General features: G+C 43.7%; 2 protein-coding genes and 2 long non-coding RNA genes across 6 annotated transcripts in view; 1 reads left to right on the top strand and 3 right to left on the bottom strand.

The window, feature by feature from the left end:
* Positions 1 to 984, top strand: part of LOC120715397 — a 5170-nt gene extending 4186 nt beyond the window's left edge. Inside the window, exons 2-3 of the long non-coding RNA XR_005691624.1 lie at positions 308 to 432; positions 659 to 984. This is a non-coding gene — a long non-coding RNA (uncharacterized LOC120715397). The remainder of the gene's footprint in view (positions 1 to 307; positions 433 to 658) is intronic.
* Positions 985 to 14120: 13136 nt separating this feature from the next.
* mmp24 (matrix metallopeptidase 24) lies at positions 14121 to 79748 on the bottom strand. 2 transcript variants are annotated; one of them, XM_040002410.1, is made up of 10 exons: positions 79186 to 79748; positions 51657 to 51805; positions 49512 to 49628; positions 41366 to 41465; positions 39845 to 40049; positions 30565 to 30726; positions 27398 to 27612; positions 22665 to 22803; positions 18787 to 19053; positions 14121 to 14943 (listed from the first exon to the last, which is right to left on the bottom strand). In XM_040002410.1, exons 1-10 carry the CDS (start codon positions 79333 to 79335, stop codon positions 14579 to 14581), a joined length of 1869 nt encoding a protein of 622 aa, XP_039858344.1. In that variant the 5' UTR covers positions 79336 to 79748; the 3' UTR covers positions 14121 to 14578. The 2 variants fall into 2 exon arrangements, with proteins under 2 accessions (XP_039858344.1, XP_039858346.1); XM_040002412.1 differs by lacking the exons at positions 49512 to 49628; positions 51657 to 51805; positions 79186 to 79748 and adding an exon at positions 45599 to 46952.
* A 16489-nt stretch (positions 79749 to 96237) lies between these two features.
* fam83c (family with sequence similarity 83 member C) lies at positions 96238 to 111852 on the bottom strand. The gene is made up of 5 exons (XM_040002413.1): positions 110809 to 111852; positions 105620 to 105787; positions 104762 to 104886; positions 99179 to 99415; positions 96238 to 98948 (listed from the first exon to the last, which is right to left on the bottom strand). The coding sequence occupies exons 1-5, from the start codon at positions 111322 to 111324 to the stop codon at positions 98192 to 98194; spliced, it is 1803 nt and encodes a 600-aa protein (XP_039858347.1). The 5' UTR covers positions 111325 to 111852; the 3' UTR covers positions 96238 to 98191.
* Positions 111853 to 116298: 4446 nt separating this feature from the next.
* Positions 116299 to 118129, bottom strand: LOC120715417. 2 transcript variants are annotated; one of them, XR_005691629.1, is made up of 6 exons: positions 117993 to 118129; positions 117713 to 117903; positions 117575 to 117625; positions 117315 to 117474; positions 116999 to 117091; positions 116299 to 116870 (listed from the first exon to the last, which is right to left on the bottom strand). It is a non-coding gene; the product is annotated as an uncharacterized LOC120715417 (long non-coding RNA). The 2 variants fall into 2 exon arrangements; XR_005691628.1 differs by having other exon boundaries at positions 117293 to 117474.
* Positions 118130 to 124645: the final 6516 nt, after the last annotated feature.

The following is a 124645-nucleotide window of genomic DNA, read 5'->3' on the forward strand; positions in this document are numbered from 1 at the left end:
AAGGCCTTTCTATCTCTGTCCTCTCCCCGTCTCATTTCACCCTCCACTGCATACATTGCACCGCCTCTTCAGTTTAGGTAGAAGAAGAGTTTGTGGGTAACAAGCCTTTGACTTTTCACCCTCTTCACTCTGCGGTTTCTTTCAACCTGCCATATTTGCTAGTTATTAACCCCAATTAAATGATAAAACTTCTCAGGCAGTCACTGCTCCGTCTTCTCATTCGGCTCTGACTGAAACCAAAAGATCTTTTTAGTGTTTTCCTTCTGTGAGTCCTTTAACCTCAGCTTCCACCTGTGTTTTTCCTCAGGCGGGACTCTTTTTCATGACCAAAGATGGGAAGTGATCAGAGCCACGAGAGGAAGGCTGAGGAGGCCGAGAAGGAAACTGAAAAACACGAGCAGTGTGACACAACTGAGGACGCGACTCCTGAAGGTAAACGCTCGACTCCACGATGGAAGCACAGCGATGTGTTTGTTCTCCTGCGTTCACGCCAAGAATCTGGTGTATTTTTAGTAACTGCTGACCTGTAATTATAAAAAAGATTGTTTCCCTTCAGAAGAGGTCGTACTCAGATTTTCATTTTACAGAAGTAAAATGTCACCGCGCACTGAAATTCATGCAAATTTCAACATTTTAGAAACGTGTTTCTCTTCCACAGAGGTGCCAGGAGAGCTGCCCCAGTGCAGGATGGGAAACAGGAGGGTGGACAGCATGTGTTTCATGATCTCGTGCACTAACTGGTACTGAACTGGTCCCCGTGTGTTGGGCTCGTGATGAAACAGGCGCACACTGGAGGATCTGTCTGCGTCTGTGCTGCTACAACAACAAATGCACCGGACTTCACTTTCCTTCAACTCGAAAACAAGACTAACGATAAGAGGAAGGGATGGAAAAGGATTTCAAACGATGGGTCACAAGAGTCGTGGACTGTGTGGGACATGCTTGGATTTCTGGTCATGCCAATAAAGACTGAACAAAAGTAAAGAAGTGTTGCTCGTCATGCTCTGTGGGTCAGACGGCTGTGTGACAACGATCAGAGAGACGCGAGAGCTGAACTAAGGTTGCTCACTTCAGCTGTTGATGTTCAAAAAGAATTAGACAGGAAAGGAAAGGAAAGGAGGATGGAAGAGGCAGGAAGGAAGGGAAAATGGATGACAGAAAGAGAGGAAAGGAAGGATGAAAGGAAAGGAAATGAGAGTACCTAAGGAAGGAATGAAACAGGAAGAAGAAGACTAAGAAGGAAAGGGAACAAAGAAGCAGGTAGGAACAAAGGAAGGAAAGGAGGATGAAATAAGGATAGCAAAGGAGTAATGAATGAGACCAGAAAGGGCAAATGAATTAAGGAGTGAAGGAGGAAAGGGAAAATCAAAGAAGGGAGCAAATATGAAAGGAAGTAAAGAAGGAAGAAAAGAAGGGAACAAAGAAAAGGAGACCTTTGGGTCTAATTTGTTTCACTCAGAGCTGTAAAAATGCAAACACACTGCAGCGTGTTCAGAGTTCAGCAGGAACGACATTAATCAGCAGACCTAAAGACGTTTCAGTTGAAGACGTGATGGATTCATCAGGAACATCATTATTCAAGTCTGTGATAAGATTAATGCTGCATATCTGACACTTACTGTCTCATAATTATGAGAACGTCTTCAGGTGGTTATAAATCATCTGTGCTTGAGAGGACGGGGCGCCGAATGATTTAAGTTTAATGAATATGAGCTCGGGTTCTAACACCAGTGGCTCCTTTTTCTTTTTTTCAACAAAGTCGTTCGGAGAACGTCACAAAAGCCCCGACTGGTGTGAACAGACGGGGAATTTTACAGGAAACAAGACGGATGACGTCCCAGCCGGAGACAACGTGAGCCTCAGTTTGGTTATTATATCAGATATTACAGCTCGACTGAAATAGTAAAGGAAATAAAGAAGGAAACAATAAGGAAGAAAAGAGGGGAAAAGGAAGCAGAAGGAAGAATGACAGAAGTAGAAAGGAAGGAAATATGAAAAGGAAAGGGTACGAGGATGAAGAAGGTGAAAAGGGAACAACAAATGGAAAGGAACAAATGAAAAAGGAAAGGAAGCTAGGAATTAAGAATCAGTGATGGAAATAAAGAAGTATGGAAGGAAAGGAGGAAAGAAAGGATGAAGGAAAGACATTAGAGAGGATGATGGAAAGGGAGGAAGAAAAGGAAACGAATGAACAAACTTAAACTGTAGTTCCTCCTGTGACCACTTGAGGCTCCAGCAGTGACTCAGTGCCTGTAAACTCTGTGCTATGGATCGATTCCTCCTTCCTAACCCTGTACGGGGTTTACAGGCTTTATAACTCACCCAGCTGATGGGTCCAGTCTGTGTCAGAAAGCAGGAATCAGGACTAGAAGATAAGCCTGGTATTAAAATGTCCTTTCATGTGCTTTAACTCGTCCTCAGCAGCCGCCTACAGTGTCTCACATGGTGGTAGAACTTTTAAAGTTTACCCAGAATGCACTTTTTTGGTTTCCTCTGCTGAACTATCAGAACTCAGATCAATAACGTAGCAACGCGTGCTTCTGTGTGTCTACATCACAGACATTACGACAGGAAGACGCCCTTTTCACGTGTCACGGTTCTGGTACAAATAACAGAAATGTGAATTTTGCACAAATATAAGCTAACAATAACTTTGATAACGCTCATGTCTCATGTTGGGCAGACTTACTCACTACTGCCTCTTGTGGTCCAAAGTTACACCAGAGAATCCTGGTGCTGTTTTAACTTTGGGGATCTGTTTTAGACAGAACATCATGGATGTTGCTTCTTCACGTTCTCCTGGTGGGTTCAGTTAATTTTACAATTAAAGAAACATCTTTTCATTTGACCTTCAAGATGAGAAAAATAGCAGCTGTTCAGTGAGGCAGGAGGACAGAGCGTAAGTCTTTCCATAGCAGAGTGTGGACGCGTGTCCTTGTGAGACATTAGCAGGTCGACTCCTCAAAAACCTCCGAGGGGAACCCTTAACTTGCTAAATGGTGATGCACTGACCCATTTCGAGCAATTACAGTTTCAGCCATAAAGCGTATGAAGTCAAAAGCATATGAACTGACCCAATGATCCATTTGGACGTAATAAAAGAAGTCAAATTTTCTCCAAATGACACATTAAATCTCCATGAAATTAAAACGGAGTTGGAAGGCATCAGTGTGTCTGAGCTCGTCTGCTCCGTCACATTACTGGGCAGGTGGCTGAACATATTGCATTTCATCAGAAGAGCAGCATACGTGTCCCTAAAGGGGCATTTCTGCAAAATACCACAAGCCAGATTTATGATGCACATCTGTTAGATTTTTCCTGCTCGTGTTGCAGATGCTCCGGAGCAGTTAACGAACCTGCGAAAAATTCATCCCCGATCAGGACTATTAAAAAAAATGAAATGTGCAGATTAATGCATGTACAGAAAACACAGCAAAAATGCTTGTTTTCCTTTTTAGATCAATAAAAATATGTCTGTTATGCAGCAGCTGTCTGACACAGTCGTGATGAAGCAGGGAAACGGCATTAAAGCGAACGCAGAAAGATCAAAAGTTAGATTAACGACGTTCCTGATATACAGAAGGAAAAGGAGCACAGCAGGAAAAAATTAAATGATGCCCTCAAACAGCCTGCGGGGCAGCGACACAGAAGTGTTACCATGTTCACGGGAAACTCGGGCGTCCACCAATCAGCTCATTTCAGTTCAACTCAAACATTATCTTCATAATGTGCTTTATAGAGCAAAAAGCTCACAACAGAGAGACAAGCCCAACAATCACACAATCTCCCAATGGTGACAGCTGGGAGGAAGAACTCCCTTTTAACAGGAAGTGACCTCAAGCAGAAGCAGGGTTCATGGGTTTCAAACGTAACGTAAGAGATGTAATCCATGACTCATGATGAGTTATTGATCTGCAAAAAAGTAAAAGACTCGTCTTAGACGATGAAGTTTTCACCTTTATTGACAGTTCATTGTTAACAGAACAGGTGTTATTGGTATATGACCAGCGTGGACAATAAAACCAAAGCAAACATAGAAAAAACAACAACAAACATCTCTGTTCCAGTCAAGTGTTTAAATAAGAAAACCGCAATTATAATTTTCTCGAGTCATTAACGTAAACATGCCTATCAGACATAAGCATCGTCATAAAAATGGTACAACGTCGTGTGCAAAGGATGATGAGGTTCATCTTAAATAAGAGAGAAATAAAGATAGAAAAGGTTCTATTTACAGGATGTCCGACTGGAACACGAGAGAAACCAAACTGTGCTTTAGTTCGCTTGTAAAGAAGTGAAGCCAAGGTCCGATTTTTTTCATTTTAATTTTATAATCAACCCATTTAGTCATAAAAACCCAAAAATCCAAAGAAAAACCAAACTGTATTTACAGAAAACGTCTTTTTCTCTATAAGAAAAACAAACTGAAGCGAATCTCTCTTAAAGCTATTTCTGATAAAATCTCCCTAGAAGTAATAGTAGTAGTGAAACTATCCAGAGAACATCAGTATATCTTCAAAAAGTCTGCCAGACTACCTTTGATATGTTTTTATTCTCCTACATTTTTTAGACAACGTTAGAAACTAAAGGCAACAACAGGCAAGTTAAAGGAAGACTCAGCCACGTGACGCCACTCCCAGACCTCAGCGACGCGTTTGTGTCGGTGGAATTTAAGAAAGCAGGTTTTTGCATTCGTCGTGATAAAAACGGTTCTGGATGCAGTAAAACGTGTTGTTTTGGATTTTACAGGCTCCACAGCTTCACACGACTCAGATTTGTGTCTCAATCACAACATAAAGTGTGTTCAGCTCATTCTGAGTCAGTCAAACACTGAAACATTCAAAGGAGTAGAAATATAAAAGAATCTGCAATGGAAACGATTTAAATAGATATTTCACATAAAATAAAGATTTCATAGTTTCTGTAACATTTTCTTTTGAACAGATCAGGTGAGCATAACTAACAAACATCATTTCATCGTCGTGTTATTGTGACTTCATCCTATTTTTATTTATCTGGTTGTTTTGAACTATTTCAGCGGTTTGACTTAATCAGCTGCGGCGTATCCGACGCTGTAGGCGCCGCACTGAATGAAAAACATTTGACTTGAATAAACGTATGTATATGAAATCCAGCAAAATAAATATTTCCTACTTCCTGTAAGTTAGCAGCACTAAAAAATAAGATTTATATTTATCTATAATTAATTTCCGCATTTGACACCATCAAGTAAATAAGAGTAATTTTCAGCTAATTATTTTCCTTTTATATGAATTTAATTATACAAACTTTTTTGTTATACTGTCTGAAACTGCTCTTGTAAATGTGCACTGAGCCGCGATGGGATTATCTGAGTAAATAAAAGAAATAAAAAATATTTGAGGTCCTTTCTGAGGTATTTTCACTGCAGCTGCTGTTTTTACAGAACTGCTGATCTTTGACATTATAAACAATGTAAAATAAGCTACAATGTAAACCTGTTTGCTCAAAGTAATTAAAGATTGTGAGATAAATATATATATTTGGATAAAGACGATCCTTTTTCAGATATCTAAACTCATTATTATTTATTAACTTGACAAATGATTTTATAATCAAAAAGTTTCAGGTTGAGGTTATAAACCATGACGTTTTTAAACCTCTGCCCGTGTCATGAAACAGGACTTTGTAGATGTAAACGTGTAATCAGGAACTGGAGGCTGTCTGTGGTTACTGCGTCCATCCATCATCTTCACTCAGAGCTTCATCGGAGCCTCGGCTTCTCCTGCTGGTCAGGACGGAGCACAGAGAGGATTACAGTGGAGCTCATTAGCTGTTAAGCTTGTGATTGATTTCCAGGAGAAAGAGCAGCTAACGTGTTATTGATGGGAAACACAAAGATCGATTTAAACCCGAGTACATTTCTATATTATTACAGCTCCTCATATTTGTTTTGCTGCTGTGGACTCTGTAGGATTCGGCATGTGGACCAAACCAAAGCTATTCTGGGAGCCAGTCATGCTGAAACACATCTGACATCACTTTAATGGTCGTTGGGACAAAGTCAACTAAAATAATCAAAAAGTTTCATGATTTTTGCCCCAAAAATCTTTTAAAAAAATCTTTTATCTATCGCCATCTTTGCCAGTTCTCTCACCTTAGCTGCTGCACACTGTACGGATAATAAATGGATATTCTTTGGAACCATATTTTTATAATGTATTGAAAATATTGTGCATAGCATTGTTTGCGTAATTTCATCTTTTCGTCTGCAACAAAACAAAAGCTAAATCTAATGATGTCGACATCGTGTGTTTTATTTCCAACCGCCTTCCCTGTTATTCAATTTCTCAAATGTAGAATTTAAGTTAAAGCACTGCTGCATGGATAACATGTAGAGGTCATTATAATAACTGGGCCTATAATGGGATTTGTGTGAGGTGCTGCAGCACTTGGGTTTGAAATCTGCTGAGCGTTTGGTGAATTCAGGAGCCTTTTGCTCCCCGTGTGTCTGGAGTCCCTGAACTGTCGCATATTTGCACAGCTTTGTGCGCTCGGTGCAAAAACACACCGATTTACTGTGTTTCTTATGTTTTTGCCTCCTCTGTGGATTTGTTACTTAAACAGGTCAATGAGCAGGTGAAAGCCTCGTGCAATCAGTATATGCAAGGCCCCTGCTGACTTTAGCATCTTCTAGCTCAAGTTATATATTAATATTATTTTTGTAATATATTGTGACGTTGATTTGAAGAAGCCGTGAGCCTTGGTGAGTTCTCCGTCACCCGTGGTGTCCCTCAAGGATCTATTCTTGGCCTGGGTCGATTTTCTTTACACCCACTCCCACTGGGATCCACTTTTGGAGAGCTCATAATAATTTTCAGTTTCATCTATATAGCACCAAATCACAACTACAGCTGGATCGAGGCAGTGTTTAACGTAAGATCATCTGTTCCACAAAATGAGCCCAAACTCTTTGCAGTTGCTTTTAGATTTTTTAGGATCTAAACTCAACAAACATGCAATAAAAACCTGCGCATGACTTCAGCCAGTGTGCTGACACTCGACACAGACGCCACCATCGAACACTGGCTGTGGTGTACCGGCCTACGGGGAGGTCTCAATATGTTGTTACATCAGCATCAGTTTATTACTTCCCTGTTTATTTTAAAATTAATTTTAAGGTTTCATTATTTACTTTTAAGCCATTAAGTGGGCAGATTTTCTAACCAGTTGCTTTTCCTGGTCTAAATCTTTGACCACTTTTACACTGATGCTCAACACATACTGCATACGGACCTGGATTTTATTTGAGGTATAAGTAGGCAATGATATACTTATTATGTATTATATATGAAGATTATTATAGATTTGTTGTTAGACAGTGTATCAGTGTTTTGATATGTACAGCACTGAAATCTTCAGATTATATTTAATTTCAGGGAATTGTTAGGAAACCGTTGGACCTGTAAAATAAAGTGTTACTACATCCACGATAGCTGCATTTCTCAGAAACGTTTTAAAAAATCAAAGATGTTGCTTTGCAGCGTCTCGTTGCTGCCGTTTCTTCTGAACGACCATCTCTGAGTGTCACCCAGATCAGGAGTGGCGGTGTCAGATAACTAAGTCTACCTTTAAAGGCAACTCACTGTTGTCCGAAGCCACCAGAACATCGTCCGCAGACCTGGGACAACATGACACAGACTTCTGTTCACTTCTTTGATCTTTTTTCATTCCTGGCGACCAAGTTTCTCCTTTTGTTAAACTGAAGCTGACACACAGACAGTCATGAGAGTAGGAATGTGGAAAGAAGAGAAACCAGGTGCCAAAGTTGACAAATCCAACAACGGCAGCAGAAATGAAACACAATTCAAAGACAGCTTATCCCAGGTCTGCATATCCATAAAAGAGGACCTTTCGCCCTCTGTGACAAACACAGAACTGAGCTGAATAAATACGTTTCAAACTGAAAGAGCTGTGGACAGACAGTGTCCTTCACATACTTTAAAAATCTCATGTACATATATCTTGTCTCTATGCATGTCCCATAACTAATATGAATAATCTGATCACAACAGCATGTTTTCTTCCTGTATCCTTCTTCACGTTGCACAAACAGACATCTGCTGAGAACACTGTAAACAGCTATTCTTCTGTAAATCTCAGTAAATATATACAAAGACTTTTCTCCCAGAGGATTAAAGTAGAGGTGGCGGTGAAACTTTAGTAAAGAGTGCATGATTTAAAAATATCTTTATTTTTAAATCATGTAAAATACGATGGAAAATTTACCAGCTCACCACCCCTCCTGTGTGAAAACTGAATCCTCTCTTGAAGTACTGCAGGCCACTCGAAAAGCTGAACTTGCTGCTTAACTGAGAAAAAACCTCCATAAAAATTTGTTTTGTACAACTATTCCAACCTGGTGAGGATGAATGAACACAGGGTCTGGTTTTACAAAGAGATCTAAGTTAGATTTTCTTTATTTATGGTTAAAGCGTAAAATCTGTATTTTTAAATAAAAATAAAAATAATCTATTAGATCTACAAACGTTTAAATTTCACTGATTTCAGCTAGTTAAGGTTAGCTGTTGATCCAGTTTTAATTAAATCCAAATTAACCTCCTTATACCTGTCAGAAAATTTAAAAAGTACAATATCTGAGTTACTGAGACTATCACACTGTAGTAATCTGAAAGCTAAATCTGAGATTATACTGTAGAAGTATATATAAGCCTGATGCAAATTTCATCTTATTGTGGTTGAAAAAGTAAAATCATAGTCATAGATAACTTTTAGATAAAAAGTATCGTTGCATTAATGCATAGTTTACCTTTTGAGACAAAGCTGTAAATACAGTACAGCCATAAACATGAGTGTAAAATTAAACTGGAATGACACCAGATAATTACAATAAGCAGATTTAACTAAACCAAATGTTTCACTTAGACTTTAAAATCTAAAACATTGTTCTTAGGATCAGAACATTAACTCTAATAGTTAAATACAAATCTAATTTTAGGAATTTTTAAATTACAAATTGTAGCAAATTAAACTAACTAGTGTCAGTATGACTTTATTTCAAACGGACACTTTCACTGACCTCATAATATTACATTAGAATATTTATTATTTATTTAAAAGTTTTCAGCCTTTCACATCTGATTAGTCCGACTGAGAGGCAGCATCCAGATGTCTAATTGAGCCTGACGTTAAAGGTAAGCAGGCTACAAGTCTGTCTTTGTGAAACCAGCCCTCAGTCACTCATGTCAACCTTAACAGGAGCCTGAAAAAGAAATACGAGTCAAGCGACCCACCGTAAAGCTGGCAGCTTTAACCCGAAAAGTGCTGAAAAACCAGCACCAAGAACTGCATGAAAAGTGTTTCTCTCAACATGAACAAATACTGCTGAAGTGCCCTGGAGCAAGGCACTTAATCCCAACTGCATCGGTGCAGCGACTCGGCGGCCTGCGACATGTAAGAAGATGTAAAGAGATTTTTAATCTGCCTGCTACCGTCATACATACAGTAAGTACATGACAACAACACTGACATTAGTAATAATGCTGTGTGCGAGCTAAATAACAGCTGAGATTGCGGATCAGCACCGAGAGCGAGAAGAATGACGTAGTTATTATTACACGCGTGTGCGCTGAAGCGGGGTGGGAACCCCTCGTTAGTGTTAGCGGCATGAAATGTTTACTCCCTCAAGGTGAAGACACGGCAAGAAAACTACAACTCTCTATCTCCTCCTCGTCTCTCAGAGCAGCTATGACAGCGCCGAGCCTGGAGCTACGCTATGTACAAACCACAACAAACTACCAGCTTAACAAGCTCGAGGATCACACGACATCTGCCCCACGTTTCCTCCAGAAAAGTCAGGAAGGCAACCAGCTAATATACCCGTCGAAGCAGCTTACAGTTCATCAGCTCTGTTCATGTGCAGCATGTCTTTAAGCTCCGTTTTTAAAATTAAGATTTCAGTGTGACAACAGTATTAAACACTGACCTCTGAAAAAGCCTCAAGCTGAGCATTTTCCTCGTTGCTATCAAGACGTTTTGACCAACATGAGGAGGATCTGATTGCATGTTATTGACTAACAACGTGACCCATATAATGACCATAACGTGTTTTAATCACTCAGACGTGAGACGAGTGACCACAGAGTCAACAACAAAGTGTTTACTGAGGTCACAGCGAGGAGCATAAACGTCTGCACGAGTCAAACCCGGGCAGCCATCAGAAACTTTTCTCTCTTTTTACACAGAACAAGCGCACCATGAAAAACAGTAAGTCACCTTTTTGGTCATCAAGAACTGACAAATAAAGTCATCTGACCAAATATCAATAAGTATCCAAGTTAACCTTCAGTTCATTGTACAGCCAGCTGTTTGTCCTCTGCACGACTGCGGTACTTCGTGATATCCCAACAGAAAAGCAGTCAAACTGTCGGTGCACAGCCGCTGAAGTTGGTTCACGTTCTGAACCTTAAAGTTTCTTGTACGCCTGTGAGAACGGTGATCGTTTCTAACTCTTAGTGGAGCCGCCGTGTTTGCTTTTGCAGCGTTTGTACATGGAAATGTCCGATAACACCCAACCTAACAAACGGACGATGACAGCACACGTGACCCCGTCGTTCTCATTACTTTTCAGAGCGCAGCTTTTCAATTTTCCTCTTTTTAAATTTCACCCGCCGAGGAGCTCTGTTCAAACCATCGAGCTGAGAAAGCACAAAGAGAAAAGACGCGTTTGGTCCTGGAGGCAATTTTCTTTGGATAGACGTTCGTGTTTCCGTTAGCTACACGACCCTCCCAGCAGACTTTTTCTGCATGCTGTAAACAGGCTTAAAGGTAAAAAAGCAGCAGAATGTCTTGTTCTGCATTTATTGGACACCTTCAAGGAACAGATATGCACTTTCCCAACCTAGTCGAAATAGTGCTGCGGGGTATTGAACGCCATCGATTTGTGCTGAATGCTGCGTGTGCTGAATTGCTCTCGACAGCAGCGAGTAATTGCAAGGATATACGCCGCGAACACATTCAATTACTGCAGGACAGAGAGCTTTGTGGATGAGCCGACGAAGGCAGGGTAGAGAGAGGGAAAGCTTTTTAAATGTTTGGGGTCTCGAGTAGGTTTGTTGCACCTACTTGTGCAGGAATCACATCATTAAGTGTTTTAGGAACAAGATAAAACAGGGACATTGTGTTTGCCTGGGCTTAAAGCAGGGCTGTATAAATGTTCAGCTGCGTCTGGATAAACAGTGACTCAGTCGGGATGTCCCAGCGGTGTTTTTTAGCTGGAGGTGCGAGGTCACGGACGGGGGACTCCAAAGCCCCTTTGGGGAGCAGAATGGCCTCCGCACGACCCATTATGAGTCATGTTAGGAGGGTTAATGGCATTTAAATGAGCAGCTTGTGTGTTTAAATAAAGCAGCCTTTATAGTTAGCACCGCAGCGCTGCTGGAGTGTTACATAACAGCACTCAAATCTGCTTCTTTGAGGGTACATCGCTGCCTTTGCGAGGCCAGATGGATAAAACTTTTCATCAAACAGCACAGACATCTTTATGTTGGCGTCCCGCTCGGCAGCTGTTAGAAACGTCCAAACTTACGCCCTAAAATTTTTCATTTCAAAGGATTAAAGTGGAAACAGATTGGATGTAGATTTCAGTCTGTCCTAACAAACCTTAATGTACCCAAACACATATCGTATAACTTCCCACTTTAAATGCATCCATATAACTTCATATTGTGACAGATGACTGAGCATATTTGCACAAAGTTAACACGTAAAGATGTTAAAACCATAAAACCTGCCAAGTCAGAGCTAAAGACGAAGAGGAATATTGGCACTTTTTCACACCACACTGTAGCCTCCACGGTGAAATCGCTTGTCAAATCAAATTTATCGAGTTAGTGGTGCTCACTGGACGTGACAGAGGGCTTCGTACAGATGGATTTAAATCCTAAAAAAAAGACAGGAGAGGAGCCCTGATGGATTCAGGAGGAGGTCGAGGGGGAAACGATTAGAAGGACAAAGAGACGAGAGGCCGGACGGATGAGGAGAATTACAGCAGGACAGCGAGAAAAGACAGTCGGATTAAAGCGAGGGATGCGAAGGGCATGTAGCCCCTATTAGAGCTTTGTGAACAGAAGTACTTCATTAAGCTTGGTCAATGTCGCGGCGCCGCAGCCGGCATACTAATGCAGACCCACGCTCTGTCTCCAGCTCCCTGCAGTCAAACCTCTCCTTTAACTTTGTGTTTCCTCCCTTTCTTCACTGTAATTAGTCTTTCATTAATGACATTTATAGAAAACTGAAAATGTGCTTTGGAAGAAACATCTCTGCGAATTTAGTAAAGTTTCCACCAAATCATTTTTCCATCGTGTTAATAGACTGAAGGTTGCATCTGGTTTAACCGCATCCTGCAGAAATGCTCATGCTCAGTCTCTCCTTATGTTGAACTGACGAGGATACTAAGGCTACGTTCACACTGCAGGCAAAAGCGCATCAAATCCGACTTTTCTGACCCTCTGCGACCCATCTATCCGATCCTGGTGTGACAGTGTGAACGGCACAAATCTGATATTTTCAAATCCGATCTGGGTCACTTTGGTATGTGGTCCTGAATCCGATACATATCTGATGTTTTAGAAAGCGACTGCTGTTTGATGGTCATGTCGCATTAAATCCGTCTTTTACGTCACCGACACAAGACAGACGCCAATTATCAGCGCCGGAGAAGACATCGCGAACGCTTCCTGGACATCCAGTGTAGATGTCAGTGACAAGACAACGTTGGAGAAACGTGAACATTTTATTTGTACTGTATAATCTGCAGATTCTGACAGAAATCTGCAGCTATCCTTTGAAGCACCGCTCCTCTAAAACAGCAATAAGGATCATTATTAGGTTATTCACATTATTATGTAAATAACAAAATAACTTGAAGCAAAATTGGGAAACGTAAAGTCCGAAGTCTTTATATTAAGGGCCATCAGTCAAACAACACTGTTGCTCTGGGTCTGAACAGAGCGCGTTGTGTGTGACATCATTTTATTTGTAGTGTGAACGAGCAGACAAAAAAATCTGAATTGAGCATTAAGACCTGCAGTGTGAACGTAGCCTAAGTATCCCTCACCAGGTGACCCGTGCAGTCGTAAGTAATCGGTCACCACACCGGTAAACATTCACAAATTTTTTCTAGTTACAAAGAGGCTGCCGTCTTATTTTCACTCTGATTGGGTCACAACTAAAATAAGTTTGATGTGCGTGCTGTAGTAAAACACAAAGTCAAAGGTGAGAATAAATACTGACTATTATGTAACATTTAAGAGAAGCTCTGAAATCATTATTAATCACATGTATGTTCAGAGGAGGAAGAGCCAATCAGACACGAGGTTACTTTAAAGTTCATTCCTCAAAAATAAACCCTTACAATTTACCCAGTGATATGTTTGTAGCTGCATAAACACGAGTAGCTTTTCTCTGCGTGTCCAGTAACAACAGTCCGATATATTTTATAACATATAAAAAGGGACAGAAAGAAAATCTCCTGCTGGTAAAAAAGTTAAGTCAAAGAAATGGTTTTAAAGGAACTCTGAACTTTCTGTTGTGGTTAGCACCACTGCTACATGCCATGAAAGGAAACAAGATTCAAGTAAAAAGCACAGCGAGAGCATGAATCCTTTTTCCTGGTTCATGGTGCTTCATGAATGATATTTTCTACAATCATTAAAAAATGTCTCATGAGGCGTTTCATGGATTTATAGAGCTCCTTAAATCTGAGAGGATGTTTAAGAAGTTTAGTGTTAGCATTTTGCTAAGCTGTAGAGCTTTTCCACGTCTATACGCCGATGACTTGCTATTCTACACCTGCAGAAACCAACCAGTGTAAACAGGCAGTGTAAACCAGTGCATTTGCTTTTTGATTTTAGATGGACCAAGACAATAGTGATGTTTTTTGTGAATGATGAAAAAAGAGAGAAAAAGGTCCTCTTTGACAGTTTAACATCTCAGAACAGCTGAACGCAAATCAAACAAACATCAGTGATCCACGGAGAGATCCTTGGTTTTTTTGTTATGGCCTTTCTACCTATATTCTATTTTCAAGTTTGATATTTGAAACTGTTTCTCTTTTTTTCTTTAAATTTCATCTGACTTGTAGCAGTTCACATATACAAGTTGTTAAAACAAGCTTGGAGGTGATATCTGGCTTAGAGGAGCATCTTTCTTTCTCCACTCTTTTTAAATTTTCACTGAGCAGGTGTGTTGTACGTCCCAGAAGAAGGTTTCAAAGTTTGTGTTTCCCCCTCATACGATCCCATTTTAAGTGAAAGCACAACCAGAAAGATGCATTTTGAAGTCTTTTAGATCGTTCTGGATGTGCTATAAGAAACAAATCTCTCCCACTCTGAGCCAGAAATCTGAATCCACTCCTAAAAACACATTTTGAGTGAGCCTACATCTTTAAGCAATCGTTAGCTTTTTGTCCTTTGCTAGCATTTTTGGCCATTAGCCTACATTAGCTAGCTAACGCATGACTACAGCTCGACCGTCCTTCAATCCACGACCTTTGACCTATTCTGAATCAAGTTGGCTGTCATACCCACTCCTGAACAGGGTATTTATAGTAGTGCTGTGTCATGGTGTTTTGCTGCACTCCTTTGTTTTTAAACTGAAAGATCGTGTACACGAGCACCAGGATGCACAGCGACAGAATGCAAGGGATCACCACGGCGATGGCATTGACTGTCGGGGGGACGTCGTTGATGGTCACAATGATGCCGACATCATCCGGGGGCAGCTGGCGTTCCCCAGGGTTACCGTTGTTGCCGGAGCGCTCCATGTCGGACTGGTCGCAGCCCATCCAGTCACGCAGGATGGACTTTGGATATCCAGGCTCCACAGTCAGCTTCTGGTTATCGAATTTCCAGTACTCCTTCCCCTTGTAGAAGTAGGTGTAGTCTGAGGATGGGAAGATGCAGGGGCAGGAGGATGGGAGAGTGATATCAATGAAAGACCAGAGCAGAGGAATCAGTCAGGTGAACTTTTTTTTACTGAAGCAAAAATAAACAGAAGACACTGAAAGTACAGCAAATTAAGCAACTACCCAACGGCCTCCGACACTACAGGGACCCAAAAGACTTGAGGATATGTTGCTGTGCCTGATAAACGTGGCTTGGTAGAGACACACAAGGTATCTTTGGGCATGGGCGCATTGAACGGTTTTTTCAGATTAGTCCAATTTAGTTTGTGGAAGGACTGGCGGTGCATTTGTAGGTTTGTGTAGAGTTTTGGGAGATGTTCCTCGCTTTCTTTACTTTAAACCAAGCTAATCTGATTGCATTCAAAACCAGCGGCAAAATAACAGCGTTTGAGGCAAAGCTGTAGACTGACTGCAAACTATTCATTGGCTGGACTTTGGTCAAGTCTACTTAAAACTTGTTCCAAAAGGAAAACTGTGACATTCAAGACACTCTGCTGCTTTCGAGAAAACACGTGTTCAACATTTGTTGCCCTCCAACAAGTCTTGCATCTCTTTATCTGTTATCTTTTTATATATTAGAATAAAGAACATAAATAAAGGCTTCTTGAAAGAATGAATGACAAGAGAAAAAAAGTTGCGACTCAAATTCAGGATCTCCAGCCAATGGTCGCATCCCCGGGTTGATGATGCTGACATCAGAGACGAAGAGGCGATGATTATGAAACTAAAGTTTATCACACAATACATGAGCCATAGTTTAGATGTACACACATATAAATGGTTCTAATGTGTTATCACAAACAAACACGCTCCAGTAATACTAGTTATTGTTGTGTTTGTCATTGAGGCAGGACACAGAGGCTCCACCACGTCGACTTCTGTGCAGTTAACTTCATACCTGTTCATATGGAATTTCCACATATTTGACGCACTTTAAATATAGCATCTTGTAATTGTTTGTTTAGCATGTAGCTAAATAGAAATCAGCACTAACCCCTAAAGCTATTTGATTTTGACCTGCTGGACGTTACGATGTCAGAGTCATGTGCCCAACCTTTTAGCTTTTTTAATTAAGAAGAATCGTGAGCTTCAACATAGCCGCTGGATCATCGCCCTGCAAGCTTCAGAGCTCCAGCTGTGAACCATCTTAAACATCTACTCTGGTACCACAGGACACTTCTCAACCAGATTACACACATATTGCATGAGCAGCTACTGGTTCAGTGTCAGAAACACTCAAGGTTTCTCGGGTGAAGTGGCGCTGCACTTACTAACACCAAACAGCGATTAACAGGAAACTCCTCGAAAACTGTCTCCGAGGGAACGAACACGTCCATGCACGGCACAGAAAAACGCCGTCCTCCACTCTGAAACTGTAACTCTGGTGTGTCCCTGTGGTGGTGGATCTTATTAGAGGCAGTATCGTTTCTGCTGTGATGTGGCGGCTGTAGGCAGCGACCATATTCTGGTCCCAGCAGTGGATGTTCTCACTGAAGGACGATGTTATGCAATGCCTGCGAGACGGATGCTGTAACAGGAAACACTCAGCGACACGTAAAGAGAAGAGTGCATTTGTTAGCTAATATTACTGTTTTATAAATATCAGCTGTTTCCTCTTCAGGCGTGTGGAGGCAGCCCTTCAGTTCAGCAAAGAGACCATCTTATAAAGTCATGCATTCAGATTTTACTGTAAAAACAGAAGCAGGTGGTTGGACGTTCTTTAAAAAATGAAACAACTTCGGGGCTCAATGGATCCTCCCGGTGGATCAGTTCGTCTCCACGGTCACTTAAATCCTGTTTGTTGTTACTGGATGTGCCAGCTATGATGTCACTAGAGCCCGTCGTCATTTAACTGGTGGTAAACAAACCAGATCCAGTTTGCAATAAAAGCTAACGTTTGCTCTAACATGTTGACACGCTGCTCGTCTGCACACACGCGACGGTAAAGACCTTTGAAGGTTTTTCTGAGGACACGAGGTGTCAAACATCACTCTGGTTGTTGCTCTGGAACAAATTCTCAATAACAAGTTGTGCAAGATGATGTGCAGCGTCTGGCAAAGCAAGAATTTCTGACGCAGCGACTAAAACACGGTTTGAACCCAGCTCTGTATGTTTACTCCTCCACAGACTCCACTGTGAGGGATCACATGCCGAAGTAGCAACAACAGAAAACACCCACAGGGCTTCTTGTGCCGTCTGCCTTTTCGTCTGCTCCATCACCTCCGAACAGCCCCGAGGAAACCAACGCACAGTCGCACACATTTGTCTGTTGCCTCTAAAGTCCCTGCAGGACGGTTTCTCATCTTTGACACCACACCCGGCTGGCCGTGTCGTCCTGTCACCACGTCGCGCATAGATCGGCCTCAACTCCACAGAGGAAGCCGCAAGGTCACAAGGTCACCGCTCAAGGAAAGGAAGTGACGATGGACAGTTTTCTGTGTGTCACACCTCTGTCAATGCATTTTATGACCCTGCAGCATAAACAGCCGACTAACAGGGTTTTTACTCAGGTGTCCGAACGTACACGAGTATTTTTGAAAACCCAGATTTTTATATGTGTTTGGACCTTTCGTCCACACGTAAACGTTGTTTTTGATCACTGAAAACTGAGATTTTCAAAAACTCAGTTTTTGCGTTTACGTGTGGACGAGGAAAACGGAGATTTAGCAGATAGAGACAAAACACTGCTGCTGTCAATCTATCTGCAGTTTGTCCACGCTTACATACACACACAGTTACTGTCCCTCCATTTACACAGACAGGCGTCAGAGTGAACATTCAACACAGACGCTCTCACAGTCCTGACGTCGTCGCTTTTGAATAAATGAAATTGTTTTAAATTAAAATTTGTGCATGCTGTATGCATTTGGTTCATTCCTAAGTTGTGAGTCTACACCAGCCAAAATACTGTTTTTGGTTATTGACATTTGAAATGATGACTTGAAAAGTAGCACAGAAGTAAAGCCTGTTTACTATTTCCCGCCCTGGCTTCTAGACTTCTGATTGGCCAACATTTCTACACGGCTAGGATTTGGCCTGTTCTTGACAACGTTTGACGTTTTTGCCGTTTACATGTGGACAGAGATATTTTTCAAAGCTGCACGTGTGGACGTGGCCTCAGTGTAAATATAAGCTGCTGATTGTGACTCTGCATTGCAATTCTTCTTCAGTTTACAGTCAGCTGAGTTCTATGCATTTTTAAAATGGACGTATTTTTTCTGTCAGCGCTATGTTAAAAGTAACGTTTTTGCATTAAACTTGCTTTTACCTGATGTCTGTATATTATGTAACTGACTGGAGTCAAACTCTCATAAAAAATAGAATTTAATTCAAGGAAGTTTATAAGAAAACAAATGTAGGAGACAAACGGTAAATATGTTGGAAGAAATTATTGCTGTCTGCGTTAATCTCGCTAAAATGACATTAACGCCATAAACGCATTAATGCGGCAAATCTCTGTTAGCGAGGTACCGCGGATCGCCCCGTGTGTGGGGCTGCACGGCGTCAATGGGTTAGCACGGTTAGCTCGTTTAGCTCGTTAACACGCTGACGCGTTATTATCAAATGTCCAAAACCTTTTGTTTGATCTGTAGTAGAAATTCTTCTTCAGCTTGCGTGAAAATCAGTGTCAGAAAAGTTTAAACATTAACACAGAATCAAAACTAAATTATACTGAAACCATTTTTCTCGTGTTTTGAAATCTCTCAGCTCCAGTGTTGCCGTCGTGCACGAGGCGACGCTGAGATCGATGAAGGCTACCTCAGATTTGACCGGATCTCGTCTCACGCCTGAAACCAAAAGAATAATTAGCTGCCACTCACATCCCTCCCTGCTGATGAAGGCCCCCTGCGGAGCGTCCGGTATTCCCTTCCACACAGTGATGGGTTTGGGGTATCCTGCGTCGGTGGTGTGCTTCTCCTCGTTGTAACGCCAGTACTGGTCCCCTTTGAAGAAGTACGTTTTCCCGACGGGCTCCCACCGCAGCGCCGTGTCGATGCCACTCTTGGGGAGGGAGCTGCCCAGCTCCACCAGGCTGTGAGGGTACCCTGGCTCAGCCGTCACCTCCCTGAACACCCAGTATTTATCACCTGGAACCAGCGTGAAGAAGTAAGTGAGCATTTTAATATTTTCAGTTTGTGTTGTGACACAAGCAGCAACAGAACTGCCATAAATGCAGTTCCTTTAATGTCCACTGGGGGCTCCAGTGAGTCAGGCCCCACAGACCCAGCAGGTTTAGTCTTTACGCTTAGATTCAACCATAACGACCTGGCTGCCTCCATCTTCTTTATACAGTCTGTGGTTCTGAGCACAAATAGCTGCTCTCAAACTTTATTGACTTGAACTAAATTATTTATCCTCCAAACAGTCTGAGAAAATGTGTTTCTCCCTCAGTTTCTCAAATGATTATTTAATATTTGAAATTCCAGATATAGATCATCAACAATCGATTGTTCTCTGGCAGACAGCCGATCCGTCTGCCAGCTTTTCTCTTTGTAGGTTTCAAAATAAGCCGCTAGCTGCCAGGAACACTAACGGAGGCGAAAACACGACCTCCCCGGCGTCGTATCATAAATAAGAATCTTTATAGATACTCTTGTTTTTGGCGGTGGGGTTGCACAGGACAGAAGACTGTGAAATTTAACAGCCGTGGTTAAAGAGCGTCGATTTCCACTACAGCGAGAAAACAAAGATTAAAACAGCTGCTCTGTAGCTTTGTTAAATATCTCACTGTTCGGAAGAAGGATATGGGCGAAAACGCAAAGAGACATTAAATAAATAAAAGTACTCCACGAAGCCCCTTTTAAAGGCTGATTAAATATCCTGCTGTGACAGACGCTCCTTTAGGAAGCCTGTACTGATCATCTGGAAAAACTCACACAGTAAAAACAAAGATTAATACAAAGCCACTGAATCCCAATTATGTCCTTTACAGACACTAATAGCTACTCAGCAGGCATTTAAAGCAGTTTGTAATGTACATTATGAATTAATGGGTAGATTTAAGCAGGAAATTACAGTTTCTGATGTTTTTTTAATGTCTTTCACATCCTTTAACTTGAAGGCTTCTAAACTGGAAAGTTTGATTCAGACTTATTTAAACATTTTGGTACAAATATGTGTTTGTCTTTGCAGTGCGTGTGAGTGTGTGTTCATATCTTTGTGGGGACCAAGACTTGTAGGTTTGCTACGAGTTTGAAGCCATTTTTTTGAGACTTAAAATGTGATTTAAGTGTCAGGGTTACAATTAGGTTATTGTTAGGTTGGGTTAGGGGAGGGGCTTGTGTCAATTAGATGCCCCCACAAGATATGAATACCCAACGTGTGTGTGTGTGTGTGAGAGTCAGCAGCTGAGAGCTCAGACAAAGCAAAGCTATTAATTTCTGCTCCTGGCTGGCAGAAGATGTCGATGAACGAGGGGTCCAAAAGTCTGAGAGCACGGCTGAAAATCCTTCACTTTATTTCATTTACTTGAGAATTTATCACCAAATGTTTTATTGCAAATGAAAATATGATGTGACGGCGTTCCTCAGAGCTTCCCGTCACTCGGCCCTTGTAAATGTTCAGTGGGGTGAGGTCGGGTTACCGCAGGTTCTTCTCTCCTCTCGTCCTGCCTGTGACACGTAAATCAATCTGGACAGTTGATTTTGAAGCACGTCCTAAAAAGCACCTGGAGCAGAGAGGAGGTCGCACAGGTGTGTCCTTTTCACCTGTGGCATGAGGCGCCCACACATCCAGATCCTGTCAGGAGGAGGACTGCTTCTTGGATCTGTGTTGCTATCCTACCCAGCTCAGCCCCTCCCATCAGCGACGTGAACAGAGGATGAGCTGGTTAAACAGTCCATCGATTCTGCTTTTACATACTGAAGGTAAAAAACACTTAAACGGACACGCCCACGCGTCCTCCAACATGGCGTGCTGAGATTGATTTCCGGTTCACAAGCAGGAGGAGACGAGGAGGGGCAAATTGGAGAAATGAGAAAAACCCTCAGCCAGTGTGGGTCTGATCCTGGTGCCTCTATCAGTGCACTTCCTGTTTTATTTTGAAGGTTAGACATGACTTTTTTCTCACTGTTCTTTCCTGAGAGTCCGTTTGACTGTCAGCTCCTCGCACTCCTCGTTTTTCTGGGATGAACCTCATTGTCCGTTCGAGACGTTCCTGCTGCCATCGGCATGCAGCGCGTTTTGTTGTTAATCATTAATCACGTGTTTCTTTGGCTCTTTTCTCATCAGTGTGACGCAAATCTAAGATTAAGATTTGAACACAAGTGAACGTGATGTCCTCAGGAGTGATGCAAAGACAGAGTGTGTCAGTGCTGACGGGAACGTAAGAAAGAGTGAAAGAAAACGAGCGACACAGTCAGCAGGAAGGGGACGAGGGGCCTTTGGGCCGGGTGCTCCCCGCCGCCACACCATTCTCTATTTCACACTTTATTAAATATCAGGAGAAGGCCGGCATGCAGAGAGCAGGACAGAGCCTCATAGCGCTGAAGCAGAAGGCAGATTCTGGAGAATTTTTTCAGCTTATCAGGTAAAATCAAGAGATTTTTTTTAGAGCAGGTAAATTCAGCCTCAGTGAAAATGAGACACAGAAATCTTTAAGCTCAGACTGAAGGTGGAGGAAGGAGTCAGACCTGAATTTATATTCCTCTGTTTAATTCTTCATACCTTCTCATGTAAACATCACACAACTGTTAAAAAAATCTGATTTAGATTTGGCTGATGTTCTTATCAACATCATCTTTTGTGCACCTCAGGATGTCTGTCACTGTCACGCTAACAGAAACTGACCTGAATTTCAGGTGGAAATGATTCAGCAGTGTTGGGGAGTAACATGTACCACTGTTACGTATTTAAAATACAAAATATGAGTAACTGTATTCTGTTACAGTTACCGTTTAAAAAGGTGGTATTCAGAATACGTTACTAAATACATTTTGGGGCATGTAATCTGTAATCTGTAGTGGGATACATTTTAAAAGTAACCTTCCCAACACTGTTATTCTGGGTGTAAATGCATTGATCCAAAATTGAAAGGACAAGAGGACCAGCAGCAGCACACACTTTGCTCACCGCTTGGTCGACATCACAGAGTTACCTCCCTGCAACTTTGTCGACTTCTCAAAAATGCAAACGACACTTAAGGATCGCTGCTTTGACACAATGGAGGACAGCGAGTTTCCATCACAGAGGCACAAGAACGATTTAGCATAACGTGACTTTGCTGAGAGATCTCAAAATATTTGAAGTGGTGCACGAAAAGCCGACCGTCAACACGACATCAGGCTGAATTTAAATGTAAGGCTTTTGATTTTTATACACCTGCTCTCAGAAAACAGGCCGAGCGTGTGATGCCTGTTAGTACGGCTGCTAAATTATGCAAAATAAATAAGTTTGGTCAGTAATGAGATCACGTAACATCAATTCAACATAAACCAAATGTCCCTCAGTGAGTTTAGAGTTTCATTGAGGGTCAAATAAAATTCAAAGGCAAAAGGAGTGAATCGCTGCCCGTGCCTACTCTTAGAATGCTCCTCCATCTGTTGATGCCATTAACAAATACGACAGTTATCTATACATGTGTTTGGACCCTCAGAAATAAAATCCTAGTTCCAGCAGGACTGTGACGCACCGATATTAACTGTTAGTCAGTGTAGGAAAAAGGAAACTATTTGTATACCTCAAATTTTATTCCACATACCTTTGAAGAAGACAAATTTGCCGTCAGTCCTCTCGTAGGCGGCGTCGATGCGAGGTGGCAGGCCTTTCCAGAACTGATCGATCTGCATGGGGTAGCCCTCCTGCACCTTGTTGTTCCTGAGACGCCAAAACCACCGGTCCTAAAAAAGCCCCAAAATTCATCACTGCAGAGCGCTGTGCTAAAACGGCGGCAACGTCCCGAACTCCATAATTAGACAAGCGTGAGAAAGAGTTACAGGTGACCTGAGGAGAATCTGAGTCATGCAGCTGGTCATAAAGGACGGTGAGAGGAGAGCGAAAACTGGCAGAGATAAAGAAGATGTGTCCTTAGTGACGGTACAACAGTGAAGTCCTCCAGCAGAACCAGAAGTGCTTAATGTGTAACAGCTGAAGCACAACAGTTATTATCAAATATTCTCATCGTTAACAAAGTTGGCTTCATTTTTTTATCTGGAGCTTTTGTGGAGAATGTGTTTAAATGTTTTCAACAAAAGAGAGAAGCTCAGAACGACAACAGAAACCACTGTGAAGGTAAGAGGAGAAGAAATAACTGGAACAAAAGACGAGCAAAGACGAGACAGAGACTGAGATGTGAAAGAAATGATTATGCAAGTTAAGAGGAGGACTACAGGGAGGGGAGGCAGCAGGAAAGAGATGTAAAAAGGAGGAGAGGAGGCGAGCATAGAGGAGAGAGGGGAGCTGAAGAGGAGGAGAAGAAGGCGAGCATCAATCTGAGCTCATTATCATTTGGCTTTCGTGAATCTAGGACACAGCCAAGCTAAGTCCCCCCGCTGAATGATGTGCGCGCGCAACCACACACACACACACACACACACACACACACACACACACACACACACACACACACACTCGCTTGTGCTTCTATTTTTGTGGGGACTCTCAGTGCTTTTCCACAGAGGAACAGCCTAAAAATGTCCTCGCTTTCTATAACTGTCAGTATAAGTCGGGTGCACACGCACGCGCGCTGCTTCTCGCCTGGCCTAACATCATCGAGTGGACGCTAATGCTTTTCTGTCTGAACCCAAACAGAGAAGAAAAATCAATGCTTTGCATTCAGCAAAGAAGCCATGAGTGCTTCTCACAGAGGAAACATCCCATAATGAGCGTCTCCTTTTAGACGCCCACCAGCTCTCGCTGCTCTTTATGTCCTCGCGTGCCCCCGTCCTCCAGTTTAAAGGAGACAAAAGATGCTTGTTTTCCTGACTGATGATGGTGCATTCAAGGACCCAGTTCTTCCGTGGAAATGGCGGCTTCATTTTTAACTATTATTGATATTTATTAGATGCTTGTCTGTGTCATTCAGGGGCACACGAGAAAAGCTTTGTTTTGTTTATTACATGTTAGTGCCACCATCTGTTTTGTAGGTGGCATCAACTTTATTTGTCAAAGGAAAACCAAAATAAGCTTTGTGGGTTTGTGAGTTTTTAAAGTGGCCCAATTTTGTGTTTCTTTGTTTCCTGTCATATTTCTCCTGTTTAGTGGTGGGCGTTCATATTAAAGAGGTTTCTAATAATAGATGCTGTAATAAAGTGCTAATAATAGCTGTTTTAAACACTCAGTTTAACCTGCTTTTAAAACTCTTGAGCCTGTATGATATTACAGAGAGGACATATCCAGCATAGTCATCTCAGGTGCAGAAGCTCCGCCTACCCGCCTTGTGTTTTTAAAAGGAAGCCGATCAGAATACGACAGCATACATTAGTAATACTTTACATTTCTGACTTAGTTTGACTCAAGAATCCATGCTGGCCGCTGATCCAGCAGCCACAGGATCCTGTTTTAAGTGATGATTGAAGATTTTCTCCTGTTTTTGTCACAATGGGAATGAATCCAGCAGAGCAGACAGACAGGTCCAGCTGAGACTGACAGAAAACAGAGAGACTCACTGACAGGCAGGAAGGACAGAGAGCCCGACGAGTCTGTGACCTTTTCGAACATTCAGTTTAAATATCAAAGACATCCAAAATGAATTTTTCTTCTTCTGCTCAGGATGAGATTCTGTCTCAAAACAGAGGTAGGGCTAGCTAGCTAACTGCAGGCTGTAAGAACAGTAGGTGAGATCCAGAGAAGGATTTTTGTTTAAGCTAAAGAAGCATTACAAGTTTTACAAGTTTTACAAGACAAAAGTTAACGATTGGCTGGTGTGACATTACTCTGCACCATGTTGGACTTTTAAAAACTCGGCACTGTCCAGTATGAGGCAAAAGAGTTCGAGGCTGCAGGGGCAACGGTTAAGCCAAGCTAGGCTAGCTAGCCTTTAGCAGTGCTAGTGGTGATGAGTTTTCTGAGAAATAAAATAAACTGGATTTGTTGCTTGTGTCATATCAAATTGTTATTTTTTAAGTTACTGGAGCATCACATCAATCACGTCTTGCTGTAAAATTAGCTTTAGCACCCAAACCTGCACTTCCACTAATGTCCACTCGAGGCTGTCTCCAAAAACGAGTCAGTCCTCATTGACGCCCATATTAAAATGATACGAGTCTCTATGGGCTAGCATCCTGTTTATACAAACGCTACAGGTGGTAAACTGTTTATAACTCACGTTTAAAAACTATATTAAGAATTAAAATTAGTCTCATGATTTAAACTCATTTCAAATGCAGTTAAGTGACTAAAAATTCATCTTACTTTGTACTTAACTGCACAAACAGACCTTCCACATCCTAATATTTTATTTATATGCTGCGTCACACTGATGTGCAGGTATCTGTGTGTGTTACTTGGCAAGCTTGCTGGTATTAGCTCATCTCTCTACAGTCTTTGGCCTGTTGGGTGCTTTGAATATCTAAACATTTAAAATATATAATTAAATAAAGCCATACAGTTTATACTACTACATGCAACACGCTGTAAATGCTGTGTGCTGGCATGCGAGCGCCTACAGAGCTGCATCGGTGGGTTACTAACTGTACTGGAAGCATATGGCTGATGCTAATGATCATAGGCTGGATAGCGCCATATGCCACTGGGCTGCTTCTTTCATCTGACGGCACCACGAGAGTGGTCGTTTTTAGCACCAGCGGCCCCGCGGTGGCGTCCAAACCCATAATGTTGGCAGTGTTAAAGCCGTCGTTACCTTCCTAAACACTAATCTGGACCACGCCGTCCAAACCTGCGTTTATGGATAATGATTATGAGACATAAACTTCAACCATACTTCCAACATCATTGCTACTCTGCATCCTCCTCCCGTAATGTTCAATTAAGCTTTATCTAAATCCCCCAGTGACATCCTGTTTTTTATAGCAACCCACAGCAGTGTGACTCACCGTCTGTAGGAGATAACAGCCATTAATTACAGACACAACAGCATCCTGTTCAATAAGCTCGTGTTGGAACAAGCACTCAGGTTCTTTAACAGGATGAGATATCAAAGACTTTTATTGGTTTGATGCATTTAAATATTTCTTATTTAGACGTTTTAATGTTTCTGTTATTTGATGGAAAGCAGTTGGCACTAAATGTTTGTTCCGGCCTTTTTTCATATTTTCATTTACAAATCTGGAAAATAAATAATAAATTAAAATATTTTGCTGTGCTTTTACCCAGTGGTCTAATTGTTTTTAATACTTAAAAAATAGTTATTTTATGTTATCGTAGAGATATCTTAATGTGATATGAGATTTGTTGTTGCTTTATTTTAATGGAGTCCCTCATAATTTACTTTGTTTTGGTGTTTTCAATGCTGTTGTTGAATATTTTCAAAAATATTTTTAATTTGTGTCCTACATTTTTTTTTAATATAAAATTAGTATTATTTTAATTATTATGATGACGATGATGATTATTATTTATCAACGTGTTTGATACGTGTTGTGCTACTTGCTTCATCATTGTAATCACCTGTAAAATAAAATTTGGCTGATCATATTTCATACATTTAATAGGACTAATGCGATTATATATTTTCCTAAATTGGGAAATGTAGTTAAAAAATTATGTGAAATTATTTAAAAACAATTAAAAGTGTTGTAATGTAACTTTTGTGTTGCATTTGTGGTGGAAAATACAACCTTTGATGAATCAGAATTAAGATTAAGTTTGATATTTTATACCAGGTCTTTAATGTATCCCAATAAATCACCACAGAAAAGAAAAATCCAGGAGTTAGAGTTCCTGGAAAGCTACAGTGACAGGTTTTCTTGGGCGTAAAGAACAGAAATGGGATGAATCATCGATCTTCTGCCTGTTTGTCTGCGAGCTGCTGCCTGATCGGGAGCTGAGCAACCAAACTTGGCAGACAGGTACATCGAGCATCCTGAAGGCTCTTATCTCTATCAGATATTATGATGTCATCGCATTGCTTAGCAACCACATACCAACTTGCAAAAACGACATTTTTAATAATTATTATGCATGCACAGTATCGTACAATACCATCCTGTCATTTTGATTTCACAACAATAACACCTGATTGAAAACTTGAACTTCATCTGTGGAGACGACGTCAGCCTGCCAGCTGAAATGATCTATCATTTTATTTTACTGGAGATTCACCAATTAATCAAAGGGAAGAAAACTAATGTGAAAACTGATTCACTCCAAAATAACATTAACTGTCTTGATTTGTCACCTTGGTCAGCTGTCACAAGTTTCTGGCTTTGTCAACAACGTGAAAAAGTAATCAAAGAATTCAAAAATGAGCGACTGTTAGTGAACACTGTCAAAGAGACCAGCAGCAGGCGTCTGCGCCGCTACGTCTCCGCTCACCTTGAACACGAACATCTCCCGTCTGAAGAAGGCCACAGTGTTGAAGTTGCCATCGCAGATGTTGGGTTTGCCGTTTCCAGGCAGTGCGGGCCGGTTACCGGGCGGGTGCGGCGGACGGGAATGCCGGTCGTGCTTGCGCTCGGAGGTCGAATGCGTCCGTCGAGAGGGTAAGGTGGGTAAGGGCCGGGTGGGTTCCAGCATGGCTGTGGGGATGCCTGGAGAATCACGTCAATCACAGCATGAATCAGTCGGGCACCGTGATTGGTTCCAGAGTATCATTAAGAGCACTGAGACTCAAAGACCCACAGCAGCATGAGTCACTGGTCATCAGCTGTGCGAACACGACTTCTTATGTAAGAGCCTGTTAGACAGCATTATGCAGACCGCAGAAACACAACTAGTACATTTGGTTCAATGACTCATTTGTTTTCATGGGCAGAAGGAAAACCTCGGATTATAAATCTGTTTGCTTAAATCGCTGCCTCGCATCGACACGGGAGCGAGACGCCTGAAACAGCAGTGCGGCTCATTCCACCCCATCTCGTTTGTCCATCGTGCGTGTTTTTGTGTCTATTTGTGGTTGTTATGTGTGGTTTTATGTTTCCTTTGCGTCTCTCTGTGTTTGGGTTTTTCTAGTTGCGAGTCTCTTTGTGCTGCTTTGTGACACTTCTGGTGATTTTTTTGCATCTTCTTATTGTTGTTTTGTGCCAAGCAGCCAAAAATAGATCATTTTAGGCCCCTGCTGTGGTTGCTTTGCTCTCCTTTTCATTTCTTTAGTCTGCATTGTTTGGTGTCCGTCTTATTTTCATTCTTTTCCACTTCCTCTGCCTTTTATTAAAAAACAAACAGAAACTCTTTCTGTTGCAGATCCGTCCATGACAAAGACGCTCAATGTTCCAACAGGAAAAGAAAATCTATTCTCTTTTTTCTAAGCGTACCAACACGAGTCGGTAAATTGCACAGAAACAGTCTCGTTGTAAAATGAACAGTGCGGTGCTGTTGTGGCGGCTGGTGTTGAGAGCAGCACATCCAGCAGGATGAACTTTGAGCAGATAAAATAACAGGCTTTGTTATCCACACTGAACAATGAAGTGCAGCGGAGAAAAACCGCCGACTGCACAGTCCTGGCCGGTATTTCCCTTCAACGCTGACTTCAAATGTCACCTGTGTATCATGACCTTTAATGTGAGGCTCAGTTGTTCTGAGGGCCGAGATAACCTTCTTGCTTTGATTATTAAAGGAAACCAAAGCAAAGAAAAAGAGAAGCGTGATGAAAAAAGCTGCAGATACAGTAGATTTCAGCTACCTGGGTGTTTTGTGAGAGATGGTGCAGATAGAAATGTTCTTATCTTTAACAGAGCAGACGTGTTTCTTTTCCCTGCCTTTTCTTTGTGTCTCTGCATCACAAATAAATGTTACACTACATTACAACAGAAGCTGTCGTGATTACTTCAGCGCAGACAGAAAGCCTGTCAGGAAATGCGCCTGCCGCTGACAGGCCTTCGCTTTTCTTTGTTTACTTAGAAACGTTCAGTGAAACGCGAGGCTTCGCGCCTTTTCTGAAATGCAACACAGCGTCTCTGGTGTAAACACAAAGGGAAAGACTCGCGTTTTCTTTCCAGGCAAAGACGGCTCAGGTCTGCTTATCAGCCGGGCTCTTCTTCACGTTCGAGCTCCGCTGCCGGCCGACGGACGCCGAACACTCCTGCAGCTGCACTCGGGGCTTTTTCAATTAATATTTCATATTCAAGGTTTACTGGTTTTTGTTTTAGCGTGAAGTCACCTGTTCAACCAGTCAGAGGCAGAAAAGAGTCAAAACATCACGTTTTTTGCATTTAACACAGGCAAATTTCTTCAAATGAAAATGTGCAGTGACTTAAAAGAGCCCTCGTTTCAAAGTGAAAAGCTCTAATATGAGCTTCATATATTTTCCTCTTTGCTATAAAATACACACTCTGTCCCGGTTACGGCGTTTGCACAGCACAGACTCAGGATTGACCATGCATCTATAACGTCAGCATCTTCCTTCTGCTTAAGGCATATGCAGGCTTTTCATAAAATGAAATCATAAAAAGTTTAATTATAAAAAGTTTATGAAGCTCATCCTCCTGAAACGTGTCGTAAACCTTTTATTCACCGCAGAGGTTATTTCCTGCGACGATCCAAAACCCTGCGAGAAGCCGCTGGCTGTTTAGAGGAGACGCTGACGTTCAGGTTGCTCATGCTGTGCTCTGTGCTGTGCGTTCTTGCTCAAGGACACGTCGGCAGGGTCAGAGATCAAACACACAATTAGCCACAGCTTCATGCTCAACAAAGATTGTAACCATGATTATTTTGTTCAACGGTGATATTTTTAACTTTACTTTTCAAACACTGTCCATCAAATATTCCATGAAACTCGTATTTATTGCTCCTCACCGACTCTTTGACATTAAACTGATTCCAAACTGCTGCAGGCTGAAGTGTGTAGGAGGATAAACTGGAGCGCCGCAAAGAAAAGAACGAAACGAGAGCGCTCGAGTTTACATTTCGATTCACTGCGCGGTCCTTCTGCTTTTATCTTCACACAATATTTGTGTATTTTGCGTCATCCTGACCCAAAATTGTCCGCGTCAGTACACCGTAAACAGAATGATGTCCTCAGCTGGATACAAAACAGACATCTATGAGAGGAAAGTCTCTTCATTTTTTGAATAATTTGGAATAAGTGTCTTTAATTCAAATTCGATTTTCTTGGCTTTTATTTTGACATTTGTTGAGTTCTACTTCCTGTCTATGTGCTATTAAAAAAGGGAATTGGCTAAAATCAAACCTGGATGGATATTTGGGGGATTTTACTTGTTTCTCACACTTGGAGACAAAACTGACGTCAATGTTTGTTGAATCGTCTGAAAAGCTGAAATAAAGAAGTGACTGAAAATCTTTTGTTCTTCAACTAAAAGGACAAAAACCCAAACTAACGATGTTTCTTTAAACAAATGACTGACTTAAACCCATTCACTCAAGCACCGTTTCTTAAGGACCTTCTCGCTGACATTGACACAAACTTGGCGGTCAGTATCTCGCTCAAGGAGAGCCAGGAATCGAACCACCAACCTTCCGATTAGTAGACGATCTGCTCCACCTCCCGAGCTACAGCCTACACAGAACTAAACCCGAGAGCTCACCGTAGATCTTCTGAATGCCCTGCAGGTCGTCCAGCGGCAGCTTGAAGTTGTGCGTGTCCATGTACTGGTAGAAAGGAGCCATGATGGCACTGGGATCGTTGGAGTGCTCCAAACCCAACGCGTGCCCCAACTCGTGCACCGCCACCAGGAACAAATCGTTACCTGGAAAGAGAGGAAGAGGATTAGAGGGGAGAGGAGCGAGAGGCGACAAAGAGGAGGAGGAAAAAATGATGAGATTAGAGAACGCAAAGCAGAGAAGCAGCATCGCTTTCAACATCACTCACAGCGCCTTAAAAGCTTATTTCAGAAATCAGGTGATAAAACAGAAAACAGGAGCATCTCTGTGCTGCCTGCAGGCCGTCGCTGCCGGTTCATTAAAAGAAAATCAGTTTACTGAGAAAGCCTCAACATCTCCCTCCTGTCTGAATCAGAACAAAGCCTCCCCAGTGTAAACAGCAAAGACCAAAGACGGCGTCAAAGGCGCCGGCAAAGTGAGCTAAAGTTAGCCTGTGATGTGTTGACTCATCAGCTGTGTAATATGAATCTCACATCAAAAGCAGAATTGGCGGCGAATGGAAGCGACTGTCAGGCTGGTGAATCCAAAGCTCCTGTTTCTAAAGTCCACTTCTTCAAAGGCTGCTGCTTGACGGGGATTACTTCCGAGCGCGCCGTACTGTTTGCCTGCAAAATTCACAGAGTTCACAGTCTCACAGAAAGCGACTTTAAATTCATAATCTGCACATGTATAAATAATGTACGGCTGCTTTCGAGACTAAAATACGCTGGAGAACAAGCAAACATGTTGAATTTGGAGCTGGAAGCTATCAGAGTGGAGATGCTCCGCAGTCAGGCTGTTTCATTAATGCTCCTGTGATGACGGGAACGCTGCATGTTTGCTGTGGCACAATGGGCAGTAATATACAGCACTGGATCATCTGCATATAAACTAGTTACAGTGAGATGAAAATGTGAAAACAACCCATGTTCATGCGCACAATTAATGCTCCGCGACATGTTAGAAACCTTATGTGAGTAGATCAAAACTCTGCTTTTTTAATTTGTCCCATTGTGTAGATTTATTTAGTATCTTTTAGTCATAATTAGTTGTCCGTTTGTGTCACTGTTGGTCATTTCAGGCTGTTTTTGGCCTTTTTTATTCCCTTTTTTTATTCACTTTGCATCTTTTACAGCCGTGTTGTCCTCCTGTCATTTCTAAAACTGCTTTTCATGAGTCAGGTGCTAATTAGTCATTACGTGGCCGTTTCACACCTGGGTAGTTGTTTTGGACTTCTTAGTTATCATTAGTTGTGTTACTTTTGGCCATTTTGTGCAGTTTTATGGTCGTTTCACGTAGAACAGTTTATGCACCACAGCAGAACCAGGTGTGGTGCATCCTCACAAAGTCTGCTCAACAATTCATCAGAGCTCACATATGCAGACGTAAATAAACAGGATTTATTCAGATTAAGTACCTGAGGTCCAGGAAGTCTTTGGAAAAAACTGAAGGATGTGATCGAAGCACAAGCTGAGGTTCTGGAAAAAACAGACTTTTCAATAGTTTTCAATTAAATTCAAAGATTTCTATTTTCCAATTAAAGCACCTGATAGCAGCCAGAATAACTGCTCCAGTTCTACAGTTCACGCTGTTACGTGTGCTCTTATCACAACTTATCAAAAGTAAAATTACGAAGGAGAACAGAAGGTCTTGTTTTCCCGGACGTCGTGTATTCATGTGGGGTCTTTATTACAGCCAGACTCTGAGCAGAGATCCAGAGCTGCTGTCATGTGTTTAATGACTTCTGTCTGAATGCGGAGCTCAAATTAATACTTTCCCTCAGCTTTGTAATTGGTTTGACTCCGTTTGAACCAAATTACACAACGTAATTATCTTTTTTCCTTTACCGAGGCCACTCTGTTTGAAGATTATAGCCTCGGTGGCCTGCGCCTGACTTACAGACTAATGGAGATGGAAATGAGCAGACGCCGGCGACCGTTTGTGTCAATCCTTTTATTCATTTTCAGTTCCTCTTTCCGAGGTCTCTTCCAATTCGACTCATTGTTTCCTGTCTCGTTTGTTCTATTCAGGAGAAATGATTTTTACTGACCTATACACTCATCAGCATGTCACCTAAAGTTTAAAACCAGTCATTTTAGAGTCAGTAACGGGTAAAGGGCTTCCTCTACAACTTGTTTTATTTTTTAGAAAAGACTGAAGTGATGTCAGTGCGAAATTTCTGTGTTTCCTGTTGAAGTCTAACAGGGTCCAGTTATATATTTTTATTTCCTGGCAAGTTGCTGTGTTTAACTGAATCCAGTGGTTCTATACAAACTTGCAGCAGCACAGCATTATGGAGAAACAGCCAATCACCCCGTCCACCTCTGGCAGCCATTACAGCGTTTCCTGTTTGACTGAAGAGGAAAACAAACCCTGAATCTCAATTAGAAAACGTGCAGCATTTTCTAAATAAAACCCAGACGTGGCTGAGGACACACTCAGCGACGTATTCACAGATTTTAGCTGGAAGGACCAATATTAGTACGTGCTATTTCTGACAGACCGACAGAAAAGTCACGATCAAGGATGATCAATGAATGATCAAGAATTCTCTGACAGAAACACGTTCACGACTCGAAAGCAGGGAAACTTTCCTGAACTGGCATGCAAGACTTTAGACAGCGAGATATGAAATGAACATAATCGAGTGAAGTTGAAAACGCCAAAGCAACAGAAAGCAAAGCAACAGAGTGGCTCGCTAATGATGACGACGTGCCTGCACATCATCCCTGGTTTGAAATTCGTATTTAGTGCAAGAAGTCAGAGAGCTAACTTATTCAATGCCCAGGAAACACGCCGCATGTAGGTCAAGAAAAACAATGCGATGGTTGCATCAACTCAGACGTCCTTAAAGCTGTACGGTGCATCAGATTAGTGCAGGAAAGTCGCGCAACATGGAAGTGAAATGAAAACATTTTTATCATGAAAATCAGAGAATAATCATGACGAATGAAAGTGATCTTAATACTGAAAAATCATTGTAGCCATAGTCAGAGTCACTCGTGGGGCTGAGAGGATAATTCCAGAAGGACAGTTCCCGGCTTTCTCCAAAACTGAGTCCATCTTTATACAAGTGTTAGACCTGCGATTAAAGCAGTGGTTCTCAAAGTGTGTGGAGTTCTGACAGGTGGAGGTGCGCCCCAAAACAGATTTCCAAAAGCACAGGGGAAGTGTTTCTGGGGAGACAATAACCCGACGGACCAGTTGCAGGAACCAAAACATGCTAGGTAAGTGTGATAGGCTAATAGTTAGGCTAACACACCTCTCATGTTTTCTTTCCTCAAAAAACCGATAGATCCTCCACTTCTTTTAAGTGTCTCTCGGCGCAATTCTTAGCATATTTTGGTTCCTACAACTGGTCCGTCGGGTTATTGTCTCCCCAGAAACATTTCCCTTGTGTTTTGGTAAATCTGTTTTTTCCTATTTCCGTTGTGATTTTGTGCTTTTGCAGCGTTTTTCTTATTGCTGGTGTTTTCTTAAGTTGCAGTCCGTTTGGCCTCTAAGGGCCACCGTAGTTTATTATTGATATAAAGTTGCAGTTCGGCTTTTCTGTCATTGTTTCGTTTAGAAAATGAAAATATTTCTTCCTGCCATGTGGGGAATGATGTAAAAAGTTTGAGAACCACTGGATTAAAGGAACATTGCATGTTTGCTGTGGCCGCTGAGCAGAATGGGCAGTGAAATACAGAACTACATCATCTGCATAGAAACATACAAAACAGTGAGATACAGATTTGACTATTTTATGTTCCAGTGAGAAATGTGAACACTGCATGAATGCTTTAATTTTTGCACCCAGGTTTAAGAAGTACGTGTGGCTACAGAGTAAGGTTGTTACAATATTGGCTTAATCGTCATGCCTCCTGCTGCCGTTACTCTGTACTGTGTTCTTTTATTCACTTTCTCACACCTTCACAGACTCTGGCTCTTCTGTCCTTGTGTGCTGCAGTTTCTTTCATCCCTCTCCTCCTCTCCCTCTTTTTTATCTCCCCCTCTCTCACCACTGCTTTCCTTTTCATCCTCCTCCTCCTCCCGCATCCCTCCAGCAGCTTTTATCTCCCCTCTCTTTCTTCCACTTTGCAGGAAAGATTAAGACGATTTCAGAGCACAAGACGTACACTTCATGTACAACGGCTTGAGGGAATCCCCCTGCGGTCGCTCTCCATTTCTCTGCCCGTCCCCTCGTGGTCGGTCTGCCTTCCCGCGGTGAGGATAACGACTTCTTCTATCACGCTTGCCCCTGCAGTCGTCTGTTCGCCTGTGATAAGACGATGTTTGATATGTCTGTGATGGAACCTGTTTCTCAAGTAGTCCCAGTCTGACGTGTCCACAGAGCCTGCTTTGTTAAACTGGAACCCGTCGAAATGAGTTCATCTTATACCAGCGATCAAAATTACCCGCCAAGAATATTTTTTCCTGTCTGGCAAAAATCATTAACACACTGCACATTTTTCATAAAAACACAATTTATCAACGTTCCCAACTTCTGTCTAGAAATAATGTCCTTTTTGAAATAGTCTTACAATTAGGAGAGGACAGATTTATTTAACCCTCGAGTCATCGCCCATACAATCAAGACCGTAAATCGTAAAAATGGAAGAACATGTCCTCCCCTCGACTTGAGACAGAAACATTAACTGTTGCGTTGGTTAAGCTTTGAAAGCAGAGAGAGCCGCCGTACCCTCTCAGAATCAGCAGACTTTTTATTTACCTTTATATATTTAATGAAACAATGTAACGTTTTAGCTTCATGCAGGAGAAACTGTTACAGTTACAGAACCTCAAAGTTCTTTTCACCTCATTTTTTACGTCTGTTCTGAGCCATCATAAAAAAGCAGAGATGTCCACATGAGATTTTCAGGGCTGAATAACGTTAAGCTAATTTTTAATGCACCAAGAGTCTGAAGAAAAAGTCTGCTTTTCTTCGACCAGCTTTGAGCACCAGTATCATAGGATATATCCCAGTTTCAATAACATGTACCAGTTTAACGTCTATGATGTAGAGCAGGGGTTTCCAACTCCAGGCCTCGAGGGCCGGTGTCCTGCAGGTTTTAGATCTCACCCTGGGTCAACACACCTGAATCACATGATTAGTTCATCACCAGGCCTCTGGAGAACTGAAGACATGTTGAGGAGGTCATTTAGCCATTTGAATCAGCTGTGATGGATCATCTAAAAACTGCAGGACACCGGCCCTCGAATGCCTGGAGTTGGACACCCCTGATGTAGAGGAACAGAAGCAGGCATTGGTACGCTGAACGTTTGATCTGTTTCTGATCATCCACAGCTGAAAACTCTGGGGGGGAAAGTGCATTCTGGGTAAATGCTGAATGCTCATATCACCACGTGGGATAGGTGGCTGTTTAATCAACTGACAGCGTATGAAAGTGTCAGGGACCTGGATCTGAGCGAACCAGGGTCCATGAGCAGTTGTGGACTCATATGATATCGTGTCTTTTCAGCACTGTGCTGCTGTCCTGTTTCCATGCTTGTGTATGTAGAGGCAGGTGTGTGTGTGTGTGTGTGTGCGCGCGTGTGTGGGTGTGGCCGTGACGGGCACCTTCAGGCCTGGTGGGTCCTCAGGACCTCACACACCTGCAGCTGATCAGGAATGTTGGGGGAGCTACATAGGAGTAGCTGAGAGCTCCTCGACGCTGGATCGTTGAGTTAAAGTCCAAGTGAGTGCGTGTCTAAGTGTAGCGTCGTGCTGGTTGTGTATGCCCGCAGGAGTAAGTGTTTGACGGCTGCCTCTGTTGTTTCCTGCAGGAGGAGCGTGGAGCCAAAAAGGGCAGCTACGCACGGGGAGTGCAGAGAGACACGGGAGTAAGAGGGAGCTCACCGGGATTAATTGTGTGCTTGTTATTTACTCCACTGTAAATAAAACGCACAAGAGTCCTGCGTTTGGGTCGTCCACCCCCACGGTCTGCCAGCGCAGCCGTGACAGAAGGTCTTATGTCTGAAGGACCTTATGTTTGCCTCCCTTTGACGACAGCATCATCTTCTAGTTGAGATTCCTTCTGTGTCACAATCATTTTCTAATATGGGATACAGAACGGGAGAAACCAGCCAAAGAGCCAAGAACACCAGCCGTGCACACAATCAGCCGTGCACACAATCAGCCGTGCACACAATCAAGAAGAACCGGACTTTTCAATATTTCCAATGCTCATCTCAACTGTCTGCAAATATCTCTCGAAAATGTAATTTTCTGATGAAAGAACTGTAAATAAGTGGTTTTGCCCCAAATCCTCATCCAGCAACGCTCCTGGCTGTGATGGGAAAAGCCCGCTCAGGGCAGCCGCACATGCTCAGGGTGTGGTGTGCCCAGAAATGATTATTTATCTGTCGGCATCATCAGTGAAAATTCAAAGAAGGGACACAATTTGATATCTTCAAATTAAAATATGAATCTAGAAGTTTTTGTACTGTAGAAAAGATAAAAAAGTAAAAGTTAAAAATGTGACAGGAACAATTAAATCTGTGCAATTTTGCTAATATAAGTAAGTTAAGAATAAAAAAAAAAAATCCGATATGACTGTAAAACTGATCTGGTTGCAGTTTTTTAACAGAGCATAAAACATTTTTTCAGCTGTAAAAATGTCCTGTGGACACGTCTCACACCCACTCGCGATGGTGCGCCTGTAACTGAGGCAACGATTTCTCAGGGCCTCATTAAATATATTGAAGTTATTGCAGGTGTAAACACCCGTTTGCCTCACAGGTCGGCTAACTGCTCCTTCAGGCCGCTGCTGCTGGCTGAAAAGCAGATTCACAGACAGTCTGTGGGATTTACAACAACAGCTACAAACAACTTTTAGCAACTGAAACCAGAAAAGAGCAAATGAAGATCAGGGAATAAAAGTGTGCGTCTGAGTCCTTTACACTTTATAAATACATGTAGTTACACGTAACGCTTCATTCATAAAGTTTTCCTCCCGCCTCTTCGTGGGAACTCGTGCCCTCAGCTCTGTCCTGCAGGAGTCAGCAGGTTAATAATGGAGACCGTCCCTCGTCAGGTTTTAAGCCCAGGTGAAAATGAGGTCCGTTCGTCCTCCCAACGTCCTTCAGAAGCTGATACCGTGAATTAGTTTTCACAGAGTCTGAGAACTTCCCTGTCTCACTATCTCGTCTCTAATCTTTCAATTACTGCGTGTGTGTGTGTGTGTGTGTGTGTGTGTGTGTGTGTGTGTGTGGAGGGATTTTAGAGATAAAGAGGCTTTTTGAGGACGTGCAGAGAGGACCTGTGACCACACAGACACATGCTGAGAGAAGATTCAGCGATTAATCAATAATTTTACCATTTTATGTAAAAACCTGTTCGTCCTGACAAACTGGTGCATTTTCACGGCCGGCTCGACTGCTCTCTGCCTCCATCACAGGTTTGAAACTGATCATTGTTCACTGTTACACGTAAAAGCCAACGTTGTTACAATAGTTTAGTTGCCACAGTTAAACAGTCAGTGTTTGGGTGGATCTGGTTAAGTTTTTGGGGGTAGAAGCTACCAGTTTCATATTAATTTTGCCTAACTACTGCATTCATTCATTTAAAAACACAACAAAAACAATCAAATGTCCAACCTTATCTCTTTAAAATGCTGACGTCTTAGTTGTAAGACGCTTTTCTTCTTCACTCGCTGTTGGTTCAAGTTTAAGCACCTCCTTGGTTGAGGAGTTTGGGTAGAAATCAAACTCCGGGGATTAAAAGTGAAGCCGGCGTCTCAAAGCTTTTATTCAAGGCACTTCCCATCCTTGGCTCTTAATTAGCCATCAGCACAGTGACAGCAAAGAGCGACCACACAAGGAGCTGGTCTTACCATCTGGGCACATTTGGGGATCAATGTGTTGCTCAAGGACGCAGTCGCATTAACATCTCTGACCTCTTTCTAATCTCTTTATGGTTGTTCTTTAATTACATCTTTATAGTTATGATGTTAAAGAGGCACAAAAATCTTTTCTGTTCGTTTTATATCTCGATTGGATCATTTTGTATCTCTTCCAACTCATTTTGTTTCTTTGCACTTTTTTCTGTGTCTGAGTTTATTTCCTTTGGTGCACTTTTGAGTTTCTTTGATGTTTTTCTGAATTTAAAGACATATGATACGATTTCAGTGCAGGCTCATAACTGAATCCGAGCAGTTTCTCTAATGTCCAGTTGAGGCTGGCGGGTCCTGAGTGTCAGTTTCCACAGACCTCCGTGTAAAAATGTCCAAACTTACCTCAGAAATATGTTTTCAGCCTGACACAAAATGCAGCTTTGATCTTTACAGCTAATTTGACTGTGAAACTAATCAAGTTAGAGAACCTGAGCAGATAATGCCAACACCCCCACAATAACCCATCTTTCATATGCAGTCAGTGGGTAACGCGAGCCACATGCTATAAGCACACTGTAATCTAAGATAAAGTAAAAAGCCATTTTCTTTGAATGCTGGACAGCGTCTAAAACATTTAAATAGACTTGGTTTGTTTAGCTGTTTCGTGCATCAGGGGCAGCTGTTCTGCATCACCATCTATAAACAGGTCGAGCTGAGGATCAAACCACAAACCTCGCAATTGATCCGCTCTTCCACCTGAGCCACCGCCGCCTCACATCTATTCTTTATGTTTAATCGTTTGATGTTCAGACCCCTGCTGTCTGCAGAAACAGCGCCTGCAGGAGGAGAATCAGTGGTTTGCTACGTTTATACGCGCGTCTGAATAAAAGTCTTCATTAAAATGAAAGCGTGGACGTGTCCTTGGATGCTTATTTCAGCCTGAAAGAGAAAAAAAGAAACTCGGGCTGTAATGTGGGAACGCAGACTCAGAGCTTCTCTGTCAGAGCTAATTCTCGTTTGTGCTAATCTTTCAAACCAGATTCCTTCTCCCGCTCTATCAGTGCGCCCTCCCCGCATCTCGCTCTCTCTCTGTCAACACGTTAGTTATTCAAGCAGAGGGAATCTGGCACAAGTCATTCGTCAAAGTGAGATAGAAGAAGAAGAAGAAAACTACAAAGTGAAGTGTGTTTTGGCCTCCACTTCTCATCCAGTGACTAAACAGAGCAGCGCTCAGAGATACGGCGCCGACGACTGAGGACATCTTCGCATTCGAGGAATTTAATTTGCAAAAGTTAGTGAAGAAAATAAATGATAATTTAATCCATTAGCTGGTGTTTCATAACCGTCGCTCAGCATGTTTCAGCGGAATCGGCGCGAGCGCCAAGGTCAAAGAGGCAAAGACTCGGCTAACCGTCATGGTTGGCGTTGCCAAGCGTCCAGGGCTCATCGGAGTCAAAGTGCGTGTCTCCTCCGATGCCGGCGCCGGGGAAGTAAGCGTGGGCCAGGAAGCCCCCCTCTCCGTCGAACGGGGAGCTGTCACCGTGGAAACCAGAGGCGAAGAAGATCATGATGTCAGCCTCTTTGCCCTCGTTCTTGATCTCCGAGTACGGCACCTCCTGCGCGGGATCAGAGGAACAAACAAGGAATCAATATTTCAGAAGATAAAAATACTGTGAGTTTCACGCGCTCGTTCAGGCTTCCTCCTCAGAAACGACGGCCTGACTTCTTATTTCATATAAAAATGACAGTGACTGTAATCAGAGCTTTACTCTTTTAACAACATACGTTTCGCTGTGGTGTGTCCAAAAATGGGGGAATCAGCCGTCCGTGCTCAAAGACATCTTCCTTCACTGAAACGTCTTCTGGGCTGATAAACAACAGGATTTCTGCACATCTGTTTCAGCTGAACAGCTGTTTTCAGCAGCTGGACTAAAGCTACCTACGGGTACGTGTTTTTATACCCAGCCATGACGCCACAGTGAGCAACACAGATTATAAACCAGACGACAATATCACAGGTTATTCACTGATTGCTAGAACAGCTCGAGTGCTCGGTCAGTGGGTTTCACCTCGAGGCCACGACGACACTGCTGAAGGTCGCAAACCAAAGCACTACGAAGCTCTTCTGTTTACTACAGCGTCGAAGGATCTTCTGCTCCTTGTGCACTGGAGAAAGGTGAACCTGATCCAGAAACCAAACTATCGATTGATGGAAAGAGTCATAACAGCAGCTCTTGTTTCACCTGTATGTTATTGTGTCTGCTGTGGTGTTTAGAATTTACTGACATATTTTCCGTTGTTTGGGAGACAGACACTATCTCTACTTTCAAGATTAGGCTTCAAACTTTCCTTTTTGCTAAAGCTTATAGTTAGGGCTGGATTCCCATGATGCACTGGGTGTTTCTTCTTCACTCACCATGTACACCTCTCTGCATTTAATCATTAGTTATTATTCGTCATTGTGTCTCTTCCACAGTGTATGTTTTGTCCCGTCTTCCTCCCGTCACCACCGACAGCAGACGGACGCCTGGTTCTTCTGGAGGTTTCTTCCTGTTAAAGGAGTTTTTCTTTCCCACTGTTGCCAAGTGCTTGTGCACAAGGGGTCGTCTGATGTTGGGTTTTCTCTGTTATTGTACTGTATAGTATCGAGATGATTAACGAACACAGAGCATGAGAAGAACGGGTTTAGAATAATAAAAAACTCCCCATTAACCGATGTAATATTTAGCTTTTTTTAAAGGTTACATGGAGGAGTGCAGTGTGTGTGTGCGATGTAACCTCTCTGTCCAAAGCAGATTTCTCCCAAGCTTTGACTTTTTTTTGAGTCGTTCCCTTACAGCATTAAGTGCCTCGAGGCGACTGTTGTGATCGGGCGCTACATATGTTCCAGCTTTCGACCTGTATGACTCAGGCGTGTATCTGGACGTCTCACCTGGAAGGAGAGCGGCGTGACGGCCTGCCACACATTGAAGGCTTGTCGAATCGCTCTCTGGGTGTCCTTCTCTCCAACTTTGGGGGTGAAGTTGGATATGCTGCGAGAAAGAAAAAGACGCCACAGTTCAAATAAACAGCGTGTTCCCACATTCACTGTGAGGTGAGCAGAGGTCAGTGAGTGCGGCTGTGATGATTGTGTTGCCTGTAAAACCTGTGAGAACACACAACATGTGCAAGGAAGCATCGGCTAAAACAACAACGACAATAAAAAGTGTCTTTGTTGATGCAAAGATCCAGACCTGTACACGCTTTAGTGAAATCAGCGGATTAGGATTCAGTGTTAGTCAACGAGCAGCGCGGTTGGCACGACGGCTGATGCGTGTTCGGCTGGAAGAGACGAACGAGGCAGAAAGGTCATTATAGAGTAATTGCAGGAGACGATGTGCCACCCATAGCTACTCTGCTGCTGCGAGAGAGAGGATGGGAGGTATATCATTACATGTTTTATCACTCACTTCACTGTCACTGGAAACACTTTCATGTAGCGTCTTTAAAAGCAGCCTTTTAAACCTTTGCTGTCACCTTCCAACCCTGTCGGAGGAGACGGGAGAGCGAGTCGAGGACGAGGGAGCGTTAGAGGACAGATGGGAGTAATTGGCAGAGACAGAGAGGGTGGAGGATGGAAAAGAAAAGCCAGGACAGGAGAGGGAGAGCAAGGAAAAAACACGGCGGGATAAAACAGCGAAGCGGGCGGCTGAGTTCATTTCACACAATCTGTCTCTCGACGGGGGAGCAAAGGCTTTGTTCCCGACCAGAAACATGCATTACGGAAATAAATATCAGCACATTTACACAGTTGCTGTAACTCAACATTCATTCATGAGCACAGCAGCTTCCTGATGTGAGAAAAATAAGTCCAGCTGGCAAAGAAATAGAAATGTTTATAGCACTTTACAGGTAGTCCCTGGAAATGGATTAAAAGTTGTTGTGAGCTGTGATGGAGTGAATAAAAAACGTCTCCAACGATCTAGACGACAGATGCAGATCGAGACTCGATGAGACGCCAAAAACGAGTTTATTTCACCGCTGAATGCAGCTGGTCATGAGTCATGCTATGGTGCTTCGCTGGCACGTCCCTCAAACCAAACAAGCCCCTCAAAACTGGACTAATGCCCTTTGACCCCCATCTACTCCATAAACACAGGCTCCAGAGAGCTTCTCCTACAGCTGATGGGCCTCCACCTGAATCCTGACTCCACGATGGGGAGTCATCATGAATCCCTGTTCCCTCTCCAAGGCCTAAATACCTTGGGAGATCCAACCAGGGGAAAGATGCCCTCAGCAACGTAGCTGCTTGGGTCAGAACCATACACCACGTTAGGGTGGAGCTTCATGGGGCGGCAATTCTTTGGATTCACAATTAGTTGCTACCCCAAGTGGAGGAGTTCAGGTATCTCTGGGTCTTCGTCCGTGTGTCGGGGAGAGTGCAGACTGGTTTGCTGTGACAGCGAGGCTGTAGTACAGAGAGACGTGAGCACGAAGCTGTCAGCTAGCTACGTCGCCACGCCCACCTGTGAGCACGATCTGTGGGTAGCGACTGAAAGAATAAGATGGAGCAGAAATGAGCTTCCTGTCACAGGTGTGTGGGCGCCTCGTTAGAGATTCAGGAGGAGCTTTAAGCTGTGCTCCATATTTCACATGGACAGGATCCACCTCAGTGCTTCAGTATCTGCTGTGGCTGCACCCAAACACCTCCTTGTTGGTATGTTTTGGGCGTGTCCAACCAGCAGTCCACCCACGCTGAAAAGGTTATGAGTGAGGAACACGAGAAAGAGAACGCACTGGAGGCAGACAGTAAAATCCAAATCCTTTATCCAGGCAGAGGTCACACACAAGCAATCAGTGAGTGAAGCAAACAAATCCAGCGAGGGGAAGACAAAAAGATCTAAAGCACACCCAAAGGTCACACAGGAGGAAACCGAAGATTAAAGACTGGAAAAAACACAAAGACACAAAACTAGAAGCCTGGAAAACTTGACTTGGATTATTTAACATGTCATCGAATTTAATAAAATCGTAGAAACCCAAGGGACACACAAACACATGCACAATCCAAACTGAAGGGAAGACTGGACTATGGACTAATCAGGGAAACAGGAGGGCAACGAGATCCAGAGGGAACACCGAGGACCAGCAAACTCTAATAGAAACAGACTCAAAGGATTAAGGAAATCTATAGAAATCAAAACAGAGATAACACCCAGACTGAGAGAACCTTCTCATCAACGAGAATATATTAGAATTAAACTCCAACAAACCTGAAAAACCTTGAGAACAAACTGCGAGTGGTGACAGGAGGAGGCGGGCGGGGACAGGTACGTCCTGCCCCTGCAGCCCACACCTGATAAGCTTCAGCTATCGTGTACGCAGCAGCCTGCACAGATGGGGCCTCCTCCATCAGGTTAATGTATGAAAACTCAAACAACTGGAATTTTACTGACTGATCATCTGCAATATGTCATCAGAATCACATCGTTTGGAAACATCATTAATAAACATATATTATAGCAAAGTTTGTGCTTCTTCATTTTTTGGTTTGGTGTTCAGAATGAATTCAAAATGAGGTCAGATAACAGGAAATGAATCGTGTGGACAGTGACGGCTGTGACAGCAGCTCACTGCGAGTTACATAAAGTTCATCTTCACTGAAACCAGATCAGAAAACAAAACAAGATCAACCTGGATCGTTGTGCTGGAGCTGAAGTGAGCTGCTCTTTGAACACATGAAAGAGAATCAACGATCAGCTCATCCGAGAAATCATTTTAACGACTCAGTAATAATTGTTCAAGGAAATCTCCAAACATGACGAGCGAACATCTCGTTTCTCTTGGTTCTTGGAGTTTTTTGACCAACATTTAAAAGGTGCAGTTGATTAATCAATATTAAAAATAATCATTAGTTGCAGCTCTATTAGTGCAACAACATGATAATATCATATAAGATCTGTTTGAAGTGGACAGAAGCACGTCTGAGGAGATTTTACTGCATTTCATAACTGTGCCTGCAAATCCTCTACGAAGTTTATTTATAAATCCAACTCCCACCCTAAAGCCTGGTGATTAGTGTGTGTGTGTGTGTGTGTGTGTGTGTCAGACAGACAGCCAGGTAGCAGTTGTCTGATTTGAGTAAATGGTGTGTAACGTTACAGCAGTGAAACTGGCCAAATGACCTGTGGCCAAAACACACAGATGGTATACTGTCTGACACACACGCACACACACACGCACGCACGCACGCACACACACACGTACGTCTAGCACTCGGTTGGATATGCAGACACTGTAGTCTCACACATTTAATGCATTTCGATAATGAAATGTGCTGCACAGATTTCAGGTAATGGGCGAGAAAAAGAGGAAATCAGAGGAGATGACTCCAGGAGTTCTTTGGAGAATCGGAAACTGAATCCTTAAAAGGGAAAAACCCAAATCGACAATGCTGACAGGTCACTATAGTTTGCAATTAACAATTTCTTCCCACAGGGTGGGGGCTCTCTCACGGCTCACTTACGGTTTGGGCGCCCTGTCAGCCAGTGGCGCTGGACAACTAATGAATTATAAACACAGAACCGTAACATCAGATTTTTATCCACCATGCAGAAACATCTGGAAACATCTGATTGGCACCAGCTTCATTTTTCAACATGACAATGATCCCAAACACACGGCCTGTGCCATAAAAGCATACCAATATATAAAACACACAGTGGAACACTGTCAGTCATGGATTGGCCTCCACAGAGCCCGGACCTCAACACTCCTGAAGCAGAAGCTGAAACACCCCAAGGAGAGCTTTGGATGTCCCTCAGAATGCCTGGAGAGCTATTCCCAAATATACTTAAAGACATTCCTGTTTTACCAGCAGGATATAAAGGAATGAGGCATCTGCATAGTACTGCATGTCCACTCTGAAATCATCTGTGTTTACAGCCTCTATTTTAAACATATCCTTAACATATTTCTTTCCTACAGCCAATACTTTCCTCCATCATCCACAACATTTTTAAGACGTAGGCGAGCATTAGCATTAGCATTAGCTGCAGGACGATGCAAGTTACTGAACCAGGTAAAATAATTTTAGCTAGTTAGCTTAGCTTTAGCACAATTTGCAAACACCAAAGAGAAGATTAGGCACAAAAATGATTTTCATTTGGAATAATTTAATATCTACCTGCTGATGGTGCAAAGTGAGGAGGATAAATCCTGAAGGGAGCATGAATATGTGTGCTGCGAAAACATCTTATGTCACAGTGAAAGGGATGAGCCGTGTGGAGGAAAGTAAAGGAGGGTCCAAGCAGGCACTCGTTGAGGTGCCAAGGAGTTTTATTATAAAAATAAGACACAAGTAGAAGATGGCAAACAGAACTAAAGCTAAACTATACTGGAAAAAACTAAACTACTAAACATGAACATGAACAAGGGTGAGCGGAAGCACATGAAGGTTGATAGCAGACACACACAGCTGATTCACAGGAGATAAGCAGACGGACCAGCGACTACAACACAAGAAGACACGACTAAATACACACAGGTGGGGAACACAGCGGGAAGTGATTGACGAGACGAGGCAAGGGAGGCAAAATAAGACACGGACTTTCACAATAAAACAGGAAACAAGAAACCATTACACAAAGACGCAGACTAGACACAGAACTAAACCTACACTAAACACAAACCTAAGAACTAATCTCTTGTTATAATAATAACAGTAACCAACAAAGCACCACAAGAGAATGAGAAAAGAATCCATAATGCGAAATCACACCAAACATCTGACCACATGTTGAATTCTGAAGGGATCCGTCCTTTAGAGGAGCTTTAACATCTTTATCTGATCGCAATCCATCGCTGAGCTCAGTCGGAGCAGCTCTAAATGCAGTTATTCTCTTCTTTTGTTTCTGTCCTTTGATTGACTTTTAATGAATTTGCTTAGTTGCAGAGGCATCGGCATAAAAGGGGAAACATCATTCTTCTGAGTGCTCTCTCAACTTGCTTTGGCCTTCACTTGTATTTTCTTCTTCTTTCCAGCCTTCTCGACTCTTCTTAATATCCGCCTTCTGCACGGAGGCTTTACTGGAAATTTTCACTTGGAGATGCAAAGTTGCATAATCCTGCAGCTACAGTATCGAACAGCGGGTGTGATTACACGCAGCCCTGAAATTCCTCTTAATGCAGAGCAGAGGCAGAAAAAATCCTCCTGTCTGAGCTCATCGCTGTCACTCAGGTAAGCGCACTGAACGGCAACCACCTTCAGATCGTATTGTTTTGATGCAGCATGTGAGCCGGGTATGTGTTGGATACACACAGAGCAAAATAAGGTTAGGAGCACACTGTGTGGGAGCTGCTGCTACTCTCTGGAGTTGTTGTGTAGATGTACACGTATGCTGAGTTTCCAAAAGCAGCTCCTCTGGATGATTCACCGCCTTAAATCTAAACCTTTAGCGTTTATTATTAATCTCTGTCTCTCGTCCACAGCATGTCTTTATCCTGTCTTCCTTCTCTCACCCCAACCAATCACAGCAGATGGCCCCGCCCCTCCCTGAGCCTGGTTCTGTCGGAGGTTTCTTCCTGTTAAAAGGGAGTTTTTCCTTCCCACTGTCGCCAAAGTGCTTGCTCATAGGGGGTCATATGATTGTTGTTTTTTTCTCTGTATGTATTATTGTAGGGTCGACCTTAGAATATGAAGCACCTTGAGGTGACTGTTGTTGTGATTTGACCCTGGATAAATAACATTTTCTTTTTAGCTACAATGAAGAGTAAAATCTCACTAAGTGCTTGGAACATCTTACAGTTTTATCTGAGCTAAAATTCCTGCTACAGTGGCTCAGTCAGCCTGACATCTTCAGATCAATGCATAAATACAAATGAGTCTGGAACCGCTCAGTTCATTTCTCACATTCAAAGGGCTGCAAACCAGAATCTCTCTGGAACAGACAGACCTGTAACCAGCGTTAGCTTCTTCATCGTTCTTCTCAACACAGATTTTAAGAGCAGTTTTGTCTCCTTCAGAGAAACTATCCTGTAATTCTGTGTGTGGGATGGAAACGTTCTGCAGTCCGAATGAAAACAACAAGTTCGTGATACTCGGGTTTTAGCAAAGGGCTGCTCACATTCAACCTGCAGAGCTGCAAAGATCATTCATAGTTTCTCCGGTTCCAGTTAATGAAGCATTGGAAGCTTAAGCTCAGCTCCTGCACTTTCAGTGAACCAGAAGGTACGCCCATAATTCATGCAAAGGATCCTGGATGTGACAGTAAGGTGGCCCGAAGCGCAGCTTGGCAGGTGAACACGAATACTGCATGGACCGTAAATGATGGAGCACAACCAGCCTAAACACTGGCTCCATATCACAGAGTGTGAGTGGAAGAGGAGGAGGCTGGTCTGGCTCTGGAGATGGGCCGGTGCCTCGGAAGAAGAACAATCGAGTTAGAAATGATTGGAGCAAACGGCTCGAGCGACGGCAGCCGAGCTGAAGACAACACTGCGAGAATGCGACAGTGGATAACAGGTGAAACACGAGGAGGCCCGAGCAGACTCAGATGCAGTAAGGGGTAACCGGATAGCGCCGATCGCACGCTGTGGGTTTTATGTAACGTTGTAGAGTGGATCCCAGTAAAGCAGCAGAACTGGGATGGGCCCAGAGTCTCGCGGGAGCTGCGTAATTTACATTAGACCTATAAAACTCTGAGTGGGATGGTGTGGAGAGACGGGGGTGGAGGAAAAGCAAGAGGAGGCTGAAAGGAGATTCAAACATCTAAATAAGAAACTGTTTGATCTCAGATGTTGAAGCAGGAGAAGAACAGAATTAAACAAAGACGTGGAAAATTTCAGCGAGAGGAAGAAAAGCAGCGACGATAAATTTAACCAGAAGGAAACGAGAACACACGATACGACAAAACCAACCAGAGATATAAATAATGTTCACACAGAGGTGCTGGAAAATGACAGAGAAACAAGGATTTCTACAAAGAGATACCGAAAGGGAACTCGTGGTGGATGAAGGTGGAGCTATCAGGAGGCTGCTGCTCGCATCACACTTCAAATCAAAATGGAGGATGCTGTGATGTCACTGAGACTTACAGGAAGGACTGCATTAAAGCTCTGCAGAAACCCTTTCTACTGAAACATGAGAGGGAAAAAAGGTTCATCCTGGACTCACGAGTGCCGCTCATCGAGCGGAACCACAGAGTTCTGGAGTATTTGGAAAGTCGTAGCAGATAACAGTGAATGCTGAACACTAAATGAGCTCAACGAGAGAGAACGAGACACTAACTGTTGCTGTCCTCCACGACAAGCTAAACCTGGTGCTATGCTTCTCCTCTCGTGGCCCCTGATAAATACACAAATACAAACTAACCACAGCCCCATTCAATAAGGAACATTTTGCTTTTAACAGTTACGACGAGGCAGTTTATTAAAAACGGCCACAAACAGTTAAAGTTCCCTAAAAAAGGATTTTTGTTCCCCAGAGCTGAAACTAGAAAGAGAGAATGGAAACGAGGCGTTCAGGGCAGCAGTGTTTACTTACTGTTGGTCATTTTTACCAAGAAACTGTGGAAATACACAAGTACTGTTTCAGTTTGATTCGTGGCACTGAAGCTGGATTTGAATTTGAGAGAGACGCAGTCGGGGAACAAGAAGCAGAGAGAACTAAAGTAGGAGACAAAGAGAGAGACGGGAGAGAGAAAAAGTGGGCAGGAGCTGGGATGCGTTCAGAGTCCCGTGGGACGGCTCTAATCTGCATTAGACCCACATTACACGGCCGAGCTGCTGGTTGGATCACACAGCCGAGGGTTTTACCGTACGTCCATAAAGAAATAAAGACGGAGAGATGTGAGTGGGTGGATGTAATGTATGGATACGTGATGTGTTCAGGGTACCCTGGGACGCAGCTGGTTTACATTAAGCCCAGGCTGGGAGAGAAAGAAGGAGGATGAAGATGGAAACAGAGAATTAAGAAAAAGAAGCACTCACTCAGCATCCCATCAACATGTGTCGGCCTCTTTAATAGCCGTGTTAGCTCAGAGCGCTCAGTTACTGCCATCTTAGAGCTCATTATGGGAAATGAAGTCAGGTATGCACACCTGTACGAGATCCTTTTATCTCTCCACTTCTGTCCCGTCAGCGCGTAGCGTTTGTTCCTCTGCCGCCGGCTGGTGTGAGGATGATCTGGGACGCCACAGCGAGGTCTCCTCATCCACCTGAACACAACAGCAAAATGTTAGTGTTTTGGCACAGACTGGGTGGTTTCAGCTGAACAACAATTTCAGTGAACCGTGTTTATTCGAAGCAGCTTTGTTTTTAGGGGAGACACAGCTGGAGATGGTTATGAATTAGTTTTGCATTTGCAGTTACAGGACCAACTAAACGATCTCATGTCTGCCAATCATCAGAGCCATTTTTAGTTTCTCTTAGCTGTTCATTATTCACCAAAGCAGCGCACCACTGCCGGCAGTTTCACATATTTGCTTTGACACAAGAATGGATTTCACTGTACGCCTGAACCTGGGTGCTTTCACATGTTGATGTAAACTACGTGCAAACTGTGAGGCCATTTAAAAGTACTTTTGGTAATGAAACTACAGAATTGATCTAAAACTGTTATCACCAGGGGGCAACCGAGTGTGCTGAGATATTTTCGAATGTTTGCTGACGCTCTGGTTACCAACTTCTCCTTAGGAAGCTTTGCTTTTTCCCATCAGAAATAAGAATGACATACAGGATGTGCTCGGAAGCTCCCGGGACACAGTTTTTATGCTGATGTTAAGTGTAGAGGACGTTTGGAAGCAGTTATCGAGCTGGGAGAGCGTTGGTGACTTTTAGGCACCCGCCTCTCGTGCTGCTCAGCGCTTTAACTCTGTAACATTTAGAGCTGATCACTGAATATCGGGGAGTGATAAGACTGATAATCTCTGAGTTTAATGGAGATGCAAGATCTTCCAAAGAACTCTTGGAACATAACGACAGCCATTAGATTTCTGCTAAAACGTTTTAAAAAGCAGACTGTTGAAGACGATGTGAGGATGAGCAGCACCCACAGGAAGCAGATTCACTTGTGGAGAGCAGTTTGTGTGCTGAAGCAGAGGAAACACATTTAAATTGAAAGCAGTGAGGCTGATTGCTTCTGGGTGGATTAAGTGTCTGTGAAATGTCAAAAGGGGGTCAACGCTCAGCTTCGCAGAGCTCCTCGGATTCTTTAAATCATTGTTTTGAATTTCTGGCTCACGCTTTACATTCTGCTTCAGTCGTATCGTTTTCACAGCGTCGTTTCAGTGTCTTCAAAAACATCTGAAGAACAGCTTCAGACGACGCGCTCAGCAGCAAACAGCAGGCGGACGCCGTCAGAGACAAGCTAGTAAATGCAGAGCAGCTAGAGAGGCTCAGGTTAGCAAAAACAGAAGAGTGTAACACTTTAAACTGGTTACACTGGTGGGTGGTCACGTTAGCGATCAGAAAATGAAGCTTCTCTGTTTCTCCTTAAGTGGAAATATTCAACGCTAAATGTAAGTGTGGTCCATCGTTTGGAGATCACCGCTACAGACACACCAAAGTCAAGCAGCATAGCTCACAGGCAGTGGGTGCTGCCCCTCAGTAGGTTTCTGGAAGCTGGCCAATCAGAACACAGCAGGCTTTCATGGAGCAGAGCCTTAAAGGCGCAGGAGCTACTGTTTTGTTTCAGGTAGAGGATGAAGTGAGGAGCACCAAAACCCAGATTAACCAAAAGTATTTTTTTGGACTGTGAATAAAAATAAAGTTTCACTTATTGAGAAATGAGCAAAGTTGCAAAGAAATAATATCATGTAGTATAATATAGTGTGTGTCGTTTGTGTGTTAGCCATACAAAAGGAACATTTACACAGTTATTTAAAGTATTGATACAATATTTACTGATTATTGAATACACATGATCATGACAGCTTTTCTGAACAGTGCCAAGAGATGAAAACTGACTAACGGGATTGTCAGATTTCTCTCTCGCTGCCTGTGAACACGCCTTCCCCCCTTTCCTCGTCCTTCGTGTTTGACCAACAGTAGCAGATTTTCCAACAGCACCGAAGGCTATTAAATCTACCTCCGACTGATCTGGTATGGAAATCTCATTTTTTATGATACGCATGTTTGATTTGGCCAAGATGTTACACCACATGCCCTTCATGATGCAACGGTCCCCGCCTGCACGAGGAGTGCCCTGCCTTTCCCACTTTTACGGAAACGTCCCGATTACTCACTCGATAGTCGTCTCATCCAACACTCCCGTCACAGGGATGCCGTAGAAGCGCTGCATGGCGGCCACGGCAGACTGCATGGCCTTCTCCTGCCGCAGGTCTGATGTCCGAACGTCGTGAGGCAGCAGGTAGCCGTAGTTCTTCAGCCACGTCTGAGAGAAACACGGACAGAAGAGGTCGGTTACACAGGACTAACCTGCTAGACAGTAGAGCCACAACAGACTTACTGTAGATCCTTCCTAATTCTCAATTATAGAAACATAATAAATATACATCATAGACTTCTCTAGAGTCCATATGCACAATAGAAAGCTGTGGTAGTGTCCATGGTGCTGAACCGCAGGCCAAATGTAACCAGGTCGTGTAACTTAAAGACAAAGGTGTGCTAATTATTTTGTCATGTTGGTTGCCTTGGACACACACGTTTATAAAATAATTGCAGACAGCTGAATGTGACATTTCTTTGAGTTTCATGATGTCAGCGCAGCACCGCCCGCAGCACCGCCCCTCCCCACCTTCCCACCAATAAGCTGACAGCTGCCATTTGGATTCAAATCCACGCTCCTTGCAGGGTCTCGCAGGTCTCCCTCTGACCTGCTGAGGAAACCTTTGATCATAACAATATAACCCTTCAAATATTACAAAACAGGCTGTGCTTACAGCCCCAGAGAACAATCGCACATTAAAGTTTCCCTCAGCGTTCAAGTAATTCAACAATAACTCCTGCACATCAGCAGGTTTGCAGCAACATGCAGCTGCCAATAGCTGGTTCAGTTTTTACATCAAGTTTCATGTTCCTGTGGCCTCAAAACACCACAATTTATTGGAACAATAGTTCAAAACACAGAAAAAAGGTGTAACGAGTAGGCGGACAAAAAAGATTCAGGGTGAGTGAAAAGAAGACATTGAACATGTCGGAGAGAAACTGGGGAGCCAGTTCCTCCGAATCCCAGAAAATCGAATTCACACCGATCCAAAATCGATGCTGAATCCACAGTTTTCCTCGGATGAGTCTTATTACGTCGTATTTTTCATTTAGCAGCCGCCTGTCTCTTTAATGTGACATAACACAATCTCACAAGCCTCCGGAGGGAGAGCGAGGAAAGGCAGAGAGGAAGGCGGGTAAATGAAGAGGAGAGAAGAAGAAAAGATGGAAAAATAAAAAGGAGGCTGTTGAAAGAGCGAACAGCAGCACGGAGAGATAAGAGGCAGAAGGTTTCAGAGGGAGAGGACACGAGAGGTGGGTGAGGTAATGAGGGGGGAGGCTGAGCTGTTCTCTACAGTAGGTCATTAATAATTCAGAGCGAGGCAGCCTCTCCCAGCAAGTCCGGGCCCAGAAAAGCGAACGCCTGCCCGACCACAGCTTTCCAACACCGAGGGAATTTATGGAAGCCCGTTTCCCCCAACGAAGACGCGTCGAGCAGGAAAACACGACTAAGATGTTACATTAAAGTCAGTCAAGATAAAACCCGAGTGTGAAAAACACGACGTTTGACCAACGTTAATTTAAGATTATTGAACCACTCATGAGACAGATTAGGGAACATTTTTCCATAAAAGGGAGAATCGTGAGATTTCAGTTCAATTATTTTATTTATATAGCATCAAATCATAACACATACCACATGATGCTTAAATTACAATATTTGCAATTAAACAAAGCACGTGAGGTCATTGTTTAAGCCAATAAGTCAACACAATGAATTATTAGGTGACGCTGAAGAGATTAAAACCACAAGATTTCGAGGAAAGAGTCAGAAATATGATAGAATAAGTGAAACTGATGTGGCAAAGATAAAGATTTAAAACACTATAAACATAATAAACAGAAGTAGAGATAAAAAAAATCTAAATTTGTAAACATAACTTTAAATAATGGTTTTATTTATCAAATAACATTTTAAAGAGTTAAATTAGTGCAGCTAGTTTAACATATCCTGAAAGCACAGATGCTCTTCCATATTTCTAGTCTGAACAGAGGAAACACGAGTCAGCATGAGCGTGTCTTTCTTGTATTATAATCAATCATTTTACTGGACAGCTAATTGCTGTTGATGCTCACATGAGTTTAGATTTGAGATGCAGGGTTTCTGATGTGAGAGCTGGTCTGTAACTCCGCTGTTTAGCTAACTTATTTAGACTCTGTGCCGATCTGCTTTTAATCCAAAGTGTAAATGTAGACACCAAGTGCCACATGGTCCATGAGCTGAGAGGAAACTGACTGCTTACAATCCAATTAAAAGCTCCCCTGCAATAAATCTGTGGCGATGACAACTTCCACTGCAACAAAACATCTAAATCTGATTCATGTGATTTCATCCTGTCCCATCTGCTCAGGCAATAAAAAACAGAAACATATCTGAGCTCCGGGCAACAAACACGAACTCTCTTACAGCATCTGGCAGGCCTACGTTTCACTGTGAGAAGGAAACGAGTCAGTAAGGAGCAGCGTGCACGCTAAACTCTGCAATTACAGACACAACGAGAACAACGAGCCCGTTCGGTTTGTGAGGACCGGGAAATATTTCCAGGCCTCTGAAACAAACGTGAGCCCTAAAGCTGTGATTCACTCGTCGTACACCTCTTTGAAGGCTGGTCACCTGTAGGAGCTCCAAGCTCTGGTTGCCTAGGTGACCTAATTGATTTATTACCAGGTCAAATGTCAATCAACATATACATTTATTTGTAGCCGCTTCAGTCGCTCGTATGGAAGTTGAGAAATGCTTAGCTTGAATCCCGCTCGGTTCACCCTCGTCGTTACTTCACAGTCGTGGGTAGCTGCAGGTCAGGAGGTGCAGCAGGTCGTCTACTAACGGTAAGGTTGGTGGTTCGATCCCTGGTTGCTGTGCGTGCCAAAGATACTGAGGTCTAAGTTTCTCTCTGATGGTTCCATCAGAGTGTTTGATGTTAGACTGAAAGCACTCAGGCGCAGAAAAAAGCGAATGAGTCATGTTGTAAAAAAGCACTTTGAGAGCTCAAGTAGAGCCGGTGCGTTTATTTTCTGTTCCAGTGTTTGCATCGCTCAAAGACAAATGTGAAGCAAAGTTTTCCTTTGGTTAAGCTATTAAAGAAAATCTCTAAACCATCAGCAGCTACCAGAAGTGGAGGATAAAGTAATTATTTTTGCTGAGCATGAAAGCAAAGCTGTCGATTTACAAACTAATCGATCTCTTACCCTCATTTACGGTCACAAACTGAGGGTTAGACTGCAGCACCCACGAGCTGGACCTGGATAAGCCACAGGATGACCTGATGGATGAGATCAGCCTATCCACGACACGCGGTTAGTCACTAATATGTCATCCATTGCAGGAGCAGCTGGAAACAGGGTCAGTACATCCAGAATTAACCAGCCGCTAGAGGAAGAACAAAATAAAGGAGGAAAATGAGTGAAATTATAGTCCTTAGAGGTGTTTCCTGAAATATGTTACTGTTATTTGAGCCCAGCTGTCAGCTGTACTCCTCTTTTCTCCCCTTGGTGCTTTTCTAAAAACATGCCAGTAACACAAGGCCATCCTTTGCTTCGAATGGAAATAACAGTCTGCTCGGGTCCAAGTGGCAAAAAGCAAAAGTCCATGTGCCCTGCAATGTGTTGTCACTGAGCAGAGCTGCCTGCCTACACGTTTTAACTGCAGTGCATGCGACTGTGCATGAGCCATCCGGGCAGAGATGAAAAAAGTAAATAGTCTGTATTTGTATAGCGCTTTACTCGTCCCTAAGGACCCCAAAGCGCTTTACACAACCAGTCATCCACCCATTCACACACTGGTGATGGCAGCTACATTGCAGCCACAGCCACCCTGGGGCGCACTGACAGAGGCGAGGCTGCCGGACACTGGCGCCACCGGGCCCTCTGACCACCACCAGTAGGCAACGGGTGAAGTGTCTCGCCCAAGGACACAGCGACCGAGACTGTCGGAGCCGGGGCTCGAAGCGGCAACCTTCCGATTACAAGGCGAACTCCCAACTCTTGAGCCACGATCGCCCCAACAACAACAGCAACTGATGGTGTGCAGCTGTGCGCAGCTGTCCTCGTCTTCATCAATGAGCGCGAGTCAGGCCTCAGACACACCTGATTCAGATCTCAACGCCTCTTTGAAGTTGTCCTCCGAGCGCCTCGCTACGATCGTTTTAAATCCACACGCACTGAAATACTGAACTTTCTGCTTCTGTGAGGCCTCTGAGGACCCCGTACTGCACCGGTCACCGTGTCTGTGAGTCCTCATACATGTGCATCCATGTGGTTGTGTACGTCTGTGTGTGTGTGTGTTCAGAGCTTTGATGGAAGTGTAGTAATTGTTGTATAATAGCAGCTGGTGAATTATTTAATTCAAACTGCTTCCTCTGAGCTGGCAGCTGCTGGATGAGCACACACACACACACACACACACACACACACGTTTTCATCACTTCAGAGGACGTTACATTCACTTACATTTATTTTCTGAACACTTAAACTGACCATAACTTTAAACACGTCCCCATTTTAAAACAATGATTCATGACTTAAAGATTTTCTTTGTCTCTGAACTGAAACCGAGTCAAATTGACAGCCCATGCGTCCTTCTGCTTTACGAGGTCTCGTTCTGACATGATACCCTCTCTGGGCTTTTATCCAGCCCACAGATGGACTGAGTGCCACCCGGTGTTTTCACTGAAGAGCTCAGAGTTGCAGCTTTTGTTCAGAGCCATCATTTCCTGTTGAATCCAGAAACTACCAGATAACTGGTGCAGGGTGTTAGCTTTCACAGTCTGAAAGGACAAACCTCTCTACCTCAGACCAGAGTGATGCCAGCACAACAGCACAACAGGTAAAGTAATCATCTTTGTAGAAAGAAATAATCCCTTAAATAAAAACTCCATCAGCTGGAGGCAGGACAGCGTCCGGGCCGACTTCTGTCACACAGCTGTCAACCAACGACCAGCAAAGCCTCCTGTAAGCCTTCAAATCTAATTAATGGGCCAATAATGTCCCACAGGACGAGCGGCACACATATTAGAGAGCCTGAATTTATCAATGGAGGCCATAATTGCTTGCTGAAGAAATGACAGGCTTAGTATTTCTACTAAGATGGTGCTTTCTGAATGGAAGTGAATAGAACTCGAGCGGGAGGCGTTCTGAAGCCACAATCGAGTGACCGTTACGTGTATAATTCACTTTAAGCTGCTTCCATACTTCTTTGAACTGCGGACTGATCAAAAACACTTTTAGCGTCTCTGAAACTCACAAGAAAAGTTCAAGAGTTCAAATCTCACTGTCTGTTCTTCACATGTGGCAGGAAAAGTGGAAGGTGCGGCTGACAGGTGGATTAGTGTAGGCGGAGCCTCCTATTTCACATGTATCATTCTACAGTCCTCAACTTTGGTCACGAGATCTGGGAATGAGCGGAAGAGCGAGTAGATGCAAACAGCCGAAATGAGTTTTCTCCAGGAGCTCGGAGCAGAGTGGAGAGGAACCCTCCGAGGTAGCTCGGGTATCTGATCGGGACGCCTTCCTTTGGAGACTCTTTGGGCATGTCCAATTCAGAGAAGTTAGGACCCAGCACTCACTGGGGATCTGGCCTGGGAGCTAATCGGGATCCTTCAGGAGGCACTGGGAAGTATTCTTGCTTTGCCAACTGCCACTAAGACTTCACTTTGGTAACTGGAAGAACCTGGATGGATCTTCTGTCACTGGTTGCACTTATCCAAGAACACGTGTGTTATTATATCATGGATATTAAATGAGATTAAAACAAATGAAGCACATGTGAGTGAACGGGAAAAGGGAGAGGACGATGATCCGCTGTGAAGAGTCTAAGTTGGGAAAGCGAAACTACAACGAAACCACCTCTGTGCTTCATGTATGCGCCTCACACAGCGGGACTGCAGCGGCATAAATCACCTCCAGCACTGAGCCCTCCACACGTGAACATGTTTAATTCATATTCTTATCTGACTGGGACAAATGCTCTCTCGCAGCAGGCGAGCGGTGATTCATTAGACGTTGTGGGAGTTTCCGACGCCACGGCGGCATGCCTTTCAGTAAATGAACAAAATACTCGGACCGTTATCCAGAGAGAAGGACTGAGGCAGGCAGCGGCACATTTCCAGCCTCAACGCTGCTTATGCTTAAAAGAAAAAGGCAAAGATTTATGATTTATGGCCTTCAAGGGTTGATTCTGGTAACAGAGAGACGTTCCTACTGCTCAACAATCAGGGTCTGAAATATCAGATACTAGAACTCTCAGTAACTTTACGTCTACCGAAGGAAATAAATGAGACGTGTTTCAGACATGTCTGTCTGCTGTCGGCTGCCCTCACTGTCAGGTGTGGAGAGGCAGTTTAAACCATGGGAGATGCCCACTGGCCTGATATCTGTGGACAATCCATGCAGAAGGAAACACCTGACAACAAGTTACACCTGTCACAGTCTTTTCATCGAGGGAGGCCGAGCCAGAAGGCAGCAGAGACAGAAACGTGACGCTGTGCTAAATGCTGATATGTGCAAATCATTTTAATATCAGACACCAGAACTGGGAAATCTTTCTTTTGGAGAAATAGCGGTTCATTTTGAATTTGAAGTTAATCGGTTTGGACGTGTGCACAGAAGAGACGGTGGATTTACTGGGCAAATGGAGCTGACAGGCAGGATGACCACAGAGGATGCTGGGATAGGGTGAGATGGAGGCAGATGATTCGCTGAGGATAGTCTGAGTTTCCTCTGTGGGGCATTATGACAATTAACTCTTTAAAGTCCAACATTATCTTTATCTTTTTAACAGCTGTAGTGCCAGTTATTGGAGCATTTCAAGTTGCTGTACATCAATACAACCGTTATATCACAATGTATGCATTAAGTCCATAGTAACTAGATAAACTGGAAAAAAGTGCAATAAACTACAAAAACCTGAAAATCATTTGGTTTCTACACATAGTTACAGAAATTTCAGAGGTTTATCCCTCAAAACTGTAAACACAAAAAATTGCACAAAATAGTTTCCAACCACAGGAAATCTGTCTTCATAGTTTAACACTAATTTTTATAAACTGTGGGAAAAATGAAAATAAATGCTATTGTGCATAATTTGCAAAAAAACAGCATCAAAATAAACTATTTCCAACAGTGCAGTTTACCCGGCACGGATAACCTTCATTAATGCTGAGATCAGGGCGTTCTGGAGATGCTGCATTCAGACGACGTCTCTTTGAGCCATAACCACATTCTGCAGGGATACAGCGGACCTGCCACCCACTGAAAAGCTGTTCACTGTTCATGCTTTTGTCAGTTTTTGAGTAAATGCAGGTGACATTTAAGGGAAGGAAGAAAAATAGGAAAAAGGGGAGAACGAAGGAAGGAAAGTAAGATGAAGCTACTGGAGCATAAAATAACAAAGCCATAAATATGCGCGCATATAAAAACCACGAGGGTAACACAATAACAACAAGAGAAGTGCTTTAATTTCAATATTTTAATGGTGCTAAATCATATTGTACTTGCATGAAGGCTGCGAGTGAGCGCTGCATGCTGATGATTCAGGCCTCACTGAGGCAGCAGCCCGTTTTAATGCTGCTGCTGCTGCTTGTGGGGGGCGGCTGATTCTGAACCTGAGCTTCAGAAACCCCCCGCAGGCCGCTGAAGATGACAGAGAACAAAATACAAATCAAAACAAAATGAAGCGTGAACTCTAATTTCTGCAGCCATTATTCAGGGGTCAATAGTCACTTTGAGCTGAGTCACCCTCTGCTCGGCTCGCTGATGAGAAGGTGTAGCCTACAGTAAAGTGTCCGGCTTACAGAAGGTGACTCATCTTTCACTCTGACATTAAATTATGAAAAACGAAGAAGGAGGCTGCCGGCTAAAGGATTACTGCTTTGAAATGTATGTATACAAAGCACACAGCTCTACAGCAGAGACACCGGGATTCACATCCAGGCTCCTGTCAACGAGACGCAACATGAGCACTTCCACTGAGCTTTGATTAAACACGGTGTTTAGATGAACATTAGACAGCATGATCAGATATTTTAGCAGAAGAAATCACGTTTTCATACCATTTTTAGCAGAAAATCGTGACTGTTCTCTGAGATATTCAGAGGAGGATGCGAGGGCAGATATCAGGATGCCAAAACTCGTCTTCAGTTGGCTCAAAAATGCCACATTTTTATTTTCATGTCTCCACAACATTGACTAAGAAAATTAAGCCAAAAACTGCAGTTCCTCTAATGTCCACTGGAGGCTCCAGCAGCGAGTCAGTCCCACGTTAAAACATCCAACTTTACAGCAGAAATAAACGAAACGTCTGGACAACGTTTCTGCTCTGAAACATTTTAATGCAAATATCTGATGATTAGGGATGGGTACCGGTTCTGTCATAAACGGTAGTAACCAGACCGAAAAGCAGCGAACATTTCGGTGCTTTTTCCCCCCTGAGCTGTGATACACTTCAGATTCTAGCCAATCATTTTACTTTTCCGAGGATAGTAGGCGGGTCCAGGTACGTACGTTCTTTTAGAGCAGAGCTACAGATTAAAAATGCCCAAGGCGAAGCGGTCAAAGTCTGGCTGTACTTCACAGCAAAATATGCAAACTCAGCAGCCTGCAACAAGTGCTTTAAGCTGATACTGTGATACTGTCAAAGGAGGTAACACCTCCAATCTGATGAAACACCTGGCGACGCATAGCGGGTTTTTTTAAAAGCCGAGAAATGCGCCGTATTTGATAGCTTGCTGCGAGACCTCACACCGTGCGCATCTACTGCGGGTGTGGTGCCTGTTATCGGACCCGGAGTTAGCAACATCCCCCACAAACTCGAAGAGGAGAGTCCTGGCCCCTAGCCCTGCCAGTGTAGCAGAAATGATGAGGATGATGATGCAGCAGCAGCCGTTCTTCTCTGCGTGAGTAGCTTAATGTTGTTCGTGTGTAATTTACGTTGAGTAGGCTAACCACGTTATTACATTAATGCATGTAAAGTGAACTAGCAAACATCATCATAGCTACATGCGGCTGTCTTCTTGTTTGATGGCAGATACTCCCTTCACCCTGGCCAAAAAGGCTAAAATGACCAAAGGAAAAGTGGAAAACAGTTAAACATGAGAGGTTTTTGGATAAAGTTTGTGTTTTTTCCATTGTTTAAGCACTGCTTCCAGCCAAGAGTGATACCATATATGCCCCATAGCTGCAGAAAAGGCTAACATTGTTATCTTTTTACAAAAAAACAGCTGAACATGAGAGGTTTTTGGACCAATTTTGTGTTCTCCATTCTTTAAGCACCGGTTTGAGCACCATTTTAGCACCGGCACCGTTTCAAAAGTACCGGTTTGGCACCGGTATCGGATAAAACCTAAACGATACCCATCCCTACTGATGATACAACAGACCGTCTGGACGTTTTCGTAATCCTTTACCTGCTGCACTGAATTGTAGCTGCCAAATTCATACTTCTAATTAAACAAATAAAAAAAATGAAAAAGCCAACATGAGGTTTAAAAAATACCAATAACAATGACAAACATCCAGCTTTTAAATACAGTTTATGGGAGGAACTCGACGAACTCATAAAACAACAGTTGGGCCGGACAAACCCCGCTCCTCAGTTACGACCATGGATATAACTCTGTTTTAAAATATAAATTAATCTGTCTATTTGTTTATCAGTGGAGGACTGTGCAACATCTGTGTGTGACATCTTTCTCAAAAAAGCAGGAAATTATCTCATTTCTAAGGGTGGAGGTTTTTCTTTACTTACAGTTTATGCTTCAAAAATGACCATGAACTCATCTTCATCAGCTGTTTGTATCAAGCTCTCCTTTTAGCTGTAATAATGATAATAATAATGAACGACCGTATCATGGTGAAAAGGAGCCGACCGAGCTGTTTATGCCCAACTCTAATCAAATACAGGTGAATCTGTTCAGGCCCGCTGATGTACAGTGGCTGGCAAAAGTATTCGGCCCCCTCGAACTTTCCCACATTTTGTCACATTACAGCCACAAACATGAATCAATTTTATTGGAATTCCACATGAAAGAAAGTGGTGCACACGTGAGAAGTGGAACGAAAATCATACATGATTCCAAACATTTTTTACAAATAAATAACTGCAAAGTGGGGTGTGCGTAATTATTCAGCCCCCTGAGTCAATACTTTGAAGAACCACCTTTTGCTGCAATTACAGCTGCCAGTCTTCTAGGGTCTGTCTGGATCCATCTTTAACTCCAAACACGGATCGATCTGCCTGGAAAGAGGAAGAAAATACTTTCTTTGACCTTTAATGAAACTCCATTAGGGCCTCGTGTTTGGGTCAGGGTTCTCATGCAGACCACTTTAGTCACAGTGAGCTCCTTAACGCTAAAGACAGGTAATGAAAAGATCGGCTAATGTAAGCATGAGACGCAGCCAAAGCGAAGACACAGCTGCATTAATGCGCTGTTAATGCAAGATTAGAATAAGATATTAGAGGAGCCTTCACTCTTTAATGTGCTGTTTGTTTTACGGCCCGGAACGAGAACCGGGACAGATCGTAATTTCTCAACGGCACTTCAAACCGCAGCCTCATAATCATTAAAGTGTTTGCCTGAAACCTCGACAGATTCACTCTGCAGCCACACACAACAAAGAAAAACTACAAAATGAGACATCTTGGTGGAAGCAAGTCTTCAGATATTTTTGTCTTTATGAACATTTCTTCTGATTGATTCGTTGATTAACTGACTAACAGCTGATATGTGCCCACGCCGGCCCTGCAGGAACACTAAAGCCACTTAAAATGTGCTGTGGGCGCTGATATTTCTTCCTCCTGGTTTGTAACAGCCTGTCTGTTTGCATCTGTGTCCACCTGTCTGCCCGTCCACCTGATTGGCTGAGTCCCTGTCCGTCTCAGAGCCTGATTGGCCGTCTCTCCCCGAAGCCTCAACCTGTGCGTCAGCCTGCCAGTGTGTCTCCTCTGTCTGTCTGCTGCGATAAAAATAGACCTCGTCTCCCCCGGCTAAACTATTTACCGTCGCAGCTTGAGTGCAATGGGTGCAACCCGCCAGGCGCTTCCCCCGTCCGAACACCGTGCACGGCCTGATAAGCGGGAGTTTAGCATGCTGCATATTTTCTCTAATATTAGTTTGTGAAAAGGACCAGCGTGTTTTACTTGTTCTGATGATCACCAGGAGAAGCCGACGATTATTAATCTGCCATTTTCTTCATACATTTTACTTTGTGCATAGTCTGGCAGAGAGCTCAGATTCATCTCAGTTCTTCCGTCAAATCTTTCCCTGCACTAAACATCCTGAAAAAACAGTCTCTGCAACTCTGAAAGTCTCTGTGTGGTCAACAGCAGACATGCATTATGCCCATATCGTGGTGTAAACCAATCAGAGATAGTCAAGGGCGGAGCCTCTCAGATGCCCACGCCCACGGTAAGATGTTCAGATATTAAGATGTTCAGTTCGAAGCCTTTGAGGCACTTTTAATTTTGACTTTCTTTTTATTTGATACATCTCGTAATATTTTAAGTTTAAATTTCAGCTCAGTGAAGCACAAGAACGTGTTCAGTACTGTATTTTCCGCACTATAAGGCTCACTTAAAATCCTTTAATTTCCTCAAAAGTGCGCCTTATGTATGAATTCTGGTTGTGCTTACTGACCTCGAACTGATGTCATGTGCTACACGGCGCTCAGAAATCTGTCAAAACATTTTAGCACGACTTTGCTAAGCTACGAAGCCGCACCGCTTGATGGATTGTTGGAGCATTACGGAGCCTCGCGGAGTGATACGTACTGTGATTCAACGTAATATTATATTATGTGTGTATAAGGACCACAAAATGATTAAATGATTAAAGTTTGACTCATCTGACTGTTTTGTTTCGCTTAAAAATACGGTAACTTATGGACAGCAATTAAATGAAGGCTGAAAAATTTGGGTGCACCTAACGCTGGTGCAGCCGTGACAAAAAGGTTATCGAGAGGCCTGTAATATTAGGAGAAAGCTGCTCTTTCTAGTTTGCATTTGTACTCGGTGGTCAGGAATATCACACTGACGTTCATATAGGTTTTCCATATTGAAGCTTTAATCTCTCTGAAGCTATTCACTTAATCTGGACTGTTTTAAAGACTGTTGTGTTCTCTGTGTATGAGAAGCTGTAAGTAAAATATATCACACATGTGGTCTCCACAGGCCTCAGAGTCCACTGTGAGAGATCACACACATATTCCACTCTACAGAGTTCACATTCACGGAGCCACAGGACCTGATATTTACCCTAAAACATCTGAAAGGCAGATGTTTTAGCATTTTTAGTTCTAAAATGCCCCTAAAAAAAAGAAATCATTAGTTTTTTGATGCTATGGGAAATTTTCCATAATTCCTATTAAGACTTGGAGCTTTCTCGTAGAACTGTTTTAAAGTAGTTCCCCATGGTACCATCACATACCGGCTGGCACCGTGCACTGGTTCAGTATCAGTGATGCACATAATGGAAGGAAGTGAGTCTGTCTGAACTATGGCAGAGAGACGATAGCGTCAGTTTGCACTAAAGCATGAGGTCCAGTGCTTCCCTTTTCACTGTAGCATGAAAATGAAAGCACCAAAATATTCAGGGATGATGTTTGATCAGAAATGTCAGGAAAGGGAAGTGAATCCTTTTGGACTCACCTTCTGCTGTTTTTACAAACACCACGCTCAGTAATATGATTCCACAGCACAATTTATAAGTCAAAACAGAGCGCGGTGCCGTGCGGTGAGTGATTAATGAATGAAATCAGCGCTCGCTGTCCCAGAGAGCTAATGTCTGCTGCTGCAATTTGATATTTGTGCAGAAAATGAAAAGTCGGCATTGTGTCTTGTCAGAAAGGATTCCCTCGGAGAACAAAGATCGGAGTGAAGAGGAAGAATTTGAGATGTTTGGTAATGAAATTTATTCCCATCATTTCTGCACTCTGCCTCTTCAGCCTGATTAGACGAGCGAGACGCAGCAGGAGACGATCCAGAGACAAATCCCTGATGCGATCAGATTCATCATGTGGTACAAAGTCAGGGCTTTCACCCTGGAAACTGTAAAAACCGACTGAGTCGAGAAACAAACAAGAGGACATCATTTCCACCCGGGATGAAGACGATGCGTCTCCCTCACTAACTGTTCAACCATCAGGAACCAGACTGACTCAAATAATTCACGTTAGTGACATAAAAAAGTCTTCAGATAGAATCAAACTACAATGAGACACAAAATGATGATAGAGAGGCTCCAAACAACAGATTTAAAACTACAAAGACTCAACATGTCAGCACAGAAACCCAAAAACACAACAGGCACCTCACGCGGTAACAAAAAGGCTCAAAATGCCAACAAAGCCTCAACCAGCCACAAAAAACTGCTTTCAGCTACTCTGTTATCCACAGGAAGTCAGCCCGTGTTTGATGTAGCAGATTATTTATTATCAGTCCCAGTTCTTCATGGAAATGTGTCAACCACTACAGTTTGTAGCAACAACGGAGACGCTCAAACTGCCAACTAAAGGGATCAAAGTGACAAGAAACAAGCTTGAAATGAAACAGGAAACCCCCAAAACATGACCACACTCAAAATCCAACAGTCTCAGAAACAAAGAGACAGCAACGTGATTCAAAGATACGGCAACAAAGACTCAAAAATAACAACAACAGACAAGAGAACAACGAAAGAACAAAGACAAGAAAAACAACAACATCAAAGACTCAAACAGCAACAAACGCTTGAAATAAAAACAGACATCAAAGAAATTCTGAACACCGAAAACTACAACAAAGAAAAATACCAAATTACAGGAACAAAGACTTAAAATGGCAACGCAGAGACACAGAAACACAACAAAGACACCGAAAACTACAACGAACAACAAAATAACAACAAGAACGACAAAAAACGAAAACAGATTTAAAACAGCAACAATAAAGGATTCAAATAAACAACTGAAATTTAGAAAGATGAGGGCAACGAGGCCGAAGATGATCAAAAAGAAATTCCAAACAGCTTCTCCTAATATTTCGGAAGCTCGGGGGTCGGTCTGATTGTGGCCGTGCACGCAAACATACAAACCTGCTGTTCAAGCATTCATTTTATCAGTACAACAAAGACGCTTCATTTTCCTCCATCGCGAAGCCTCGCCGTCTCCATCTACGCAGCAGCACAACAACAACAGCTCCCTGCCGCCGGGGATGCATTTGTCACAAATGTTCAGCAAAGCTTCCCTCACACACTTTCTCACACTCGCTCGCTGCCTGCTGTGAGTGTTTCTCATCCGTCAGCTGAATATGAGTGCTGTGGCTTGAAGGGGGCACCTGAAGAGATTGTAAAAGCCTGAACGGGGGCTTTATTTTTGGCTTCCTGGCACCAGCTCCAACCGTTGGTGCCGTGCAGCCTCGATGGAGGCTTTGATTTGATGTGACTTGATAGAAAAATAAATAAATATGGAACGAAGCTTTCTCTTGTGTGCAGAGACTTACAGATTACTCACATCCTGTTGTTCTCTATGTTTCAGTGTTTGAAGTTGACAGTATTCACTTATGTTCATCACCAGGTTTGCTCGTTTGTCTGCTTCCTCAGAAAACCAGCACGCGCCGTACTCCTGTACCTCTCCCACCCTCCTGATGGACCATCAAAAACCAGATTACAATCAAATTAGCAGAATTAAAGGTATATTTTATATTCTGTGCTTGTTTTCCTCTCCTGACACCTACACTGGCACCTTCATTACAGAAATCCTGGTTCCATTTTCAACTTGATAAAATGCCCGGATTTGTTGAAAACACACAAATCTATCACTCAACTTTGATTAGGGACACACTTCCCCACAGGACGCGCGTCTCTTTCCAAGCCTCTCTCTAAAACATATTGCAGTAACATTCGGTCAGTTCCAAGCAGCCTCTGGGGCTCAAAAATGGAGCCAACGCTGTGCCGCCAAAAACTGCAGTTCCTCTAATGGCCACTTGAGGCTGGCTGCAGCAGTGAGTCAGACCCCACAGACTCCAATGTTAAAAAGCCTGAAATTTACAGGAGAAATAAACATGTTTTGGTCTTTGTAGCTAATTTCCCCTTCATACAACATCTCAGGTGGCAAAGCGGGATTTCATTCACCCAATTTAAACTTTATTGAGGCTGAAAGATGCCGGCATGACCGCAGAGAGAGGCAGGTGTGCTGACAAAGATGGCCGTAGCTGTTAGCGGTCTGCTAGCTAACTGGAGACCCTGAACTGGACCGTTTGTGCTGTTGGAGCCTTTTTAATTAAATGATCTGAACTATAATGTGGCTGCTGTGCAGTAAATTTTAAAGCACGTCCACAAAGTCTGACCTCCAGTTTTGGCGAAATTCTAGGATTTTAATTATCTGTTGCTTAGCGGTGATTAAAAGGTGTGTGTGTACTTGTGTACTCCACCCTCCAAATACTGTCACTTCAAGCTTCAGAAAACCAGCATGAAAGATCTGCAGGTCTGCTCTGACTGCAGGACACGCTGACGTCTTTTAGGGAGTCGGGACTGAGGACACTTTACGACACAGCGACGGCCTCTGCAGGCTTCTATGTGGATGTTTGATGGGGAGGTGGCAGCATGGAGAGGGACAAGACACAGATTAATAGACTAGTAATGAGGGCCAGCTCTGTCCTGGCCAGGCCCCTAGACTCCACAGAGGAGGTTGGTGACGATGTCAGCCGAGCTAATGTCCTTTATGGACAACACCTCTCACCCCTGACTGTGGAGGCCTGATGTCTTAACTTTGAGCCGTGAAGCTTCATTCTGTGACGTTTGTTTATCAGATCAGCCTGAAGAAGCTGCTGCTTCATGTTTCAGTAACAGCGTCTGTGCTCACAGGGACGGGCAAACTAAATACCCCTTCTTCCCACACACCACGAACAGAAATCAGACGACATGAATAAACGGACCTTGAGGCCAAAAACCAAATTAAACTGAAGATGATCATCTTCATGCATTAAACGCGTGAAGAGAAATCCGTGACTGAGCCAAAAGCGCTGTCAGTGGTTTAATCCAACACCCTGCAGGGCAGCTCAGAGAGAACAATGCAAACTGTTGTCGGATCTGTCGATCACTCAGCGACGGACTCGGTGAGCTGAAGAACTTCAGGAGAAAGCGGACTCGAAGGAGAGCGTGAGCACAAGCTTCAGAAATGCTGACTCTGAGCTGTACTGATAGAAAGCAGGACTAACACAGCAGAGGTCAAAGGTTAAACTCCCACAGGGCCAATCCGAGCTTCAGGTGTATGCAGTGGGTTTGCTGGCGAGTGTGCTCAGACTCACAAATGCCAAACTTTGACAAACTGAAAATAACAGCACTGTTTCAGGCACGATGCATTCTGGGAGGTTCCCCCTGTGGGACCTGAGAGGTTTTCTTTCCACTCAGCCGTCTCCCGGCTCAGCTCACAGCCGGATCGATTTGTTGATAAAGACTTCCATAACTAACATTCATGTGAAAGGTCAAAGTTTTAGATAATCAGATCAGTGCATGCACAAGAATCCCCGTGAGTCTGAAGCTCAGATTCTCACAGTTACCGTGGGGCGGGTCCTACAAAAGGCCACGCCTCACAGTTACCGTGGGGCGTGGCCTTTTGTAGGATTTATTTGGATGTTCCTGAGCACTGATTGGCAGTTATAGTCATGACTTCCTGTCCAAATATGGTCATTTTTGGACAAAATGTTCAAAGTGTGACTTTGAAATGAGTCCCGACACAAATGTGCGACATCACGTTAAAAATGAGGAAACAAATTTAGTGCTGAAAACAGGTCAGTGTTACCAACAGTTTTTTTTTTTTTGCTTTATTTTGTTTTTTTCTCATATTTGTCCTATTTTTAATCTTGTAAATATTGCCACTTTTTTGCCCTCACAGAAAACAGGTCTGGTTTTATGTTTGTGTTGCCTCTGCGTTTACATGTAAACACACTGTGATCAGCACCATCCACAGTGAGCAGGCTGCAGACGCTCCAGCACAAAAACAAGGGTCATAAATTGTCAGATGTTCCAGAGCTGGCAGCTTTTCACAGGTTTGTGAATGTTCAGGAAATGTTTGTTTACATCTCACAGTAAATAATTACTCCTCCATCACACCGATCGCAGCACACATGGACTCACACGCTGCACTTCAACGTGACGTCTAACTTAGAAAACACTCGTGTTTATGTAACATGAAACCCTTTTGAGGAACGGCCGGGTGGGACTGATGGGCTCACAGCTATGACCTCATGTCTGTGGTTTCATATAACGCTCACACGCCGTCCACGTACACGGCAACACACGTGCCGGACGATCGGAGCGTGCAGGATGTAGCGTAGCTGCTCGCCTTTGTCAGACAGAGAGGAGGGAGACGCAGAGCTGGGAGATGTTAAACAACAGCTTTCCTACATCGCCACCTTCTCCAGTCCGGGGCTGGTGTTGCTCCTCTTCCTGTGCTTCCTGTCTGCCTCTTACTGCTCCTCTGTGTGATCTTGGATCCGCTTCCTTTGAAGGGTAGCTCCTCATGCGGCTTCTCTTTTTTTACATCCTTTGTTCTCCTTTGACTTCACCGGAGCCTTTCCCTGTTTCTCTGAGAGTTTATTCTGAGCGCGCTCCCTCAGTCTTTGTCTTGTTTCCAATTTATTTGCAGAGTTTGGATCCTTTGCACCACCTTTGGACATCCCGCCTCGCACCCACAGCACCTTCTGTTTACTGCAAGACTTCAGAAAATAAAGTATTTGATTTTGTAACTGTTGTTCTGCCCCCTTTGGTGTCTGGATCATCACCTCATTGCAAAACCAACAAAAGAAAAACACCACAGGAAATACACAGCAGGCTCCAGATACACGGGATATATCTGACTGATCCTAACATCAGCAATCAGGCTAAGTGGTCACATGAAGCTGGTTATCAACCTAATAAATCCACCCGGTGCTTATTAATCTAACTAGGAGACAGAATATAACCAATTACTAAAATGGACAGGTCCACTTAGATAATCAGAAGTGTAATATTAGAAAAGCAGCAACAGACACGATAATAAGCACTGTTTGAATGTTCGCGTAAAGTGCTTTGGTCACATAATTACAAATGTATATTCATATGTTTGGACGTACATGGAGTGAGTCTTAGCTGTGCAGCATAAGTCTCTGTGCAGATGTGGCCCTGTAATGTGGGCGAACACCAAAAAGACAGGGGTAACCCTGGAGGTACCTCTCCTCGCTGCACAGTGAAGACCTCTGCAGCAGCTGCGCAACAACAGCAAAACACACACGAGTACATCTGAGAAACGTTTCGTGGAAATGCGGCCAGCAGCCGTTCAGATGCATCCGCCTCGATGGATCGACTTCCCTAGAGCTGCGAGCGTGAGCGAAAATCCAGCATCAGTCAGGGTGTGAATCAAAGCTGTGGAAACGGAGGAGACTCGTGAGTCAACGGGAGCAGAAGCTTTACCTCCACAACATCCTCAATAATTTAAAAAGCCCTTCAGGTGCGCAGCTATACCGGTGATGCTCCTGTCAGGCCATCCCGGCCACATCCAACTGGAAGACGGGACGGGGGAGCCATCAGCAACCATCGGCAGATTTATCGTTTTGAGGCGTCATTTCTGGTAAAATGTTTGTTGGTGCTTGAAAAGGCCGAGCGCCTCTGTGGTGCTTTCAATCAGAAGATTTACAGATGAGAAAGATATGACGAGAGGAACGGGAACGAAACTTCATTTTTTCTTTTGACTGAAGCTTCAAACTTTATAAACGTATTTTTAAGCTGCTGAGCTTTTATTAAGCGTTGTTTACAGATTACATGAATAAGAAACAAGTTCAGCTGTTATGGTAAAAACGCGGCTCTCAAACTTCAAAGCAACTTAAAATATACCAACATAAAAATGTGATTTTGGTGTCTGACAGGCCTCAGGTGTATCCATCCATTCACTGCCTAAAGCTGCTCTCACGAGGATTATTACCCATTTATTTATTGTTGTAGTTATCATGTATATTCTGATGGCATCATTTTATGCTTCTGATGCATGCTGGTGCTCACATGACACATGTGATCCCGCTGATGTTTGAGGAACAGGCCATCATAAAAAGTAATCGTTTATCACATGATGAAAGACACGGCGCTGAACTGAGATCAGATTTAATAAAGTATCTGCAGCCATGCATTATTAGATGAAGTGGCTACTGTGTTATGTGAGAGTGAATTATTTTACACCAGATGTTATAAAGAGTTAAAGGTTCGTAGAACTAAAGTGAAACAGGTCCAAAGCAGCTCAGAGGTCATTTGCATGAAAATTTAAATTTAATCCAAGCGCCCGCTTTAAAAATAAAAACTGATGAAAGACTGAAGCTGCTCATGTCCACTCGATAAAAAGTTAATGCACAACCTGCAGGGAATGGCTGAGAGTGTAAAAGGGTTCAGGGCGGCTGTTCAACAGGGTCCATGGAGCTCACGCTCATTTTAAACGTGCACTCCGCCGAGTCACATGTTCAACTATACAAGCTGCTGTTCTCCTCCTGCCTCGATGAGCAAAGCTGTTCTCGTTCTGCAGCTACCGTCTTTTATGTTTTCCCCAAACAAGGCGCTTCTTAAAATGTGTTCCTCGGTCTTCAGATTGTAGATCAGGTCGGTGTGAGGGGCGGAGCGCTGGGTTGTGGGGGATGAACGGTCGGCTTCTCTGGTATTTTTATGCGATTTGATTTTTGCACTTCGGTTGGATCGATCGGATCAAAGCGTACGTTGCTAATCCAGTTTATAACGCAAGATCCAAAATGTCTAACAGCAAAGATGTGACCGCATCACTTCAGCATCGTTTCAGCATGCAGCGAAGGCTCGATGTCAGCAGTGCCGTCTCAGGATTGATGGACAGATGGATGAACAGATTTATCAACAGATCAATGGAGATTTTATGGATGGATGAAGCAGAAGGGAAGAGGAGGTCTGAGTGATGGACAACGGGATGTGGGAAGTACTTCTGCTTTGTTCAAACTGCTGTCAGCTTCCAAACGCTAGTCTTCTGAGCTCTGTTCAGACGCACCATAATCAGATAACAGGCTTACAGCCCTGCGCGTCACGCCTGTGTTTTCGCTTTATTTTTGAAAGTTCACAGTAAAAATTCCTGACAAACAGATCAGTTAGTTTACGATAGCGATGCACATTGCAGAGGTACACCAGGATGATGCGCCCAGCTGCAGGCGCAGAGCGTAATTAAGTTCACATCCTGGTGTGAAATGGTTTCCTCTTCCTGCGCTGCCACACTGATCAAGCGTAATCCTTCGGCGGCGCACCCGGGGAACTCGCGGAGAGGCAAGATGCTCTTACTCGCCGCACGCACGGATTCATTTATAATTAGAACGGCACTCACATTTCTGTCCTGCTCAGCATCTCCAGCGCGCTGCAGGACTCTCATCTAAAGCTGCAGCCTAATGATGCAAGAAAACACAGTGCTGCGGTATTAACAGCCATCTAACAGCCTCTTGACTGCTGTATGTCTTACACAATGGCTTTCCATTAAAGTCCTGCTGGTGTTTTGCTGTTTACGCTTGTGATTACATCACGACACCAGCTTTACTGGATGCTGAAACAATTACTCGATTTAATCAATTAGCCACCTGACTGAGAATTAATCGGCCTCTGTTCTGGGAATCGTGTCTGAAAAACCTCTGTAATATTGTTACACCCCTTTGTGTGCAACTTGATTTTATAAACCTTCATTAAAAATTTCATAAAATGCTAAAAAAACAGAATATTAAAAGATCTGAATGTGCAGCATCTTCAATCTCTGAGTTAATACTTTCAATCATAAAGCAGCTGCACAGGTCAGAGGCAACCTGTCGCCACAACATCGTGGTGCGACTCAGACCGACTGCAATCACTCGCAGACACGCTGGAAACGGTTTGCAGTTAATCTGAGTTTGTGCTGATGAACACAACTCATCTCTTTGCACCGGACTGAACGGGTTCCACACAGCTGGGTTCTGCTTAAGGTTCCATATAACTGCTGATTTGTGGTTTTCACTGATTGTCACAGTTAATAATCATATTATCAAACTGACTTAACTGATGGGAGACAGACTGTCTCCACCTGTCTCCTTCGATCTGACTGTGATCACTGACTTTTCCCCCCCATGTGACCGTAGCACGGGACAAATGATTCTGCAGCATTAAATAAGGGAGCAGCTCAGAGCTCCAGATTAGGGGACCGTGCACGGTGTAAAATGACAAGTTAAAATAAAAATATGGAGTAAAAACAGATCAAACTTCACATTTTCACATTTCATGAACATTTACGGAAACACAACGAAGAAGCTGAGATGTCAACAGCACGTCTCGGTTTTTGTGCATTGGTGCAACCACAATCGTCGCATTACAAACTACAGTTTACTTCCTGAAAGTCGCATTTATGATCCAAGCAATTAATCGAGATCTGAAAATATTTGGAACTTTCAGACGTCGTTGTGCCGCCTCTCTCGCGTCGTGAGACCGATGCGTCTTTGTGGACGTTAGCTCCCGCCGGGGGCCGTTTCCCTGGATGGCAGCCATGTTTACGCGTGCACAATCTGATTAAAACTCAGATTAGAGCTTCAAGGTGATCCGATCCTGACGAGCGTTTTGTGCATCAAAGGTTTCAACAGATTCAATAATTCTGATACGTGCAGAATTGTCCATCTTCCCAGAAATAGTAGAAGTTGTGATTTCCGACTGTCAGGATTTCTCACACTGACACAGACCAGTTTTCTGTCACTCCCACCACGTCTACCACTAAACTAACTGACCTGCACCGTAAGGATAAATTCTCTCCAAACATGAGAAGAAGTGTTTGCACAAATCCAATTAATGATTGACGCAACCACCTGGAAATGTTGAAAATCTTCTGACTGGCTTGTTTACATAAAGCATTTTTATTCCCATCAGACCTTTGATCCGGTTACGCGCGTTCATGTAAACACGGCTAATGTGTCAAGACACTGCTGCTGATGTATACCTGGAAAGGTTTGGCAAAAGGCATTTATGTGTGAACACGCTGTGATCCTGCTGAAGAGAACATTAAGAAGCTCTGCCAGTCAATCACGGCAGCGAGGACCGGTGACAGTCCTTCCTCTGCCAGTGACACATCAGACTGTGCACAGAAGGAGCAGCCAGAGTGGAGCAGCACATCAGGCAGTCGTGCATATTATGAATTTATATCATGGCGGTTTGAAAAGCACGTAAATTATTAAACAGGGCAGGTTGATTGAGTTCAGCTGAGCCAACCATCCACCGCATCTCTGCTTCCAAGTCCTTTAAACGGCTCCTCAAATGTAGTTTGTCCTCGGCTCGCTGCACCCCGACAGAACAATACCCTCATCAAATGCACAGTGACAACTCCTCTTATTTACAGCTGCAGCTCGCACCGAGCCAGCGGCAAAGTGTGGGTGAGGAAGACAATGGCTGAGGAGGGAGATGGGCGGGAGAGAGGAAGACGGAGGCAACACTGTGGATCGGGAAACTCTGAAGAATAACGTCGGCACTTCACTCCAGCGATGGCAAATCGGGACAAAGCTTATCGATAACAGGTGCGAATTCACACCCGCCCACACAGGGCTCGGGTAAGTACAGCACAGCAGGCTCGTTTAGCCCATTTCTCAGGTGTAATGTGGTGTTTATAAGCCTCCAGGGACGGCGCTCCCCCCCCCAGCGCTCCTCTCCTCCAGGGAGGGAAGAGAAAAACAAAAACCAGCCCAGAGAGGTTTGGAAACGTGCTTTCCCCGTCATAACAACAAACCGCTGCCATCACGATAACTAGGCCTGGACGTTCTCCTCATCGTCATCTTCACATTATTTCTGCCACGTCACCACCACTGGTGTCATTATCCACAGTCACAGCGTTATAATCCCAGCAAAGATACTTTGAATCAAAGGGGCATGAATGTTACGCTGCACCGCTCAGTGTCTTCAGCACCTAGAAACATCTTTTGTTTAACAGTGACTCAGCTGATTGGCTGCTAACCTGACATTGGTTAACACTGGGTTAATCATCTGTTTATGAAGCAGCAGCACAACAGCAGCAGCAGCGCCGGCCCACACAACAGTTGTTTGTTTCTTCTAGTCGCAAATCCTTGGATTGAAACACATTTGTAGGTTTGCAGGCTGCAGAAATTTGACCAATTGTGTAAACAGGCGAACAGACAAAGGAGCGCGGCCGAGCGAGTCAGCCTCCTTCTGCCTCCGCTCCCCCTCTTTCTCTGCCTGTCTGCACAGAGAAGCATCTGTGTTTTCACTCCTGAGCGGCGGCGTGCCCACAGCTGCAGGGCTGCGTGTTTGTGTCACCGCCGCAGCCTGAAGGTCGCTGCTGGGCCACGAGGCGCCGAAGGGTTCGGAGTGACGGCTGAGTGTCGAGAGATCGATAACTTTCTTTTTCTTTGAATCGCGAAAGCAGGGCATCGTATCAACCACAGTCACCCAGCCTCAAACCCAGAGGTCTTCATATTTTTGCGTGCCAACGAGGACATCTGAAGCCTGGCTATGAGTCACTGTAATCACTGCAGCGCTGATTTGAAATGAACAGTTTGCCCGTGACGTCCGTTTTGTTGTGAGCACGAACGAAGGAAAATTAAAGTTGAGGAATTACCTCATGCAGTGCAAGTGAAATATCAACATTAACAGGTGACATATTAATAATCTCATGTGGAGAAACAATGAATTTAATTTGAGTAACTGACTGTGTGCAATACTTAAAATAGGCCGAATTCATTCATTCATTTATTCACGATCTGCCACTTCATCATTATTAACTGGTAAATTAAGAAAATGAACTATAAGTGTCACTGCAGGCGCTAATTAGTCATCAGAATGAACTAACTGTAAATATGATACTAGTTCAATGAGTGCCTCTGTAGTGGTTTTCACATCTGCATTTATTCATTTATTTGCATTTTTAAAAGATTTTTTCAAGAAGAACCGTTAAATAAAAACTCAATTCCGTGTTTTTACCATTTAAGGTAGAATGTCATTAAGAGCTTTAACCTCCTAGGACCTGGCGTCCACACATTTTGGGTTATTTAGACCAAAATACTCAATTTTGCTCTAGAAGGGCCTGATATCCACCTACGAGGACATTATACTGCTACAGTTCTATCAAAATCTTAAACGAATATCCTCATATGTGGCTCTTATTTTTCTTAAAAACAAAAATAAGGTAAAAAATAAAATCTGGTAATTCTTTGTTTTTACATTCATCGGGTCCCAATCAGCCCAAATATCAAAGAGAAATTAAAAATGAATGCCGCGGAAGAGTTCGGGTCTTAGGAGGTTAATGTCTCTATAATGAAGAAAAAGTTCATCCATGCAAAACAATCCATTTAAAAACTTTATTTATTTAATTCATCTATTAATTGCTCTCTTTGAAGTCATCAATATGCAACATTTCATGGTTAGAAATGAGCAAAACGAAGCTTTCTAGTGTTTTGTTTTCACATCAGTGCTGTCACAGGATTTCTCCTGCATAGAGAAGTATATTTAAGGCTGGAGTAGCTAAATGTCATTCATTTATTTAAAGGCATCAGTATTTATTTGAAGGCAGTCACTTTAAGTTGCAAAGACAAAATAAATGTGCCTGTGTATTTCAGGGTGAGACCAAATGTTTTTAATATGGAGAACTTGGAAATTGTGATTCAGCAGTAAACTTGCAATTTCTTTATTACATTTTTTGCACCAGTGTTCGGGTGGTTTGCTGACAGAAGTGTGCGGAATAACCCTCTGCTTCGTTTGCTTCTCTTTCACCCTGAGAGGGCGTTTAATGAGAATGAAATTAAAGTAAAGCCCTTTTGTTTTAGAATTAGCTTTAATTTTAACATTGTGTGTTCACTAATCAAATATAAGTTTCGCTTTTCTTTGCGGGATTAGAAATATCAGGAAACGCATCGTTTTCATCAAACGAGCTAATACAGACTCACGGCACAGCCTTCCTCCCAAACCTCCAAGTACTGAGACTGCAAACCTCATTACATCCCAGCAGGAGAACTCACGATTTCAAACTTTCCCATGATGAGCAGCAGCATGTGAAGCAGACACATGAATAAACGGCACCTGTGACGTGATCAAAAGCTTCCCAGAAAAACATGAAGGCCTGCACAGATGTGACCTCTGCAGCCTCAGCTGTCACACAAAGACTTCAGCATGCTCAGGCAGAAACACACACGCACACAACATCAGCAATCAAACAACTTCCACAATCCATGTGACGGCTGGAGCTTCAAGACCGAAGCTGTTAGGAGTCAGCCGGTTCCACGTCCGCTGCCTCCCCACGTCTTCCCTGCAGGGGTTTCAGCAGTTTGAGCTTCGGTGGTTTTCTCAGCCCCGACCGCGTCCTCCAACTAAACACTCATATCTGACAGTTGTTTCTAAAATAACCCTGTAATCCTGAAAGTACCAGTTTAGAGTTCAGGGCACATACGTGCACTTATTTACACCGCTGCTAGAAGTCGTTTAAACCTGAAACTTAACGGCATGTTGCAATAAGCTGCTGCACAAACATGTTGTTTGTTAAGCCTCAAAATGTAAAAAAAACCCCAAAAACTTAGCAAACAATATAAACAATGTATCGTTTTTAACAGTAAGAAACAAATGACGTGATGAACTGCCAAAAACTGCAGTTCCTCCAACGTCCAGCAGAGGCTGCAATGAATAGGCTCAAATAAACTTGTTTACAGCCTGATATATATAAATAAATAAATAAATACTTTCAGAACAACTGTGGAGGACCTGAAAATGTTTTTATAAATAACATCTGTTCTTTTTCATCTGCTTAGATTGAATGAAGGTTTAAACTTTGCATTATTAGAGGCGTGGCCTCTCTGATTGACAGCCTATGGATGCAGCTTGCTAACTAAGCTAGCTAGTATTGATAATTTAGTAATCCACTACTGCGAAACACATGTGGCCACTTGTGGCTCCAAGAAAACTAACATGGCGAAGTCAGAAAGCCACAGTCGAGGCCTAAAAATGCTGTGGCTGCTTCCATCTTTTACATACAGTCTGTGTTTGGTACAGACTGTATGTCACATCGAACATTTAATGTTGACCAAAGGCAGCTGAAACTTAAACAAGGCAAACAGCAGTGACTTTTAAAAAGTGATAAAAAGTCGTTGATGTTTATTTTTTCCATGAAAAAACAATGAAAAAGACCAGATTCCATTTTATTGCATGAAGTCACTAACATTTAAAATTTAGGGGGCTTTTAAGTTTTCAGCGAGATGTTAGGGGACATCACCCTGAGCGGGACATTTGTGGAAAGGCATTCAAATGAAACTGAACAACTATTCCGAGAGTATTGATAATGTTTTTGCAGCATGTGTTGAGTAAACGCAGCTGAAACAAACACCGTCCTGAGTAACTCGTATTCATTTTTGTTATTTTTATTTCTTTACAAGAAAATGTTGGAAAATAAAAAGAGACAAATATCTGCAGAGCTCCGCGGGTCAGAGGAGACGTGTGTTTCTGTTCATCGCACATCAGCGTCATTAGAATATTTCGGGTTTGTGGAGCCTTAAACAAAGACTTCACCTTCAGCTCTGCGACACGTCACGATGGTGTGTGTGTGTGTGTGTGGGGGGGGGGGGGGTCACGGCTCATTGGTTGTTTGTCTCAGTTGGAACCGCTGCAGCTCAGACGGGTCTGTGACTTCACAGCCGCGCGCGGCACAGCCACGGGCGCCTCTTTGTCTCTACCAAAGTGTCACTTCACAAAGACCACGCGCCGAAAACACCCACTCTCATCACGCGTGACCCAAACGCTCAGCCAGGTATCATCCTGCCTCTCAGCAAACATCGCAGGGCCGCACGTGCGCTCTCCACACTTGAACTTTCTGTGCGGCCCGAGACAAAGCCCGGCCCTCGTGCACGAGCAGAGCAGGTCTGAGCATCCGCGCGCACCTCTCCTCCGACTCCCAGCCAGCTCCATGAATTATGGAGGGAGGCTATATTTGGAGTGTGGAGGCCGAGGGAAGAGGCTCGCTGTGCTGCTGGAGCTTTGTTCACTGTACGCGCTCATCATTTATTGACTGGTGCCACGCGCGCTCTCCTGCACGCGCACATTCACCCTCAGTTCTAATTAGGGGATGATGGGGGGGGGGGGGGGGGTGTTAACAGCTGTCCATCAGCTCCCCCAAAACGCGCGTGTCCCAGTGAGGGCCGAGAGTTTCTCACACTTGCTTCATCATTTAGGACCTACTCCTCCTCCACCTCCTCCGCACAGCCAGAGGAGGAGGACAGCCAGATATCTGCGATCCACGCGTGACGAGACAAAAACTACCAGGAGCGTTCACGAGTAAAGGCAGCGGGCATCCCCCCAGGATGGGAACAAAAGACTCTCTCTGACTCCCGGGGGGTGGGGGCTGTCACTTTAGAGTGAGGTTCGAGGCTGGGGAGGGAGATGATTTTTTTTTTTTTTTGATTTTTTTTTTTGGGGGGGGGGGCACGGACGTGAAAAACATCCCGAGGACCGCACGACTCTCTGCTCCAGCCTGCGCGCGTTAACGCGGGGAGTGATGACGGCGTGGGTGTTTACCCCACTTTAACACACGCACGCACACCTCCTCACTCACCTCCACGATGAACGTCTTCTCCTCCCCGCACGCGGAAACGACCCAGAACAAAAGCGGGAAGTAGCAGGTCTTCCAGCAGAACCCCGGGAGCCCCGCTTTCCTCCTCCTGCGCCTCACTCCTCCACCTCCGCCTCCTCCTCCCGTCGCCATGGCTGTATCCCCGAATTCCCCCCCTCCTCCGCCTCCGCTTCCCGCCGGTGATGTCCAGGCTCCTGCTCCGCTCTTTTACCGGAGGAAACGGTCCGTGCGCTCCTGCTTCATCCCGGCCACGGTCACTCGCGTCTCCTCCTCTCCGGGCTCCACGCACCGCTGCTGTGATCGCGCTGTGGGTTCGCTTCACTGAAGGGGCGAGCGGCTCACGCAGGTGCAGCGGGAACAGCTGAAGGAAGCCTGGCTACAGTAACGCGGGGATGCTGCTCCGGTCTGTCCGGTAACAGCAAGGAGGAGAAGGGGGAGGGACCGAGAGAGGGAGAGAGAGAGGAGGAGAGAGATGGATGTTGTGATGGATGTTGTTGCAGTACCTCTTTGCCCACACCAGGAGCGCTGCAAGGCAAGGCAAGTTTATTTGTATAGCACAATTCAACAACAAGGTGATTCAAAGTGCTTTACAGAGACATTAGAAACAAAAACAAATAAAAAGCATGATTTAAAATTGATTAAAACAAGCAAATAAACTAACTAATTAACAAACAAACAAACAAAACAGTATATAAAATCAAAACAGATAAAATCAGAACAGTAGATAAAATCAGTAGTTAAATGTAAGTTTTGAAAGTTTAATCTTAAAAGTGTGGATTTGGTGCTTTATTCAAATGCAGCTGAGAACAGGTGAGTCTTCAACCTGGATTTAAATAAACTGAGTGTTTCAGCTGATCTGAGGCTTTCTGGGAGTTTGTTCCAGATATAAGGAGCATAAAAGCTGAATGCAGCTTCTCCGTGTCTGGTTCTGACTCTGGGAACTGATAAAAGACCGGATCCAGATGACCTGAGGGATCTGGAAATGAGAGGCGTTGTGTTTAAAGTCAGAGTCGTGAAGGTCGCCTAGAAACATTTTCAAGGACAGGATGTCTCTGTCAGGATGATCCCACACTGCTTCAGTAATGCTGGGGTCCGGGCTCTGGGGAGGCCCATCCACGACTGATACTGTGTGTGTTTTATATCCACTTTATTTCACTGCACTGCCAGGGTTTGGCATCATTGTCCTGCTGAAAATCAAAGTTTACAGATAGCAGATCAGACTCTGGTGGTCCTTTTCTGAGTTCATAATTCATCAGTTTATTAAAGATCTCCAAAACCACTGACTGACATGATGCTGAAACCATGACAGAGCCTCCGCCCGGCCTCACAGATGGCTGCAGACTCTCAGTGTTGGACCTCCTCCTACATACTGACCATTATGTGGATCCATCTCTCCATCAGACCTGTTCCTCTGATCTTCAGTTCAGTTCTTGTATATTTTTCATGCCTCAGTTTCCCTTTATTAAGAACGGCTTCCTGACAGCCGCCAGTCACTGAGACATTTCTGATGATCAGCTAAACGTGCAGATCATCTCTCAGGTCCTGTGTCAGGGCTTTGCCGGATTTCTTCCCGTTTCTTAAGAACATGAATTTCAGATGCTGTTCACTTACTCTTCCACGTCTTCAGTTTCTTCACGTGTTTAAGGACACACTGCACACACTGCAGAGATATAACAGGTTACAGGCTAAAAGCTCTTTGGAGGTTACTGTGTTGGTGCAAAAATACTATTTTTCATCAAACTGTGTTATCTTTGATCTAATTTAGATCTAATTTAACATTGATTAGGTTTTAGGTTGATCTTATGCGTAGATGCAACACTGGCTCTTCCAGTGAGTTAGGCGTTTTGACCTTGAATGACTCAAAGGTTCATAAACAAAAGAATATACTTTCAAATGAGTCAGGACGGAAAAAGAGTTGTGAAATTTGGAGAACTCACTTAAAAAAAAACAACAACAAAAAAAAGACAGTCCGGCTCTTTGGAAGCAAAATCTAAAGGCATGAGGTGTGGAGGTTTGACACCTGCGTGTAAGCAGCGCATTAATGATGCCACCAAACGAAGTGCAAACTGTGTGTTGCATTACCACATGAATATGAATGCATGAATATGTTTTTACGCTTGGTCCTAATTAGCTGCCGAGTCTGTTTTGCACTGCTGTGGTTGCTAATAGAAAGAAAATCAGCCAGGCTGTTTCCACTCAGAATATTCAGTCAGTGAAATTAATTTCACTTTGAATTCAGCCTGATTTCCAAGCTCACCTGTGGGACGGCGTCTGAGCTGAACTCGCCGAGTATCTTGTGATATTTGAACGTGTCAAGATCTCGGAGCTCGAGTGTGCAGACGTTGGCTCTGTGATGAAAGTCGGACAGAAGTAAGTGAGGCAGCGTTCAGAGTGCTGCTCAATTATTGCTCAATTGTTCAATCATCACTCATTCAGGTGAGAAGAGACTTAATGTCATACATAATTTAAATTGAAATAAAAAACAGCTCCACCACCATCGTCGCCTTAAAATAAGGACGTCACTGTGTGGTCTGATCACCAAAAGCTTCTTCATCATATGCGCCATCAAATAAACCACTTAATGTATATTTATGCCTTTCAAACGAGTCTTTACTGATTGAAATTCGCCCACAGAGGACTCGTCTCCATTTAAAGAGGCTGATTATAAACTGAAGACAGCCGTGGTCCTAATTAAAGATGACAGTCTGCTTTAAGTATCGTTACAAATATCACAGAGGGGTATTAATCGTTTGATGCAGACACTTTGGAAGATGTTTGTTTAAAAGAAAAGGAACTGGACTGCTTTCCCGTTTCTGTGTTCGATCCTCTGGAAAACATTTCCAGGTTTATTTGTGGATTTTCTGAGGAAAGTGGGCATCTTTTCAGTGAGACAGAAGGCTATAGTAACACTTTGAGTCACATGTGTTTATCTGCAAATTACTTACCATTTTATTGCTTCTCAGTTTTCCACGCTGTGCCCGAACAGCTCCTGATTAGCAGATTACTGGATTATTGCTGTGGTAATAATGGGACGGATGGCTGAGCCGGATCGAAGCTGCGACGGGGTGACCTTTAATGTAACCGATGGCCTCTTGAACCACCCGGCCGCCCTGCTGTTATTTATTTATTTATTGCTCGCATCCACAGAGTGCTAAATCTGAAGCAAATCTCCTTGACTACAGCTGCGCCGTGCGTCACTTGGCATCATTTGACAGGCTCGCTCGGACGCCCGCGACGGCGGGTTTGAGCAATTTCTGTAAATCCACACGTGCTGCACGTGCACGCAGATGTGACATCTGCGTGCACGTGTGTCAAACACACAAGCAGAGCAGAAAGGACAGCGCCCCGCTCGCAGTGCACCGTAATTTCCTTTTACTTTAAATGGACTGTGGCTGCAGGAGCAGAATCAATGTAATGGCAGTCGTGTCCAGCCCGCTCTCGGTTCAAACCATATAATTGCATCTATAGTTTCAGACTCTGCTGACGTCACTGCGGAGACATTTTCCTCCACCTGCTCCACAGGAGCTTAAATTATGAACGAGCTCATAGGTTATATGTGTTCAAAAATATATACCTGACCGCCTCTGTAGTTCTCAGCTTTGCTGTCGTGCATTTCTTTTCCCTTTATAACATCTCCAGTTGTTTCACAGTATTTTATTTTGTGTCTCCTTCAGTTTCTGAACACTTTTTTTGCTTTTATTGCCTTTTTTTTTTTTGTTCTGATGTCTGAGTCGCAAAACTGCACAAAGTGACCAGAGGCAGACAGAAAATGCAAGAAAAGGTGCAAAACTATCACAAAAGACTCTAAACAACCCAGAAACAACCACACGGTGAGTGGGAGAAACACAATTACAGCAAGAAGACAAACAAGCACCAAAGCCAGCGACTCTACAAGCAGAAAAAGACACAAGAAAGAAAACGACACCAACGAGATGCAAAACTAGCACAAAACGAAAGCGTGAAAGAGACAAAAGGTACAGACACACAAAGGAGGAGAAATCAGTCCGACGGGCCTCAAAAACACAGCTCAGCGGCTAAGAGGTAAAAGATGTAAATGAGACAAAACAGCAGAAGGAAGAAAAAATGCACGAAAGTCACAAAAACAACAGAAAGATGTGAGCAGAGAAAAAAAACAACATCAGTGTGAGAAATACAAAAACACAAAGAGAATGTCAAAGAAACTGAAGATGACCTGAAAACGAAATAAAACACGAGCTTGGAAAAGATAAACAACAGAACAAACAGAAAAAGAAAGAAAAAAAACAGGAAATGACCTCAGACGCAGGCGTCACCACCTCCTCTCCCAGCATCCTCCTCTGTGCTCCTTCACTACATCCACGAACCTCCTCTGAGCTCTTCCTCGTTTCCTCCCGCCTGACAGCTTCATCATCGTCATCATCCTTTGTCCAGCTCATCCACCCTCCCTCCTCTGCGCTGACGACAAGAAACGTGTATTAAATGACACGAAAAAAGCCAAAGAGGTGCAAAAAGACAGCAGACACGAAACCACAACAACAAAATGCTTCACAGCATTTACATTTCTGCTGTAAAGTTGAACACTTTAACGTGAGGGTCTGTGGGGTGGACGCACTCTGGGGGCCAGCCTCGTGTGGTCATCAGAGGAACTGCAGTTTGTGGCGTGCTGACTTCAGGTGCCTAAACATAAACAGACTCATCTGCATCATCCTCACTCTCATGGATTTCTGCAGCCTTTAACGTGTCTGTGTTCAGGATCTTACTGTCCCATAGTCCTTACCCACAATCCTCTGTGCTCACTGGCAGGCGGCGTGTGAATAAACACTATCTGAGAAGAAGCCAGTTGCCAACATTATTCAGATTATTATTCATTCTCTGGCTCGTCATCACACACTCGCTCCTGCCACTCTTCTTCACCTCAGCTGTCCACCTTCGCATCACTTGGTTGCATCATCCGTCAGCTCCATAAATCAGTCTGCCGCGGTCGTCCTCGCTCTGGTTTCCTGCCTTTTAGAGGGAACTTGTCCTTTCTCTGCTCTCACTGACTTTTCACACTCATGCTCTCTTCACTCTCCATCGTCTCCTGTTGTCTTGCGGCCGTTTCACGCCTCTCTCTCCCGCCTGTTCATGTCGAACAGTTTCTCGTTTGTGGGTTTGACCCACGTTCCTGCAGCAGGCGCGTTCCCCGCTCTGGTCCGCGACCACGACTCCTTTTGTTCCGCAGCCTTTTACAGTTAACAGCCTTTCATTAGCGCTCCGTGTGTGACAACACTAACGAGTATCCAGCGAACGCTCGCCACGCTCCACTTATTATGCAGCTGACATTTCAGCAGGACTACAGCCGGCGTTTTATTGCCCTCCTTAGATCACCGGTGTCAGTTTCAGCCTGAGGGTTTTACACTTGGTCCACACCATGAAGCATCAAGCTCTGATGTTCATCAACAACTCAGTGGTGAGAAGCTTCAAACTGCGAGTCCACCACGGTTTGTGCCTCAGGCATTTAAAGACCTTCATACTGACCCCTTAAACCCCAGGTGACTTTTCTGGAGCTCCCTCTGACAGGTGGCTTCCTCGTGTGATACAGCATGGACGATAAGGCCACGAACACAGCTCGGCACATCACTGAGTCTAATCTGCCCCGCTGACAGGAGGCGTGCACCCTGGCGCTGCCTCAGGAAGACCGAGAGCTTGAAAGGACACGGCAGCTGTTCCCCCGATGCCCTCTGGCAGGATTCAGGATCCACGGATCACAGCAGAAGACTGCAAACGGTGCGACCACTGAATAAATAAAAAGTAGAGACGAGCAACACAAACCTGGGCTTTTGTTTGATACTATGCAGCTCTTTTCTGTGGGAATTATTTTAGATCATTTACAGTATGTTTTCAGACACACATCAAAGTGACGCGTAACACATCCAATCACATGACCTGATGAGTCACACGCCGTCCCCGTCCACTCAGACATGAGAGCCTGAGCAGTGAGAACAGGAAGCTGCTGAGGTCGGTCCTCCTGAGGCCTGCAGCTCGGTGAGCTCACTTCAGGGTTAATTCTTCCTTTTCAGTGTTACTCAGGAAGAACGGCCATACAGACGGTATAAAAACAAACAGGACACTTCTAAGCGAGGTATGTTTATGTACGTCTAAATCCAGCTTCATTTGTTGCAGGGTGAACGACGGTTGGACTATTACAGCCACCGTATTTCTGTTCCCAGTGTCGGCATCATAAAGTCAGGGATGTGACCGCTCAAGTGTGAATTTAATTAGCTCGGCGAGAAAACGAGTGTGTGAGTCTGAGTCACCACTATAGTCTGTTTTTCTTCTCATTCTACCTACCAGGTTTTGTTTATGCCGCTTTCGTCTAATCGATAAGGAGACGGTGGAAAGCAATTCTGAAAAACAAACTTTCCCTGGAGAGAAACTCTAACGTGGACGCAGAGGCAACGCCTGGTAAGTACCTCAAACCAAACTCCACGATTTTGGAAGCATTTTGTAATCGTGACTCAACATCGACCACAAAACCAAAACATGATGACGGCGACTGAGCCATGAAATGTTTGCAGGTACAAAATCTTCGACATGACAGCTGGGACAGCCTTCAGCCCCCCTCCATCGACCTGACTTGGACGGACAGATATAAAACAGTTGGATGCTGCTCAGATTTATCAAAGCTCGGCCTGTTCAATATGATATGCTCGCTGTAAACAACGACTGTCCAATCATATTGCAGCAGTATTCACCGCACCTACAGGACTGATCAAATGTCAGGTAACAATATTATCCATAAATGTTTGTGCGCTCCACAGCGGGAAACATGACCCTGAGCAAGCACTTTGGCGATAGTAGGAAGGAAAAACTCCCTTTTAACAGGAAGAAACCTCCGGCAGAACCAGGCTCAGGGAGGGGCGGGGCCATCTGCTGTGATTGGTTGGGGTGAGAGAAGGAAGACAGGATAAAGACATGCTGTGGATTAATAACAAGTATGATTCAGTACATAAAGAGCAAAAACCTGAAATAGACTCAGTGTGTTACATGTTTTATTAACTTCCTCTGTGCCTATAAAGGCTCTGTTGTTGAATGTCGTGACGTGTCATAGAGGCCATGAAGTTATGGAATGACTGTTGGTATTTTGGGTGACATGGTTAAATGTATTTGTGTGTGGATGATAGCCTGGAGAGATGAGGACACGCCCACAGCTGTTCCACACCATGTTTGTGGAGGATGTTATGGCTTTGACAGCACTGAGTCAGCTTGCTGGCAGCAGGCACCCACTCAGGAAAACCAGCAACCTGGACTTCATGCAGGAGAGACCGCCTCCGTGATGTTTGACTGTAAATCACAAATCATTCCCACAGAATCTGGCAAAATTAGGAAGGAAGTTTGGAACCTGTAAATGTTTTACTGTCATAAAGTTGAAGTCCGTCATGTTGTATATGTAATATGAACAGACTGAAGGTTAAAGAACAGGCCAAATCACTGCAGTCACACTGATGACGGGACGCACAAGCCAGGTGAGTAAAGCCAAGTCTGGCCAGTAAGAGCTTCACTGCAAAGCTGTGAACTACTTATACCTCCATCCATCTTCTTCTGCTTATCCGGGGCCGGGTCGGGGGGCAGCAGCCTAAGCAGAGAGGCCCAGACCTCCCTCTCCCCAGCCACCTTCTCCAGCCGGTCCAGGGGAAGCCGAGATTCTCCCAGATGGTCGTACTTCTCACCCCATCTCTAAGGGCCAGCCACCCTTTGGAGGAAGCTCATTTCCGTCATCGGTCACTACACACAGCTCGTGACCATAGATGAGGGTAGGAACGGTGGTCTCATCTCTGCTTTTCGCAGATGACGTGGTTCTGTTGGCTTCATCGGGTGATGGCCTCCAGCTCACACTGGAATGGTTCGCGGCCGAGTGTGAACAGATGGGAATGAGAACCAGTTCCTGTGGAAGAGTTCAAGTACTTATACCTATTTATTAAAAAATAAATCAATAAACTTATTTGTATAGCTACACATTCAGCAAAGAACATTATCCACCTGTCCCAGTATTTATTTTCACCTGTATGAACGCCTGTCTAAAGCTCACTGAACAGACCAACACCTGTTTTAGTGTTTTTTTTTCCTTCTTGTTAAAAATGCTGCTCGTAAAGGGAACGAAATGCTAACTGCAAGAAGTTCTTGATGCACGCTCGATAATTTAGGGAAGGAAATGCCATAAAAGTTGATTCGGTTTAATAAATGCAACATTTTCGCTCATCCAGGTGACTTCTTCAGTCTGAGTCAAATGTAAGATTTCAGCTGCTCCTGCAGCAGGAGAGCTGGAAGACCTGCAAACATGACAAAGGTTCCTCGCCTGTCTTATTTTTCCCTGTGGTGTACAAAGTTCTTAAACAGGAAGTGGTTTTAATGCTGGATTTGCTCTGAGCAGACAGAACCTTCACCTCTGCCTTCAGTGTGAGCTGACGTTCACAAAGGAGTGTGTGCAGTCGTGTGGTGTGGAAGCGTGAAATCAACACACCTGTCAGACAAATGAAAAACATTTTCCTCTTTTTACAAGCTTTGGAGTCTGACAGACGGGAACTGCTTCCAGCCGAGCGCTGACCTACTGAACTCATTCCTGACACGTCTCTTCCCTCCAAACTGAAGAATAAGTGCAGCTTTCCACAGACAAACATCTGCACACAGAGAGATGTAGTTAAACCTAATAGTTATTTATTGTAATTAGCCCAGCTGCTGTAGCGGAGCAGCGACAGAGGAAAGGAGCCGGTGGAGACCAAAAACAGAGCTAAAAGAGAGAACACTGGATTTACATCCACCGTCGATCTGAACTCTGCAGCAGGAGACAACTTCAGGTTTGACTCTAAAAACCTGACACAGAGCTACTCACTGCTTTTCATCTCTCTGAATCTTTGCAGTCACGCGTCAGTTCACTTCGAGATCAATCGGACCACTTTGAAAAATCTGCAAACTCGATGACATAAGTGGGGGCCTCTCTGTCTGAAACCAGCCCACTGAAGGAACAATGGGCTGGGAGGTCATGAGAATTTGCATATTAAGGATCAGGAACTGACCTCCCAGCCCATTGTTCCTTCAGCGGGCTGGTTTCAGACATTATGGAAATGTACTGTTTATAAGATTGAAACCTGCAGTCAGCTGAGACTGAAGACGTCACCTGGATGAGTGACGAAACGTTTCTCCCACTGAAAACGTCCAGATGAACAGAATCCACTTTTGGGGCCATACCTGTTATGTGTCTGTGAGCGAGGGAGGGAGAAAAAGGAAAAGTAGGAGCTGTCACGGAGCAGAAACGGGAGCTGGAAGCATGTAAATATAATAATAACCACTGCAGCCAAACAGAGAGCCTGACGAGCCCAGCTGTAAGTAAGCTGTTAAGACTCGACTGTACGCTGTGTTCGTGTTTTCCTCTGAAACAATAAGCAGCCTTTCAACGCCTCTCTGTCTCTCGCAAACTTGACCCAGACAACAAAGTAAAGCTAGTTTTCAGCTACGAGCCCGACACGAACCCGACGTATTAGCCAGAGGTCCCTTTACTACGGTTCGGAGCCGCGGACCTGTTTTATATACGCGAGGAATAGTTTTCTATACGAGGTCGCTGCAAAAAGTGCAGCCTTACCTAATGTGCACCTACTGTTACTCATTTATATTAAGGTTTAAACATCTAGTTGGTGTTGGTGTGGAGAGTAACCTTCAGTAATAGTAATGAATTACAACATTTCAAAAATGGGAGGCTGGGTTACATTTTGTCTGACTTGTGCAGAGGAGGGTAGGCGAGGGCTCTGCAAAGCTGACGGAGCAGTGAGGGAAACAACCAGGACTCCAACAGGTGAGTGTTTGTGTGGACGGCCCACAGTGACCTGTGCAGATAATCTGCAGTGCTCCAAGCAGTCCTGTGACTCAGTGTTTAGAGTGAGCCACAGCAGAAGATTCATTCAACGTGAATCAAAGAACGTAGATGCTGATAACTGAGTCTGAATTCTTACGTTACTGTTTCTCCAGAACTGAGGGGGGTGAGGAGCGGCGAGCACGAGTTTTCCAGAAGGCTGATGCGGTTGAAGGCGAGCAGGCAGATACGTTTTGATACATCTCTTTGGTTTTTTTACAGAAACAGAGCAGCTCCACGCTTCAGCTCACCAAGAATTTCACCTGGCAGAGAGAGGAGAGAAAACCTGCCCCCAACTTTAAACTCATTTACTCTTAGTTACAAAAAACAGTGAAGAAGGCCAGAAACAAACATCTGAAGCTCCGTGCTAAGATTTAGGATTATGTAAGCGCACATTTAAACCACAAGATGGCAGCACTCTGACGTCCTTCACTCTGACGCTCCGCAGACAGCACAGGTCACTGTGTTTACCTGTGAGTCTGCTGAGCCTCAAACACACTCAGCAGCCACAGTTTGTGTGTTTGTGCTCAGGTGGTGAACATGACACGTGCTGCAGAGGTGGCGGGAGCTGAGACGGACCCGGAGCTCGCAGGCAGGAAAGGTTTAAAGAAGCTCTGCTCCTGTTTGGTCGTGTTTTCTCTTTATTTTACTCACAATACTGATGCTAAGAATCGAGGTGATTGAATTCAGAGACACACAAACAGCCCTCACCATGCAGAGGACAAACAGAGGTGTTTGAACTTTTAGCAGTTTTGCTTCTCTCTGCTGATGTTCGTGTCTCATTTTGGTTTTTGTGTCATTTTCATGACATGTGTTGGTGCTTTTTCATCTTGTTTTAGTCGTTTTGTTTCTTATCTTTTGTTTTTCCTCTTTCTTTTGCTTTTGGGTTGTGTTGGGTTGGGGTGCATGCTCCTCTGTATAAAAACACTGCAGTCTTCTCCTGGTTGCTGCTCGTTTCTTTGTCTCCTCCTGCACGGCTGTTTGTTCTGAGCCTGTTGTGTTAGTAAAGCCTCCGATGGGCATTTCTTCAGCTTTGATCCTTTACAATAAATTCCAGCGAACAGTCGTCCATGTCAGCGGAAGCTAAACCGCAGTCTGCCCAGATCAGCCGCGCCCCGGGAGCTTTGCATACGACGCTGAGCTCTGTGCGTTTTCATTCCTGTGAAAACCTGAAGCCAGTGTGAGCTGCAGGCCATCGGGCCGCTGTCACCGTGGGAGGCGGGCTTACGTCTCCACCACTAAACTGATCTTATTTGCAGATGCTTTCAAATCACATAAAGCTTCTATGAGCCAAAGAAAAGTTTGATTTTTTAAATATTTACTGGTTTAGTTTCTTTTTTTTTTACTATATGTTCTTTAAAGCAGGATGATGATTTCTGGTGAGGAGACCAGGTGAGGATCTCACCTGTGAGCTTTTCTGGCTCAATGAATGATAAAACATTATCATCAGAGGCTCTTACAGTTATTATCATCGTTCTCTAAAGTGTTTATAATGTGTATAAAGTACACAAGTGTACAAAAAACTGTGAATCATTACAAGTATTTTAGAATCACTCGTTCATGTCGTGTCCACTAAACCAAGGAGAGAACGGCTACATGATCAGACAATAAAATCAATATATAGTCAGTTTATTTTATTTATTCAGCAAGTTTAAAAACAAAGCGCTTCATAATAAAAACAAATAAACTGGGAGGAAGACGCGGAGTCCTGTTCCTGGTTCTGGTCTGTTCATATTTAAGTCTTGAGGTCCCTGATGTTTTAGCTGTTTCTTGTTTTTCTTGTAACTTTTAGATTTTCTGAGGATTTTGTTTCCTGTTTTTGGATTTTTCATGACATTCATAAAGGTTGTTTTTTTGTTTGTGCAGTTGGTGTCAGATATCTGGGTTTAGCTCCAGTTCACCACACACCGTAACGCACACACTCACACTATTTGCATAAAATAAGACAACAAACTGTCATCCAGGACGGTTCAGCAGTTTCCAAAAAAGTTGCAGGAAATCTGACAAAAGTATTTTACTTTTTCCAGATCAAACTTCGTCCCTCTGATCGTCACTTTTAAAGCGACTAACATTCAGAGTGAGATGTCTCTGTGAGGCTAATATTCAGTGGTAGCAAACGCTGAAATTTATAATTCTGTAAATCTATGATTCTGCTGAAATTCTTCAACTTTATCACAAAAAATTTAAATTGAGGTGACTGAAAATAAAAGCTGCAGTTCCTCTAACGTCCACTTGGGGCTCCAGCAGTGAGTCAGTCCCCACAGACTCACAGGTTAAAACGTCCAACTTTACAGCAGAAAGAAACACGTTTACAGCCTGATGCAAACTGCAGCTTTAGTAGAAGATGTGATCTAAACTCAGGTGACATGCCAAAGCTGAAAGCTCGGGCTGAAGAGTTAAACGCTGGTGTGAAACTCCCCAGCAGGAGGAGAGGCACCATCAGAGAAGAAAAACAAACAAATCATCAGCAGTCAGACTTTAGGAGACTGACTGTCTGAAAATGTTGCTGTGGCTCACTCAGAACCAGAGGCAGACATACTTGTGGCTGCAGCTTGTTGTTCTGTGTTGGCAGTGAGGCAACTTGAACACATCTAATGCAGCACAACACTGTGCAAGCCTGTTTGACCAAATGCTATTTATAAAAAGCCAATTGTTATTTTGGGTATCACTGCATCATTGTTATGTTTGCGTTGATGGAAGGGATCATGAAGACACTGTGTGCTGAGAGCTACAGCGCGATAAAGCAGCCACGCCCATCTCCGAATACCACGGTAACCCTTCAGAGACGAAAACAGAGTCAGTCTTAGTCCCAGAAACAGTCATGCCCGGTCTACTGTCAGTTTAATAATACTGTACTGATTTACTTGCAAGGTCAAATGTTTTCTCTGTAAAGTTTGTTGGAACGCCTTTAGCTTTGATGATGCCATTAAATCACCAGAGCATCATTTTGATAAGCTCATGCAGGGCTGCAGGATCCACCCAGAGATCTTGTATGGATGATGGGAAAGTTGGACTGCTGCAAACAGTCTTCTGCAGCACATCCCACAGACTCTCAGTGGTTTAAAGTTCTGCACTCTTTCATACTCTGAGCCTGACGACTGCTCGAGCTCTCAGTTGGAGCACGCTGTGCCATCGATGTCCTGAAGTGTCCAACAGAGCGACTCCAGACCACGACACATCCCCACAGACTCACACAGTGGCCACTAGGCATGATGGGTGCAACACTTTGTTGACCTCTCTTCTTAGACCACATGACCTTCATCCATTGCTCTGGAGCCTTATCTTTATGCTCCCATGCAAAGTGCCTTTTTTCCATAATTAGCATAAGTGTTTTATAAAGGCTACACAGCTGTTTGGGCCCACACTCAGTTGTCTTCATTAAACATGTGGACATGCTCTTCATTATCAAACAGCTTCTGTCTTCTCCTGACATGACTGCTAAAAAAAAAAATGTATAAATCAGCTGAAACATGAATCACTGCAGGACTTTCTGCGCTAATCTGACCCATTTCCTCAGTTAAATCCACGTGGAGATTTTTATTCACTATTCAGGGTTTCAGTGATCGGACATTAATGCTGTGTTGTGTAACACTGTTGTGAGTCTGAATTTAGATCCTAAATAGAGTTCACACCTGCCCCCAAATGCTGAGAAGACAAAGCTTTAGAACAAACATAGAAAACCCCCGAAGGAGTCGAGGGACACAACGTTTCACAACAACCCTCGATGGACGGCACGCATTCATCCACCGAACACCCCGAAGGTCTGTTACAGAAGAGAGAGTCAGCAGGAAGAGAGCTGCATCCTGAAGATAACGCACACACAAAGGGCCGGTCTCCAGCGTGCAGCTGCAGGAAATGCTGCTGGAGCATCTAAACAGGACGCGCTGCAGCTCTTACAGCAGGCTGCTACAGCTCGCTTCAGGAATGACATCACAGCTACTGCCTGTTTAAACATCAGCACATCTGTGCTACAGCTGCTCACACCGTCAGCCTTTCACCTGCGAGTCACTGATCTGTTAACAGCGCCGTGTCTGCAGGTGGCATCTTTCACTTTAGAGCGCCATTAGAAAACAGGGCAAAAGACTTCAGTGCAAGTAATGATCGGACATAATAAAAAGCTTCAGTAGCAAACTAAACCCTTTCAAGCACCCCCACATAAGTCTAAGATAATTAATGGGAAGAAGGACTTTCTATAAACGATTATTTGAGCACTGACCTCAGCATAAACAGGCACTTTCTGAAGCCACTGAACGTTTGGCTGGGAATTCTTTATCTGGGAAGTAAATCAGGTGGAAAAATGGCAACTCGTCCTTCGTTAGGGGACATATAAACTGCTGCAGCCTTAAAAAGTGAACACAGCTTTTTATTGAGTCCAGATGGGGACTGTTCACCTCCAATCAGCTGATTACAAACAGCAGTAAGAGGCGACTTCCTGTAATCAGAGGCTCCTCTGCTGCACAGGAAATGTCACAAAGGCCCAGCATGAAATCCCCAATGTTTAACGCTCAAAAACAACAGCACCATAAACACTCGTTTATTTATTTTATACTGTGGGTGTAAAAAGTGAGACGCAGCTGAATGAAAATTCCTCTGAAAGCTCCTGACCAGCACTTTAGATAAAGGAAATGAAGATAAAGAAGGCTTTCCACAGAGGTATGACTGACATTTGTTTACAGCCGATTTAATCACTGGGTGTCATTAAAACTGAGCACGTGGTTAAAAAATGAGGTTAATCCCTCCGTGCTACTTGTTTTCAGCCTCTTTGTAGTTATTTTGCATCAGTTTTCTGATATTTTGTGGTCGTTTTTATCTCTTTGGACAGAATTAAAGCCCTGAAATACAACCACTACTTAGAAACAGCGCTTTACCCTGACGGGTGGCTTTTGGGGTGGACGAGGCAACACGAGCTTCCCTGCTCGTGTTTCACACTTGACTGCTGTCGCTGGATTCTGTAACACTTGTCATGCCTGAGTCAGCCACACTGTCAGCCAAACTTCTCCTCGCAGTGTTTTGCAAAGCTGAAACCAACTACTAACTATGCACAGGTGCATCACACACACACCTGCTAATGAGCTCAGCGACATCCAAATAAAATCCCAGTTTCACTCACCAACACTGGACCTGAGCTCTGTTCGTACAGCAGCCAAGTCATTGATCAGATAATGTCATCAAAAATGTTCCAGCAGCACAAACACGGGGCTCCAGTTAGCTGAGGGGAGGCCTAGCACACAGCTAACAGCTGCAGCCACCTGTCAGTCAAAGAGACCACGCCCCCAGCCACAACCTTTAAGCCTGAATACAATTTAAACAGGTGAGTTCAAACATTCAGTTGTTATGAAGGAGAAAAGTATTTATAGGGATCAAAGCAGCTTTCTATCAGTGTTTGGGGTTCTTACCCAAAAATAAATAACTTTTTAAAACTAATTACTGTTACTTTCTCCAGGGAGTAATTAAGTAATTTGTTACTTGTTACATTATTTTTGCGTTACTCTGACCTGTTAATAATATAAACCTTAGGTTACAGTCCTGCACGCTCACATAAATCCCTTTGATAATAAAAACACACATACAGTGTTTGTGTATTAACACAAAGCTGAACACAAGCCCAAACAGAAACTTCACTGCTGGCAGGACCCAGATTACCGAGAGCTGCGGAGCAGGTTTTTAACCCCACGAGTTCATCAAGTGTAGCTGACAGTTAAAAAAAAACAAAGTCTGGGCTGTGAGCAGGCACGCAGTAACCCTAACAAACCAGCATGAGTACACCTGTGACTGTAACAACCAGAGCTGCGTGTGAAACGGCTCACATCTCCACCTTTACATTAATGCTCCCAAACTTTGACTGCGTGACAAATGAAACTGTATTTATGTTAGTTTAGCTTTACAGCACACCGGCGGCTCGTGCGCTCGTTTCCTGCACACAAAGAGATATTTTAGTCTCGGTGTTTGTCTCGTGAATTATGGATTTGTGTTCCAGTTTAGGGACTTTTGGGAGAGATTTCTTGGATGATCCATTGTTCACATATCTCTGCAAGCTTTATTAACTTACATTGTTCGTGCTGCGTCCCGTGACCCAGAGCCCCGTCTGGACTTCCTGACAGGAAAACCTTCAGTGCTGAGGCCCAGTGGGAAACACCAAGCCTATGTTTGGACACAGATTTAAACATGGCTGCAACGTTCTCCCTCCACTGACCTGCTACTGACCACAACCTGCTCCTGGTGTCACCCACTCATAGTTTGTAGTTACGACAGAAGGAGCATTCAAAAGCTGTCAATTTTTTAGGAATACTCGGAATAATTTCATTTTTTGTTTTAGCGATGGTGCACAAGAAAGTCAATCTTTAGGGAGCTGAAGGTGGACTCCTGTGGAACAGGAACATCATTCCAACTCCATCGTCTGAGGACATTGTTTACTCTTTGTCTGCACTCAAAGGGCTGCTGGAGGAACAGAGCATGGATAATAACAACAGACGTGACACTGATTAAATCAGAAGTAACATGAACAGTATGAAAGGAGGAGTATGGGTGGAGGTATGGTTGACAAGCAGCTTGCAGAGGCAGCAGCAGGTATGCACCTGAAGCAGTTTATGCCTCAATCACACAGGCCTAGAGACCAGTCAGTGACTCCATGGTAACCACTGGTTGCTAGGGAAATGTGTTTATTATTCAGCTGGTGAGTGGTTGCTGGAGGTTGCTGCACCAAAAACCTTGTTGCAGTTACTTTGGTTGCCAGTGCCGATTGCCCGTAAATTGCATGGAAGACACCAACTTCAGCAACCTTCAGCAACCAGTTGGACAATACACGTATGAGCTCATCGGCTTAGCTGATGTGACTGGCAACATCCCTGCAACCCCGAAATGACTGATTCTTTGTGAAACATGACATCAGGAAGGAAGTAAAACGATGCTTTTCCAAGCACCCTCCAGGGTCTCACCATCACATTTGGACAAATAATCTTCAGGTCTGAAGGAAAGTTCAGACAATCAAGGAAAATTGAATTGATGCATATTTAGTCAAAATGTTTGTTCTTTAACCAACATTAGTTAATAAGTTGGCTGTCATTGCTCCTGCTGTTTCTCCTGTATTATAGTGATGTTTCCACAAAACATTCTTAAATGAAATGCAGGCAGGAATCATTTTACTCGGTTTTATGGAAAAACGAACACTGAACTCAACTTTACCTTCATGTTTTTATTAAATTTTGTTCATCTTACAAATTAAAAGCAACTTAAACACACAAAATTAACTTCAAGTTCACATTCTCCAGTAATCTGTAAAAATAAAGTCGAAGAGTGTTTTTCTTAACAATGACCCAACTTCATGTATATACAGTATAATGTACATTACATGGGAAAACATATACAAATAAATCAAATGTCCAGCTGATTTGGGGGCAAATAAAAACAGAAGGCGCCCACTGAATGAGCAGTAAACAAAAGACACACATCAGAACTATTGATCGGTATCAATCCTTATTGCTTAGAGTGATTTTACGTCCTCATCTGCTGCTCCACTGAGGAGGAATCACTGCGGTGCAGAGTGATGAAGAGCATAATAATTAATCATTTATATACAAATCTACAAGCTTGCTGTAAAACTGTGCAGCGGGAGGAACGAGCCTCCGTTACGAGGAAAGCTGAGGAACGTAAATGTAGATTCTCGACACAGATCGTCTCATCCGACATAAACAAAATGCCCTACGACCCGACTTTCCCAGAACATGACGAGCACCACGAAACATCCTGGCGTTGCTTCTACTATTCACAGCACAGATCGCTCCCTGTGCCGAACAACGAAAGTAAAACTGTGACCGAGACTAACCGAGGCCGCTGGAGACAGGCTGTCGCAAATGTGACTGCAAACCTTAAGGCAGGATGATCAAGGCACGTGTTGTCGTACTCCCAGGAGCAAAGGTTACTAAACTTCACTTTACTGTTTGTGACTGGATGTGAGATTTCTGTCAGGCTGCGTATTTCCAGGTTTGGCTTGTTGGAATAAACTGTAGAGTTCAAATTGATTAATCATCATTATTTTGATTGAATGATTGTTTCACTTATAGTCACGATTAAACAATAATGATATGTTATCTTTAATCTTCTTAAAGATTCTCATTGTCATCGCTTTAACAGTGCAAACTGAATATTTTGAGAGATTTTAATTTTTACATCTGAACTTTTTTCCCATAATAAAAAATCTTATGTTTTACTTAGTGGTAGCATATGGCATGACTCGTTTACAGAGCAGAAACAGTCGACTGTCAGAATGAAAGTCTTTGTTTGGTGGGTGACTCACTGGTTCCTTCATTTACTTAATGAGAACAAAAAGATGAAACAAAAAATAACCTCAGATTCAAACTTCTCCAATAAGAACTGTGGAAGTCGCGTCACAACATGAAACCGAACAACGTGATCGTATTAATCTGCAGAATTTCAGCAGTATTAGTGTCAATGATCTTTTTTTAAACCGTCACCATATTGAGAGCTACTACCGGACCCCAAGCTGGGATCCAGTCAGATAAACGTTAGTTTCCATCTGAATGTAGCATAAACGTTCACTAAATGCGAGAAAAATCTCTGTGGAGGAAACAATTCTTCAGCCCTGTTATTACAAATATTATCATAATCTTAAAAAAAAAGCACAATAACTGCAGAATCCTAAGTTTACCCAAAGGAAGAATTCAAACTGTTGCTCAGGAATGTCGCCGAGTATAAAAATGTAAAGAAATGCCCACATGAAAGCCTCTGGAGTGTTGAAGGCAAAAATTCACATTTCGATGGTTTTCACGTGTCAGCAAACAGTCAGTGGCTTATCTTTGAAACTTATTTCACCTATGAGAACATATTTACTCAGGTAGTGACTGTAGTTGAATCATGATGTGCAGATTTAGTAAAAGTGTGATTTGTTTGGTAAACTATGACCTCAAAAAAAGCCAAAAACCTCTCGTTTGATAAACGGGAAACCACGCGGAGCCAAAATGGCTCCTCAAGAGTCTTAGTTTCCTGTAGGGCTGAGGTCTGAAGACCAAACTTGAGCAATTTCCAAGATCTCAGAGTCTTTTCTTTGTAATATAAGATACCAGAGGAATGTTCCGGAGTCACAACCTCTCTGATGGTTGGCCTTCCAGTCTAATTCGTGCCCTTGAGCTCAAAGCGGCTGTACACTTGCTTGGGCTTCATCTTGTTGTATTGGTTCACCAGGTCCAGCTTGCTGTGGCCCAGCGTCATTCGTTTCTGGTCCTTCCGGTTTATTATACCGACCGGAGAAAGCGGCGGCGGTGGACTCTGCTGACTCTCCGGCTCAGTTGGAGAAAGGTCCGGTCCTCCCCAGGGTGAGCCGTGAGGAGACGGAGTCCTCCGGAAGTTGTAGGCGTCCCTGTCTTTAGAGTTGGATGACAGGAAGTAATCTGAAAGCTTGTTGAACATCCCGCTGGGGAGCCTCTGCTTAGGCGGCGGTTTGGTGTCATTGACTGGGGAGGGTATCGAGGAGGGGAAGAGATCTTGTTTGTGATCGTACAGCCCCAAACCCTGAAACTTGGTAGAGGTTCCACCAATATTTCCCCGCAAGACATCTGCTGTGTTGGGTTTGTTCCACTCGATACCCATCGCTTGACCGTAGGCCGGTGGGGGGCGATCGGGAATTGGGGCGAAATTGATTCCCCCGTTAGCAGAGCTTCGCCCTCCTGGTGTAGGGGTCTGTCCTCCCGATCGGTCGCTCAGTCCTCTTCTTTCAGGGCTCAGGTGGGAGCCAGCTGCAGCTTCCTTATCATGACTTTGCGTGACCTTGTAGACCGTGTTTGAGGACATTCCAGGTGCAGCCTTCACACTGGAGATGCTGTTACTCGATTGGCTGCTAGAGTTTTCGGAGCACCCCCTGTCCCGCTGCCTGTGGAAGAAGAAAAGTTAAAAGTGGCACACTGAAGTTCTGTTGATTACATAGAGAGATTATATATCCATCATGATGTCACATAAATCAAGCTTTCAAAGAGTTTTTGCGGCAGCTGTCATTCACATAATTAACTCAGGAAAAAAGCTTCTGATGAAACTTGGAAAAAACTAAAACCTTGACAGTAATCAGAATGAAAGCGTCTCCCCTTACAGCGAATACCTTCTTACCTTTCAGACAGTAGATCCAGCCCATGGCCTGGGCTGAGCCCCAGAGCCAGGCTGGGGGAAATCATGGGAGGGTACGGTGGGTAGTACGGCATCCCGTCCTCCTCCGGGTTGTAGAAACAGTCGATGATCTGAGAGTCGGCGTACAAACAGCGAAACTCTCGGTCAAAGCTGTCGGCGATGCGCCCCGAGAAATGCATCACCATGTTGCTGTGCACCTGAGCCGACAACCAGGTGAAACTGGAGAGAAGAGGTCAAAGGTTAGAGTCAGACATCTGCCTCCTCTGTTTTTTGGATTTAAGCATACATAACAGAGTACAAGGTGTGAGAGGGATGAGCTATTGAAACAGAACCACAGTCTTCCCCATAAACTTCCTTCACATCCGATGAACGAAAATCAGGTCGAGCGATCGGCATTTTGACCGGCAGCCATCGCAGAAGCACGAGAACAAAGGGACATAACCTGTCCTCCTCTGAGGGATCGAAAAATAGCAACCAAGCTGAAAAAATCCAGATGTGCCTGAGAAGATGACCCTGAATGGAAGATCTGCCGAATGCAACTTAACTCAAGTTTTGGATTTTTTTCCTGAGACCTTTATGAACTTTTGGACTTGAACTATTTTACTGCTGATCTGGTAAATGGCCTGTATTTGTATAGCGCTTTACTTAGTCCCTATGGACCCCAAAGTGCTTTACACTGCATTCAGTCATCCACACATTCACACACTGGTGATGGCAATCGCACTGACAGAGGCACTGACTGGTACTCAAAGGGAACTTACTATAAATGCATTAATGTGTGTTTAAGTAATAAGTATATAACAATAATTATTGAACTATATATGTTTAAAGACAGAAAGGCCAAAGTGAATTTTAGGTGCAGTCGCCTCCCTGCAGGTGCTGGACGGCAGCAGCTGAGATGGATTTGTCAAAGTTCTGATTTGAACCTCGCTCAGCAGCAGACGGCAGCATTTAGCAGTATTTGATGCATCAGTTATGTAAAAGATCAAATCACACTCGGTGCAGCTGCCGATTACCAGGTGGCATTTCAAGTACAATGAGTTCACGCAGATAAAAATCAGAAAGTGAAAGCAGTTCTGGATAAGAGCCTGAATAGATCCAGGGACGAGGCTTGATGTTCGTCATGCGTGACAGGTTTTTCTGCCATCATGTGCATGAAATCTCAAAATTATGAAACACAAACTGAGGCTGAGACTCGGTACCTCTCAGCTGTGCCTGTGTAAATTATCTCCCTCCACCTCCAGCTGATAAACAGCCCTGCAGTGAGTGTTAACTATTTCCTGGATGATGATGAGTCAGTGCAATGACTCATCAGTTTATCAGCCGGCGAGAGGTGGACGCGAGGTGCACGAACACCGAAGGCGTCTAACTGAGCAGCAGACACTTTACTGCTTTTATGTGCAGGCGAGACAAAGGTCCAGCGTTAGACGACCACACAGACGTCTGAGTTTTAGCCACATTACAAAGTTTCTACAACTAAAAGATTAAGATGTTCGACACCTTTTCATTAACAAGTCACAAAATGTACCAGCTGTTTACAGATACACAAAGCAGGGTGAGTGGGTGGATGGATGGTGCGTTAGCCGAGCACCAGCACACCCTCATCAACACCAACCATCATGATACATGTTTGTTTAAACAAGCTTTAAACAGCATATTGTTTAACAATAATACTCATGTTAGAGTCAGCATTACTAACATACACTCTGACCGGTCTGAGCTGCTAACAGCAGGGGCCTTTGTTTTGTTGTTAGCCATTTAGCTAATCGCATATTTGCTACTTTAGCCAAACTAGCATTCGTGCACATTTAAACCCTGCAGAAGGACTCGTTTTCAAGGACACCTCGTACTTCTACAGACACAAGTTAATGACACAGAGTCTGCATCTGTTTCATCTCCATAAACAGAACCTGTAATACATTACTAGACTGTGTATTGTGTATTTAAATGACAGCAGAGTGTTTGGTTGAAGAACACAGTGCCAGCTAATTTTGTCCCTGTAATATCTGATCTCAGGCCAGTTGGCAGATTTGATTCTGATTTGCACAAGTATGAACCGGACAGCATCTCAATGATATCAGAGCAGGTGTAATTCATAGTTTAACTGATTCACTGGCATCTTCAAAGCAACACAAAGAACTTTAATACTCATGGAAACTTAAAATGAAATTTACAGATTTACGAAACCGATTCTTTTCTGATTGTAATCAAGCCATTACAGACTTGACTGTGTGAGAACAAAGCAAGACAACCTCAGAGGAACCTGCAGGACGGCGTTCCTCAGCACTAAACCACTCAGTGCTCAGCTATGTTTGATATGATTCATCTGAATTCCTGATTAGTTCTGGAGAAGAACAGCTCAGAGCACACCTTCATTATCTAAACACCCGATACACATAAATGGTAATTTTCAATGACTTCCGGTTCAGATCATTAAAGTTGTGGTTTAATTAACAAACAAGTCATAGAACTGTAAATGAGATCGCGTTAGGATGCTCAGCCGTTTAAGATGAACTGTTTATAGTTACCTGCTGCTTCCTGGAGCACTTAAAGCCTTTGTGACAGTGCACCTGTTAGCTGTTCAGGTGATAAATGTCTATAACTGAAAGCATTCAGTCTGAATGTGCTTCACAGGACTTTACCCCCATTTATAGCTTCATAAACAAATACTACTTCTGAGGACCATAAAGTAGACTGGAGCTAGTGTGTTTCTGTCGTCTGATTGGCCGTTGTTGGGTGGTTGCCTCTGAGATTGCTGTGTTGGGGTCTTTTTGGTAATATTTGCATAGTTTTTTTGCTGGTTGTTGTGGATCTCTATTGTGTTGCTCTTTACTGGTTGCCTTACTTGCCCTTTGAAATATACTGGTTTCTGTTGATGCTTAGGACATCACGGTCTCGTTTTAGCTTTAAACTATTTACTGCAAATGTTATATATTCTTTGAGATTAGCAGATTCAGATATTCTCTGCATAATATCCGGTAATCTGTGTTGATATTTGGTTCTCAAACAAGCCAATCAGTTTTACAGCTACAGGCTCGGCGCTTCCCAGGAATCAAGTTACTTTTATTTGATTCAATGTTGAAGTGATAAAGTTTGTAGTAGGTGTAGCAGAGGGGGTGACCTCACCCTTCATTCCACAATCAGCAATGGAATTAGAAGCCTGTCAGCCTGCGGGACTCCGCCCTCTTACCTGCCACACACCTGAAGCAACACTTAATCCTCCCAAAACAACACTGTGTGTTGCAAAATTAGAGTTACTTTGAATGTAAAAGACAAAACAGAATCAATTTAACGAAACAAGAAGCAGAGCAGGGCAGAGGTGAAAACATAGAGAAGGAGACGAGTGTGCGAGTGAATGAATGAAGGCGACACACCTGAAACAGGTGACTAAGGTTAAAGAACGAGTATGAAAATATTTCCACTCAAGTATGTTTTGCAAACTATGAATGTTGAGCTGACTACGTAGAAATCTACAGGAAAATGGAGTACAGTGTTCAGAAAGGATCAATCCCGACTTCGTCCTTTAGACAGCGTGTTTCCCCAGACTTCACTGTGGCGCTGCCTTTAAGATTAAATGCAGGGAACAAAGACCTTAAAGCTCAGCACAGATAATAAGAGAGGCTTTAAGGTGACTGCAGTGTGTTCCATGACGTATACATACCTGTGTACAGGAACTATGACCTAAACAACGAGTCCAAAAAAAGCCTTAACTAGCTCCGTACAATCAGCAGCTGTCTGCAAAGTTAACTCAGTATAAATTTGTCCCAGTTGACCGAGAGACACAGGGTGAGCCTTATGACTGAGTTTTACGAGCAGTGTGCAGCTACGTGACACAAAGTCGTTAAAATCACCAGAATTTTACAGCACAAACTGTCCACCAGCTTCACGGCTATATTACAGCAACACACACACACACACACACACTTTGAAGCACATTACAAGGACTTTTCCTTGAGACTTAAACAGTCCGAGTCGTCTACAAGAATTTAACCATTTAAATTTTGTGGTTTAATCCCTTTAAGGAAGACGAGTCCCGAGATTTACAGACTCAGTGCAACATGAATAAAACAAAAACAGTTAAAAAACCCATGGTGCTCCGTCTGAGCTGTGGATGAGTAAGCGACAGCAGAATTCACACTAAATTTCTGCTTTGAAACTTTCCAAACACATTTTAAGCCCTTTTTCAAGATGAAATACTAAATTCTGCTGCTGGAGCTGCTCACACCTCAGTGCTGCTGTAGTCATCTATGTTTCAAACCCCACTAAGAGTCAGGATATAGGATATATATATATATATATATATATATATATATATATATATATATATATATTATAAGTCCAAATAAAAATATTTGGACTTATAAATAAAGCCCTGCGAGAGATTATAACTGACAGGTAAATGAAATAAGCAGCTTATATCAGGCTCATCTGCAGGGCGACAGTTTTATTCTAGCACTCCAGGTTGTTGCTATCAAGGCTGACGCGCGCACGGCCGTTTGTGAGCGTGCGTGGAGAGACGATGCGCTCATCAAACATTTGCATCTCCTAAATGGTCCTGTCTCTTTGCGAGTGGTTATAGGGCTGGCCGTGGCCGCCCCGTGGCTCTGCTCCTATGGACGGTAGGCCTGACTGATGAAAAGCATCACAATCTAGTAAATAATGATCTTTTTCAGCAGTTTAAAAAAAGAAGCATCAATGAGGTCTCTGCTGGTGCCTGCAGCTCTCATCCTTACCCACCTGCTGAGTGTGTAGATGTAATTACAGGTATTACTCAGGTATTCCCACAGCAGCTCGTGGCCTACAGTTGCTCAGCTGCACAACGCGAGCTTTGTCACGCTGCTTATCCGATCAGACAAAGCCATCACGCCGTCCGAGCTCCGCCAGCTTCCTGCTGTAATCTGCTGCTGGATGCAAAGTCGGTGCGAGGCTGCTAAAAGGAGAACGGCCCGCTCGGCTCAGCTGACATTAGACACGTTTTTATGTTTGCATTTTATTCCTGCTGCAGTTTTTACCTTTTTACTACAGCCAAGTAAAAGCAAAGCAACATTACACGGGTATAAGACCATCGCAGCTGCCGCGGTGCTGCTGTTTGCCTTTATTTAGTTCAGTAAGACGTCCAAACTTCTGCTTCTCTCCGAGCCTAAGAATGACCGACCGTTTTATCCCCCTGTCCCTCAGTCGCATACAGTGAAGATAAAAGATGGACGCAGCTACAGTGACATGACACACGGGTTAGTTAAGTCTTGGAACCCTGAGCCGAGCGTTTCAGCTTTAACTTCACTTCTTCTAAGGAAAGTGCTGCAGTCCCACATGTTACAGAGAATATCCTTAAAGCAGCTTGACTGCACTGTGTGCGCTCAAAGAAAGACTGAGGAACAGGAAATATGTCAACTCCAGGAGGAAGACGATCTTCATTCGAAGAGCAAGATTTGTATTTGGTTCATCTTTTAAGGACTGTGTGTGTGTGTGTGTGTGTGTGTGTGTGTGTGTGTGTGTGTGTGTGTGTGTGTGTGTGTGTGTGTGTGTGTGTGTGTGTGTGTGTGTGTGTGTGCGCATGTTCCTCACCTGTAGGATCCGGCGATGACCTCGTCACAGTCGATGATCATGAACTTCTCCAGGACTTGTCCGGTGAATTTCTTGCCGCTCTTGGTGCAGTACGTGTCGCCACAAACGCTGCGAACACGCATGTTCTGCGCACGCACACACACACACACACACACACACACACACACACACACACACACGAGGAAGATGAAATTATAAACAGCAATTTCATGGATCCAGAAACAATAAGCACAGCTCTTTGTTCTTGTAAAGACCATAAAACTTTTAATTTGACCTGAAATCTCGTTTCTCAAACATGGAAAAAGTTTCGACTCTTTACAGACGAACCAGCAGAACAAGCAAGAACACCGACTTCATCACATCTGACCGACAAAGTCGTCACTTTGAGATGCAGGAAATTTTACGTCTTTTTTTCACTATTTCAATGATAAATACATTAACTGGCAAAAAGCGGATGAATAATTCCAGCTTCTAATGGGACTCCTTACAGGTTCCAGTCTCATTGTTATTCTCTTTAAGACTCTAATGTCGGCCTTTGGTGTGCCCCATCTTTGAAATAAGCTGTTCTGGCTCCGCCTCCTTTAAAACAGCTTTATTCTACTGGTTGCTACAAATAAATGGAAGATTTCTACAGTAGGTGGGACGGGGCTTCTCAGCTGTGCCTGAAATGACCATATTTGGGATGTCTTCTTTCTATGACATCCTGCAGAGTCAGGGATGGAAAAAACTGCGAGGCCCGAGCTCTGGGGATTACGTGCAGTCAGTTCACTTTCTCCTGTTTAATATGAGCGTCTGAGGGCGTCGCTCATGTTTGCCCCTCGCGGCCCTGCAGTCAGTGCTGCTGTGTGCTGTACTTACACTGAGGTGAGAGTTCTGAATATTCAGCACGGAGCACATGCCTGTGAAGTGTCCGAGGTTCTTCTCGTCCAGCAGGATGTAGACGGGGACTCTGCGCTTGTTGGACGCCTCCATGAGGTCGCAGAGCAGGTCCACGTCCGTGAACACGTCCATCACCACGGCGATCACCTGCAGGAAAGCCAGACGTTAGCACAAAGTGTTTAGTGGACATTTCACGAGTCTCTTTATGAATCTGCGAGGATCACCCTGACCCTCACCGCTCAGGACCAAAGGTGTTTCAGAAGCTGCTGACTGAACTTTGTTCTTGTTCCTGTGATCTGAGTTTCCACGCACAGAGCAGGTTTACGGTTATTTTCTCTCAGGTTTAAGATTTCACTGTCTCTTGAAAACTCTCCCGTCGTCTCTGATCCATAAAGCCGACCTTTGTTCAGCTCGGCCTCTCAGTCACTGAGCTGTCTTTACTGACTCTGGATGTTGTATAAGTTAGAAACTCCAGAATATAGGCCAAACTGTGAGGGTTTAATAGGTTAGAAACTGGAGCAAAGTGAAGAAATTATCAGAAAACAATTAACTGACGCACTGCAGCTTCATCAGTCGAGTTAAACTTGAAATAAAGCCTGACTTCTCTCGGGGACGTCCCTGCTCCGGTCACAGGCTGCAATGACCTTCGTTTTCGGTGCTTCTCCTCTGAGTAAAATCCTGGATCCAGATCTTTCCTGTCATGTATTTTTCAGCTTAAAATTCTGAAATTCAGCTTGTGGATGAAACCCGAGATAAACCCGACTGAAACGCAAACGTGTAGATCTGTTTAAAAGTCAGCTTCTGTTTGTGATGTGTACCAGTGGATTACTGGGGTCTTAAAGAAAACATGATGACTGGTTTTTTATTGTTTCTAAGCAGATTTGAGGTCATTTGTTCAAGTTTTTAAGTCGGTTACACTCCATGACCTGTAATTTAACTGCCTCATGCTGCTTTTTGTTTTTCATGTCATTTATCTCCTAAAAGTTTCAAAGAGGTCAGAGGTCAGCATATGTTCAAGTTATCCATGTGATACAAGCCTGCACTCTGCACACACTCTGGGAGGGGATATCCCTAATATGGTCATCTCAGGTGCCGAAGCCCCGCCCTCCTGCTGTTCAGATCTTCGAGGGGCAGCCAATCAGACTGAAGTTGACTGAAACGGCTCGTTTCAGGTCGGGTCATGCAAAGCTACACCTGACCTTAGTTTGTAGGTTTAGCCCGAGATAATCAGGCACAGGTTTTAATCTGTTCCTCAGGCTAAAACTGGAGGTCAAAGGTCATTCACAGGTACAACCCTCAAAGCTATATCTGAGGAAATCAGGTCAGCTGAGTGAGTGACCTGTGAGAGATGCTAAAGATGAGCGGGGTTAACATTTTCACTCGTGGGCCATCATCATGAAATTTCTCTGCTGATTACTGACGTTAGAATTATTTCTTTATGCAGGCCAAGTCTGCTCAGCTGTGGAGCAAAGGACAACTCTCTGAAGTCAACAGGGACAAACTGCTGTTTGTTTACTGCTTTGAGCCCACTGGAGGTGTTTCATTGACTGCTGTTTGAGCAAAACCAAACACTGTCGGGGGGCTCTGGGTATCTGACGCACATCTTCAGAATTTTCTGACATTTTTTGATCTAAACAATAAAAAAAAAATTCCATTTAAATGCAGGAAGTAAAAAGCGTTCTTGGAAAAACTGAATTTCTCAGAAGAGCACTTTTATTAAAACAACGTGCAGATTTGAGTAGAGCTCACAGATTTATGACCTATTAAAAGATAATTGCAGCTTCACAGAGTCTCCACAGCTGGATTAACCTGTTCTGTGTCCCCGGGGTAAAACCGTGCTGCTCAGGCCCACTGATGGTGTTAAAGTGGGAGGAGCTAAAACAGCTCGTTTCAGGCTGCACAAAGGCCCAGACTAAGATACACGAGGCTTATTTCATACTGAGAATCATGCAAAGCTGCTGTAACAGAGCCCAAGGATGAAAACCTGCAGCAGGATGGGTTTGCATTAAGGCTGCGCCGTGACGTTTTCATTTTTTAGCTATTTAAAAAAAATGCTTAAAAACATTTATGAATCCTTTAAAGTAAATGAATAAAAATAATCTCTCACATCTTCAGATATCTTTAAAATCCAAGACATTTGATTTATTTTATTTTATGTGGGACAAAGAAAAGCTCCAGATCTTGTCAGAAGGTGCAATAATCACAAAAACCTGTAGATAATCCTATTTGTATCAGCTGATCAACTAATCAATAATTCATTTAACTCCAGTTTGAGTTAGATTGTATCTGAAGAATTCACTGTAAGCTTATGTAATAGTATTATCATACCTTAAGTTTTGCAATATTATGATATTTTGTTTGTAAGGTGATGTAATGAGATTACAATGGTTGACTGGTAGTAAATCGTTAGTAAAACTGGTAATGACTTTTATCTGACCCAGCTGAACACATGCATCTGCCTTTAATGAGCTGCTGTCATTGAAACAGAGGGACTCCGGGGGTCTGGGCCCCGGGGCCGCTGCACACTCTGCTTTAACTTAAATTAATAATGAAGACTGCTGCGCTGCTCACCTGCAGGCCGGATGCTGCAGGATGGTTTTACTCTGAGCCAGGCCTGCGTCCTGGTTCACTTCATTTGCAGGACTGTTCTTTAGGTTTATCTGTCACTAAATTAAGGAGGTCAAAGTTCAGTTACTGTCCTAATATGTTGAAATGAAGCGAAAAGAGCCGTTGGAGGAACAAACGTGCAGCTCTGAGAGCAGCCGTTTGTCTGCTGCATCAACCAACTGACGAAATGCATCCAGAGTGTCATTTGATCTGAAACCCGCTGAGTCGGCACAGACGTGTGGGAAAGAGGTCGGCGTCTGCGTCTGAGAGAAAACAGCTTCTCCTGCACGGACGCACAGACTGGTCAGGTTCATGTAAAAAACGCCTCACATTAAACACGTCTATTTATACACACAGGAGGAGGAAGTGACTCACACGCAGCGCGTGCCCGACTGTCTGCCAACAAACCTACGGAGCTTCTCATTTGACTGTTACGTGATCGCTGACCGGGAGACGACGTGCAAAACGCTCTGAATGTAAAGTTACAGAAAGTCCGAGAAGCGGCGAAAAACTTGGTTTAAGGGTCTTTCATCTGTCGCCTCGTGGTTGTTTTTGTGGAGGTCACGAATACAGCAAAGAGGTCGGGGGCGCCGGGGGGGTCAGCGGGCGCCGTGCGGGGTCAGAGTCTCTGTTTAAAAAGAAGCTTTACACTAACTCTGACATAGATGAAGAAATACCAACGAACAGATGCCAAAACTAAGCAATGGAAACCTGCTACCACACACACACACACACGCACACACACACACACACACACACACACACACACACACACACACACACACACACACACACACACACACACACACACACACACACACACACACACACACACCATCTGCAAAGAGACAAGAGAAGCAGAAAAGGAGAAAAAGGCTGCAGCGTCAATGCAAGATTATAAAAGCTACACAATGAATAAAAAACAGCTACTCGACAAGGAAAAGTACTGCAGACCAACACAAAGGTTCAAGAGTAACACAAACCTGTCTCACATGCCTCAAACACAAAAGACGACTTTAAAAGAGACTCAAAGTCAGCGAGAACAAAATAAATGATGCAAATGTTAAACAGACACAAAAAATGGAAACTACACCGCAGTGTGTGTGTGTGTGTGTGTGTGTGTGTGAGCTCGGGGGTTTGTTCCTAAACAGCGGGCAGTGTGACAGCCAGCCCTCTGCTCCCTGGACCTCGAGCAGCCGGCCTCGAGCTCACAAGCTGATAAGAAGAGATCAAAGATGGCGGGCGGTGGCAGGAGGTGGCGGGCGGGCCCCGGCCTGCTCGCGCCGTTTGTAAGCAAGCCGGGTGAAAAATGCTCCAGGGACGGATCCACGCAGTGAGCTGCACCTCTGTTACTCCAAATGAAGACTTTGTCCTGGTTTCGAGCCTCCACACTCGTGCGTCATCATTAAAAGGACAAAAATGGACAAAAGTGCAAAGATTTTTTCTATTTCTCGACTTCAGCTGCCAAACGACGTGTCAACAGCAGCGTCTCAGCCTCAGTGTTATTACCGTGTTGAGCAGCGACTGTAACGTTTGATCTAATCTCAGCTTCAAGAGGAAATTCAGCCTGACTTTAGTCAGTTATAATGATTTCCCTTTGTTCATTTGACTGTATTCAGGCTTCATTTCCTTCTTTGTTATCATCTCTTTGAAGCCGTTTCACTGGTCGCATTATTGGCACGTAGCACTTGTGTCGACGCCGTCTGTGCGCAGCACTTAAAGCTGCTCTAATCAGCCTGAAACGTGCAGCACAGCTCAGGCTTACAGACAGCGCTATACTGGGAGTAATAATGGGCAGAATATGTCTTTGAGCGCAGAGCTGCTCCACACACAGAGTGAGGTCACTGATCCCAGCTGCTGACAGACGACTGTGTTTACACAGCGCGCCACAAACTGGTCTAACATGCAGAGAGCGACATGCTTTGGATCACACTAAACATTTAGCTGCAGTAACTCAGCTGTAAAAAAAATCATTTTGCACATAGTTTACACTTGAATATGTTTCCAACTCTCCACATCTGAAGCTTTTATTTTGTCCTGTCTGATGTTTTCACAGGTTTGAGGTGGACACAACGTGACTGCTGAGAACTTGGTTGGACTTTATTTATAAGAAGCTTTTTCACAGTGTGTTATGAACCCCAACGAGAAAGCTGCTGCTTTGTTTCTGTGACTTATGTCAAAGGTCACCAGGATAAACTCGCCTGGTCCAGCTGCAGCTTTCAGTCTGTAAAATGCAGATTTTGAGACTAAATCATTTCCAGCTTTTCTCTAAAGAATAAGAATAAATAATCCGAGTTTACAGATGTGTGACTGAGGAGAACTGGGAGCTGGACTGTGGGAGACTATAAGAGCACAGATATTCAGACCACTGTGAGAACAAAGCACACACTCATCAATGATACAGTCTGAGCTTTGACCTCTGCCGTGACTGACCGATCAGCCGCTGGCTGCTTTCAGGAATAATCGACTAATCGATGAAAAGCGGCCTCCTGTTTCAGGCTGTTTAATAAAAGATCGCAGACAGAGATGATTCTGTTTCCGGTCCCTCAGAGCGCTCTTACCTTCTTGGCCTTGTTGATCAGGGACCTGATGAGGTCTTTGATGTTGTGGCTTTTGTCTCTCTGGAAGTAGATCTGAGTCTCCGACGGTCCGTATCTCGTCGGTGCGTCCGGCCAGCCGAGCTCCAGCATCGGCGGCTCCTCGTCGGACATCATGGGGAAGTAAGTTCCAGAAGTTAGCTCGGACACGGCGTCCCCGTCCCCGAAGTCCCGGTCCCCGGGCCCTACGCCGTTGCTGTCGGAGCCGCCGCACGTCTTGCTGGCCGCATGCTGCGTGATGTACTGGATCTCCAGCTGGGAGAGGAAGTTCACCTCCCGCTCCTCGGTCAGCACCTTGCGGTACTCCTTCTCCCCGTGCTCCAGCAGTGCGTCCGTGGCCAGCCGGGCCGCCTCGTTGTGGCTCAGCTCCAGCGTGGAGCCCTGCCGCCACGGGTTCTTCACCTCCTCCAGGCGGGTGGCGAGCTTGCCCAGCTGCTTCCTGCCGTTAGAGGCCGGCCTCAGGCCCTCGGAGCTGATCATGGTGCTGCTGCGGTCAGCAGGTGCGGGATTAGGCGGGTACACCGGGTCTCTGACCCCCCCTCCCCCGGGGTTTGAATAGAGAAATAAGGTGCGCGGGGAGGTCGGGGCAGGAACTACCTGCTGCTCTGCTCCGGGAACATTGAAGAAAATCCCAAAGTGCGGATTATGTGAGACCACAGCGGGCAGTAATCCGCCCCGGCAGGAGGCTGCCGTCCTCCGCTTAATCACTCACAGAGTCCTGGGAGTTAAAGGCGCAGTTCAGTCCTTCTCTGAACAGTCCGAGCCCGCAGCAGCTGCTGTGTGTGCTGCGCCCTGACGCTCCTAATGGTCCCCCCTTCTCTGGTTCCCGGTGCGCTGAGCAGGATGTGAAGTCCCAAGAGCCTCTTCAGCGCAACGGCCGCCTCCTCTCCCTCAGCCCGTGTGTGTCCGTGTGTGTGAGAGAGACAAAGTGTGTGTGTGTCAGTGTCAGGTGTGCAGCTTCTGTTCACCTGGCTCTACCTGTCCCGTCCCCGATCTCGGACGTGAACAAGCACCTCCCATCATTCCCGTTGTCAAGTCAACCGACTCACAATAGGTAACCCACCCCTTTGAGAGGACTTTCAAAATAAAGCTCCAAGAGAAAGCGGGAGAGAGAGAGAGCGAGAGAGAGCTGCAAATAAGTAGTTTAGTTTAGTAGTTTAGTAAATTAACAAAACAGTAATATATACGCGTGAAAGGGATTACACTAAAACACAGGTACAACAAACATTTGAAAATAAATGTTAAAATAAAAAGATGTGATATAAATTGACATACAGACCAAAGCAATATTGAAAAAAAACCTTTTTCTCATTGATATCATCTTAAATGTATCAATATAATGGTACAGAGCTACATATATATCATATATTACCATATATGATGTAAATGGGAAAAATCTGTTATAACAGATAAACACAATAAATGATAGAAAACCTAAAAGTGATTGATATAAAAGATAAATGAGGAAAAAAGATTCACATGAGCTAAAATTTATGGATAAAAGTAACATTAAAAAGTGATATATCAGTCTTACAGTGGACATAAATCTTCTGAAATAAAGCTAAAAGTCATATAAAAAGTGAAATGCTATTTGATATAAACGTTGAAACACATATTTAAACAGTTGGAATAATGCTTGGATGGTTGGATTTCAGTTTCAATCCACATTGAATTCACTTTGAGCGCTTATATATTGCGTTTCTGTGCTTTTATTTTGAAGGGGACATTTCCCTCATAGTGTATCTCCCTGATAACCGCGCTAATTTTGTCCCTGTGATGTGGCTTTAGCTTCTTTTTGTTAGCAGGAGTTTAAATAAAGTTTCCCAGCAGCCAGTTGATTTCCTTCACAGTGGAAAGCTTCATCCTCTGGTGTGGGAAGTGCACACCTCTTAGAGGAAATATTGTTTTCTCTCAGTCTGTCAAGTCAACTGATGTGTGAAATGGAAAACGCTCCCCTGAGACTCCAGCCCAGGTAGCTGCTGCATGAAAGCTGAAACTCCAATTCACCTGAAAGCTCACACAGGTCCCTGCAGACTTTTACCTTCTGCAGAGTGCACAATAAACATGACATGTGATGATTTACGGGAGGGCATCGGTCTGATTATGTGTACTTTACAGCAGCGGTCCCCAACCTTTTTTGCGCCATGGACCGGTTTGTGCCCAGCAATATTTCCACGGACCGGCCTTTAAGGTGTCACGGATAAATACAACAAAATAAAACTAGTACCGGTACCGAAAAAAAGATTTATTCATAACACACGTGAAAAGACTCAGGAAAACCGAGTTAACGATAAAAACGATAACAAAATAACGCTGAAAACCGATAAAAACCCTGAAAACTATACATTTCACACCTGAGCCTCAACTCTCGCGGCCCGGTACCGGTCCGAGGCCCGGGGGTTGGGGACCGCTGCTTTACAGCACGATGTATGCACAAACTGATAGGATGAAAGCCTCAAGTACCCAAAGCTGCAGTTCCTCTGACGTCCAGCAGAGGCTCCAGCAGTGAGTCAGTCCCCATGTTAAACATTTACAGCAGAAATAAACATGTTTACAGCCAGATGCACAAACAGTTTGGGCTCTGCAGATAACGCCCCCTTCAAAACAACAGTTTTTAAGTGTTATAAAGGGGCGTGGCCTCTTTAGTTGACAGGTGGCCTTAGCTGCTAGCTGCGTGCTAGGTTTCAGCTCAGCTAACTGGAGTCCCTGAACCCCACCTGTGGATTGTGTTTGTCCTTTTAGAAGCAGTTATTTCGAAGCCTCTTTCTATTTTATTTCAGTCATAACAAAAAAATAAATAAAATGCATGTATAGAATCACTAGAACATGTTTTTTACAGTCACTCCAAGTGATCTGCAGTTGCTTTATGTCATTTTGAGGACATTTCTGTCATTTTGTGGCGATTTTGTTATTAATTGTGCAGCTGTTCCGTTTCTGTGGGTGTTGCAGGGAACTAATCCTTATTTTAAATGACTCTTCTTTTCCCTGTGATTTGGTTATAAAGTTTTAAGATTTTATTTAACCCTTTGAAGTCATTTTGGTTTTTAAGCACAATCATTCCTGTGATTTCATTTCCCATTACAAACATTTTTAAGTTGTTAAAAACAAATAGAAAATGTGTTGTGTGGAGAAAGATTGACAGATGTAACAAAAGAAACAAAAGGTTGAGAACAAGGAAACGATTTCTCTAGAAGGTCACGGTCCTTCCAGAGAACCGAGCGGCAGTCTTTGGGTATCGTGTTACTTTTGAAAAATTCATCAGAAATTAAAGCGAATTAGCTGCAGGAAAGGAGGCAGGAAAGGAGGCAGAAAAGGAGACGTCATTTTATTCATTCTGACAGGCTACATCCATCTTTTGACTACAGTTTGTGATTATAAACACACCTGGTACCCAGGTAGCTGCGTCCTCACATCCCTTATAGGAGCTTTGTTTCTTAACCTGTCAGTGCGCCCCAGGGCAGCTGTGGCTACAATGTAGCTTGCTGTCGCCAGTGTGTGAATGTGTGTGTGAATGTGTGTGTGAATGGGTGAATGACTGAATGTAGTGTAAAGCGCTTTGGGGTCCTTAAGGACTAGAAAAGCGCTATACAAATGCAGGCCATTTACCATTTAACAAAGGCACAATCATCTTTGAACATGTGAAGATGGCATCTATATGTTATCTGATGTGATTTTTCATGATTTCACTGAAAACAGCAGAGGAAAATCAAACATGGATGATAAACCACTCGAGCTCTTGCATGCGAACGCTTCACTTTAATGCTGCTGGTCTACATCATTTATCTTTTTAGTCATTTCAAATCTGATTCTGTGATTTTGTTGGTAGTTTTTTGTGTAATTTTGCTCATTTTTGTTACTTTGTTGTTTATCTTTTACAGTTTTCATTATGAGCGTTTCTGTGTTTTTCTAAATGTGTGATCTTTGTGTTGTTTTTTTTGTTGTTTCATGAAAATTTGTGTCTGGAAGGTTGATGCTCTGCTTCTCTGTGATGTGATCTGCATCTCCTACTTTGTTGTTCTGAGACTCTTTGTTGTTGCTTTCCATCTCTGTATTGTTGCTTTGTGTCATTTAACAGAGTTTTGCATTATTTTTATACTTTTATTGAACATTCTGGAGTAAATTTGATCTCATTTTAATGACTCGTTTCATCATTTTATCCTTTGTTTTGAGGGTGTTCTAAAAATAAAAAATACCTGTGTGAGGAAGGATTGAGAGACGTGACAGAGCAAACTGAAAGCTGACACAATAACTTTAGTTTCATTATAACTTTACGTATTTCCAGAGAAGTGAGCAGCAGTGTTTGCATATCGTGTTTCTCTTTAGAAAATTCATCAGGTATGTGATTTCTGAAACGAAGCGAGTTCCTGTCAGGACGTCGGAGCACAATGAGGGCTCACCTGTGACTCTGCTCCCCTGGGCAACGGGACATGAAATGATGAATGGATCAGGTTTAATAAAAGCGTATTTTTCTGCCATAATGGGGTCAATCAGTCGCTGTGCGCTCACGTTTCTTTATCACAGAGAAGAAAGAAAGCTTTTACAACCATCTACACAAATGACTCAGTCTGTATCCGCGTTTGGACGTAAACATCCGTGAGGAAGGCCCCCGTGACTTCATGTTTGCCCAACTAGGAGGTGAAGATACTCAAACCAAACATCAGCGTGAGGCCCGAGGTTCTGTTTGACATCATCTCTCTGCACCATTTGAATAAGTAAATACGCTGCTGCTTTGTACAGACTAACACTCGCTGATTTGCATGCAGTCTGTCCAGGTCATGAGACAGGTGGAGAAAAAAGCCAAACTGGGCCGACAGGTTAGTCCTGGACAGAAAAGATGTATTAACCGCAGTGTGAGGCGGCTCAGTCATAAACCTGGAGCTGGCACTCTGCCTGCGGGCCGTGAAAGTAGGCCACAGCCCGGTTTCAGTGCAACAGAAGGAGCTCTGTTCAAACCTGATTTCCAAACTTTATCTCCTCTTTGAGCTCATTCAGACGTTCAGTCAAATTATGTCAAGTTAAGACTTTGAGTTTTTGATGTTTTCTTGACCTCTTTATTATAAGCTCAAAGCTGACCTTTGGTCTGAGCTTCACATCAGACAAAGGTCAGTGCAAAGGTCAGACGAGCAGACGAACCCTCTGTGCGCTGGATGGGTTCATCGCAAGGATCAACACATCACCTTCCTGTCACTTATTTTAAAAAAAGTAAGAAATTATGAATTTTTGCCATTTTTGCCAACAAAACTCTCGTTAGACGCACCTGTTTACACACAGTCACCTCATGACTCAGGTGAGTCAGCAGGGAAGTCGCTGTGCCTGAGTCACAGTAAAGTCCAGAAATCATAATGGAAACAAGTTGGAGGCTCACGTTTTATGAACGTTAGGCTGAAACCACTGAGTCACAGGCGCTGAGAGGTCGGCACCGGCCTCGGCAGCTAAATAGGGAAATAAAAATGGAACGATGTGACAAACGTTACCAGCCGAGCAGCAGAGGAAGTGGAAGGACTGGCTTCCAGTAACATAAACCACACATCAACACATTTTCATGAGTACAGTATCTTTATTAGTGATACGTTCGTGAATCAGCAGTCAGGTTTTTCTTCTTTATTGTGCTGATTGAAGATACGAAAAGTTATCACATGAAAAAAGAAAACGAAAATCTAATTTCCAAAAACATTTTCTTTTATCCACACGCCAACTCAACATTCAAGGTTGTTTGGTTGTTTTGAAACAAAAGTTCATAAAAAAAAAAAAATTGGAAACACAACAATTAAAGCAACAGTTACAAAAAACCAAAATGAATATGGAAACAATTATATCAGGTAAACAAAAAGTGACTGAAAATAAGAAAAATCTGTCAGAAAAACAAAAAATAAACATATAAAATTGAGCAACTTTAATCAAACCGCCTCCTTTAACACACATCAGGCCACGTGGCTGCTCGTTCATTTGAGTCAGTAGGATGATGACTTGGTGAAGTTCTCCCACAGAAATCAGTTTTAACAAAAAACTTCAAATTCTGAGAAAATCTGAATGTTGGAAAAAAAAAGTAACAATTTGAATTTTGAAAGTACACAGAATTAAAGAGTCCATTAAAACAAACAGATGGAAACCAAGAGTGCGTCTCTGTGGACTGAACCAGTAAGGTTCAGTCCACTCTGGGAGATGCTGGTAACTCTGGGATCGAGTTCCTTGTAACGAGGAATAAATGTGATTATTTCCTCAATAAATTCACTGAACTTTCAGTTTCCTTAGAAAAAGAACAAAAGAAAAAAATAAATGTTTTCAAAATGAAATCAAAGAGTGACGTGTGATTCACCGTCCTCACAAACCCAGGAGCAGCTGTGTGGTATGTAAAGCAGCCATAGATGAATCTTGTGTAACGCTGCTGAACGACTGTGACCTTTAAACTTTTAGCTGGCAGTGACTCACAATCTCTCCAGACATTTACCTGTAAAGGAAGGTTTGCATACCTATTTGCTGGCGTTACGCAGACGTGCATGTGTGGTGATAAGCCCGGTGAGCGACAAGAGCATTTTTACTCTGCCACACTTCGATGGCTCATCTTTATTGTTGTGCCAGCAGCTTTCGCTCGTCCTCTTAAACGGACACCAGGTGAACCTGTCCTACCAGCTCAATAAGAAAACACATTCCACAGAAGTCAGCTGGTTTCCGGACATCATATTGTTTTTATTAACTTCAGGAAACTATGAAATTACCTGTGAACGCTTACCTCATTTCCAGCTCCACAGTGTTCTTCCTGGACTCAGTTTAGCTCCTCCCCCTTACACCAACATTACATTGTTAAGAAGCTACGAACAATTACAACAATTAAACAAATAATGTCAATAATAATTAATTTGTAATCTACCGTTTACGATATGTTACGACCAAACAGACCAATCACAGTTACTGAGGAGCAACAAAGAGTCAGATTTCTCAGTTTACGGCGTAGGGTCAAACTGTGAGGGTGATGCAGACCGTTTGCTTCCTTTTATGGCCACGCATGAACACCGCGCTGACGTCTCATTTCTTCAGCCTTGTTCCATCTTTCAAATCACACTGCAGGTTCATTTATGTTTGTGGGTGAAATCTACACCGTGGGTACATCGAACACTTTGAGACTGTAGAAGTAACTTCAATCAACTCACAAATAGAACAGATGAGAGTGCTGCAGCGGTGAAGCTGGATGTTCCCCAAACAGAAGGCGAGTGTCACGATTAGCTCTGATAAGCAGGCAGGATGTAGGACGCAAACACGCGAGGTTAACTGAAAACAGAAGCTTTATTGCTGGTTTTTTCCCAAAGGATATTTATTTATTTATTTATTTATTTATTTTTTTTTTGCCTGTCCCGTTTGGCTCTTTTGCATCAGAATTGTTGTCTAAAGGCGAAAAAATGATGCCCAACAGATTTACTTTACCAAACTGACCATCCCAGCCTTGCCATAATGGTCCATTTGATTCACCTTTTATTGTTTATTTTATTTTCACTTACTGAATACGGGACAGACTTGACTGGGGGAAAGAAGGGGAGAAAGAAAGAGGGAAAGAGAAACAGCTGAGAAGAGGGACGGGGGAGAAGGGCAAAAGACAAAAACCAACAGAATGAGCAGAAAAAAAAATGCATCTATCGATCACCTGGATCACCTGCTGAGAAAGAAAAAAGAAAACAAGCAGAAGAGAACAAGAGTAATACAATAAACAACATCACAATGATATATGGGAATATAACAGTAAATACTAAATATTAAACATTATTGTGCAGCACGCAAGATCAACAGAACACAGTGTGCTTTGAGGTAGGAGCCAAAAAGGGTGTAGTTTGTGGGTGTGATCACCCGTGTGTACACCTGTGAGCATGGACGCGCTTTTGTTTTTTTAAAAGGTTCCTTCATGTATGATCTGCTAGAGGGTGTGGGGGGGCCACAGCCCCGTCCTCCAGGGCATGAAGCAGGTATGGAGGAGATCAAAACTCCAGACATCCAGAGGCCCCCAGAACACAAGAGACCAAGGAAGACCAACAGAGGGGCAGCCGCGCCACTGTCCCAGAAAGAGCTGAGGAGAGTCCCAGATGAGGGCTCACTCAGCAGCCGCGGAGCAGAAGCCAGGGGGGGTTGCAGTGACGCGCCCGTGAGCTCCGCCGGCAGCCAGCCGTGCCTGAGTGACCGAGCCCCAGGCTGAGAGGCCGGGGGCACCCCGCCTCCGAAGTGGCCCGAGCGAGCCCCAGGCTCCAGGCCCCGATAAGCGGCCGCCAAGGAGTGAGCCGGTGTGTACCTGGACGCCCACCCCCAGACCCCAGCTGGGACTAATCTGACCAGACGAGAGCGAGAGCAAAACTGAATACAATGAACACAGGACAAGGAACTATCAAAATAAAACAGGAAACAGAAGACAGGCACTTGACAAGAAGACGCAGGAGATGAACGAACACGGAGGCGAGGGTGACTCGACAAGAAACGAGGAACACAAGAACAGCCCACAGAGACAGAGACTAAACACAGGCTGTGATAAACACTAAGGGAGCACTGTGGCAGAGGAGCTACACAAGGCTGCAAGCTTAAAGTCAAGGAGGCGACAAACAGATGATCTGAAGTAGAGCAAAGACCACAGCTGCACACTCAGGAGGGACTGCAAAACGAGACCCAGGTGGAAACATTTAGAGCGGCACAGACACAAAGTAACCACAAATGAGATTAACAGGATGTAACGTTCATAAAACAGAAAACATTTTAACTTAATAAAAGTCATGACAGGGAACTCCAGGCCTCTGGAGAACTTCAGGACATGTTGAGGAGGTCGTTGAGCCATTTAAATCAGCTGTGCTGGATCAAGGACACATCTAAAACATGCCGGACCTCAAGGCCTGGAGTTGGACACTCCTGGAGGAACGTTTCTACCATCAAAGCTTCTAACAGAAAAAGGAGGCCTGACACAGAACCGTTTTATCAGTTTTAATAAAGCGCTTAATGTGAGCTTAAGGCATTTGAAGCCCAAAACAATAAGAACAGACTTAACTCCGCATATCAGGTTTTTAGAGCGTGTTCTCAAATGTCTGAGGTGCAGCTCCTCTTTGTGCTCAAGTCACTTCGAATGAAAGTTAAATTCTGGGAAGTGCTGCGTCTGCACAATTTCTCTGGTTGTACAAAGAGCTGCAGGCAAAACAGACAGAAGCTGCAGCTAATGCTCAGCACAGGTGAGAGACGTTTGTGCTGGCTGAAAACACACATGTGCATTATAACAACACATTTGGAAAGCATGATGGAAGACGTTTCATCAAAGTACTCTGCAGAATGTCTAAATCTCATGATTTTTATATTTGAATAAAGTGCTGCTGCCTGTGGAGTCGTGAGCCCGACTATTTCCAGGAATCTTATCATCGCAGTTTCCAGTTTTTATGCAAACCTGAACCACACGGCGTTGTCACTGTCCTCGTCTTTCCCGTGTATTTCTAAAAATATGTTATTCTAAATAAATGTATACGGACACAAAGAGGCATCCACTAAAGTATTTCCAGTATGTTATGCTATTCATACTTTACAGATTTAGACCATTTTTCTTTCTTTAGATTAACTTTATAAATAGAAAATCTGTGATGGATCAATGCAGCTTAAAGGACCAGGTAGAGGAGACCTTTTCTTTTTTTCTTCTTCTTCTAGCTCGAGAGTTTTGATTCTCGGACTTTTACTCTGCCTTTAAACATATGATTTAAACCTTAGACTGTATATCAAAGATGGATATAGACAATATGACATCATCCATTTTTTCAAATTTGACCCTCTTGGCTCCCCCAATGTTGGTTTTTCACGAGATGCTCAAGTTATTAGCTAGCTAGCTAACTTCCCAGAGTTTAAGTCACCAAAACTGGAGCTCAGGCTTGTTGTCTGTTGGCACGGTTACCTGCTCAGCAGCCATATTATTGGTCAGATATGTGCATTTAAATTAGACTATTGTTACTGAAGAGGGAAAAACTGTGTTTTTGTATCAGGCTGTAGACATGTAGACTGTAAAGCAGTAAATGTTCCTCCTCAGGTTTGCATCACCAGCATATCTATGAAACCCCGAATGAGACGTTCGCTAACATCCCTCCACATTGTTTTAATGTTCCTGTCTCTATATTATCACTATCACATTATCACCACACAACCTTTGACGTGCCTTCTTGAGAGCTGGAAGAGCTTCAGTGTCGTCTGTCTGAAAAGTACTTTACTTTAATCTAAATCATTGAACTGGCTTCCTGAATCTGAAGATCCCAACTTTTCATAACAAAGTTGAAGATGCTTCCTAAAAACGGATTCCTGGGAATTTTAAACTGGTCTTCCTCTTTAGTCAGTTTGAAATAGACACTTTGCAGGAGCGACACTAGAGCAGCGTCCTCAGCACAATTCAGTCCCCTGGATGCAACGTTTAACGTTCCACTCTAAACAGACCTTTCACTGTGTAACTACTATGCTAACACGCTAACAGCTTCACATCCTCGCCACAATAATTGAAGTTATTACTTAAACACACACACACGGTGTGCTGTAACCCGACTCTGCTGTGAGAAGCAGGAATTCTTTTGGAAAACTGAGTGTTGATGTTGCAGTGCAGGTACGAGGGATCCTCACAAACCTTTGCACCAAAAGGAAAACTCCCAGACGTCACGCTGGAGTCAGAGTTACATAAAGAAAAGACCGAGGCAGCGACTCTGACACTGTGGCTGAGACAGCGTGAGCATGAGAGTGAAACACTGAGGCAGGAACAATGTGGACGTGAAGGCGGCTCTTCCAAAGCTCTTTGTTAGAAACAGACTGGGCAACATTTCAGAGGGATTAGAGATTTATTAACAATCACGTCTCTTATCCTTTAAACACACACCTCCGGATGATGTAACGCCCATTAATTCATGCGTTTTGTCTAATTAATAGTTAATAGTTTTTCTATAATCAGTTTGTTTTTGACATTGTTTCAAAAAAAACATAAAAACTTTGTTTTTTATGTTTTCATCTCAGCGTTCAGAGCATTAGCTAGCATACAACACCTACGTAGGGTGTTCCACTTTGACCTGGTGGGGGCAGTGTTGTCTAAACAAGGTGAAGCCCAAACCCAGGAGCCTGTTTATTCTAGATTATTGGAGTATTTGGTGGCGCCCGAGCAGCATCTTCTGTGAAGATGAAGATGTAGCTGAGAATGTGTGAAGCCAGATAATCTCACAAATTTTCTCGAGAAAGTTTTCAGGAGGCGGAGCCGTGACTTCCAGAGGCTGATGGGAGCTCTTGTCGTATACGCCCCGGGTCTCTCGGTTGCCTCTAACGACCTGCGGACAGATTTCTGCGGGTCAAAGTTTCTGAAAATCCAAAGGATGTGAGACTAAAGCTCACTCCAGTGTCTCAGAGCCTCACCTCTGCTCCAGAGTTTACATCCGCTGTCATTTCCGCCGGTCTCGCGCCTCTCGATTTTTGTAACCTGAGCGTTGTGCCGCCGACACCACGGCGTGGTTGTGTGCGTGATTCTGTTGGTTTTACCGCCGTTTTAATGACATGTCAGCACAGAAGCTCACAGAGTCGCAGATTTCACAGAGAGAGATGCTGCAGCATTTTGAAAAGACCAGACTTTGTGAAAAAAACATGAAAGAAATCTGCAAGTTTGACTTCTTCTTCTTTCGTATAACTGCTGATGTGTTGGCATTGTCTGAGTGGCGACACCTATGGTTCAGGAGAATATTGCAGCGAGCATAAATGGATGTGGGTGTTGATAACGTAGCAATCAATCCAGTCCCACGGTGGGGCTTTAAGGCTGACATCCAAACACCTGACGGGGTTTAAACCTGTGTTCCTGTTCTTTTCATCATGACCACTGGTCAGGGTTGGAACATAAAACAGGTAAATGTTTAACGTTCAACTGTTAAAGAACTCTACCCAAACCAAGAGGGAGCAGTCCACAGTTTCCTACCCTGGAAGCACAGCCTCAGACTTGGAGGTACTCAAATAAAAAGTCTCTTATATGTAATGAAGTCCTTACAGTCAGCATCAGCAGGGCACTCGATTCATGGAGAGATCCGACCCCATGAACTCTTTACTGAGGCTAGAGTTAGCCAGCTGTCACACACAGCCATGTCGAGGGCTGGTCTGTTAACTTATCTGAACGTTTTTATATTTACTAACTTTATCAGCTAACGGTACAAACTAACCATCACCAGCTCAGAGTCTCAGACAAACATAAGAAATCTGAAATATCATCAATAACAGACGGATTTCCTGCTGCTGAGCTTTTCAGTGGGCAGTAATGAACGCCGCGTCTTCCTCTTTAGTTCAGAGAGGCTATATGAGGAAATATTCTTACAGTAATTTGCTGGCTGTCAGTGCTGCAGCAGAGGGAGGGGGGGTTCACACACTCCCTCATTCACACTCATTTGGGAACAGCCATTAACACCCACAGTGTGCGTTCGCAGCGACGTTCGTGTGCTGCTTCGTTCCACCACACAGGCAGAGTTCCTGCACTGTGCATAACACAGAATCACTGATGATCGTTGCATAATAACAGACAGTTTAAGTGTTTTAATCAGCTCAGGTTGTGACGTTCACAAACTGGACTTGTATCTAGTGGCAACGATACTATTTGCCAATAAAAGCAGTGCTTTGTGTGATAACTAACACCTCGATGTCTAAAGGAAATTCTGAGGTGTCAAGTTTAACCCTTCTGTTTTTCTGACAGAGGTTGGTCTCATGTCTGTGTAAACCTCCCACTCGCTCTTTTTTCAAACAGTCCAAAAAGTTTCTTTTTTATTTCACTTTAAACATAAAGCTTTAAGTAATCGAGAGAGCGAGTTACAAAATGACTGTCCTGAGCTTTTTTAAAGGCCGGAGACTTTCCCTTAAAGGCTATAACTATCTATTGTTCTTAGTTTCAGAATGATTTATTAACAGGTGAGTTTCTCTGAGCATTTTCAAACAAGAGGCAGCGCCAAGTGGAAAAAAAATGTTCCAAAACCTGCAGTTCCCCAAATATCCACCAGAGGCTGCAGGCTCCTGCAGTGAGTCAGTCCTCATAAGCTGTGTCCCAAAACCTAGGCCGCATCCCTCAGAGGACCCGGCCTTCGCGGTCTACATGGGCCGGGTCCTTCGAAGACTGAGAAGGCCGGAAGTGAGCGGCTGTGAAATGGGACGGTCTAGCCTTCAGATACGCGTCACCGCTGTCTCTGTTGAGTTTAATAAACTCAGCCGTCTGCTCCTTGCTATCTAAAATATATCAGGACACTGGAGTAAATTCTCGACCATCTCACACTTCTGTTTAGTCAGTTTTCTTCAGCTGTGTGAAAACCCCGGAGGAACCCACCCGAGGGATTAATAAAGTTTTATTTTATCTAATCGAATCTAAACTATTAACTTTGATCTCAGCCAAACCGATTTGCTCCGGTTTTGTGAGTAAAGTTATCTAAGTGACTTATATATCATGTTTAACCTGAGTAGCAAAAGACCACGGGGGTCTGAAAGCGATGTGCCGGGAGTTCCCTGTTCCTTGTCCCTGGCTAGCTATCGAGCTGGTGGGTAATAGGGATGATCTGATATCGTCGTGTTGGTGTTGTTCCCAGATCATCATGAAAATGTTGTTTCCAGGGTTTCACATTTGCAAGTGACTGCAATCAATTGTTGTGACGTTAGTCTTTTGCGGCACCAGACATTCGTAGGCATTTTATGAAATTCCAAGTAGGTGTCTGATCCTGGGCCAGTTGCCCACAGTCTATTCATGCTTTTGTGTAGTTCCATTGATTCCCCTGTGACTTTATCCCCTGTTGCCCCTCTTTATCTGTAGCTCGTCTCCCTC

This window comes from Simochromis diagramma, unplaced genomic scaffold (assembly GCF_900408965.1).
Source record: "Simochromis diagramma unplaced genomic scaffold, fSimDia1.1 OVJJ01000438.1, whole genome shotgun sequence".
Taxonomy (NCBI): Eukaryota; Metazoa; Chordata; class Actinopteri; order Cichliformes; family Cichlidae; genus Simochromis; species Simochromis diagramma.

Excerpts from the sequence above, each read along its gene's own strand:
- fam83c (XM_040002413.1), bottom strand. The coding sequence starts at position 111,324 with ATGATCAGCTCCGAGGGCCTGAGGCCGGCCTCTAACGGCAGGAAGCAG. Across the intron at positions 105,788-110,808 it reads TGATCAACAAGGCCAAGAAG|GTGATCGCCGTGGTGATGGA; the intron begins GTAAGAGCGCTC and ends GCTTTCCTGCAG. Across the intron at positions 104,887-105,619 it reads TTCAGAACTCTCACCTCAGT|AACATGCGTGTTCGCAGCGT; the intron begins GTAAGTACAGCA and ends GTGCGTGCGCAG.
- mmp24 (XM_040002410.1), bottom strand. The coding sequence starts at position 79,335 with ATGGCGACGGGAGGAGGAGGCGGAGGTGGAGGAGTGAGGCGCAGGAGG. Across the intron at positions 51,806-79,185 it reads AGAAGACGTTCATCGTGGAG|ACGTGGCTGAAGAACTACGG; the intron begins GTGAGTGAGGAG and ends TGTTTCTCTCAG. Across the intron at positions 27,613-30,564 it reads GGGCATTCAGAAGATCTACG|GCATCCCCACAGCCATGCTG; the intron begins GTGAGCTCTCGG and ends GTGATTCTCCAG.